Genomic DNA, 127,219 nt, shown 5'->3' with positions numbered 1-127,219 from the left:
TTGCCTTTAAGTGAAGAGGAGACATGATTTTTTGGGGGAGGGGATGAAGAAATCAATTTAAAACAATTGTATAAAATGGTTTAGGAGAAAATGTGTATAAAATCCCTACTGTAAATATGCGAGAAGAAATTTGTGAATTTTAAGTACTTTAAAGGACACTTTATCTAAAGATCTGCAGGTGCATAATTTTTTTTTTACTTCTATAAAATTTGATTCAGGTAAAATGGAGACTTGTGCTGAATGCCATCTAGTGTGAGGATTACAAGTTTACAACTCCTAAATTGAAGGACAAATGTAGGAAGTCACACAACACCAGGTTATAGTCCAACAGCTTTATTTGAAATCACAAGCTTTCGGAGCGCTGCTCCTTCGTCAGGTGAAGTGAAGAGAAGCATACAGGCACAGCATATATAGTCAGAGAAAACTGCCAGATGATTACAGGTAATCTTTCTAACAGCCCTTTATCACACCTCGGCAGAGAGATAATCACAGCAATCAAAGGTGTGAATGGTGTCCAAACAGGTCAGTCAGGAAAACATTACATCAAAGAACAATGAGGTGGGGTCACAAGGGGTCAAATGTTGCAGATGCTGGGGTCTGTATGGAAAAACAAAAAAAACAAAAAACTTTGCTGGAAATCACAGCAGGTTCGGCCGCATCTGTGCAGAGAGAACAAGCCAACGACGACTTGAGTCTGGATGACACTACGTCAGGTGGGGTTACATGTAACGTGACATGAACCCAAGATCCCGGTTGAGGCCGTCCTCATGAGTGCGGAACTTGGCTATCAGTTTCTGCTTGACGATTTTGCGTTGTCGTGCGTCTCGAAGGCCGCCTTGGAGAATGCTTACCCGAAGATCGGAGGCTGAATGTCCTTGACTGCTGAAGTGTTCCCCGACTGGGAGGCAACACTCCTGCCTGGCGATTGTTGTGCGGTGTCCGTTCATCCATTGTCGCAGTGTCTGCATGGTCTCGCCGATGTACCATGCTCCGGGGCATCCTTTCCTGCAACGTATGAGGTAGACAACGTTGGCCGAGTCACATGAGTATGTACCATGTACCTGGTGGGTGGTGTCCTCACGTGTGATGATGGTATCTGTGTTGATGATCTGGCATGTCTTGCAGAGGTTGCCGTGGCGGGGTTGTGTGGTGGCGTGGTCGCTGTTCTCCTGAAAGCTGGGTAATTTGCTGCGAACGATGGTCTGTTTGAGGTTAGGTGGCTGTTTGAAGGCGAGTAGTGGAGGCGTGGGGATGGCCTTGGCGAGGTGTTCGTCGTCGATGACATGTTGAAGGCTGCGGAGAACATGGCGTAGTTTCTCCGCTCCGGGGAAGTACTGGACGACAAAGGGTACTCTGTTGGTTGTGTCCCGTGTTTGTCTTCTGAGGAGCTCTATGCGATTTTTCGCTGTGGCCCGTCGGAACTGTCGATCGACGAGTCGCGCGTCATATCTCGTTCTTACGAGGGCGTCTGTAGGTGTCCATCGCGTTCCTCCTCGTCTGAGCAGATCCTGTGTATTTGCAGGGCTTGTCCATAGGGGATGGCTTCTTTAACGTTAAAGAAGCCATCCCCTATGGACAAGCCCTGCAAATACACAGGATCTGCTCAGACGAGGAGGAACGTGATGGACACCTACAGACGCTGAAAGACGCCCTCGTAAGAACGGGATATGACGCTCGACTCGTCGATCGACAGTTCCGACGGGCCACAGTGAAAAGTCGCATAGACCTCCTCAGAAGACAAACACGGGACACAACCAACAGAGTACCCTTCGTCGTCCAGTACTTCCCCGGAGCGGAGAAACTACGCCATGTTCTCCGCAGCCTTCAACATGTCATCGACTACGATGAACACCTCGCTAAGGCCATCCCCACGCCTCCACTACTCACCTTTAAACAGCCGCCTAACCTCAAACAGACCATCGTTCGCAGCAAATTACCCAGTTTTCAGGAGAACAGCGACCACGCCACCACACAACCCTGCCACGGCAACCTCTGCAAGACATGCCAGATCATCAACACAGATACCATCATCACACGTGAGGACACCACCCACCAGGTACATGGTACATACTCATGTGACTCGGCCAACGTTGTCTACCTCATACGTTGCAGGAAAGGATGCCCCGGAGCATGGTACATCGGCGAGACCATGCAGACACTGCGGCAATGGATGAACGGACACCGCACAACAATCGCCAGGCAGGAGTGTTGCCTCCCAGTCGGGGAAAACTTCAGCAGTCAAGGACACTCGGCCTCCGATCTTCGGGTAAGCATTCTCCAAGGCGGCCTTCGAGACGCACGACAACGCAAAATCGTCGAGCAGAAACTGATAGCCAAGTTCCGCACTCATGAGGACGGCCTCAACCGTGATCTTGGGTTCATGTCACGCTACATGTAACCCCACCTGACGTAGGGTCATCCAGACTTGAGTCGTCGTTGGCTTGTTCTCTCTGCACAGATGCGGCCGGACCTGCTGTGATTTCCAGCAAAGTTTTTTTGTTTTTCCATACAGACCCCAGCATCTGCAACATTTGACCCCTTGTGACCCCACCTCATTGTTCTTTGATGTAATGTTTTCCTGACTGACCTGTTTGGACACCATTCGCACCTTTGATTGCTGTGATTATCTCTCTGCCGAGGTGTGATGAAGGGCTGTTAGAAAGATTACCTGTAATCATCTGGCAGTTTTCTCTGACTATATATGCTGTGCCTGTATGCTTCTCTTCACTTCACCTAACGAAGGAGCAGCGCTCTGAAAGCTTGTGATTTCAAATAAAGCTGTTGGATTATAACCTGGTGTTGTGTGACTTCCTACATTTGTCCACCCCAGTCCAACACCGCCATCTCCACATCATAAATTGAAGGAGGTAGGCTGAGCAACTGGGTGAGGGAGGGAGACCAACACAAACTGGGGAGGGAGAGAGAAAGCAACACAAACAGGGGAGGGAGGGAAAAAGCAACACAAACTGGGGAGGGCAAGAGAGTGAAACACAAACTGGGCAGGGAGAAAGAGAGCAACACAATCTGGAGAGGGAGAAACAAACGGGTGGGGAGGGAGAAAGCAACACAAACTTGGGGAGGGAGGAAGAGTTCATGTTGATTTGCGCTGCTTTATGTGTTTTATATACTCTGAGGATTGAGCATCACCTCTGCTGAAGCTGGGCTTCAGCAGTGGGGGGGGGGGGGGCGGGTGTGTGGAGGTCATTGTATGGAAATAGGCTTGATTTTGGTTTTATTTCTTTTATAACCTGCTGTGTATTGTAAAAAGTCATCAAAACTGCACCCAATTCCTCAACAGATGGGGTAGTTGTGGTTATAAAACCAGTACACCACTGCAACCAAACTCTTCTGGTGCAAATGCCAAGCATCTATTTATGTATACAGGTACACTATCCCTTATCCGAAAGCCTTGGGACCAGCTGAGTTTCGGTTTTTGGAATTTTTTGGATTTCAGAAGGTTTTATAAGGCTGGGAAATTTGTATTTAATATAAATTGTAAAAGTTCAGGCTACCTCTTGTGACTGTTCCGTGTCTCATTCCCCTTCCTGCTTCTCTGGAAAGCCGGATATCGGCTGACTCCTACTAAGCTGGCCCGCAAATCAGGTCGGGGGTCGGTTGGGGGGGGGAGAAACGAATATCGGACAGGCCTCGGGTCGGGTCGGGAGAAAAGAATATCGGACGGGTCGGGGAGAAAAAAATATCGGGCGGGTCGGGAGAAAAGAATATCGGATGGGCCGCTGCAGCTATCGGACGGGCCGCTATATTGTTGGGTTCACTCTCCCGGTACCTCCTTCACACTGCCCGGCTCGGCCTGCAATCTCCTACCCAGGAGGGAACTCTGACCCTCTGCCCTGCTCAGCGTAAGTCGTGCGCCACTCTGGTCATGTCGTGCGCACAACTTACAACATGTTCCCGTAAAGGTCAAGGGTGGGACCAACAAGCCCAGGGAACCTTGGATGACGAGGGATATACGAGAATGGATTAGGAAAAAATGGGGGGCTTTTGGCAGATACAAAGGACTAAAGACAGAGGAAGCCCTAGAGGAGTATAAAAAGTGCAGGGGGATACTTAAAAAAGAAATTAGGAGAGCGAGGAGGGGCCATGAAATAACACTGGTGAGCAAAATAAAGGAAAATCCCAAGGTGTTTTATAAGTATATTAAGGGCAAGAGGATAACTAGGGAAAGAGTAGGGCCCATTAGGGACCAAAGTGGCAATGTGTGTGTGGAGCCAGAAGATGTAGGTGGGGTTTTAAATGAATTTTTTGTATCTGTGTTCACTATGGAGAAGGACGATGTAGACATAGAAATCAGGCAGGGGGATTGTGATATACTTGAACATATTAGCAGCGAGAGGGAGGTACTAGCAGTTTTAGCAGGGTTAAAAGTGGATAAATCCCCAGGCCCGGCTGAGATGTATCCCAGGCTGCTGTGAGGCAAGGGAGGAGATTGCAGGGGCTCTGAGACAAATTTTCAGAACCTCTCTGACCACAGGAGATGTGCCAGAGGATTGGAGAACAGCTAACGTAGTACCATTATTCAAGAAGGGTAGTAGGGATAAACCAGGGAATTACAGGCCAGTGAGCCTAACATCAGTGGTAGGGAAATTATTGGAAAAAATTCTGAGGGACAGAATTAGTCTCCACTTGGAGAGGCAAGGATTAATCAAGGATAGTCAGCATAGCTTTGTCAAGGGAAGATCATGTCTGACTAATTTGATTGAATTTTTCAAGGGGGTGACTAGGTGTGTGGCTGAGGGTAGTGCAGTGGATGTGGTATACATGGACTTCAGTAAGGCTTTCGAAAAAGTCCCGCATAGGAGACTGGTCAGGAAGGTAGAGCCCATGGGATCCAGGGTGCCTTGGCACATTGGATCCAAAACTGGCTTAGTGGCAGAAGGCAGAGGGTGATGGTCAAAGGTTGTTTTTGTGACTGGAAGCCTGTGTCCAGTGGGGTACCGCAGGGATCGGTGCTGGGTCCCTTGCTGTTTGTGGTCTACATTAATGATTTGGATGTGAATGTAAAAGGTATGATCAGTAAGTTCGCAGATGACATGAAAATTGGTGGGGTGGTAAATAGCGAGGAGGGTAGCCTCAGTCTGCAGGACGATATAGATGGGTTGGTCAGATGGGCGGAACAGTGGCAAATGGAATTTAACCCTGAAAAGTGTGAGGTGATGCATTTTAGACGGACTAACCAAGGCAAGGGAATACACAATGAATGGTAAGACCCTAGGAAAGACAGAGGATCAGAGGGACCTTGGTGTGCATGTACATAGATCCCTGAAGGCAGCAGAACAGGTGGATAAGGTGGTTAAAAAGGCATAGGGGATACTTGCCTTCATTAGCCGAGGCATAGAATATAAGAGCAGGGAGGTTATGATGGAGCTGTACAAAACGCTGGTTAGGCCACAGCTGGAATACTGTGTGCAGTTCTGATCGCCAAACTATAGGAAGGATGTGATTGCTTTGGAGAGGGTGCAGAGGAGATTCACCAGGAGGTTACCTGGGCTGGAGCGCTTCAGCTATGAAGAAAGACTGGACAGGCTGGGGTTGTTTTCCTTGGAGCAGAGAAGGCTGAGGGGGGACCTGATTGAGGTGTACAAAATTATGAGGGGCATAGATAGGGTAGATAGAAAGGAACTTTTTCCCTTAGTAGAGGGGTCAATAACAAGAGGGCATAGATTCAAGGTAAGGGGCAGGAGGTTTAGAGGGGATTTGAGGAAGAACTTTTTCACCCAGAGGGTGGTTGGAATCTGGAACTCACTGCCTGAAAGGGTGGTAGAGGCAGGAACCCGCACAACATTCAAGAAGCGTTTGGATGAGCACTTGAAATGCCATAGCATACAAGGCTATGGACCAAATGCTGGAAAATGGGATTAGATTAGACAGGGCTTGATGGGCCGAAGGGCCTCTTTCTGTGCTGTATAACTCTATGACTGACTCCCTTGTCTCAGCTGTAGATTTTAAAAAATATTTGTTCATGTGATGTGGGCATCGCTGTCAAGGCCAGCACTTATCTCTGGTACTTCAAATAATCAGGATCGAGTGCAAACCAATATGGTGGGTATATTGTGTTTAATCAGAGTTTTAAGATGGAATATAACACACTAGTTATACAGCAAAAACATACAACCGTGACAAGCAGCTGGTACCAGACCCGATCGGACAGCCAGCTGACGTGCACAAACAACTCTTGTTATTCATTCTCCTTCTGGTCTCATGTGTTTCTCTCTTTCTGAACTACCCAAGAGTGTTAGACTAGAGTCAGTATGGGTTCACTCTGGGAAGAGTGTTAGACCACAGATTTCACTCTTGGGTGCCCTCTTATCTCATCCGGCCCTTTCCCTCCAAAGCTATAGTCTCTTATCCCATCCTGTCTTGTCCTCCTCCGGTCTGGAGTCAGTAGCCCATACACACCAAGCTTGGCCTTAACACCTTCAATCAGAGGCCTCATTGTTCATAACTGCTTATCAGTTGTTTATGGTCAAAGCTGTCCATACAGGCAGCCAGCTGTACAACCTGACCATTTCAATTCATTATCAGACTGTTGTACCATGAAATGAATCATTAAATTCTATTCTATTCTAACATGCTGGTTACTGTACGCATCTTAGCAAGCCATTCTGTTAAACAAACTCCAATTCCTACTGTAGCATTATAATATGGTTATTAGTAATAATGGAAGAAACATAGGTTGGGCCTTCATTGGCCAAATTAAAGATACATTATACAAAGTCAAAACCCTAACTTGCAAACAGACAGCTAGCCTGGAAAGGCAAGGCTATGCTGTGGGTGCCTGTGTGGGATGTTGTACCTCATCTAATCTAACTAACTAAAAACACTTAACTCAAATTCTAATACAAGCTTCTAGGACACCAAAACTTACGCCGTCCCAATACAACGTAACTTATACATTAACCCCTTACTTGTCTCGAGTACTGACGCACATAATACTGTGTTTAAATGATTGTGTCAGTTTCATTCACATAGCCATATACATTTTTAGGCACCCCTAATTTCTAACACAGCCAGGTCAGGCGATAGCACTGAATGTGGCCTGGGAGGAAAAAGGAGAAAACAGCACTGAATATGGCCGGGGAGGAAAAAGGAGAAAACATAACTGAAAAAGGAAGAGTTCACAACCTCAAAGAAAAAAAATTAAAACTTAAGTGAGATGAAAACAAGTTTAGATTAGCTTTAACCTTCCCTAAATAGTGAGGGTCAAGAACCATCACATATTACAGTAGACTCCATGTGTGAGCTGGAACATGACAATCCATGACACGTGAGAACTGGCATACCTTTTCCACAACAGAAACCCTCCAAATCTTGTTGAAAGATCTGAAGTTAAAGATTGTTCTGAGTAACAGCATCATGTGGTGTGGTGCTGGATAGTGCAAACCAAGAAGGTCCCAAGTTCAATCACTAATCTCAGCTGGGGTGGCAGTAGGGGTTCTACAATTGGCGGCAGGGTCCCTGGACGGTGGGAGGTGGGGATAATCACCAAGGACTTCCTATGTCAATCTATCTACCACCATTAAGTGGTGGATAAAAAACACCGGAGGTGACTGGTCCACTGATTTTTCTCTCTCCTTACATAGGTGTGTGGCTTTCACTTGCACCTCCTCAAAATCGTATCCGAGGTCAGAAACTCAGCACGTGGGGGAATCACAAATCTGTGTCCTGCTACTCGGTGGCACCTCAGCTGTGTTTAAAATGGTTTCCACTTTTGTTTTTCTACCACAACAATCCGATATACTATCCACTGTCTATAATAACCAGCAATGTGTACTGTCTCTTGTATTTTAAATGGAACACATGGTCCCATCTCATCCTAAAGGACGGATCTGAGTGAAGTACAGGCCTCCGGAAGCAGAGAGGAAAGAGCACCCTAACAAGTTACTGCATTTCCAACTACATAAATATTCTGTGATCTGCTTTTTTCTGATTGCGCAGTGATTACTTCCTGCCCTGAGAGTGTCTGCTTTAATTAGAATTAATATAATTACTACAGAACAGAATTGCAGCTATATGTTTTCCAGCTGCTTGCTCTGTGAGCCATAATTAAAACCTGGGATAGGAAGTTCTGTTATGATTGAATTACTGGGAAACAAGTCTTACAATGCAGTTAATGGTAATTTGGTATTCAGATGCAATCAGATCACAAACCATCTGTTTAACCATATCTGAGTAGATTTTGTTTCTCCAGACTACTTCCATTTCTTGTATAAAACTTTACAAGCTCAGCATGTATCTCAAACAATTTAAGTTCAATTGTATTTTAATGTAAGAATTCTGTTGTATCAATGTGAGATTTATTGCATTTTTTGTAGAAAATTCTAAACTGAAGGCACATTTAGGAAGACTTATGTAGTAACTATGACAATGACAGAATTAATAATGTATCTTTAAGAAAATAAAATAGCCTGTAGCATGTTACAGTTCCATTTTATTTGCATATATCAATAAATTATGCATGAAATGAAATTTGTAATCTTGATCCAAAAGGCTGTCAAGGAAAATAAATTGTTAACAGTAGTGCGTGTATTAAGCGTATATGTATCTGCTGCAATTTTTGATTGATATCTTTTGCTCTTCTACGTTGTAAAATAAGTACATTTTATTGTTTGATTGATATCAATGTAGCTGAGATCAAATAATCACTTAGATGAAAGATGCTTCAGAATTATATGTTGAATAAGAGAGTTGCTGATTACATTTTGGTTCTGTGTTCTCTAAAGCAGGAATACCTACAAATATATTTGCTAATTTCCATTTATAATCCCTTCCTTTTTAAAAAAAAGTTGTTTTGTCTTTTCTTTAGCCCCCCCCCCCACTCCAAAGGTGGGGCAAGTTACAGGGCACTTGGGGAGGTGGGTGGTCAATGGCATATGCAGTTTAATGTAGATAAATGTAAAATCAAGCACTTTGAGATATGAAACAAGCAGACGTATTATGGGGATTAATGGAAAAATACTTAAGACAAATCGAATAAATGATGGCACTTCCATTGGTAACTACTATACGATGTAATAAATGTTTAACACTATTTCCTCTTTGTGAAGGCAGTTTTTGCTGAGACTGGCCACATTATGGTACCAACTGATGGCAGGACGGTGTAAGATGGCAATTAAAGCACAACAGATGAAGATGGACAGCATTGTCTCTGGTTACAGTGGGTGGTGGTTCATTTGAATGCCAGACTTGGTCAGGGGGTCCAATTTGGGAATTACTGGAAGCAGTTATCAATGAATGCCTACTGCACCAATCTTCCTGGCTGCATCTTTGCTTCCTTCATTTCATCCTCTGCTACTACTGCACCATGGGCCTGCTTACCTAGGGCACCTTTGGTGGGCTTAGAGGAACACCTTGCCTGAGTGGTCCAGAGAAATTGTTGCATTAATAAACTGCGTGTGTTACTTTGGGGGGATAAAAGAGGGGCAAAGCTGAGAGCAGCAGTGTGGGTTCGGGGAGGAAGAATGATGCCAGCATTAACTGAGATGGACTGAGGATCTGGGAACAGTATTCAAATCATGGATAGATGCCAGCTTTATACACATGTAGAATTAGAAGTTGAGGGAAAATAATTAATTGGCTCAAAATAAGAAACTAAGCTTCTTGGAGCTAATTTTAGCAATGGAGAGGACAGGTGTTCTATTTGAGATCATAAACAATAGTGCAGTCAAGGATGTAAATGCAGAACTAAAGAAAAATGTAGTAATTGCAGGCAAACTGCTGTCTACCCCATCTACCACTAAAAATGATCAAAATAGTTTGGTTTAAATAGCACCTAAAGTGTCAACAACAACTTGCATTTATGTAGCACCTTAGTTCCAAGGTGCTTAACCTAAGGTACAGTATAGCTTTGGTCAGCTGCTAGTTATGATGAAATTCACTGCTTTTAATTTTAAAAGTGGATGGATTTAATAGTGTTGATTAGTGGCTTAGCTTTATTTCACACTCAGTTAAGATGTGTAGGGCATCCTGTGACAAAATGAGGGAATGGTAGCATAGTGGTTCTGTTACTGGACTAGTAATCCAGCAGGCCTGGCTTAATGATTCTAGGGACATGAGTTCAAATCCCACCACGTTAGGAATTTAAATTCAGTTAATTAAATAAATCTGGAATTAAAAAGTAGCATCAGTAATGGTGACCATGAAACTACCAGACTGTTGTTAAATACCCAATCTGGTTCACTAATGCCCTTTAGGGAAGGAAATCTGCCATCCTTACCCGGTCTGGCCTACATGTGACTCCAGACCCACAGCAACTGGTTGACTCTTAACTGCCTCTGTGGCCTAGCAAGCCATTCAGTTGTCAAGGCAGCAGCTCACCATCACCTTCTCGAAGGCAATAAATGCTGGGCTTGCCAGCGTCACCCACATCCTGTGAATGGATAAATTTTTTAAAATGCATTGGCCTGTTGTAGCCCCTATAGTCTTATTCGCTTGCCTAGGGACTAAATCTTCTCAATGGTTTGTACATTAAAGCAAGAGAAAGCAATTTCCTAAAAAATCTGTTGCAAAAGGATCTGCAACAGCTCTGGTTGGGAACTGCTACTTTGCTAAGCCAGGAAGGTATCAGTTTAAAGTCTCAGGTGGCAAAGGAGTTTGTCGCTTTAGGTCTTGTACAAATGTTGTTTCTATTAAATGACATCGCTGTTTTGAGAATGAGAGCAATTACTAAGCTAGGAAGACACCAGCTCCCTGCTGGTCTAAGATTTTTCTAAAAGATTCATGGGTAGTAAGGGATTGACTTGCTCTGAATCATGTATGTTTTGTTCCTATGATATGGCATGGATATTGAAAGAATTAAGTTATTGCTAAGCTAAGAAAACACTAGCCCCCTTACAGCCTATCCAGGGTGGTACAGGTGACCAGCAATAACATTTCTAGAGGGTACAGGGTCTTGCTTCTATGGAAAATGTTGTATTTTTACATTAAAAATTATGTATTGATTATTTTAACTTCACAATTCATAGATTTTTAAAAAAAAATTGGAAGTATAAATGACATTTGGCTTTATCCACATTCTACAGCCCAACATTTCACAAAAAAGCTATCTCAACGTGCAATCCTCCCTCTAACCCACTCTCCCAATTCACAGGTACTGGATGTTCCTTACGGACTGTCTCACTGTAGCCCATACCCGACACTACTGCTTCATTCCAAGTCAACTCCATTCCTGATTTATCACAGGCTAGGAACTCCCATTTGCACCAAAGTCCAGTCCTGGTACAAGCTGCAGCCAGAACTAGCAGGAATAAAATCAGTGAATGAAGTGTAGGATTTCTCTCCAGATCTCTCAAAACAGCAAATTAGCTGTTGCAGTGTACTGGATAGTGAGAGAAACAAGTAATTGCTAAGCTACGAAGGCACCAGTTCCATTACAGCCTGTCCAAGGAGGCGTGGAGAACAAGTAAAGCATTCTAGAAGGTATGGGATTTGCTCCCATGGAAAATGTTGCATTTTTACATTAAAAAGGGATAAGAAATACATACAACTGTGTCCAACTGACTACTGTCCACACCGTTGTTTAATTAGGTAGCTATTTATCTGTATAACGTTCTGTAGTATTGTGCTGTATAAGCAGAAAAATTATTGCAGTAGCAGCTAATTTCTGCTCCTCTTTATAATGAGGTTAGCTGCATAAACTGAAGGCAAAACAATACTGAACCTTTCAGGTATAATGAGTGGGATTATTTCAGTTTGTATTTTTTTATTATTCGTTCATGGGATGTGGGTGTCGCTGGTAAGGCCAGCATTTACTGCCCATCCCTAATTGCCCTTGAGAAGGTGGTAGTGAGCCACCTTCTTGAACTGCTGCAGTCCATGTGGTGAAGGTACTCCCAGTGTTGTCAGGGAGGGAGTTCCAGGATTTTGACCCAGCGACGATGAAGGAACGGTGATATACTTCCAAGTCAGGATGGTGCGTGACTTGGGAGGGGAAGTTGGAGGTGGTGGTGTTCCCATGCACCTGCTGCCTTTGTCCTTCTAGGAGATAGAGGTTGCGGGTTTGGGAGGTGCTGCCGAAGAGGCCTTGGCGAGTTGCTGCAGTGCATCTTGTAGATGGTACACACTGCAGCCACGGTAAGCCAGTGGCGGAGGGAGTGGATGCTCAAGGTGGTGGATGGGGTGCCAATCAACCGGGCTGCTTTGTCTTGGATGGTGTCAAGCTTCGAGTGTGTTGGAGCTGCACTCATCCAGGCAAGTGGAGAATACTCAATCACACTCCTCACTTTAGACGGTGGAAAGGCTTTGGAGAGTCAGGAGGTAAGACACTTGCTGCAGAATACCCAGCCTCTGACCTGCTCTTGTTGCCACATTTCTTATGTGGCTGGTCCAGTTAAGTTTCTGGTCAATGGTGACTCCCCAGGATGTTGATGGTGGGAGATTCGGCGATGGTAATGCCGTTGGATGTCAAAGGTCGGTGGTTAGACTTTCGCTTATTGGAGATGGTCATTACCTGCCACTTATCACTAATTATTGAAAAACGTTCCAGTTTATGAGCACCTTTTTCAGTATTTGTTCGGTAAATACTTTTTATCCTGCTCTCCCAACTTTCATTTTTGATCACTCTAGATGTTTGGAGGTGCATAGTTTGCCCCCATCAGTGAGAAAGGTACCATCACAAATGGCCTTCACACTATAATATCCCAAAGTTTCATAAATCCAGGATAGGTTGGATTGATTTGATGGCATTGATAAGACTACCAGTTGGGGAAGGGCATAGAGATTCACCACTCATCATTGAAGGGTTCCTCAAAAAAGGTACCACAGCAGGTAACATATGTATTAAGTTTTCAGTTTGACTGATGCCTCAACTAGTGATTAATGAACTCCAAAGATAGAGTTGCATTTTGGAATCAGAAAGACCACCAATCTGACCTGATGCACACTATGTATCAGGACTTTTTGTCTGAAAAGGAGCTCTGGATAGACAGGAACTGAAGTCTCATTAAGGGTGAAAAAAATATATAGCCATCAAACATGACCAAAAGCAAAATCTTGCAAAAACTATGAAGACAGAATAGTAGGGACAGGCTTAAATTTAGCATGTTCTGTGCAAGGCAAAAGGTCCAATCATAGGTTCTACACCCACCCCAAACTAACAGAGACAGGCAGGGTATGAGAGAAAAAAGTACCTACAATTAGAAAACAGACTGAATTGCCTTCTAGGCCCAAAGGTCATAGGCTGCGGTTATAGAAGCTGAAATCAGAGGCTGGAGCCGAGAAGGAAGAGCAGCTGGGGAGGGACTAAGATAGGAGAAAGTGCCATTACTGAACTGTGCTTTCTAAATAAAATGTATTTGTTTTACTGTAAATTGGAGTACTGTACTGTTTGAACCTGGGATCTTTGGATGAAACAGACCCAAATGTGACTGCCATTTTGCACACAGCAAAATGCCAGAATAGCAATGAGATGAACAGCTGATCTGGTTTTTGTGGTGTTGTTTGAGGGACAAATATTGGGCCTGGACACTGGTACACTCCCTGCTCATCTTTTGAATAGTGCCATGGGATCTTTAGTGTCCAGTGCTTCAATTTAATGTCGCATCCAAAGCATAACTATAGCCAACAATGCAGCACTCCTCTTCTTTCGTATGGTAGTAGCAAATCAAATGTCAATATCCAAGTCAGATATCCAGGCCAAAGCTTCCAGTATAACAGCATGGATATCTTGTCAGCTGCCTGCGAATTTCCTCTGAGGGCTGTGCTCAATGATGTGCTTCAGGGTCTGATTAGGAGCTCCACAGTCGCATGATGGGGATGCTTTAATCTTCCATCTATGGTGAAGGTGGCAGCATCTACCATGACCGGTTCTGAGGTGGTTGATGGTTGTCCACTGTTTGTGAGGAAGGTTTGATCCTTCAGGTTGTACTGAGGTCCTCTATAAAGGAATCCATGCCGTATGTCACAGTTTTTCCAAGCATTTCCCCATCGGGCATCAAGGCTGAGGGGAGATCACTGAAGGGCTTCAGCGATGGTCCAAAATGGCCTTCTAGATTTGAGACGGGTTGGATCGGCATGTCTTTGCTGGTGCAGCAGTTGTATTCTCTGGAAACTGCATATTCGCGGCGTAGGTGTGGTGGTGCAATGTTTTCAAGCACGGGCAGCCAAGGTGTTGATGTTGATAAAAGCATACTCAATCATTCTCATAGTAGAGTTCAGCTGGACATCAATGGATTTGACATGCGGACTTGATAGCCATGCCAGAGAGCAGTACTCTGCTGTAGAGTACACCAGGGCGAGTGCTACCATATGGAGGGTTTGAGCATCTGCTCCCCATGTGGATCCGGCAAGTTTCTGGATCAAGTTGACCCTACTCTTTGGTTTCTTCCCACGGTTCTGGAGATGCTGTCTATACGACAGGGTGTGATCGAGCGTGACTCCTAAATAGGTGGGTTTTTTTGGCATGGTTTACTTCTGCGCTGCAAAAGGATACTTTCAAAGTTTGATTTGCTTGATGGGTGTTGAGGCGGAATGGCGAGGTGACGGTCTTTTACGGGTTTGGCCAAAGTCGCCATCAGCAGAAGTAGGCCTCCATCCTCTAAATCACTGGTCAGGGTCTCCTCGGTGATGGACAGATTCATGTTTTGCGTGGCCAAGGCAACGTCAGCAGCATATACGAACTTGCGGGACTCTGTTTCGGGCAGGTCACTGGTGTAAATGTTGAATAACATGGGTGCTAGGACAGAACCCTGTGGGAGTCCATTGTTCAATGTCCTATATCTGCTCTTCTAGGTGCCAGTGTACACACAGAAGCGTCACTGAGTGCCAACCTAGATTATGCACTGTGTCAGCTCCTTGCTACTAATCCAAAACTTATGGCACTTCCTAACAATTTTACATTTATGATTGCTCATCACTGACTCCCCAACTAGAGGAAGTAGTCTTTCCCAATTCATCACATTGAACTCTTAACTGTGGCTTAACCATTGCCATGTACAAATTTACCATTACCTTAGCCTTCGTACACAAAGACCATATTTATAAAGCCCATTATGCTACTGGCATTTTATGGCTTTATCAGCCTGCACTCTCACTTTTATACTCCCATTTCTTGTTTTTCCTCCCAAGTGTGCGTTACTTCACACATCTTTGCATTAATCATAGAAGGTTAAGAGGTGACCCAAGAGGTTTTCAAGATAAGAGGTTTTAATAGAGTAGATAGAGAAAAACTATCCCCTCTGGCGAGTGGGTCAATAACCAGAGGTCATAGATTTAATGTCATTGGCAAAAGATCTAGAGGGGAGAGGAGAAGAAATGTTTTCAGTCAGAGTTGTCGGGATCTGGAACGCTCTACCTGAAAAGGTGGTGGAAGCTAATTCCATAAATAATTTTAAAAAGGAGTTGGACAGGGGGCAGAAAATTTCAATTTTGTCAAATAGTATGATTTGGGGGATGGAAGTTGAAACGCGAGGGAAGTAATTACAATACTCATTCATTCAGTAATCTATCAGAACAGAAAATAAACATTTGATAGTCAAGTGACCAGAAGATGAAGTGTTACTGATAACATCTATTTCACAGTTAACATCTATATTTCACTATATTTGAATAAAATCATCTTGTAATATAAATATACTCATGACAGTAAAACAATCCACTCTTTTACAAGAAGGGGAAATAGTAACATCTCTGGAAAACCACATTTTATTCATGCAAATACTTACTGATTTACATATTTTCATTTCTATTTTCAAGTGTTTTTGCCAGGTTTTATTTGATATCCTGCAACAGGACAATGCACTTCAAAAATATGGGTTATTAGCTGTTAATGGAAAGCACACTTAGTGAGAGCCATCAGGTTTAGATGGTGGGGATATTATTAATACACTACATGCCATGATAGGAAGTCCCTCATGTTTTTGGGCAAAAATTGAAAAGTTCTTTGTTCAGTCAATTCAAATAAGGCTTTATTCCCAGTCAAACTTTTTTTTTTTTTTTAATTGGGGGGTGGGGGGGGGAGGGTTGTTTAAAAAGCATCAGCTGAATGAATATATAACAAAAGTACATTTACCAAATTAAAATATTTTCAGATTAATTTAAGACAAAGCACTTAACAAGTCCTTAAATTAATTCCAAGCAACAAAATTAAACTGGCCCTCACTGAAATGTGCATTTCCTCACATTAAGTAGCGCTAACATATATAGAGGCAAACAAAGGAGGACTTAAAAAGCTAAATGCTCATATCACAGTAAGTTTTACAAAGGCATTTAGACATGGAGCAACAAGATTTTTTTAAATGCAAAATGGCAAAAATATCACATCAATGTCTTGCAAATCTTTTAAGACAACAGAATCCCTTTTATTAGGCAATACAGGATGGAATATACAGAAAATTCCATAATCCTTAGAAGGCAGGGTGCAATTCCAACAACAAATTTGAGTCCATTCTGTTTCAACTAGTCACTTGTTTTGGAGTCCAGCAATGTAATTTTAAAAAAAACTGAATTGGCTTAGATTGATGTAAAGACCTATGCTGGAAACCAAACAGGATTGGCATCCTTCTAAATAATTGAGACATTTACTGAGAAATTAGAATTAGAGAACTTCATGATTTAAATAGTTAAAATGATGATGAAGTCCTGAATATGAAGTTGCATATTATCTGAAGTTCTGCATTCGAATACTTGACACAACTCGTCATGTAAACGGCATCTAGAATGCTTGCATTGCATAAACCCGTTTTTCCTCAATATCCCAGCCATTATGGTTCACTTAAAACATCCTAATCGCTTATTTTCCCATCATTTAATAAACCCTTATTTTTATACCTGCCACTCTCCCCCAATCACTACAAAATCCAAATTTTAGCATAAAAAATCTGCCATTAAACACAGATTGGAATGTTTACTTGAAGTGAAAATCCCAAAAGTGATGTACACGTTACAGCACAAAACAAAAATCTGATCATGGTGAATATGCATCTGGACGTTGCTTAACAAACACTTTGGATGCAAGTTCTTTAATACATTATTTTACTTCTCACTTACAATTCGAATCACGGATACTTTTGATGCATTCCTAATCAACGATTGACAAATCTTCCTCATGTACACTGGGAACAGAAATATACAAGGGAATAAATCAAATTAGAATCACCTAAAAGTGCAAGAAACATTTAAAAGGTGCATTCCCACGCATATCTAGGATTTTAATGACTATGCATAAAAACTCACTAATGCTCACTATAATAAATTAACAGTAAAAATACCTTTTACCCTGGTTTGAAAGCAACCATTTCACACATGAAAATATAAACCGGACTGCATTCTTGCAGCTGCTTTAGCACATTTAGAGGCTTCAGTGTGGAATTACCGAGTAAGATTAATAGTTAATACTATCAAATATATTTTTGATTTGTGGAGAGAAGTAGCTTCTCTGTTTACAACCCCTACATATTTTAAAACAGATCATAGCCACATCCCCAGACTCTTCAGGGCACTGTGATTGAAGAGGCCTCTTCTGTCAATTTGCCCCCTTTTCTGCATAGTACTAACCTACCTACATGATTTCTATTTATCTGGGTGTTCTGCAATTGATTTTAGTGGATATGTACAGTGCCATAAGCTTTTGACCTGTACAACCAGCAACTCAAAAGTCTTTGCCAAGTTTAGCTGTTTTTAAAAAAAAATGGTTACAATAACAGCTGGTGAAAAAAATCCAGCACGAGTGCCTAAAAAAAAAATCACCAAATTCAAGGAAATTACAAATCGTAAAACACTGCCCAAAACTAGTAGAACTTAAATTAGCTTTAAAAAGAATCACAGTAATAATGTAGATTCATTGCTTTTCTGGTTAAGCAGAACTGGCTGTATATCAAATATTCCACAAAACACACCAATTAGATTCTGTTTCATGGGATTCTTGACTTTCAGCTCATTAAGATGCAGATATTCTCAAAAGCCACGTTGCTGGCAATCATCGCCCTAACTGCATTCATAAATTACTACAGAACTGACCTGTTTGATGCACACATGGATATGAACGGTATATTTCTGTAAAAATCTAATGTGGAAACCTTTGCAAATATCCAATCTCAAAATAAATTGTTTCTGAACAGCTTGGCTTCAAATGGTTTGTTAGAGGACAAGTTGCAACAACCTGCACCAGGTTTCACACACAATCAGTCACAATGTAGTCTTGTAGACTCAAAGAAAATTCAGAAGTTTCACATTACAGGTTACAACCAGTTTTATTTCAAGATTTAAAAATAAGATTTGAGAAAAAGCTGGAGGTGGCATGACTCATCATGTGGAAGGGCCTAAGGTGTTGCATTTTTCCTGTGATCTGGGAGTCGTATTTTATGAAACTGGATCACAGGACACTAAGCAGCGGCAGAAAATTGGCCTGGACATGATTTAGTTGTGGACTTCCTGTGACTGTCTGGTGCACTGAGCAACTAGTCACAAAATAAAATTGCATTATTTTAAAAACTATTGCAAGTCTACAAAAACAGATTGTAGAAACTGCCATCATTAAAAAAACAAATCAGAAGGCCCAGTTGGATTCTGCAAATAAGTTGAGTACATGTAAAAAATTTCAGTCTTTTTCAAGGCAATATAAAAAGGACACGGTTTTAACACTTTCATTCGTAAATTGCATTGGTGCAAATTCTTGAAAATAAAACTGCTTGGCAAGTTATTTCAACCAACAGTATTTACCAAAATAAGTAGCTCCAACAATAACCATATTTCAGACCCATATTGATCATGTCATCAAAGGATATGGTTACATGGAATTACATAGAGTCTACAGCACAGAAACAGGCTAACTAATCCATGCCGGTGTTTATGTTCCACACGAGCCGCCTCCCACCCTTCTTTATCTAACTATTAGGAAACATAGAAGATAGGAGCAGGAGTAGGCCATTCGGCCCCTCGAGCCTGCTCCCCCATTCAATGCGATCATGGCTGATCATCCAATTTCAGTACCCGGTCCCTGCTTTCTCCCCATACCCCTTGATCCCTTTAACCTTAAAAAATATATCCAACTCCTTCTTGAATATATTTAATGAGTTGGCTTCTACTGCTTTCTGTGGTAGAGAATTCCACAGGTTCACTACTCTCTGGGTGAAGAAATTCCTCCTCATTTCTGTCCTAAATGGCCTACCCCTTATCCTTAGACTGTGACCCCTGGTTCTGGACTCCCCGACCATCGGGAACATCCTTCCTGCATCTAGTCTGTCCAGTCCTGTCAGAATTTTATAAGTTTCAATGAGATCCCCTCTCATTCTTCTAAACTCCAGCGAGTACAAGCCCAATCGTCCCAATCTCTCCTCATACGTCATTCCTGCCATCCCAGGTATCAGCCTGGTGAATCTTCGCTGAACTCCTTCCATGGCAAGAACATCCTTCCTCAGATAAGGTGACCAAAACTGCACACAATACTCAAGGTGTGGTCTCACCAAGGCCCTGTACAACTGCAGCAAGACATCCTTGTTCCTGTACTCAAACCCCCTCGCTACGAAGGCCAACATACCATTTGCCTTCTTAACCGCCTGCTGTACCTGCATGCTTACCTTCAGCGACTGGTGCACAAGGACACCCAGGTCTCGTTGCACTTCTCCTTCTCCCAATCTATTGCCATTCAGATAATAATCTGCCTTCCTGTTTTTGACAGCAAAGTGGATAAGCTCACATTTATTCACGTTATATTGCATCTGCTATGCTTTTGCCCAATCACCCAACCTGTCCAAATCATCCTGGAGTTTCTCTGCATCCTCCTCACAGCACACATGCCCACCCAGCTTTGTGTTGTCTGCAAATTTGGAGATATTACATCTAGTTCCCTTGTCTAGATCATTAATATATATTGTGAACAGCTGGGGTCCAAGGACCGATCCCTACGGTACCCCACTAGTCACTGCCTGCCACTCGGAAAAAGACCCGTTTATTCCAACTCTTTGCTTTCTGTCTGCCAACCAGTTCTCTATCCAAGTCAATACCTTGCCCCCAATCCCATGTGCCTTAACTTTACACGCTAATCTCTTATGCAGGACCTTATCAAAGGCCTTCTGAAAGTCCAAATACACCACAGCCACTGGTTCTCCCTTATCTATTTTACCAGTTACATCCTCAAAGAATTCCAGTAGATTAGTCAAGCACGATTTACCTTTTGTAAATCCATGTTGACTTTGTCCGATCCGGTCACTGTTTTCCAAGTGCTCTGCTATTACATCTTTTATAATAGACTCTAGCATTTTCCCCACTACCGATGTCAAGCTTACCGGTCTGTAATTCCCCGTTTTCTCTCTACCACCTTTTTTGAATAGTGGGGTAACATTAGCTACCCTCCAATCCATGGGTACTGTTCCAGATTCCATGAAATGTTGGAAGATGATCAGCAATGCATCTACTATTTCTAGGGCCACTTCCTTAAGTACCCTAGGGTGTAGATTATCAGGCCCTGGGGATTTATCCACCTTCAATCCCATCAATTTCCCTAACACCATTTCTTTCTAACACCTATTCCTTTCTCCCTCATCCATCTTCCCCTTAAATTTATCTATGCTATTCGCCTCAACTGCTCCTCATGGTACTGGGTTCCACATTCAAACCACTCTTTGGGTAAAGAAGTTTCTCCTGAATTCCCTATTGGATTTATTAGTGACTCATATTTATGACCTCTAGTTGTGGACACCCCAGGTGGAAACATTTTTTCTACATCTACCTCATCAAACCCTTTCATAACCATAAAAACCTCCATCAGGTCACCCTTAGCCTTTGCTTTTCTAGAGGAAAGAGCACCAACCTGTTCAGCCTTTCCAAATAAGTAGAACCTCTCAGTTCTGCTTTCATCCTAGTACAGTACATCTTTTTTGCACCTTCTCCAGTGCCACCATATCCTTTTTATAATATGGAGACCAGAACTGTGCACAGTACTCCAAGTGTGGCCTAACCAAGGTTCTATACAAGTTCAACATAACATCTCTGCTTTTCAATTCCATCCCTCTAGAAATGAACCCCAGTGCTTGTTTTTCTAAAATTAAAAGGCCTTATTAACCGGTGTTGCTACTTTTATTGATTTGTGTATTGGTATCACTAGATCGCTTTTGTTCCTCTACCCCATTTTACACCCACTGTCCAGTCAGTATGTGGCCTCATTCTTCCTACCAAAATGCACCACCTCACACTTCTAGCATTAATTGTTTTTTTTTAATTTTTTTTTAAAAAACATTCATTCTGGATTTCTGGTTGGACCTAACCGATGTTGGCATGAATTTCAGCACTGAAAAATAAAAACTTTTACAGCATTTATTTTTTTTTGAAAAAAAGGTTTACAGCCATTTTTACACAGCAATTCCAGTGGAAGATATTTATTCCTACTCCCAAATAGTTAACTGGATTTGGAACATAAATAAAAGCTGCACAAAATGGCAATTTAAGTCTTTGATGAGCATCAATACGTGCAATTCAAATATACAATTTTTAGATGGATACGTAATCAATAATGGATTTGTTTCAGGATGTGGGCATTTTGTTCCAACCAAATAAAGCAAGTGAAAGATCATATCTAGGCACATTTCAGAATACATTTGTGACCTGATCCATTGCCAATTGGTGAGGTTAAAGTTTTGCATGTCAACAGGACAGCCCAGTTTTTCCACAGCAAACAAGACTATGAATCATGCATGATTTATCTTTGCCAGAATCAGTGCCAGTAAGCTTTTAAAATTATTTAACACATCATTCAAAAAAACATCACTAAGACAGTAACAAAGCTCTCAAGCTTGATTAATCCTACAAATGCTTAAATCTAAGGCAGCTGCTTATTTCCACATTGCTGAAAAAAGGCTCCCGTGATGAGTACTGCAGCTCAAAGCTGATACTTAGAATTCAAGATGCACAGCTCTGTTCTTAACGGTTATATATTGTAATTTATATTTAAATACTGTTCAAGGCTAAGCACTGAAAAGCCAAATTATTCCCAAATTGGTCCTACTGATTATATCTCTTCTACATTTGCCTACCTTTGGATTTCAAGATCCACCAATTCAGATGCATACAGGCCATATTCACATTTTAAAATTCAGATCAAAAATATGCACACCAAAAGATCTTCAAATACAGCAAATTTAAGTTAACCTTCAGAACAACATTTCAGGACACGTGTGATGAGGGCACCATGTATAAAAATAAACTGTAAAATTGCATAAAATTGGTCAATTCTAATGCTCTGAAGAGAGAAATTTGACACAAAGAAAACTGACTTTTTGTATGAATAAGTATAATGTACGTAGCTAGAGTAAGCAATGTTGAACAGAAGAGATTGGTTTATGCCACTGGAAGGTTATTTTCAAGAGTTTCTGTGCAGGAAATTATGGCTTGAAACCAGGGTTTTACCACATTGATTTAAGATAGATCTGCACATGACTTGGCAGCTTTTTTTGTACAGTGAATTAAAACTATTTGAGGTACTATGTACAAGAATCAAGCTCAACAAATCAACAGATTCAATGTAATTTTTTATTACAATTTTATGACATGAAATGAAAACCATGTGGCTTACAAGCAGTTAAAATGGACAGCTGCAAGAGACTTTAGGGGAAATGACAAAAATCCTAACAATAATTCTTTATTTACCACCTGGCTGTGTTCAATTCTGTTCACCTGTCATTTCCTACATTGCACTTGTAGAGTCTTTTCAATCCAATCATCACTTTTTTGATTCTGATTTGGTTTGTTTTTTTGCCGCCTTGCTCATTTTAGTTTCCAAGTTCTCCTCGGCTCAGTACTTTCTCTTATTCTACCACTTCAGGTGTGAATCTCATGCTTTCCCATTTTGTGAACAGAGCTACACAACTAGCTTTTTGGGGGTGGGGTGGGGTGGGCGGGGGGGAGGAAATTCCTACCATAGTCCAATTATTAGTCAAATATTGCTGCTGCTTGGAGTTCAACTGGGAACCAGAAGAAACTGGTTTAAGCAAGTCTGAATTTAAATTCCCAATCCTTCACATTAGCACACAGATTCTTCCATGCCAAGGGTTGCAGGGTTATTGAATATGCTGGCCCCATTTATCAAACTTAAGGTATAAAATGAGTTATCAATGTTGCTAAAAATCAGGTCAGGTCACAATTGTATGCAGAAAATAACTTCAGTACACGTAAAAAGAACAATACCTCGGGATGTCCAGGCCAGGATGAATGCACTGACGTGCAATCTGCCTAACCACCATATTCCCCCTCAATTACCAACATTAAAAAAGAGAATTAAAGACCCTAGCAGCAACTTGGCACAAACTCTTTACAATACTAAATTGAGCAGGAATTACACTTGATGTGCAGCCTTTTTCTCGGTTATAATTTTGTGGAGCTCATCTGCATCTTGAGTAGTTTTCACGCGGATCAAAATTGGAATTGCAGTGTCAGGATTCTTCTCATCAATGGGAGGGTTTGGAACGCAGATGATGAGGATGTTGTTCTTTCCCGTCCTTGTACAAGGCAATGATGGATGAAGCATAATGTTCAGTAAAATATTTCCTGCTCAACAGAAAAAAAAAGGTTGAAGTCTTTAAATCATAGAATCTTGCTAGCCATTTCCTATAACCCTATTCCCCTGCACATTGAAATCATTTTTCAAATATAGATCTACTTCTTTGAAAAGCAATTACAGATTCTGCTTCCATGGATTCGAATAGACCATTTGATGGCTTAACACCCTCTTAATTTGTACATCTGAATTTAAATTTATGCCCTCTGATTAATGACTTACCGACAAATGGAAATAGTTTTTCCCTATTTACGTTCTCAAAACTCCTCAATATCTTTTAGATCTCCTAAACTGAAAATCAGCTAATTTACTTGGGCTCAACAAAACTGACCCAAGATTAAATTCCAGCCAAAACCAACCACAAATCATCAGGTTCGTAAATGTATCAGTTAATTGCCTATAATTTTCCCTAGTCTTAAACCCTTAAATAGTTCCCACTTAATAGTTTCCAGTTAATAAGTCTATAACTAGCTGAAAATTGTACAAATACAAATGTTGGCAACTGCATCAAAAAAATTAAAATTGAAACAATTGTTAATGGAATACCTTATAGACAAGACCTCATCTTGAAGTATTTATCTTTATTTTCTCTCTCCCTCGCTTCACTTGAAGGAGGTAGTTTCATAGGCTTTCAAGTATCGTGCCAAAGTTGCCATTTTTCATACATGAGCCTTCACAGTAAATTTCAGCAGACTATTCAAACATCGCACTTCCCCACAGAACAGAGGAATTAAGATGTAGCTTCCGCATAAAATACAACAAGTCAAGTAATGGAACAAGAAGCAGGCACCTAAAGGGCCTTGTAACCCTAAAAAAAATTACTGTGGCCTATGCTGGCTTTACAGGTAAACCAAATTTAGGGATGGACAAGTGAAGGGGCAGGGAGAAAAGATTTGAGGAATAGATTTAACATTCACAACAAATTTAAGGGTATACACCTTCAACTGCCAGAGTTACTTGTTAGATTTGGTGTAAAGTATAACTACTACATAATCAATTTATTGACTTGCAGGTGATGTAAAATATAAATGTTAATTAACTCACCTAGATTAGTGTCTGCTCGCACCAACAACTGGACCTTTTGATCTGCCACAGGTTTCAAATGGATTGTACCAATTCCCTTGTCTTTGAAATCCCCATCTTTTTTGTAGAACATTTTACATCTGCATAAAGAAAAAACAAAATTGCAACTAGTAGGCTTATATTGAAAAATCACTCGTGCACAATACCACAAACTTCACTTGTCATGACCTTTTGTCATACATTGTCATTTAACATCGAAATTCCCTATTTATTGACTTGCAATAGAATTTCCCTGTGTAAACTGTCGTTTAAAAAATCATTTTCAGAATATGCATCGCTGGCAAGGCTGGCATTTATTGCCCATCCCTAGTTTCCCTGAGAAGGTGATGGTTGGCCATCTTCTTGAACTGCTGACAGTGCTTTGAAACAACGGGGTGCTTTGTTAGGTCACTTCAGAGTTAACCACTTGGGTGTGTGACCGGACAGAAACACAGCAGATTTCCTTCCCTAAAAAAGGACATTAGTGAGCCATTGGGTTTTTACAGCAGTCTGGCAACTTCATGGTTACTTTTACTGAGTGTAAGAAGTCACACAACACCAGGTTATAGTCCAACAGTTTTATTTGAAATCACAAGCTTTCGGAGCGCTGCTCCTTCGTCAGGTGAAGTGGAGAGATGCAAAAAGACACAGCTTATATAGTCAGAGAATAATGCCAGATGATTACAGGTAATCTTTCTAACTGCCATTTATCACACCTCGGCAGGGAGATAATCACAGCAATCAAAAGGTGTGAATGGTGTCCAAACAGGTTAGTTAGGAAAACATTACATCAAAGAACAATGAGGTGGGGTCACAAGGGGTCAAATGTTGCAGATGCTGGGGTCTGTATGAAAAACATAAAACAGACAAAAAATTTTTTTTTTTTTTTGTGCTGGCAATCACAGCAGGTCCGGCCGCATTTGTGGAGAGAGAACAAGCCAACGACGACTCGAGTCTGGATGACCCTACGTCAGGTGGGGTTACATGTAGCGTGACATGAACCCAAGATCCCGGTTGAGGCCATCCTCATGAGTGCGGAACTTGGCTATCAGTTTCTGCTCGACGATTTTGCGTTGTCGTGCGTCTCGAAGGCCGCCTTGGAGAATGCTTACCCGAAAATCGGAGACTGAATGTCCTTGACTGCTGAAGTGTTCCCCGACTGGGAGGGAACACTCCTGCCTGGCGATTGTTGCGCGGTGTCCGTTCATCCGTTGTCGCAGTGTCTGCATGGTCTCGCCGATGTACCACGCTCCGGGGCATCCTTTCCTGCAACGTATGAGGTAGACAACGTTGGCCGAGTCACATGAGTATGTACCATGTACCTGGTGGGTGGTGTCCTCACGTGTGATGATGGTATCTGTGTTGATGATCTGGCATGTCTTGCAGAGGTTGCCGTGGCAGGGTTGTGTGGTGTCGTGGTCGCTGTTCTCCTGAAAGCTGGGTAATTTGCTGCGAACGATGGTCTGTTTGAGGTTAGGCGGCTGTTTGAAGGCGAGTAGTGGAGGCGTGGGGGTGGCCTTAGCGAGGTGTTCGTCGTCATCGATGACATGTTGACGGCTGCGAAGAACATGGCGTAGTTTCTCCGCTCCAGGGAAGTACTGGACGACAAAGGGTACTCTGTTGGTTGTGTCCCGTGTTTGTCTTCTGAGGAGGTCTATGCGATGAGGAGGAACGCGATGGACACCTACAGATGCTGAAAGACACCCTCGTAAGAACGGGGTATGACACTCGACTCGTCGATCGACAGTTCCGACAGGCCACAGCGAAAAATCGCATAGACCTCCTCAGAAGACAAACACGGGACACAACCAACAGAGTACCCTTCGTCGTCCAGTACTTCCCCGGAGCGGAGAAACTACGCCATGTTCTTCGCAGCCTTCAACATGTCATCGATGATGACGAACACCTCGCTAAGGCCATCCCCACGCCTCCACTACTCGCCTTCAAACAGCCACCTAACCTCAAACAGACCATCGTTCGCAGCAAATTACCCAGCTTTCAGGAGAACAGCGACCACGACACCACACAACCCTGCCACGGCAACCTCTGCAAGTCATGCCAGATCATCAACACAGATACCATCATCACACGTGAGGACACCACCCACCAGGTACATGGTACATACTCATGTGACTCGGCCAACGTTGTCTGCCTCATACGTTGCAGGAAAGGATGCCCCGGAGCACGGTACATCGGCGAGACCATGCAGACACTGCGACAACGGATGAACGGACACCGCGCAACAATCGCCAGGCAGGAGTGTTCCCTCCCAGTCGGGGAACACTTCAGCAGTCAAGGACATTCAGCCTCCGATCTTCGGGTAAGCATTCTCCAAGGCGGCCTTCGAGACACACGACAACGCAAAATCGTCGAGCAGAAACTGACAGCCAAGTTCCGCAACCATGAGGACGGCCTCAACCGGGATCTTGGGTTCATGTCACGCTACATGTAACCCCACCTGACGTAGGGTCACCCAGACTCGAGTCGTCGTTGGCTTGTTCTCTCTACACAAATGCGGCCGGACCTGCTGTGATTTCCAGCAAAAAAAAATTGTTTTCCTGACTAACCTGTTTGGACACCATTCACACCTTTGATTGCTGTGATTATCTCTCTGCCGAGGTGTGATAAATGGCAGTTAGAAAGATTACCTGTAATCATCTGGCATTATTCTCTGACTATATAAGCTGTGTCTTTTTGCATCTCTCCACTTCACCTGACGAAGGAGCAGCGCTCCGAAAGCTTGTGATTTCAAGTAAAACTGTTGGACTATAACCTGGTGTTGTGTGACTTCTTACATTTGTCCACACCAGTCCAACACCGGCATCTCCACACCATGACTTTTACTGGGAACAGCTTTTATTTCCAGATTTTAAAAAAAATTCAAATTCTGAAGCTGCCAAGTTGGGATTTGAACTCACCTTGTCCGTATCATTAGTCCAGGCCTCAAATCAATCAAACTGATATTTCAAAAGCTGATCTTTATTTTCTCATGAATTGAAATTTAAACAAAAGATATTTCCTAATAGCAATGATTAAATTTACCCACCCAACTCTGTTTTTTGATACCCTTAAACTTTCTACTTCAAGGCTTCAGCCTGTCTCAAAAGCCTGGGCTACGACTGGATATTTTTGCCCTACAGCAGTTTGAGCTTTCAACCACATCAGCGTATTTGGAGTATGTAAAATTTCCCAGTCTGCAATGTGTGCTTCAACAGGAGTTAAAGGGTAGAAGGGAGTGCTACCTAATCCTATGAGGATTTTAGAGTTTCTTTGCTTTTTCCAAAAGTCTTTAACAGTCAAGTATGGCATTTATTTAAATTTACCAACTGACAACACCTGTGAACAGTACGTGCGTTCGTTAACACTTAGAAAAGAAAGCAGATTGCTTATATAGAATGGATTGCTGTTCATTGAAGAATAGCTTAAAAAACATTTTTCAGGCTTAAAAACATTTTATAAAAAAAAACTTGTAAACTATGAACTTAAGCATTTTGCAGTAATTTTTGTTTTGAGAATGTAAGTTATTTAAAAATGGTAGAATCACTAAAGGCGCACAATGTTCTGCTTCTGCATTCCTGGTGCACATCAAGAAATTTCACACTAACCCATCATTTCCTGTCTTAATTTTATGCAGCAGAAAACATGCATAAATACTTTACAGGAACATGAATACAAAAACTGGCTTATGATGGGGTAAAGGGGCTAAGAATGGGTATGGGGAGGCAGCTGATGGGTGAGAATTAGGATGGGGGGGGATTGGGACCTTACATTTCAAATGGGGCCAATGGCAGTTTGGGCCCATTCTCCTGCCCTCCAACCAAACAGAATTATTTGCCTAGCTTAAATGCTACGGATGCATTCCAGGATATGCACTTGGTCCGTAGCCCTGTAGATTACGGCACTTCAAGAGCTAGAAAGTAGGATCAGGCTGGCTAGCTTCTTCTTCCAGCCAGCACAGACACGATGGGCCGAATGGCCTCCTTTTGTGCTGTAAATTTCTATGATTTCTATGAAATTGTGTGTTATGTGTACTATACATCAGACTGTGGGACATGCCTTTAGCTAACAGTCTGCACAATACTATTACTCTGTGCAAAGGCAGCTCCTTGAAACCCGTTCTAAACTTTTTAGTATTTTCCAATAATGTCCTTTGGCCCTTCTTACATAATATTACACAGTATTTACAGCACAGAAGCAGGTCATTCGGCCCAATGGATCTATGCCAGTGTTTATGCTCCACACAAGCCTCCTCCTACCTTACTTCATCTTACCCCATCAACATATCCTCCTCCTATTCCTTTCGCATTTAAGGGGAAGCTAGAAAAGTCCATCTATGCTATTCATCTCAACTACTCCATGTGGTAACAAGTGTCACATTCTAACCACTCTCTGGGTAAAGAAGTTTTTCCTGAATTCCCTACTGGATTTATTAGAAACTCTCTTACATTATGGCCCCTAGTTTTAGACTCCCCCCACAAGTGGAAACATCTCTACACCTGCCCTATCAAACCTCTTTGATCTCGATCAGGTCACTTCTCAGCCTGAAGAGAGCCCCAGCTCGTTCAGACTTTGCTGATAGTTAGAACCTCTCAGTTCTAGTATCATCCTTTAAATATTTTTTTTTTTTTTTTTGCACCTTCACCAGTGCCTCTCTATCTATGTAGATCAGAACTGAGCACGTTCAAAGTTGTGGTCTAACCAAGCTTCTATACAAGTTTAAGTTTTATAGAACTTCTCTTTTGAATTCTATCTCACTAGAAATGAACCCCAGAGCTTGGTTTGCATTTTTTAGGACTCATTTAATAATCTGACTACACTTCCTCCCACTCCACTTCCTGCAAGGACTCTTCCATTCTCCCAGTTTCTCAGACTCTGTCGCATCTGTTCGGACAATGCCACCTTCCAATCAGTGCTTCCGATACGTCTTCCTTTTCTTCAACCAAGGGTTCCCCTTCAGTGGTTGACAGGGCCCTTGACCATGTCAGTTCTTTTTCCTACACTTCTGCTCTCACCACTTCCCCTCCCTCAGAACCACGATAGGGCTCCCTTGGTCCTCACCTTTCACCCCACCAGCCTCCACATTCAACCGATCATCTGCCACCATTTCAGCCATCTACAGCACGATCCCACCACCAAACACATCTTTCCCTCCCCTCCCCTTTCAGCATTCTGAAGGGACTGTTCCCTCCGTGACACCCTGGTCCACTCCTCTATTACCTCCAACACTCCCTCCCCTTCCCAAGGCACCTTCCCGTGCAAGCACAGGAGATGGAACACCTGCCCTTTTACCTCCTCCCTTCCCACCGTCCAGGGCCCCAAACACTTTTTCCAGGTGTACTTCTTTCAATTTAGTATACTGTATTCGCTGCTTACAATGCGGTCTCCTCTATACTGGGAAGACCAATCGCAAATTGGGTGACCGCTTTGCGGAACATCTCCATTCAGAATGCAAGCGTGACCCCTGGCTTCCGGTCACCTGTCATTTTAATTCTCCACCCTACTCCGACATCTTTGTCCTCTGCTTCCTGCACTCATCCAAAGAAGCTCAATGAAAGCTTGAGGAACAGCACAGTATCTTTTTATTAGGCACTTTACAGCCTTCCGGCCTCAACATTGAGTTCAACAAGTTCAGATCATAACCTCTGCTCCCATTTGTTTGGACGGCAGCTGTTGCTGATACTCCCATTTACACCCATCTTTTGTTTCTTTACTTGTCCCATTACCATCTCCTTTCACCTTGCACCATCATCCCTATTGTCATTTAATCGGTCCGGACTTCCACCCCATCACAGACCTTCCATTTTGTTCTTTCCTCCCCTCCCGACTTTCCCTGCTTCTGTACACGCTGAAAATGTGGAACATCTCTAAGTTTTTCCATTTCTGGCAAAAGGTCATTGACCTGAAACGTTAGCTGTTTCTTTCCACAGATGCTGCCTGACCTGCTGAGTATTTCCAGCATTTTCGGTTTTTATTTACATTGTATTTAACATTTTAACTACCCATAACATTTTTCTTAGTCAAAGATTAAGCTTTTATTATCTCAAGCTTCTATTACCTTTCAACATAGCTCATTCCCTTTCACTTGAGGCCAGTCTGGTTACTCTTTAGTCCAGTTATGGTCAAGGTTTTTGTGTTCATGGCACATTTAGGTATTTACCATGGACTTATAAAAATTTCTGTCCTGTTCCTTATGGGTGTTGATTTCCATATAAATCATTTGAAATAGGATTGATCACCTGGTCATTTTTATGAATTAATTAAAATCCCATCTCGATGCTACAAGAACAGGTGCAGTTCCTTTGTGTTTGAGAATCTGCCCTGGAATGTCTCCAGTTCAATATTACAGGCTGACTTCCTCAAGTCGTATTTGTAAACCCCAGTTAAGTTTCAATTTAATAGCCAACCTTATTCAAAGACATGCATCATACCTCACCCCTTTCCTCTATACACAGAAGCAGATTAACACAAAAAGTCCTATACCCCACTTTAGGGATTGCAATTATGCATTTTACTATAGTAAAAAATAAATCTGGATAGCAGAATTCATGCATATAGCCAGCCACTCTAAAGAGACAAACAAAAAAAATCCTACAAGTCAAAAAGCAGAGGAAAGGATCCAAGCCTTTTACTACCAACCAGAACACAAAAATGGCAAATAAACATTCTCCTACAGTGAGAAACAGATAGGGTCTGCTGCGGACACTGGGACGGAATGGAAGAGGAAATCTGCAAGATTAGAGAGATGTGCAAGAACAAAATTATTCTTCTGGGAGATTTTAATTATCTCCTGGAACAGAGTAAATGGAGAAGAACAAATGGAATTCCTAAGATGCGTAGAGGACATTTCCTCAAGTAGTATGATAGTACGCCAGGGTGGAGGCCTTGCTAGATCTGGTTATGAGTAATGAAGTAAATCAGGTAAATGAGCCAAATGTGGTGAGCATGTTGAGAGTAATGACCACAATATGATAAATGCTTACGGTTCAACTAGAAATGGGAAAAAAGTCAATACAAAAAATTAGAACAGCAGAATGGATTAGGACAGCTTCTATGAGAACCGAGTTAGCCGAGGTGAGGTCGATAGAAGAATTGGCACACAGGGCTATAGAACAACAGTAGATTGTTTTTTTTAAAACAAAGAGATTGCAGAGCTTTGGGTTGATCCGAGGTTATGAAAGGCATTATATAAATGCATGTTGTTTTTTTTTTTTTTTTTAAAAAGAGGAAGTACGAGGAAAAGATTTCAAAAAACATCCAAAAGGAACCATCAAGCATTTTACAAGTAAACCAGTAAAAAAAAATTGTTGAAATGAGCTGGAACGCTGAAGCAGAAAGGATTGTCAATTTGTAGATCATGATCAAGTACTACAGTATATTGGGGTTTTTTTTTTTTTTTTAACTAGAGAAAAGGATATATCGGAGATGAAAGGAAAGTCCTGAAGTGGTGGAGAGCAAGTTGAGTTATATTATGAATAAAATAATTTGTTAAAAAAAAGTTCGTTGAGATAAAGGAAGATTAAGTGCCAGGGCTTGATGAGATACATCCTAGGAGCCTGAGGGAGATTAGAGGAAATTGCAGAGGCCCTAGAAATATTTCAGGGCTTCATTATTGATGTGTGCCAGAGGACTGGAGAGTAGGGTTGCAAAGGGGTGGAAAGTTTCCGGTAAATTTCCGGAAATTTTCCACGGGAAGTTTAGCTTGGGAATTTTGCCCAAAAAAGCACATGCTAGCATAATATTGTTTTTTTTTGTATTTCTTTCTTTTTTTTCCCCCCACAGGTCCTCTCTTAAAATTACTAACAGAGATGGAATCTTAATTATTAAGGAATTTCTTAATCAATATATGTTTATCTTCTTACTTGGTTTGTTTTAATAATTACAAGTTTTGTGTGTGACTGAACAAATGTGTCCTGATTGGTTGGATGAGTGGATGAGCGATTAGCTCCCTCTATTTGTAATATTTGCATATCAAATTGTGATTGGCCTGCAGGCATCTGTAAGACTGCTATAATTTTTTTAAGATCCAGGTTAGGGGTCCTGAGGGAAGTCATTTTGTTTTCTGCTGATGTTGTGATGATGCAGTAAGTAAATCAGACTTTATACCAAATAAACCAGTTACTTGTTGAACTCTGTTGTCCTTCAATTTAAAATATACAAAATAATACACTATTGGTGATGTAGCGTCGTGTGTGTACAGGTTATGCTTCCATCACATGGAGCATCAGCAAAAATGTACCCACCCTGTTGCAGTCATGCTGATCGACCGCAGTTCGACACAGAGATGAATGCCCTTTATTTCTCTGCATAGAACAATGCCACGTTTACCGTCGGGTGTGTGGAAGCGTTTTACCCCAGGCATTAAAGATGGAAAGACTGTGTACATGTGCAAACACTGTAGAAAGCCATATGTAAAGAATGCCACAAAGATGCAGCAGCATTTATCCAAATGCAACAACTTCACTCAAAGCTCACAGCAGTCAGCCCAGAGTTCCTCTGCTTCCATTCAAGAAGATGATGGTTCACATTCAGCATCAGGCTCCTTATCATCAGCAACTCCTGGCCCACTTGGAAGGTTCTTTGATACAATGGATAACCATAGCCAGAAGAATGCAGATGAGTGCCTTGCTCGAGCTGTATATGCAACAGCCTCACCCCTCATGCTCACAGCCAATGTGTACTGGAAGAGATTTTTCAATGTTATTCGCCCTGCATACGGTCCTCCCAGCAGACATGTTTTGTCTACTTATTTGCTGGAGGCTGAGTATAACAGAGTCCAAGGAAAGCTCAAAGAAACGATAGCGATGGCAGACTGTGTTGCAGTTATCTCAGATGGGTGGTCAAATGTACGAGAGGAGGGCATCATAAACTACATCGTCTCCACTCCTCTCCCAGTGTTCTTCAAGAGCACAGACACGAAGGACAACAGACACACAGGCACATACATTGCTGATGAGCTGAAAGCAGTCATCAACGATCTTGGATCACAAAAGGTCTTTGCAGTAGTTACTGACAATGCTGCGAATATGAAGGCTGCTTGGGCTCAAGTGGAGGAGGCCTACCCTCATATTACGTCTATTGGGTGCGCAGCTCATGGGCTTAACCTGCTCCTCAAGGACATCATGGGTTTGAGAACCATGGAAGCACTGTACAAGAGAGCCAAGCAAGTTGTTAAGTATGTCAGGGGAAAACAGGTAGTTGCAGCAACCTACAACTCCAAGCAAATGACAAAGAACAAGAACACCACACTGAAGCTGCCCAACAACACTAGATGGGGTGGTGTTGTCATAATGTACAACAGCCTTCTGGAGGGTAAGGAGTCGCTGCAAGAAATGGCAATATCCCAGTCTGGGGATATGGAAACCACCATCAAGAAAATACTGCTGGATGATGTGTTTTGGGAGAGAGTGGTTAGCAGCCTTAAACTACTCTCACCAGTAGCATCTGTAATTGCTCAGATTGAAGGAGATGACGCTGTCTTGTCAGATGTTCTCAGGCTTTTTACTGATTTAAAAGAACAAATCAGCATTGCCCTACCCACATCCCTGCTGCTCAAAGCAGAGGAGAAGGCAATTGTTCAATTCATACAGACACGTCAAGAATTTTGTGTCAAGCCGATTCATGCTGCAGCATACATGCTGGACCCAAAGCATGTTGGGAGACCAATACTTTCTGGAGAACAGATCAACAGCGCTTACAGTGTGATTTCTACCCTCTCACACCATCTCAATCTGGATGTGGGCAAAGTTCTGGGAAGTCTGGCAAAGTTCTCTACCAAGCAAGGTCTTTGGAATGGGGATGGGATATGAGAATCATGCAAGCATATCAGTGCACATACCTGGTGGAAGGGACTTTGTGCATCTGAGGCCCTGTCACCTATTGCATCGGTGATACTCCAAATCCCACCTTCATCAGCGGCCTCTGAACGAAACTGGTCACTTTTAGGGAATACGCATACAAAGGTGCGCAACAGGCTGACTAACAAGAGAGTGGAGAAACTGGTGGCTATCCGGGCGAACCTACAACTTATTGAGCCAGATACAGAAGTGTCCACCACACAGCTAGACACTGACACAGAGGAGGAAATGGACACGTCAGAGCCAGAGAATCAGGAGGAGCAATGAGGAGTAGAAGACTCAAAGGGACAAAATAAGGACAAATTACAGGCTAAATAAGCTGACGCTCTTTTTATTTTATTTTAGACGGGTCTTTTTTATGGGGGTTCAATAAAGTTCAAAATTATAACCTAAATAAAGTTCTGAAAGCCTGTTTTTATTTGTATGGAACAGTATGTCTATTTTGACGACAAAGATAATATAAGGGTCAGAGACAAAAACCATCAGTGTGCAAAAAAACTCAAAATTCCCATAAATTCCCGAAAATTCCCATGGAAAGTTTCCTCTTAAAAATTCCCAGAATTTTGCAACCCTAGTGAGAGCTGCTTGACTGTGTATGGGGTGCAAATTTATTTAAAGGGCAATGTCCTTTGTGTTTTTTCTCTGTGGAATGACTTGGATATTTGGAACCTGAACCAATGAAAAAGAATTAAAGTTCCAGAACATGATTAAAATCTAGAAATATTACTTCATTACTTAGTGTGAAAGAACTAAATCAAGAAGGCATCAGTGACAAAAACAATTAAATACATACTTTCGGAACTCCATTTTAAAAATATTTGCTTCTGAATAAAATTACATACTTCTTGGAAAAGATTGAATCATCCTCTTTGATTTCATTCACAACTGGTTTGGGAGGCTCTTCATTCTCTTCATCGTTTTCATCTACAATTGGAAAAAGAAGCAAGAGTTTAGAATGCGAAGGCTATGGAACATAATGGCTGTGAAAACTAGACAAAATAACCAAGTAGATCGGCACTGGCAGGATGGACCGAAATGGCCTGCTTGCATGCTGTAAGATTCGATGATAACTGTGCAATCATTAGGCTGTTTTGCCACACTATTAAAGGTTTTAGAACTCAGTTTTGCTGCATGGTAAAAAGTCCAAATGCATTCACTCTAGTTTTTGGTACGAACATCATAATTTAAAAATAGATGAATAAAAAGGACTGTAGCACCAACGTCAGAGGAAGGATGTTCCCGATGGCAGGGGAGTCCAGAACCAGGGGTCACAGTCCAAGGATAAGGGGTAAGCCATTTAGGACTGAGATGAGGAGGAATTTCTTCACCCAGGGAGTGGTGAACCTGTGGAATTCTCTACCACACAAGGCCGTTGAGGCCAATTCATTAAATATATTCAAGAAGGAGTTAGATATATTTCTTAAGGCTAAAGGGATCAAGGGATATGGGGAGAAAGCAGGGACAGGGTACTGAACTTGGATGATCAGCCATGATCGCATTGAATGGCGGAGCAGGCTCGAGGGGCCGAATGGCCTACTCCTGCTCCTATCTTCTATGCTTCTATGATATGCTCCACATGTGGCTCTATGGTGAGCCAAGATGTGGCTTGCTCTGCAAATTATCATAATATGGCAATTTAAAAAAAATTATTCTTCATTTCCAGTATGTGGGTGCCACTGGCAAGGCCAGCATTTATTGCCCATCCCTAGCAAGGTCTATATGGATCTTACTGTGGTCTAATATTTAACTCTCAAACCTCATTATTCTTAACAACAATCTGAAAGCTTGCCATATCACCAACAACTTGCATTTATTTATCCTTTTCAATGTAGAAAAAAAGGATCCAAGGCACTTCATAGATGCATAATCCGACAAACCTGGATGCCGAGACAAACGAGGAGACAGGCTAGTGGAATGGGCGGACACATGGCAGATGACATTCAACACAGAAGTGTGAGGTGATACATTTTGGTCAGAAGAAAGAGAGACAATACAAGCTGAATGGTACAATTTTAACAGCGGTGCAAGGAGAGAGAGACCTGGGGGTGTTTGTGCACGAATCTTTGAAGGTGGCAGAACAGGTTAACAAAGCAGTTAATAAAGCACATGGGATCCTGGGCTTTATAAATAGAGGCAGAGAGTACAAAAGCCAGGAAGTTATGCTAAACCTATATAAAACACTGGTTCAGCCCAATTCTGGGCACCACACTTCAGGAAGGACGTGAAGGGTTTGGAGAGGATACAGAAGAGATTTACTAGAATGGTTCCAGGGATGAGGGATTGCAGTTACGTGGATAGACTGGAGAAATGGGGTTGTTCTCCTTAGAGCAGAGAAGGCCAAGAGAAGATTTGATAGGGGTTTAAAATCATGAAGGGTTTAGATAGATTTTTTTTTAACCATTGAATGTGGGCATCGCTGGCAAGGGTATTTATTGCCCATCCCTAATTGCCCTCGAGAAGGTGGTGGTGAGCTGCCTTCCTGAACCGCTGCAGTCTGTGTGAAGGTACTCCCACAGTGCTGTTAGGAAGGGAGTTCCAGGATTTTGACCCAGCGACGATGATGAAGGAACAGCGGTATATTTCTAAGACAGGATGGTAAGTTGGAGGGGAACTTGGAGGTGATGGTACTCCCATGTGCCTGCTGCCCTTGTCCTTCTAGGTGGAAGAGGTTGCGGGTTTGGGAGGTGCTGTCGAAGAAGCCCTGGTGAGTTGCTGCAGTGGATTTTGTAGATGGTACGCACTGCAGCCACGTTACGCCGGTGGTGGAGGGAGTGAATGTTCAAGGATGTCTTGCTGCAGTTGTACAGGGCCTTGGTGAGACCACACCTTGGAGTATTGTGTGCAGTTTTGGTCGCCTTATCTGAGGAAGGATGTTCTTGCCATGGAGGGAGTGCAGCGAAGATTCACCAAACTGATGGCAGGAATGACGTATGAAGAGAGATTGGGTCGAGTAGGCTTATATTCGCTAGAGTTAAGAATGAGAGGGGATCTCATTTGAAACTTATTAAATTCTAACACGACTAGACAGACTAGATGCAGGAAGGATGATCCCGATGGCAGGGGAGTCCAGAACCAGAGGTCACAGTCTAAGGATAAGGGGTAAGCCATTTAGGACAGAGATGAGGAGGAATTTCTTCACCCAGAGAGTGGTGAACCTGTGGAATTCTCTACCACAGAAGGCAGTAGAGGCCAATTCATTAAATATATTCAAGAAGGAGTTAGATATATTTCTTACGGCTCAAGGGATCAGGGGAGAAAGCAGGGACAGGGTACTGAATTTGGATGATCAGCCATGATCTCATTAAATGGCAGAGCAGGCGCAAGGGGCCGAATGGCCTACTCCTGCTCCTATCTTCTATGTTTCTGTATTTCTAAGGTGGTGGATGGGGTGCCAATCAAGCAGGCTGCTTTGTCCTGGATGGTGTCGGGCTTCTTGAGTGTTGTTGGAGCTGCACTCTTCTAGGTAAGTGGAGAGTATTCCATCACACTCCTGACTTGTGCCTTGTAGATGGTGGAAAGACTTTGTGAAGTCAGGAAGCGAGACACTCGCACTAGAATACCCAGCCTCTGACCTGCTCTTGTAGGCACAGTATTTATGTGGCTGGTCCAGTTAAGTTTCTGGTCAATGGTGACCCCCAGGATGATGTTGGTGGGAGATTGGGCAATGGCAATGCCGTTGAATGTCAAGGGGCAGTGGTTAGACTCTTGCTTGTTGGAGACAGTCATTGCCTGGCACTTGTATGGCGCTAATGTTACCTGCCACTTATCAGCCCAAGCCTGAATGTCATCCAGGTCTTGTTGCATGCGGGCATGGACTACTTCATTATCTGAGGAGTTGCGAATGGAACTGAACACTATGTAATTATCAGCGAACATCCCCCCTTCTGACCTTATGATGGAGGGAAGGTCAATGATGAAGCAGCTGAAGATATTGGGCCTGAATTTGCGGTCTGAGGCTTCCCACGGGCGGATAACTACGCACCTACCCGATGGTCCTGGATCCACGGAGACTCGCACTCCTGGGCCTCTACGCATACGTAAAGGCCCACGCATCCCAGGACCTCATGCGGTTTGCAAGTGCCCCTGGGATCGAGTGGGCCGGCCCAACCAATCAGAAAGGGGGTTCCCATTATGCTTATGGGGATTCCATTTACGTACAGAACCCCATAAGCATAATAGAAATCACACAAGAAACACATGTACACAACCTTGACATTAAAAACAATTACATGTTTAAAATTAATCAAAATACAATTTCATTAAAGATTTAAAACAAAAATTTAGATTTTTTGAAAAATAATTGTAAACATTTTTTAAGGGACCAAAAATAAACGAATTTTAAAGGTTTTTGAATGTTAATGATTTAAAAAATATTTATTTTCACCCTTATGCCTGCTTTTACCAGGCATAAGAGTTTCATGGGCATTCACTGGGCAAGCCCACTCTCCGCCAGCGGATGTCCATTTCCCGGGGATGCGGAGGATTGCAAGTTCCAGGTTTTTGCGCATGCACAGCCATGCGGGGCACTTACGGCCGTGTAGGTACTGCGTATGCAGTCATAGCCCCCGGAAAATCCGGACCATTAGGACCTAGGACACTGCCTAAAACAAAGAGAAATTGTTTCCAACGGCTGAAGGATCGATAACCAGAGGGCATAGATTTAAGGTGATTGGCAAAAGAACCAGAGGCGAAGCGAGGAAAAACTTTCGCGTAATAAGCGGTTAGGATTGGGAATGCACTGCTCGATAGGGCCGTGGAAACAGATTCAATAGCAGCCTTCAAAAAGGGAACTGGATAAACACTTGGATAAAAAATGGCAGGGATAAGGGGGAAGAGCAGCGAATGGGACTAACTGGATTGCTCTCCAATAGAGCCGGCGCAGACTAGATGGGCCGAATGACCACCTCCTGTGCTGTACTATTCTATGATATTGGGAGGGTTGGTCAGAAGCTTGGTCAAAGACGTGGATTTTAGGAGGGCCTTAAAAGGAGAGGTAGGTGGAGAGGCGGCAGGGTTTAGGGATGGAATTCCAGAGCATGGGGCCCAGTTGGGTAAAATCACTGTCACCAGTGGTGAGCCAAAGAGAGTGGAGGAGGCACCAGGTCAGAGTCAAAGAAACAGATTTTTTTGCGGGGGAAGATAGGGCCGGAGGATATTAGAGATTTGGAGGGGCAAAACCATGAAGAGATTTAAACATAGAGGCTGAGAAATTTAAAAGGAGGCATGGGGGACTGGGAGCCAATGTAAGTCAGCAGCAAAGAGAGGGGATGGGTAAGTGGGTCTTGGGCCTGGACAGAATTGGGGCAGCAGATTTCGCGATGAGCTGAAGTATGGGAGATCAGCCAGAATAGCAAATGAAACAGTTGAGTCTGGAGGTAATAAAGGCATGGATTAGGGTCTCAGCAGCAGATGGACTGAAGCAGATGCGGCCAAGGTCTAAGGCTCATTCAGGGTCAATTAAGAGACTGCAAACAGCCTGATGCAGTCAAAGATAATGGACAGGGAGAGGGATGCAATCAGTGAGGAGGGCACAGAATTTGTGGCGGGGAGCCGAAGAAGGTAGTTTCAGCCTTCCCAATGTTTGGAGGAAACTGTGGCTCATCCAAGACAGGTCATCAGACAAGCAGCCTGATATCAGATGCAGTAGAGGGATTGAGAGGGGTAATGGAGAGGTAGAGCTGGGTGCTGTCTTCCTGTGAAAGCTAACTTCATGTCTGCCAAAGTGCTGCATGTAGATGACAGAGGAAGGGGCGAAGGATAGATCCTTGGGTACTCCAGTGGTAATGACATGGGGAAGGAATAGAAACCATTACTGGAGATTCTCTGCCTACAATTGGATAGGTAAGAGTGGAACTAAGTGAGGGCAATCCCACAACATTAGATGGTGCATCAAAGGCTGCAGAGAGATCACAGAAGGATAATGCACCATGGCTACAGTCAGAGTCTTTTGTGACTTTGGGTAGGGCCGTTTCAGTGCTTTGGCAGGAATGGAAACTGCCGCTGTTCAGTGGATATTCGGTGGAGGTGCAGGAAAGATGGGCAGGATTTGGGAGGCAGAGTTTGAGTTCACATATACTAACAGTACAAAGCAGTATAATGCAAGGTTATAAAATTTAGCTACAATATGAACTGGGTTTAAAACAAAACCAAGATTCAGGTCACTTTCTATATTTAACATTCAAATCAAGATGCAGATACAGTAGGCCAGTTACAGCATCCTATCTCACCCAATAATGCAACTGCAACCTCATCTATATTTCTAAAGAGCACATTCGCCCCTTTATTGAAGACAGGTGTTCATAAAGTTGTTCAAACAACCATATTAGTTATGCAGCCAGCTGCTGTTCCCACTTTAGAAATAGACCAGGTTACAAAACTGGACAATTATTGAATCCATGATGGCATAATACAAGAATGCTTTAAATCAAATGAAGTAGAATGAAAGCCCCTACACTGCATAGCTACAATGATCTTCATCAGTCTTAAGTTATCTTTCACAAGAAGAAGCAAGAGATAGGTCAAAACAAATTAGGATCAATACAATGTGTTGGTCATGTAAGCCATCGTGGACAGGAAAATGCAAAGCTTTACAATGGCCTGAAGGGAGTTATTTTATTAGGTCATTTTATATAAATCTATAGCAATGACAGGAGATCATAGAAGTCAGAAGCACTGAATTAATTATTTCCATGGTCCATACTGGATGAAATTGATTAATCTGCAGTCGATCAGGACAATTTCACAGGTGATGTGCTGGTCACTTACCATAATGGGATGGACATCAGTACAGTGTAAACTTCATTAAAGTGCAATGCTGTACTTACTATAGCATTTCACAGCTTCAGTGTAATTTCAAAAGTTCCTTCAGGATTATCTATATTGAAATACTTGTTACTGAAGTGACAACAAATCCTTGAATGCACATTTTTATGAACAAAACTGTCCCAACTCTACTTCTATTTTACTTGGCCCTGTGAATTAGGCTGACAATCCGAAGAGCTGATCAACAGTTTGTAAATCAGTACGGGTTGCATACCACAATCTTCACTCCACTAAAAAATAAACTAACCACATTCAAATTTGATGTTAAGTAACACTTAAGCAAGCCTTTTTAAAAAATATACAATTAAAGGGCTAAACCAAATACAGCAAATACAATGCCTGTAGACCATCTGCAGAAAGTATTTTATGAAGTAAATTACATCCAATTTACAATCCACCAAGAATGTATGGTCAAAACTCACTCGTGTCAGACATTTCAGGAAATGATCTACTCTACTGATACTTTTGCAGTTGTAGTACAGGAAACGTTGTGCTATCCGGCACCGACGGGATCGAGCTGTTGCCGTTCCCTCAAAACTGCCGGACAAACCAGCGTTAATGTTGAAGCATACGGAGCTTTTCAGTCCGTATCTGGCAACAAACACTGTTGCTTAGCAACAGCTTCTAAACAGTCGGCCGTACCTTGGAAGTGTCTCTGTCGCTTAGCAACAGCTTCAGAGAGACTTTGCAGAGCCTGACTGTTGAAAAAAACCTAACAAAACGGCTCCTGATTTTTGCCGGTGGCTCGAGCTTGCTGGACATTTAGCCTCCGGATAACACAAAGTTTCCTGTATTGTGATCCATGACTGCTTCAACATAGGTCTTGCCTGCAGAAATGAAAACCAGCAAATGCTCAGCAAAGCCTAGTTCTTCCAATGCAAGTGCTCTCAATACTTCAGAACTACATAGTATTTACAGCACAGAAACAGACCATTTGGCCCAACAGGCTTATGCTCCACACGAGCCTCCTCCCAACCTTCTTCATCTAACCCCATCAACATATCCTTCTATTCCTTTCTCCCCCATGGGCTTATCTAGCTTCCCCTCAAATTCATCTTCGTTATTCGCCTCAACTATTCCTTGTGGTAGCACATTCCACATTCTAACCACTCTCTGGGTAAAGAAGTTCCTTCTGATTTCCCTATTGATTTTAGTGACTGTCTTATATTGATGGCTCCTAGTTCTGGTCCTGCCCACAAGTGGAAACATCTCCTCTACGTCTATTCCATCATACCCTTTCATAATCTTAAAGACATCCATCAGGTCACCTCTTCTCTTTTCTAGAGTAAAGAGCCCCAGCCTGTTCAATCTTTCCCGATAGGTATAACTACTCAATTCTGGTATCATTCCAGTAAATCTCTTTTCCACCTTCTCCAGTGCCTCTATATCCTGTTTATAATATGGAGACCAGAACTGTGCACAGTACTCCAATTGTGTTCTAACCATGGTTCTATACAAGTTTAACATAACTTCTCTGCTTTTCAATTCTATCCCTCTAGAAATAAACCCCAGTGCTTCGTTTGCTTTTTTTATGGCCTTATTAACCAGCGTCGCTACTTAGTGATCTGTGTATCTGTACCCCCAGATCCCTCTGTTCCTCTACCCCATTCAGACACTTATTTTCCAAGGAGTATGTGACCTCCTTATTCATCCTATCAAAATGTACCACCTCACACTTATCCATATTGAAGTTCATTTGCCAATTACACACCCATTCTGCAAACTTATTAGGTTTGCCTGCATTTTGTCACAGTTCTCCTCTGTATTGACTACATCCTCCAATTTAGTGTCGTCCACAATTTTTGAAATTGTACTTAAGATTCCAGAGTCCAAACCATTAATGTAAATGGTGAACAACAGTAGTGGAACACCACTTCCCAACTTTTGCTAATTTGAGTAACTACCTTTAACACCATCTCTGTTTTCTGTTTTGTAGCCAGCTGGCTATCCATTCTGCAGGTTAGATAAAAAATAGGAGGAGTAGGATATTCGGCCCTTCGAGCCTGCTCCACCATTTAATAAGATCATGGCCGAGCTTCTAACTCAACTCTACCATCTTGCACTATCCCCATATCCCTCGATTCCCTTAGTATCCAAAAATCTATTGATCGGTCTTGGATATACTCAATGACTGAGCATCCACAGCCCTCTGGGGTACAGAATTACAAAGATTCACAACCCTTTGAGTGAAGAAATTTCCCCTCATCTCAGTCTTAAATGGCATCCCCTTATTCGGAGACTGTGACCCCAAGTTCTACACTCCCTAACCAGGGGAGAGATCCTTCCAGCATCTACCCAGTCAAGCCCCTTAAAAATTTTATACGTTTCAATTAGATCACCTCTCATTCTTCTAAACTCTAGGGAATATAGGCCTAGTCTACTAAATGTCTCTGCATAGGATAATCCCCACATCCCAGGAACCAGTCTGGTGAACCTTCATTGCACTCCCTCCAAGGCAAGTATATCCTTCCTTAGGTAAGGAGACCAAAACTGTACACAATACTCCAGGTGTGGTCTCACCAAGGCCCTATATAAATTGCAGTAAGATGTCTTTACTCTTGTACTCCAATCCTTTTGTAATAAAAGGCCAACATACCATTTGCTTTCCTAATTGCTTGCTGTACCTGCAGGTTGACTTTCTGTGATTCATGTACAAGAACACCCAGGTCCCTCTGAATACCAACATTTCCCAGTCTCACCAATTAAAGAATATTCTGCTTTCCTATTTTTCCTACCAAAGTGGATAACTTCACATTTCTCCACATTATATTCCATCTGCAACATTCTTGCCCATCCACTTAACTGCTTTGCGTACTCCTTGCAACTTACTTTCCCACATTGCTTTGTATCGTTAGCAAACTTGGATACATTATACTCAGTCCCCTCATCTAAGTCATTGATATAGATTGTGAATAGCTGAGGCCCAAGCATGGATCCTTGCGGTACCCCACTAGTTACAGGCTGCCAACCCGAAAATTAATAATTTATCCCTACTCTCTTTTCTGTCCGTTAACCAATCCTCAATCCATGCCAATATATTACCCCCAATCCCATGAGCCCTAATCTTGTGCAATAACCTCTTGTGTGGCACCTTACCGAATGCTTTTTGAAAATCCAAATGCACTGCATCCACTGGCTCCCCCCTTACCTACCCTGCTAGTTACAACCAATGTTTACTGTAAGCTGCGCTTTGTTCTGCGTGGCCTGTTTGTTTTAGTGTGCTGTCCTTTTAAATTTCCGCGCATGCACAGTATTTACAATAGAGAAGCCGATGAGTGGCCTGCACGGGACCTTTCCCATTACTGCACGGCTGCGCAACTTAGAGGGAACATTGATTACAACCTCAAAAAACTGCAACAGATTAGTCAAACATAATTTCCCTTTCCTAAATCAGTGTTGAGTCTGCCCAATTAATTATTATTTTTTTTTATATTTATTTTTTTAATTTTTTTAAGTGCCCTGTTACTACATTCCCAATAATAAATTCTAGCATTTTCCCTACTACTGACGTCAAGCTAACTGGCCCCATTTTCTCTCGTCCTCCTTTCTTGAATAGCAGGGATAAGTTTGTTACCTAGCAATCTGTGGGGGGCCGTTCTAAAATCATGGGAATTTTGGAAGATCAAAAACCAATGCAGCCACTATCTCTGTAGCCACCTCTTTTAAAACCCTAGGATGTAGGCCATTAGGTCCAGGGGATTTGTCAGCTTTTTGTCCCATTAATTTCTCCACATATGACTAACGTTGACTATGGCATCTTATCAAAGGCCTTTGAAAATTATCTTGCTGTATCACAGCAGTACGTTTGATTGAAATAAAATAAGAGCTACAGAATTTGCTGTACACTAAGTGTCAAGATTCTGTGGAATCCATTGGTGTATATTAAGCTGTGGGCGAGATTAAAACCAGAGTGTTCAATACATTTAACAAAACGCAGCCGTTTTTATTTAAATTTATGGTTGTAATTATCACATTCTTTGGTGTACATTTGCCTAAGCTTCTTTGCACATGATTACTCACATATCAGGGTATATCAGTTCTTTTCAGTGTAAAAGACCATACATATATTCCATTACAAAAGTAGACTGATCCCTGGATATGACATTTTCAAAATCTTTAGTTCGAACTTTTGATAGTGAAGCTTTTTGTTCCACACTAAAATTGTGTGAAACATATGAAATTAAGAATTTATGACTAGCATGTTGAAACTTGACTATTATCCATCACACATATGTGAATACAATTCCCAAGAGAAATAAAAAGGCAAATGCTTACAAGCACTTTGTCCATGATTATACCAGCACCTCTTTAGGAAGTGGCATAATGGCAAGAATCCAGCTTTCAAATCCTCAAGGTGATCTTTATAGAATATTCAGTACAGTTAGCTGGACATAAAGTGACCCTTGAATTTACTGTTAGTTTTAGCTACCACTTGAAGTGTTGCCAAAGAAACAAGTTGGCCAGTTTCAGGATAGCTCCCAGTGACATGGGGAAATAGCAAATGCCTTTAAAAAAAAAAATGAAATAGTGGCAACCAGTAGCCAACTCAATGATTTGTTGCTCTTGGCTACACTATAAATCACACTCCACAAAACCAGACTTAAAACGATGTTTTCAGCAGGCACCTAGATGAATCAGTCCTGAGGTTATGACTACAGGAAATCTGATATGACACATCATCAACCCACCCATCAGCTTTTAAGAATGTGAAGAGCCTGGGAAAAGGTAGGGGTTTGAGGGGCAGGTAAAGCACAAAATGGAGGTCTGTGATAGGGTGGAGGACAGATTAAATGACGAAAGTGATGATGGTGCAAGGCAAAATGGTGATAATGGGACAAGTATAGAAACACAAGATGGGTCCAGTGGAGGTGTAAATGGTTACAACAGAATAACAGGTGGAGGAGGGAAGCACGGAAAATCTGGCAGAGAGAAGGCTCCTGGGGCTCAGGAATGTGACGGAAGAAAGGCAGGCAGACCCCAAGGGCGAGAACTCAGCACCCAGAGTAGGGAGGGGGAAATAAATGGCGAGGGCTATTGCTCCCGATTGTTATCCATGATCACTGTAGGTGTCTATGCTTGGATGTGTCAAATAACCTGCGAACACTCGGTAATTAAGCTTGTAAGTGAAAAGTGGCCAGTTGAGTGATGTACTGGAGGGATTTCAGCACCTGTGTAATTGTATTCCAGCAAGAATCAACAACTTAGAGATGGGATAGGGAAGGCAAGAGGGAAAGAAAAAAAACACATAACAATCAGGTTGCTAGCCAGCAAATATCTCAACAAACTACTTTAATCTGGTGGAAGTCTGAAGATAGGAGGAAACTGTCAAAACGTTTATTTTTGCTTGGCACAGACTTCTCCTGTTGATGAATCTTCCTTAAAATAAGAGGGAAATTATCCACCTTATAGGGTGATCTTCATTCTTGAAGGACACATCCTCCATACACCACTGGAGTTAAGCCAGAATTTGGTCAACATTCTGGGGAAAAAGTTGGCAGCACCTAATTTATCATGGTCCAACATCAAATGCACCACTCCATATAATGGTGACTCTTCTGTCAACATACAAAGGCTAAATATACAATGGAGCAGCAGCAGATGATTTTTACCTAAATAAAGAGCCAACAAAAAAGGTGGCTAGACTCCCTGTGGAGTTGTCAAGGCAACCAAGAGAGAGGCTAATGTTTGGAGGACACATATTTAAAATAGGAAGATGGATCTGTAAAGATAGACAATCTTTCTTCATTTGCATCCCCTAAACACCACTAGAGATTAATGCAGTAGCCTTTGTATGACGAGGAGGGAGGTCTTTGCAGAAGAGCAGAGACCCCAGATATCAGATCAATCTACCAACAGCAGAATTATCCATTGCTAACAAACTGAACAGAATGCAAGATCAAATAGGGATGATGGATAACAGTGCCTTGACTTCGATCTGATGAGCTGAAACCAAGAATGCAGTCTTTCAAAAAGCCAGATCAGGAGTTTTTAAAATCACAGTTGCTAGAAGGTTCCAAACCTCAAAGACATCTATAGCAGCTGGTGGAGGCTAGTTCTACTAGTCTGAAATGGCCCAACAAGTTGTCAACTCGGATGCAAATTCCAGATTGCCTTCATCAAGAGATAAATACGGTCTTCGTACCTAAAATATTAACTCTCTCTCTCTCTCTATACAGATGCTGCCTGACCGGCTCAGTAGTTCCAGCTTTTTCTGTTTTTACTTCAAGAAACCGATCTTGCTGCCCGATGAACACAGATGGAGCCGGATTTATGCTGACAAGCAAGATGATTTTTAAAAATTTCAAAAACAGAATACATACCCAAGGAAAAAAGGTCTAATGTTTTTGGACGAATATGATTGCGAAGTGGAAGAAATGGATCCAATTAGTGAATGATTTACACAATGCAATCAGATCATCCATTAAAGACAATGGTGAACATTCGTCTCATCATTGCCTCTTAACCAAGCTGCCAATTGGGTTACCGATCCAGCTGTAGGGTCCAAAATAATGGACGAGAGAAGACATTTCCTTTGGAGTAGTGAAATTGGACAGGCATGTCTAAATGTCCAAGAACTATAGTTTGGGAGGTTAGCATGAGCTTATCAGAATCAGCTTTGATCCTTTCATCCTGATTTTCTTAACCTTGGAGATCAGGGGAATCAAAGAAACATCTTTCCAAGTGAATGAGAAACTGTCCAGCTTCTATCCTGACTTCTGCACAGTAGTTCAGCAGAAGCAAGGGAGCTGAGGATTGTCCCCTTGGCAAAAACAAACTCAACAGTTAAATAATCCTACATGCAAAATATCTTTGCATGAATTGCCAAGTGACTGAGAACGACTCGCCAAATTGCCGATCCCAGTCAGATGTTATGCCAAGTATGTGCACCAATGGGCAAGTAGCACTGAGTCCTAAAAGGGTGGGGGGGGGGGGGAAAGAAAGAAAAAGAGACTTTCATTTCTATAGCACCTTCCACGACCACTGGACGTCCCAAAGCGCTTTACAGCCAATGAAGTACTTTTGAAGTGTAGTCACTGTTGTAATGTGGCAAACACAACAGCCAATTTGCACACAGCAAGCTCCCACAAACAGCAATGCGATAATGACCAGATAATTTGTTTTAGTGATGTTGAGGGATAAATATTGGCCAGGACACCGGGGATAACTCCCCTGTTCTTCTTCAAAAAAGTGTGCCTTGGGATCGTTTACGCCCACCTGAAAGGGGGGCCTCAGTTTAACGCCTCATCCGAAAGACGGCACCTCCGACAGTGCAGCACTCCCTCAGTACGATACTGGAGTGTCAGCCTAGCTTTTTGTGCTCAAGTCTCTGGAGCGGGAATTGAACCCACAACCCTCGGACTCAGGCGAGTGTGCTACCAACTGAACCACAGCTGACACTAAAGAGGAGACAGAATGCCCCAAAATGTTGATGTACTGGACACCAGCTGTGCTGTCTGTTCAAAAAGCACAATGACTTGTCCTGCACAAGAGATTTTCAACATGTCTAAAGGCCATTTGTAGAGCTCAAAGCTTGAACCAGTTGATGGGCAAGGTAGACTCCACTGTAATTCACCAGTTCATGAACTTTTGCTTCCTTAAATGGAGACCCCACCTGTATGTGAAAGCAGCATCAGTCAAGAAAAGTGAAGCTCTTGCAGAACCCCTGGACTATATTGAATTCCAGGCAGCTCAACCTCAGTCCCAGAAAAGAAACCTAGTCTATGTCTACTGGATGGCATAACAACCTCCTACAGGAAGCACAGGTTCAACTATAGAGATCTCCTGAAATGTCAGGCCCTTCGGGATGACAAAAATAGTTCCTGCCATCATAGACCATTCAGGTAGTGTTAATTCACAATCTGTGACTGCTCTTGAACACACACCAGTCTCTGAAGAACGAAGAATGAGTTGGGAAAACAACTTGTTCCAAGTTTGTGCAGAATAGGACATCTACAAAATGTCACGTTTTAGCTCCATAGGATAATTCGCCTGGAATGTGGTGATTATTCGATGGATGGTTACCTAAGTAGTTTTTTGACAGAAGCTCTCGTCAATGATTCAAGCACAACTTGACTTGGACTATTACTGATAGCCAGGTTTATTTCACGAACATCCTAGAGGTTGAAGAAATGCTGTGCTGGTACGTACAACTCCAGAAATTGAATCCAAGATACCCGTGATAGTCAAAGCAGGCATCCTTGAGGCCTGTTGTAACCAACCAAGGTCCAGTACAGCACCCGAGTAACATATGGCAGTGCTGTATGATGAACTTTCCCTTTGAGCAAGTCATTCAGCTTTACTGTGGTCAAAGATGGGACTGTGCCCACCTCATTGATAACCATGACATACCATTAGAAACTGTACCTGCTGCAAAGAAATCTGCTCAAATAAAAACTTTTCTAGCATCCTTTGTCACCATTGTAGCCTCCACTTAAGGGGCCCTCAGATGATTCAACCAAACTATGGCTTGGAAGTGCAGGGAATCAGCCATGATCTTATTGAATGGTGGAGCAGGCTCGAGGGGCCGATTGGCCTACTCCTGCTCCTATTTCTTATGTTCTATGTTCTAAAATATAATGGGTATCCTTGGCTGATAATGTCCTGGACCCAAGTCGGCTTCCCATTCAGACCCCTGGAATTTCCAAGAAGAAAATACATCTTGCATTTATTTAATGCCTTTCACAAGTTCAGAGTGTTTGCTAGTGCTCTGGGGGAGGGTTTAAATTAAAACGGCAGGGGGTTGGGAACCTGAGCAGGGGGACAGAGGAAAGGGAAACAAGGATAAAAGCAAAAGATAGGAAGGAGATAAACAAAAGTGGCAGTCAGAGAAATCAACGGTTTAAATCAAACATGGCCACAGTAAATAATAATTCTAATAGATCCAAGAGCGTTAAAAACACAAGCCTGAAGGCTTTGTGTCTTAATGCGAGGAGCATTTGTAATAAGGTGGATGAATTAGCTGCACAAATAGAGGTAAACGAACATGATTTGATTGGGATTACAGAAACATGGCTCCAGGGTGGCCAAGGCTGGGAACTCAACATCCAGGGGTATTCAATATTCAGGAAAGTTAGGCAAAAAGGAAAGGGAGTTGGAGTAGCATTGCTGGTTAAAGAAGGGATTAACACAATTGTAAGGAAGGATATTAGCTCTGATGATGTGGAATCTCTATGGGTAGAACTGAGAAATACCAAGGGGCAGAAAACGTTAGTGGGAATGGTATATAGGCCTCCAAACAGTAATGTGGAGGTTGGGGATGGCATTAAAAGGGAAATTAGAGAAGCGTGCAATAAGGGCACAGCAGTCATCATGGGTGACTTTAATCTACATATAGATTGGGCTAACCAAAATAGTAACAGTACTGTGGAGGAGGAATTCCTGGAGTGTTTACGGGATGGTTTCCTGGACCAATATGTAGAGGAACCAACCAGAGATCAGGCCATCTTAGACTGGGTATTATGTAGCGAGAAAGGATTAATTAGCAATCTTGTTATATCAGGCCCCTTGGGTCGGAGCGATCATAATATGATTGAATTCTTCATTAAGATGGAGAATGAAGTAGTTGACTCAGAGACTAGGGTCCTGAATTTAAATAAAGGAAACTACGATGGTCTGAGGCACGAGTTGGGTAGGATTGATTGGGGAATGTCACTCAAAGGGTTGACGGTGGATAGGCAATGGCAAACATTCAAAGACCGCATGGATGAACTACAGAATTTGTTCATCCCAGTTTGGCATAAAAATAAAACAAAAAAGGTGACTCAACCGTGGCTAACAAGGGAAATCAGGGATAGCATAAGATCCAAGGAGAGGACATATAAATTGGCCAGAAAAAGCAGTAAACCGGAGGATTGGGAGCAGTTTACGATTCAACAAAGGAGGACAAAGGGATTAATTAAGAAGGGGAAAACAGAATATGAGAGTAAGCGTGCAGGGAACATAGAAACTGACTGTAAAAGCTTTTATAGATATGTGAAGAGAAAAAGATTGGTGAAGTCAAGCGTAGGTCCCTTGCAGTCAGAATCGGGGGAATTTATAATGGGGAACAAAGAAATGGCAGACCAATTAAATACATGTTTTGGTTCTGTCTTCACAAAGGAGGACACAAATAACCTCCCAGAGATGTCGGGAAACATAGGGTCTGATGAAAGGGAGGAACTGAAAGAAATCAGCATTTGTAGGGAAATGGTGTTAGGGAAACTGATGGAATTGAAGGCCGATAAATCCCCAGGGCCTGATAATCTACATCCTAGGGTACTTAAGGAAGTGGCCCTAGAAATAGTAGATGCATTGCTGATTATCTTCCAACATTCGATGGCATCTGGAACAGTACCCATGGATTGGAGGGTAGTTAATGTTACCCCACTATTCAAAAAAGGTGGTAGAGAGAAAACGGGGAATTACAGACCGGTAAGCCTGACATCGGTAGTGGGGAAAATGCTAGAGTCCATTATAAAAGATGTAATAGCAGAGCACTTGAAAAACAGTGACAGGATCGGACAAAGTCAACATGGATTTACAAAAGGTAAATCGTGCTTGACTAACCTACTGGAATTTTTTGAGGATGTGACTGGTAAAATAGATAAGGGAGAACCAGTGGATGTGGTGTATTTGGATTTTCAGAAGGCTTTTGATAAGGTCCCGCATAAGAGATTAGCGTGTAAAGTTAAGGCACATGGGATTGGGGGCAAGGTATTGACTTGGATAGAGAACTGGTTGGCAGACAGAAAGCAAAGAGTTGGAATAAACGGGTCTTTTTCCAAGTGGCAGGCAGTGACTAGTGGGGTACTGCAGGGATCGGTCCTTGGACCCCAGCTGTTCACAATATATATTAATGATCTAGACAAGGGAACTAGATGTAATATCTCCAAATTTGCAGACGACACAAAGCTGGGTGGGCGTGTGTGCTGTGAGGAGGATGCCGAGAAACTCCAGGATAATTTGGACAGATTGGGTGATTGGGCAGAAGCATGGCAGATGCAATATAACGTGGATAAATGTGAGGTTATCCACTTTGGTGGCAAAAACAGGAAGGCAGATTATCTGAATGGCAATAGATTGGGAGAAGGGGAAGTGCAACAAGACCTGGGTGTCCTTGTGCACCAGTCGCTGAAGGTAAGCATGCAGGTGCAGCAGGCGGTTAAGGCGGCAAATGGCATGTTGGCCTTCGTAGCGAGAGGGTTGGAGTACAGGAACAAGGATGTCTTGCTGCAGTTGTACAGGGCCTTAGTGAGACCACATCTTGAGTATTGTGTGCAGTTATGGTTGCCTTATCGGAGGAAGGATGTTCTTGCCATGGAAGGAGTTCAGCGAAGATTCACCAGGCTGATACCTGGGATGGCAAGAATGACGTATGAGGAAAGATTGGGTCGATTGGGCTTATATTCGCTAGAGCTTAGAAGAATGAGAGGGGATCTCATTGAAACTTATAAAATTCTGACAGGACTGGACAGACTAGATGCAGGAAGGATGTTCCCGATGGTCGGGGAGTCCAGAACCAGGGGACACAGTCTAAGGATAAGGGGTAAGCCATTTAGGACAGAAATGAGGAGGAATTTCTTCACCCAGAGAGTGGTGAACCTGTGGAATTCTCTACCACAGAGGGTGGTGGAGGCTATTTCATTAAATATATTCAAGAAGGAGTTGGATATATTTCTTAAGGCTAAAGGGATCAAGGGGTATGGGGACAAAGCAGGGACCGGGTACTGAATTTGGATGATCAGCCATGATCGCATTGAATGGCGGAACAGGCTCGAGGGGCCGAATGGCCTACTCCTGCTCCCATCTTCTATGTTTCATCCAAAGCACAGCATCTCTGACGGTGCAGCACTCCCTCAGAACTACACGGAAGTATCCGATTAGATTATATGCTCAAGTCTCAGTGGGACTGGAAGCCATGACCTTCTGACGCAGAGGTGAGTGCTACCACTGAGCCACGGTCAACAAATTAGTTGATGCTGCATGGGTAGGGTTACCCATGGGCTCCACAGACATAGGTGGCAAGAACTGCACAGGCCTGGAATGACAAACATGCTTTCCGAATTGAAGACACAAGAGCGGATGTTGCTTCTGCACGCATCTGTAGAATGAATGGGATGGTCCCCAATAAGAAGCTTAACTCCTGTGTGCTAATGCTAGAATTGCGTGAAGGCACTGTGAGCACCACTTGCACATAGATCTTGGGCTTCATAAATAAAGGTATTGAGTAGAAAAGTAGAGAAGTTATGCTGAACCTTTATAAAGCGCTGGTTAGGCCACAACTGGAGTATTGCGTCCAGTTCTGGTCACCACACTTTAGGAAGGATGTGAAGGCCCTTGAGTGGGTGCAGAGGAGATTTACCAGAATGGTTCCGGGGATGAGGGATCTTAGCTACAAGGACAGGTTGGAGAAGCTGGATTTGTTTTCATCAGAGCAAAGGAGGTTGAGGGGTGATTTGAAAGAGGTGTACAAGATTATGACGGGTTTGGATAGGCTAGACGGGGAAAGGCTGTTCCCACTAGTTGATGGTACAAGGACTAGGGGACACAGATTTAGAGTTTTGGGCAAGAAATACAGGGGGGACGTGAGGAAAAACTTTACACAGCGAGTGGTGAGAACCTGGAACTCGCTGCCGATGGAAGTGGTGGAAGCAGAGACATTCAATGTTTTCAAGGGGAGACTGGATAGGCACTTGAGGGAAATAAACCTGCAGGGCTACGGGGATAGAGCGGGGGAATGGGACTGACTGATTGCTCTACAGAGAGCCGGCATGGACTCGATGGGCCGAATGGCCTCCTTCTGTGCCGTTATGGCTGACTATTTTTCCAAACTAAAATTTAGAATTTTACAGGGATTTCAACAGCGACACCTGGTGTAAAAGACACCAGTGAAAACCTTTCCCACCAACTGTGGTTGACAAAAAAAGCAAAGCCCCTCTTGTACTAAAAAATATCAAGTACAAAACAAGATAATGTATTTAGTTTAAATAAAAAACAAAAAAAAATTTAAACATGAAAACAAGGTAGGCTTTAGACTTATGACCAATGCAAACAATCACCAGCCGATATTGGCTGACATAGCAAAACTTAAATTAAATTACTGTTAAAATGCCAGTCAACAATTCAAATAATGAAAAAACAATTTTAAAAGGTTAGTTTTTGAAAGGTAATATATAAAATAATTTCATGAAAGGGGAAGCGATGACACAGTGGGATGCGCCAAGGAGCGAATATTGTTGCTATGTGGGGTGAAAAACTGCTGTTTCAGCACTTTCACGGAAATTGCACATGGACATCACGTGTACCATGTGACATCTGAATGGGATAGTCATAATAGTCACCAAGTGGCAATGCCCTTATGCATTTATCAATAGCATTCATCAGGGCCGGGCTCCACTCCAGTGATACATGGGGGATCCTATCTATCTGGAGTGGTTTTATCTGCGGAAGGACAAAACCTCCTGGTGCCTGGTTAATGTTCAGAAGTCAGCAATTTTAGAGAATACAAGAACAAAAATCAGCCATTGAAACATCAACTAGTTACCAATTACCCAAATGATACTGCAATACCGAAAATTGTCAGCTCTAATACAAGGAAATATCTGCAACAGAATTGAAAATGGTCTATAGACAGCTTAGGAATAAAAGCCAACACTTCTGCCATAGAACAGCTAGAGGTAAAAAGACCAGGGTCCATCTAGTTCGCCTTCTACCATCCTGGTAGTTGCATGATACAATGATAATGGAGTTGTTGACTTATCATAGCAATCAATCTATAACAAACAACATGCCATGAGGAAAACCTCAGTGGTGGAGTGTTTTGTGAACCATAGACCCAAAGATACCTTTTCCCTCCAATCATGTTACTCTTAAAGCCAGCTCTACCTCACTACCTCTTCTCTCGACCCCGCCGCGGTCTCTAAATTGTCAGACTGCTTGTCCGACATCCAGTTCTGGATGAACAGAAATTTTCTCCAATTAAACAAACTCCGTTCCCTAGCCACTGACTCCATCCCTCTCCCCAACATCTGTGAGGCTGAACCACACTGTTCGCAACCTTAGTGTCATACAGGAAACTCTTTTTTATCCGGCACCAACGGGACCGGCGTGGTGCCGGTTTATCAAAAAGTCCAGATTACAGAGAGGTATAGTAAAAGGTACGAGAGCCCCGTACACGGCCACAGATCCAGGCGTCCCTGTTGCATGGCAACAGGTGCAGGAACCCCGGCCGCAGATCCAGGTGTCCCTGTTGCATAGCAACAGATGCAGGAACCCCAGTAACATGGCCACAGATCCAGGAACGGCCACTAATATGAAGTAAAACTTACCTGAACCTACTCCTGAATTTTGCCGGTTAACAGAGATTTCCGGTGCCGGTAAATCGAGAGTTTCCTGTATTTGACCCTGAAATGAGCTTCCGACCACATATCCGCAGCATAACAAAGACCGCCTGCTTCCACCTCCGTAACATCACCCGTCTCCGCCCTTGCCTCAATTCATCCGCTGCTGAAACCCTCATTCATGCCTTTGTTACCTCTGGACTTGACTATTCCAATGCACTCCTGGCTGGCCTCCCACATTCTACCCTACGTAAACTTGTCATCCAAAACTCGGCTGCCCGTGTCCTAACTCGCACCAAGTCCTGTTCACCCATCACCCCTGTGCTCGATGACCTACATTGGCTCCTCTCTCTCCAGTCCCCCCCACCCGAGATATTTGCGCTCCTCTAATTCTGCCCTCCTGAGCATCCCTGATTATAATTGCTCAACCAACCAATGGTGGCCATGCCTTCTGGTGCCTAGGCCCCAAGCTCTGGAATTCCTTACCTAAATCTCTCCGCCTCTCTACCTCTCTTTCCTCCTTTAAGATGCTCCTTAAAACCTACCTCTTTCCCTGCCCTAATTTCTTAGGTGGCTCGGTGTCTTATAATGCTCCTGTGCAGCGCCGTGGGATGTTTTACTATGTTAAAGGCGCTATATAAATACAAATTGTTGTTGTTAACTATGGCATGTCTCAAATTACTCATACTGCATCACAAATTTTTATTTTCCGAGTCACATTTGCTGCTCTCACTTGGACGCTATAGCTACAGTTGATGGTGGCTTGCTATTTGAATTCATTTACCAACCAGCTTGGATTGCAACCATAAAAAACTTGTATACAAAGCTGGGTCAAGACTAAGCTGATTTAAAGCAGCAGTATTAAATAATGTATAAAGTTGCATATAAAGAACAACTCAATACAAGATGCCCCTATCCTATTTTTAAAGGGGCACCCACATCTGCAAATTCTTATACAAAATTCTGGCCAAGAAATTCGGGTCCCAACGCGTGAGTACGCACGGGGTACTCACGCGTGGACCCGATGGAAGTGCCGGTTTCTTGCATGCACTGCGCATGCGTGGGAAACCGGCACTTCCGATCCTCTGAACGAAGAGGTTCAGAGGTCGAACGCGCACGCAGGGGAGGTTGCGCGTAGGTTTTTTTGTTGTTGCAGGTTTTCCCGGGAGGGTAAGCCTGCAGGATTTACACATTTAAAAAGCAGGCGTAAGGCCTGCTTTTTACAAGGTAAGTGGTCAATTAATTAAAATTAAAACATTTTTTCCCACAGGTTTATTATTTTTAAATACTTTAAAGCGAGGTAAGTTTATTTTTAGCCCCTTTTTTTATAAAATTATTTTTTTTCAAAAATTTAAATTATTGTTTAAAATATTTATTTCATGTAATTTAGTTTATTTAAAAAGTGTGATTTAAAAAAAAATGTATTTGAAGGTTTACTGTTATTTTGAGGCCTGTAGCATTCATAAGTTTTGACAGGTCTACCTGTCAATGTTATGAATGGGCTTTTCCCTCCTCCAATTGGCTGCCCATGGCTCACATGATCCCAGGGGACGCATCGCACTAACTACGCCCCTGGGACACGCAAGCACAGCGCGCCGGCAGCTGGGCCAGGCCCCGGAGCGGAATTCCACGGGGCCCTACAGCTCAACTGCCGGCGCGCAAGGTAAGTGCAGGTCGGGGGCTTGCACCCGCGGGAAGCCTCCGACCCGAATTTCTGGGCCTCCATCTTTACTGTTAGTTCAGTGATTTTAACCACTTTTCAATGCAAGAGGCAGCACCTGACCCCCACCTCTTGGGCAGAACATGACTTGACCTCTTAGTCAGCCAGAGTGTGAGCGGATCAGCTGTCCTAGCACCAGCTGATTCTGCTGGCTGGTGGGGGTCCCCTCAAAAGTCGGAGCTCTCGATGCTCGAACAGGATAAACTCCTGTCGGCAAGATTAGCTGGCGCTGGAGAGGCTTGCCTTGCAGGTGATCTGGAGGATGGGGTCCCCAACAAACTTAAGGGAAAGCTTACTTAGCTATAAAAATCAGCTATTCGCACACTGGGAGTAAAAGCACCCACCACAAAGTCTCTCAAAAAAGCCAATGGTCCTACATTCAGCCCAATTACAACAATTACATCAATTTCTCATTTTATACACTAGTACATATTGTATCTGCATTTTTTGTCATATTCCTGACAGAAAATTGTGCTTGGAGGATCTTCCAAGTAAAATGTGTAGATTACTAGTGACATTGACCTTGCAACAAACAAGTGAGGGGAATTGAAAATGTCTGCCTAATAACAGAAAGGGGCTAAAATACACGTTCACAATGTTGTGCTCTGCATGATGCCACATGTGAGGGCAACAGATGACGTTGTACCTTTCAGGGACAGTGAAGCTTCCATTAATTGCATGCCAATTATCTGCTTTCCCAATTATCCATTAGAATTTTGATGGGCCATAGGCTCCTGCGAGATGTTCACCCATTGCACCGCCTCTGAACATTAAACTCCTGTCTGACACGTATCACTTTCAAAGCCCATGAAGATCAAGTTCAATACTGTACTTGTTTTAATTCCTATGCTCATTGAATTGCTGCAACATACAGGCAAGCTCAAAATTTGGAAACTCTAAATCCATCAATTTCCTTTATCCATGGGGAGTTCAGGGGAAAGAGAGAGTCCCCTCCCTTATGGCTGATAGCAGAGGTTCCATTGTACTGTAATAACTCAACTTTCAGACCCTTGAAATTATATTTAATAAACCATGTTCATTTAAGGTAGTTATTTATATAGCATCCATACCTTTATGCTCACTGCCTTTTATTTCTTCTGACTTTCCTACAGATGCATTGAAGGAAAAAGTTGGAGCAGCAGTCTTCTCTTGGTTCAGATCTTTTCCAAACAATGAGCCTGAAGTGCCACCACTGAAAGAAAAGCCAGCTAAAGGAGCGTTTTCCACTTTTTTCCCGAAGAGGAAGCTGATGTTTCCACTATTTCCCAATGTAGTCTCAGGCTTTTTTTCTGAAGTGAGTGGAATAATATCCTTGCTTTTGACAGATGAGAATAAAGGTGATGGGGTTGTACCCTGTGCAACACCAAATGTGTTGACAGATTGCATTTCTGGCCTCTTGCTGCTTGTGTCACTCTCTGAGCCACTGTCAGAGCTGCTGCCATATTTCTGCTCAATGCTTGTCAAATGCTTCTCATAGTCGCGGAAGATTGGGGTCAAATCACAGAGTGGGTTCTCATTGACATGTTTGGTGATCCAGTCTCGGACTGAACAATTCAGTGCTGCTAGTTGTTTGTTGTACTCATTGCAGCCCACTTTACTCCGAGATTTAATTTGATCAAGACCATTTGTTTTTGTACCTATTTCGCCTTTCGCCAAGGGGTTTGATGGAGGACCATTAGACAGAAAAGAACCTATGAAATGGAAGTGAAATATTTAATTAGATTCAGTGAAACAAAACCTGTGAAATCGTTCTGAACTCTCAGCAGTCTTCAGCGATCAGGACTTCCTGACAGCAGGAGCCCATCTCAAAATATAGAAGGCACGGAGCATATTATGTGCAAAATGCACAGTAGCACACTACTTGTCTAAACAAATGCAAAATTCCTCACAAATACTAGGTCGATTCAATGCTTTTGGATTCCCCACCCTTCAAAACACACAGCATGCAGCAATAAAAGTTTCAGCAACTGTTAAGCTATTTTAAGAAGCCAATTTCAGCATATGTCAACATTCATAGTGCCATTGCACACAAGCAAAGAAATGCATCAAATGATGATATACAAAGAATTTAATAATTTAAAGGGAAGCCAAGCCCAAAGGGGATACTTTTTGGTTCGGAGGTCACTTCTGTGTACTGCATATGTCAAAGATTTGGATATAGGCCTAGAGGAGTAGTGTCAAAATTTGCATAAAAGATACCAAAATAGGAGGTACCGTTTACAGTTTCCTTTGGTCTTCTAGAAAAAGTTATGAGATGTTGATAAAATGGGGGAAAATAGCCTAATAAGTGACAGATTGAATTCAATGTTAGTATGTGAGGTGATACATTTCAGTTAAAATAAAACAGCAGTAATTATACTCTGAATGGAAGTAGACTTAGTGCTGTGGAAGAGCAGAGGGACTTAGAAGTTCACATAACATTAAAAGGTAGCACCTCAGGTTGGTATGGCTGTAAAAGAAGCTAACAGAATTCTAGGTTCCCTCTCAAAAAAAATTATAGAATCTAAAATCCAAGTGGTAATAATGAGCTTATATAAAATCTGCAGAAGACCTCAGTTAGTTAAAGTGCTGTGTGCAGTATTGGGCTCCGTGCTACAGGAAGGCTATTGAGGCTTTAGAGAGGGTTCAACACAGATTCTCCAGGACACTGCCCGGTATGAGGAAATACAAATATGAAGAAAACTTTAAAAAAAAAATCAGGTCTTTCACTAGAAAAACCAGATTACAGGGTGAAAGTGTTTAAAATTAGGATAGGATTAGACAGAGTAGACGGAAGCAGATGGTTTCTGTAGTTACAGTTTCTAGAATGAGGGGGCATAGATACAATATTAAATTTCCGAGATTTAGAACAGAGAAACTTCTTGACAGAGGGTTGTGAGGATGTAGAATTCACTTCCAAGGTTAGTAATTGAGGCAGAAACTATGTCAACATTCAAGATTAGATTGGATAGTGGATGAAGGAAAAAAAAGAGGTTGAAAGGTTATGGAACAGGGTGGGTAAACGTCATTTGAGCTATTTGCTTGCATGGAGGTTACACGCCGACATGGATTGATTGGCCTGTTTCCATATTGTAACTTCTATGTCAGAAAACAATTTGCTCAAAATGCATTGGCTAAGATTTAAAAGTATTGAAAAAATTCACAAATGCAAATGATGCAACACTTGAGCACCATATATTGCTCAACTTTTCAACATTGCCCAGCCTCAAGTTAAGAGTCGAATTAAAGATCTCAACATGGGGAAGGGGAGAGAAAAACACTTCATAAAAATTCATGGATTCAGCAGTGAAGGTATTTGAAGACTTACCCACTGCATTATTTACATCAGTAGCACAACTAAGGGCCGACGTCGAAGACGAGGATGATGCATTACTTCCATTGGATAATCCTTGCAAAGGCTTGAAACCCGAACCGTTTCCAAATCCTCCAAACCCAGCATTTCCAGTTGATGAAGTAAGACCAGAGAATCCTTTGAAAATTCCACCACCGTCAGACTGGTGTATTTTAAAAGCAAAAAGGGTTAGCATGCTATTTAAAATTTAAAAAAAACAAGATTCACCAACAATTTTATTTTTAATATTTAGTCTCTAAGCATGCAGCCAATTACAGTTGCAAAAAATAATTCAGATTTATTCACGTAATAATGGAAAGCTTCTAAAATTGTACAAAATTTTAGCAAGCCAGCTTGTATAAAAGTTATTGCACAACAGATGCTCAGTCAACCAACAAAACTTTCATTTACCTAGTGTTTTAATGTAGAAAGTGTCTCAAGGGCTCATAGGAGAGGCAGATGCCAAGCAGTAGTGGAAAAGTTAAGAGATAACCAAAGCATGCTCAAAAAGTTCGATTTTCAGGAGACTTTTAAAGACAGGAAGAGAAGCAGGAAGAGAAGTAGTAAAGTGGGGTAGTTCAGGGAGAGTTTCCCAGAGAATAATTATGATTGGCGATTCTGCCATCATTAGTGGAGTGGAGGGTTACAAAGTATGTCAGTTGGAGGGCCAAAAGGCATGAACCAGGTTGCAAATGAAGGTGGTTGTAGGAATTGTACTGAGCAAATGGCAGGAAGCAAGACCTTGAGTAACTGTGGGGTTGAAAGCATCAAAGACAGAATCAAGAAGCCGCTGACCAGGTCAACAGCAGCGGCAGGGTCGTGGTGGGTAGAGGGCCAACAGGAAAGGAAGTTGGACCAGAGTTCCCCCCGCCACACCCCCGCCGCGGGCAGAAAGCAAGGGTCCTAAACTGTGTTTGAGGTAGGCAAGGAGAAGTGGTGGACAGGGAGAAATGAATAGTGAGGGAGACTAGAAAAGGTGATCGGAGATGGCATCATCAATAATCCATTTTTGAAAATGACAATCCCTCATATGATGGCCAAGTCAAGAGAGTTGACGTGTAGAGGTGAAGCTGATGGAGGACGAAGACAAAGGTTGAAACCAGGGAGGATGAGTAGTTTCTTGGTGCAAAGGCTAAGGGAGGTGATCTCAGGTGAAGAAATCATCACAGGTCTTAACGGTGGTAGATAAAGGGGACTTTAAAAAGGGAATATAGGACGGATGAAGAGGACAAGGTGCTTGAATGAGGAAAACTGCAATAAAAATATGGGTAACAGCAAGATTGGGACACACAAGAACTAAGCTACTACCACAGCAGTTTGTTCAGGGGACATGGTGGAATGTAGGGTGTCTTGAATCAATGGGCCAGAAATTCAGATCGGGGGCTTGCCGCGCGTGCAAGGCCCCGATATGCACTTACCTGACGCGCTGGCCGTTGACCTCCAGGGACGCCTGGAATTCGACTTTGAAAAAGAAGAATCCCGGGCAGCGTATGACGTCACGCCGCCCAGCAGTGCAGCCAGCGCGAAGCCTGTAGCGTGCTGTGCAACTGAGACACGCCCCTTGAGGTCTCAGTTTAACAGGACACGCCCCCAATGTTTCTGCCAAGCTGCTAAGCATTTTTACATGCAAAGCAGCAGTTTAAATAGGTTTTTGGAAGTTTTTTGAAGATTTTGGTAACTTTTATAAACTTTTAAAAACGTTTACATTATTTTGAAGAATCTGAAGTAGTTTTAAACAGAATTAAAGCAATTTAAAGACTTTTAAAAGCCCTAAAAGAATTTTTTTAATTCCATTTATTTATTTAGCAATGTCGTCGTCATACGTGTCTTCACACTGTTCCCTTTGGGGAACTGTATGAAGTGGTGGAAGGATTTATGGCCATGATTAACGCTCATTCCGTGACCGTAACCATCTTTGAACCAGCCATTAGGGTGGTTAGTCCTATGGCGGGAGGGTTTTACGGGCTCCCACAAGCTATACAAGGAGGGGGGGCCACCCACACCCACGGACGCAAATATCCCACTGGATGTCAACCCAGAATTTAGAGCCGGCGCTCCGACTCCACTTGCCGGGACTGTCTGGAGCGGGGTTCGAAACCCTACCCTGATCTGGCCCAGCGGCGGGGATCCTACCGCTATGCCAAAGGCCCAATCCGATTAGCAAAGCGAAATGGCTGGAATGAGCACAATTCACGGCATTAAAAGAACTCACAATTGAACTGATGATGACCTCAGCAATCTCCTCAAGGAGGTGGAGGCGCAGCGCCTGCTCATCATTGGTAATGAGAAGTCAAAGGCGCCGCAAAAAGGGCAGATGATAGCTTGGTCTTTCAAGTGGCAGCATAGGGCTCCAGTCACGGGGAGGGAAAAGGCGCAGGAAACGTATGGGTGTCACCTTTTGTGCGGAGTGGGCCTTTTGCGTAGCAGTAAGCATCCCTGCCGCTGGGCCAGAAGGAGTAGGGTTTCGAACCCCACTCCAGACAGTCCCGGCAAGTGGAGTCGGAGCTCCAACTATAAATTCTGGGTGGACATCCAGCGGGATACTTGCGTCCGTGGGTGTGGGTGGCCCCCCCCCTCAGATGGGTTGTGGGAGCCCGTAAAACCCTCACGCCATAGGACTAACCACCCTAATGGCTGGTTCAAAGATGGTTACGGTCACGGAATAAGCTTTAATCACGGCCATAAATCCTTCCACCACTTCATACAGTTCCCGAAAGGGAACAGTGCGAGGATACGTACGACGATGACCTCTTGCGCAATGCACCTCCTTGGACCCTCAGTCGCAGGTGCGAGGGGGCAAATCGTGCAATTGTTAAATTTTTCATTTTATTGACATGTAAAATGTTGGCCCAGTAATTCCATTCCAAATGCGCGAGTACGGTCGGGGTACTTACGCGTCTGGCCGGAGGAAATGCCGGTTTTCAGCATGCACAGTGCATGTGGGGAAAACCGGCATTTCCTGTCCTCTGAACGAAGGGGTTCAGAGGCAGAACGCGTGCGACTGCACAGGCAGCGCGTGCGCAGTAAAATTCGCCGCTTTCATTCATGCTTTCAGTGAGGTCAAGTCCTTACAACTTACACATGAAAAAAGCATGGGTACAGTTGCTCCAGAGGCTGCGGAGGAAGATATTTCTTATCGTGGAGCTTCTGAAAGTATGTATGTCTGTATATATTCCTTTGCGTGTTATGTATATATTCCTTTACTTATGTGTATGAATGTATTATTTAATTATGACTTTCAGAGAAAGTAACTTATTGGAAAATCATAATTAAAAACATACATTCATACACATAAGTAAAGGAATATAAAACATACATACATATACGTAAAGGAATATATGCGGACATACATACATAATTACTTATTACTGATGAAAAGTTTCTTTCTTAAAAGTGCTGGAAATGTTACATTACTCATTTTAGAACACTCATTTTCACATTCCATTCACACAGCCACAATTGCTCCTTCTACCTACCGTTCTGAAAACACGTTTAAAAAAAAAAATTTTAACTTTAAAACTTACTTAAAATTTCTTAAAATAACTTCCCTCCCTTTCCCAAACAAAAATATTGCCTTTCAGAAGCTCCACGATAAAATATATCTTCCTCCGCAGCCTTGGAACAACTTTACACATGCTTTTTTCAAGTGTAACTTGTAAGGACTTACCCTCACTGAATCCATGAATGAAATCGACGAAGTTCACTGCGCAAGCGCTGTGCCTCTGAACCCCTTCGTTCAGAGGACTGGAAATGCCGGCGTTCCCCGCATGCGCTGTGCATGCTGAACGCTGACATTTCCACCGGCCAGATGCGTGAGTACCCAGACCGTACTCACGCATTTGGACCCGAATTTCTGGCCCAATGTGTTTGGGGCAGGGGGAAGTCAGAGAAATACACCAATGACAAACTAGGTTCTTTCAGGCCTAGGATATCAATGAACTCATCCAAGATGAGATCATGTATGTCAAGAGCCTCATTTGCAAGGGAACTTATTAAATAAATGTCCTTTGAACAAAAACATAGAATTATGTGGAAGAACTGTCACACCAAGTTTTAGGATCATAATTCTACCAGGAACTTTTAAAAACATTTTGTGCAGGTTTTGTTCTATTTGCTAATTTTCTCCATTCTGCTTAATATGTTGATACAGGTAGACTATCCTTTATCCGAAAACCTCGGGACCAGCCGAGTTTCGGATAAAGGAGAATTTCGGAAGGTGGGTCGGCGGGGGGTCGTGCGCACGACTTACGCTGACGCTCAGCGTAAGTCAGTCGGGGTCGGCGGTTGTCGGGGCTGGCGGGGTCGGCAGTTGTCGGGGCTGGCGGGGGGGGTCGGCGGGGGGTCGTGCGCACGACTTACCCTTTATCCGAACTTCCGCAACCGGAACCCTCTAAAAACCAAAGGTTTTTTCGTTCAGCGTAAGTCGTACGCACGACTTACGCTGAACGAAAAAACCTTCGGTTTTTAGAGGGTTTCGGTTTTCGGAAGTCCGGATAAAGGGTAGTCTACCTGTACCTTGCTAGGATATGATTCCATGGATGGCAGTCACTTTCTAGTGCTTCACTCAAGATCCACTATTCATAGATGAGCTTTGCCAGTGAGTGTCAATGGGCCAATCAAATGGTGCATCACAACTGAACCAAAACATGAACTCACTCGAGGTTTACATAGGCAATGTGCCGAACAATCAAAATGGGGACATTTGGCCAATTTCAACACCACCCCCCTCTTCCCCCAGACAGTTGAAGCACTCCTACTATTGCTCCAGGCAATATCCGCTAACTCAGCACAGATCAGGGATTTGTATGGTTTGGCTACTCACTGGATAAACTTGTTGAGCCATTGGGTTCTGTTATCTTTATGAAGAGTCCAGGTACTGAATGAAAGGATCATTCTAATTTTTGTGGCACTAAGCACATCAAAAGTTAATGGCCATAATAGTAAGGTACAGAAGCTAAATCAAGACAGTAAAGGTTAATACAGAGAAAACAGGAAAACCTTTCTTTGAATTGTAATAGCAGAAATTTGCTCAAAGGCAGAGATCATTTGCTCTTGCCATTTAAAAAATGTTCAATATGAATACAAAGAAGTAACCCAATAAAAGGGACTTCTGATAATGCTGCAAGTTTGTGTAATTTGTACAGTGTGATTTGGGATTTCAGATTCCTTCCAAGCTTCATTGTCCAAACATGATTTCTTTTGAATCTTTTGATCTATTACTGCAGATCCTGACTATCTGCACCATTCACATTGCTAAGCTGTGGAGGAATACACTTCATATTTCAGAATGAGACAAAAGTTCATCTCATACTTGGCAAACAGAATTGATGAGGCTCAAAATGTCAGAGGTTGGGGAGAGCAGAAAGGAAATAAGTGATTCAAGAGTATTCTTTTATAGTTGGCTCTCACTATCGTTTTCCCAGCAAAAACTGAAAACCCAAAGTCCTCGATCTCACTAAACTGTTACATGATTCGAGTCCGCAGTTGCATAATGCCAGGCAATATCTGCAAAAACGAAACCTAACTTCTCTTCCTACCTTTCACATCTACAGTCACCATCGCTTTCAAATTTAATTTTAAACACAGTTACAATTTTGGTGATTTAAGGAGGTTTTCACTATCAAGAGATCCATAGTAGTTCCTCTAAGGGCACCAATTCATTGATGATCTGGAAGCTGTATCTTTATACTAATCAGCCCTGGCCGAATAGACTGATCGAAAATTATTCTACTTGCTACAATCTATTTACTGACTTACTCGTACTACGCAACCACACTCAATTCAGAATATCTGATATTCAATTTGAAATCAGATGTAAAGGCCAAAATATCATTTATAATTAAATAGAATCACAAAGTACAAGAATATCACATTTGCATAAAAGTACAAGAAAAGCAGCTAATAAGTGCATAACCACTCAAATGAGTATCTTTGCTGTCAGCTGTGGCTCAGTTGGTAGCACACTCGCCTCGGAGTCAGAAGGGTGTGGGTTCAAGTCCCACTCCAGGGACTGGAGCACATAAAGCTAGGCTGACACTCCAGTGCAGTGCTGAACTGTCGGAGGCGTCGTCTTTTGGATGAGACGTTAAACTGAGGCCGTTTGTTCTCTCAGGTGGACGTAAAAGATCCCATGGCGCTATTTCGAAGGAGGGCAGGGGAGTTATCCCCGGTGTCCTGGCCAATATTTATCCCTCAACCAACATAACAAAAACAGATTATCTGGTCATCAGCACATTGCTGTTTGTGGGACCTTGCTGTGCGCAGATTGGCTGCCGCGTTTCCCACATTACAACAGTGACTCCACTTCAAAAAGTACTTTATTGGCTGTAAAGCGTTGAGACGTCCAGTGGTCATGAATGGCGCTATACAAATGCAAGTCTTTCTTTCGTGTCTCAGTTGCTTTAGGGCCCGGATTTTGCAGTCAGCGGAGAAGAAACGGCGCTTGCCATTCACCTCGCTGACAGCTGCCCAACTAAGTTTTCTCAGGCTTTTGAGCAGACTTGCTCTAATCCAGCAGCTTATCCAGCGTGGCACCCTGTGAGCAGGACAGCCTGGCTCTTCAACCAGATTGGAGAATCCTCACTAAGCCATGCAGAATCTAAACCAGGAAGTATAAAGCAGGAAATATAAATTAGATTTAAATCACATACAGAGAGAGAAATAAAAGATTGGGAAAGACAGACGGGATTGAGAGACATAAAGGAGACAGACAGAAAAAGATTTTTTTTTTTAAATCTCCAACATGAATTAACTTCTGAAGGAATGAGACTCCACACTTCTAAAATTAAATTTTCAGTGCCAGAGGTTGTTTGGCAGTAATTATCCCAGTGTTAAAAATCCACTTACCCCTGAATACACCAGCCCTAAACTTTACTGGCAACTTTAGTAGGGAACTAGTGGGCAAGAACGTCAAGCAATGTTCCCTTTAATTTTTTTTCTGGTGTGCAGCCCACTCAAAATACAGCGCATGCGCGGTTTTCCCACTTAAAAGCCAGTAAGCTGGCTGCATGGGAGCTGCAGAGCGCTGCGCGGCCACGCAGCTTAGAGGGAACAATGACCCAAGTTCACGCCACTGCATTGATTCCAGTGCAGAGTCTATCGACAAGGACCGTTATAGCAAACCCGGTGGAGGAGCGGAGTATCTCGGACAGAAACTTGTGTATTTCTGTGTTTTACTGCGCATGCGTGGACGCCAGAAGTTGTTGATCGATTTACACTGTTATAATGGCAAGCGCCGTTAGCCTCACCGTTATTCCTATTGCAAAATCCGGGCCGATGATTTGAATTGTGATGTGATGCACATAAACAGACACAGTATGGAATACTTCACCTAACCAGATATCCGAGCTTCGAAGATGCTTCTGAACTACGGAAATCGCATTTAACCTATTAAGTTTCTCTGAAAACTTGCCATGCAAAAGAATTAATGATACTACATTCAAATATTAAAACTGTTACCTATAATCTATAATATAAACTATAATCTATATTTTATTGAACCATTTATATCCTTGCACATTTCCTGTTCACATAACTTGACTACCTGTTGTCCCCCACCCCCACCCATTATTAATTCCTATGTCAACATTTAGAATAGGTTTTGCTTATGACTCTGCAATCTGGCCACTGGGTTTTCACAAATCACTCAAAATGTTTTTATTTATTTTTATATGCCAATTTTAATCTTTGTATCTGATATTTCTAATGTTCAAAATTTAAAAATACATGTGCATTAACAATTTAGACGCTGGAATCAAAAAACACAATTTCTAAATTTGCGGAGGATACCAAATTGGGGGGGATAGTCAATACTGAGGAGGACTGCAGCAAATTACAGGAGGACATTAATAAACTTGCAGAATGGGCATATAATTGGCAAATGAAGTTCAACAGATAAATGTGAGGTATTACATTTTGGTAGGAAGAATAGGGAGGTCACATCACTTGGAGGGTGCGAGTCTAGGTGGGGTAGAGGAACAAAGGGATCTCGGAGTACAAATATACAAAATCACTAAAAGTTGCGACACAGGTTAGCAAGGCCATAAAAAAATAAAACAAGCACTAGGGTTTATTTCTAGAGGTATAGAATTGAAAAGTAGGGAAGTTATGCTAAACCTGTATCGGACCTTGGTTAGACCACACTTACAGTTCTGGTGGCCACATTATAAAAAGGATATAGAGGCACTGGAGAGGATGCAGAGAAGATTTACAAGGATGATACCAGAAATGCGAGGGTATACATATCAGGAAAGGAACAACAGGTTGGGTCTCTTTTCTCTTGAAAAAAGGCTGAGGGGTGACCTAATAGAGGTCTTTAAAATTATGAAAGGTTTTGATAAGTGGAAACATCTCTGTATCCACTCTGAGGAAGAGCATAACTAGAGGCCATCAATATAAGATAGTTACCAAGAAATCCAATTGGGTAAAGATGTTTCTCCTGAATTCCCCAAGAATGGGGAGAATGTGGAACTTGCTACCACAGGGAGTGGTTGAAGTGAATAGTATAGATGCATTTAAGGGAAGGCTAGACAAGCATATGAGGGAAAAGGGAATAGAGGGTTATGCTGATAGATTTAGAGCAGGAGATTTAGAGGAGGAAAGACGGGAGGAGGCTTGTGCGGAGCATAAACGCCAGCATGGACTGGTTGTGCTGAATGGCCTGTTTCTGTGTCATATATCCTATGTAATGCTGCATGACTGAAATTTATCCATTAATTGCCCTTTTGTGTCTTCTAATATCTTCATTAAAGTTTACTGGACGGTCTCAGCCTTTTCCAAAAGCCTGGGCTTGGATGTGATGTTTTTGCACTGTTAAATGAATCTGTACCATGCAGTCCGAGTATGTGTGGTACACCTAATTTCCCAAGATGCATCAGCATCAATCAGCTGTACTGATTGAGATTTTTCTTTAGCTCCTACCACATTCTGCCCAGCAACTTTTATTCAAATGATTTTAAAAACAAGGAAAAATTTCACAAGTTTTATTATGGTAAAATTTAGAATTTTTAAATTGTTTTTGCAACGAGCCTGTGTGGGTGCATGTATGTATAATCATACACCTCACCTGTTGTAGCCTTTGTTTTGTGTTTTATAAACTTTAAAATGTATACTGAGCTAAGTGAGGGGAAGGCGAGCATACGAGAGCAAGGTGAAAGAGATTGGGTGCGTTATTGTCTTTATTTAATGTTACATCAATTTTTAAAAAAATGCACACTGGCTGAAATTTGAAGCCAACAAATTATCCATTTGTGTTTGGTTGACAGAAAAAGTCAATGGCAATCACATTCACCTGGAGAAAGATTCTAATTTCTAAAGAGAGAGAGAGAGACAGACAGGAAGGAAGGAAGCGGTTTGAGGGCGAGACGGCCTTTGATCGCTTAGATCATCCTGGTGGCCCGGGAGGGGGGGGGGGTGGTGGAAATGAGAAAGAGTGAGTGGGCAGAGTGGTTACAAGGCTTGACGACATCTTCCAAAAACACATCAGGTTCCACATGTACGCTGATGATACCCAGCACCACCTCACCATCACCTCGCTCAACCCCTCCACTACCTCTATTGTCAAACTGCTTGTTCTGACATCCAGTTCTGGATGAGCCTATTTTAAATATTGGGAAGACTGAAGCCATTGCCTTCGGTCACCGCCACAAACTCAGTTCCCTCGCCACCAATTCCATCCTCCTCCCTGGCCACTGTGTCAAGCTAAACCAGACTGCCACAACCTCGGCGTCCCAACCCCATAACCTCTCCATCACAAAGATAACCTAATTCCACCTCCGTAAAATCAACATTCTCCACCCCTACCTCAGCCCATCTGCTGCTGAAATTCAGGCTTTCATTACTTACAATGCTCTCCTTGCCAGCCTGCCCTTTTCCACCCTCCATAAACTTCAGCGCGTCCAAAACTCTGCTGCTCGCATCCGCAATCCAACCAAATCCCATTCACCCATCACCCCTGTGCTCGCTGACCTACAATGGCACTCGGTCCACCAGGAGCCTCAATTTTAATATTCTCATTCTGGTGTTCAAATTCCTCCATGGACTCACCCCTCCCCATCTCGGTTACTTCCTTCAGCCCTAAAACCCTCCAACTCTGAGCTCTTGTGCAACCCCCTTTCTTCGCCCCACCACTGATGGCCGTGTCTTCAACCGTCTAACGCCCAAAGCTCTGAAATTCGCTCCTTAAAAACTACCTCTTTGACTAAGCCCATATCTGCTTCGTTAGCTCAGCGCCAAATTTTGTCCGATTACACTCTTGTGAAGTGCCTGGGAATATTTTACTACATTAAAAAGGCGCTATATAAATGGAAGCTGTTGCTGTTAAAAGTGATGCAAGTGACAGTGAAGCAAGGGGAATACAGGGGCAGAGTTGGTCTTTCAAAAAGAGATAGGATAATGATAGAAGGGGGTGGGAGGCAAGGGAATGGAAAGTGGGAAGGAGAAGGATTAGGAGATGTGATGGGAGCAAGGGAGTGAAGGGGAGGGGCTGGGAAGGGAATTACCGAGTAACATTTTCCACGCAACCACATCCCAAATGCAGCCCGACACATACCACCTCCCACCTGAGAAAAAAAAGGCAGACAAAAGAAAGACAAAGAAAATGAAAGACAAGCAAATGGGGAGAGAGAAGCAAAGAGTTAAGGGCAGAGGAGTAGATGAAGCAGAGAATCAGCGACACAAAGACCAGAGACAGGTAAGAGCATGGCCATATTCTCCAACTTAGGGTATGCAGTACCACAGGAGATCGACTAATATGTATATAATAAAGGCTACTCATGTACTGTTTCCACAGAATAATATACAGTTGTGAAATTCAATCTCCAAAGCACAAGAATAAAAACGGCATGACTAATTCAGTCACTAACAATGGCATAAACACCCCATTGTTGTAGAACAGTGAATCCTGACTCACTGAGCAAATTTTATAGATATGTATATCTACATAAAAATTTCAATTCATTATTCATTGTATATTAAACTAATCACTACCAATTAATTAATGTCTGAATTTTAATCTTTGCTTAGTTATACTACATAACTGATCATTTCTATATTCTCTATAAAATTTCATTAATTATCATTTTCACTTAAGTCTAATCGTATACTCATTCAGGTTGGTTAGCCTTGCATTATTTCTATAATTATAGTGTTCCTAATTATGGGTACTTTAAGATTTTCAAGATTGTGGGACAACATAGGAGCTGCATGGGTGACTAACACCACTGGCATGGCACAAGACACAATGGAATAGATGGCAATAATGATGGCTTCATTAGGACCTTAAGTACACAAGAGTGACAGTGCATCTTTCAACTCAACATAGGCAATGTCACCAGAGATCAACTAGTGATATAAAAAAATGTCTTGCATCTGCATGTTCCTTGTAGTCATATCTTTCCATTATGACTTTCTAGAAGAACATAAGAAATAGGAGCAGGAATAGGCCACTTGGCCCCTCGAGCCTGCTCTGCCATTCAATAAGGTCATGGCTGATCTTGGGCTCAAAGCCACTTCCCTGCCCGCTCCCCTTCACTCCCTTATCTTGCAAAAATCTGTCATCTCCACCTTAAATGTATTTAATGACCCAGCCTCCACGACTCTCTGGGGCAGAGAATTCCACAGATTTACGACCCTCCTGAGAGAAGATATTCCTCCTCATCTCAGTTCTAAAAGAGCGATCCTTTATTCTGAAACTATGCCCCCGAGTTCTAGATTTCCCCACAAGGGGAAACATCCTCTCTGCATCTACCTTGTGGGTATCTTATATGTTTCAAAAAGATCACCTCTCATTCTTCTAAATTCCAATGAGTATAGGCCCAACCTGCTCAACCTTTCTTCATAAGTCAACCCCCTCATCTCTGGAATGAACCTAGTGAATCGTCTCTGAACTGCATCCAATGCAAGTATATCCTTCCTTAAATAAGGAGGCCAAAACTGTACGCAGTACTCCAGGTGTGGTCTCACCAATACCCTGTACAGTTGTAGCAGGACTTCCCTGCTTTTATACTCCAACCCCCTTGCAATAAAGGGCCAACATTCCATTTGCCTTTTTGATTACTTGCTGTACCTGCAGGCTAACTTTGTGTTTCATGCACAAGAACCCTCCAGGTCCCTCTGAATTGTAGCATTTTGTAATCTCTCTCCATTTAAATAATAATTTGCTTTTTCATTTTTCCTGCCAAAGTGGATATCCTCTCACTTTCCCACATTATACTCCATCTGCCAAATGTTTGCCCACTCACTTAGCCTGTCTATATCGCTTTGCAGATTCTTTTGAGTCCTCTGCACAACTCTCTTTCCCACCCATCTTTGTATCATCTGCAAACTTGGCTACATTACACTCGGTCCCTTCATCCAAGTCATTAATATAGATTGTAAATAGTCGAGGCCCCAGCACCGATCCCTGTGGCACTCCACTAGCTACCGTTTGCCAACCGGAAAATGACCCATTTATCCCGACTCTCTGCTTTCTGTTAGTTAGCCAATTCTCTATCCATGCTAATATATTACCCCCAACTCCATGAGCGCTTATCTTATGCAGTAACCTTTTATGTGGCACCTTATCGAATGCCTTCTGGAAATCCAAATACACCACATCCACTGGCTCACCTTTATCTACCCTGCTCGTTACCTCCTCAAAGAACTCCAGCAAATTTGTTAAACATGATTTCCCTTTCATAAAACCATGCTGACTCTGTCTGACTGCATTATGATTTTCCAAATGCCCTGCTACTGCTTCCTTAATGAAGGACTCCAGCATTTTCCCAACGACAGATGTTAGGCTAACTGGTCTATATTTTCCTGCTTTCTGTCTCCCTCCTTTCTTAAATAGGGGTGTTACATTTGCGGTTTTCCAATCCGCTGGGACCTCTCCAGAGTCCAGGGAAATTTGGTATATTGCAACCAATGCATCCACTATCTCTGCAGCCACTTATTTTAAGACTCTGGGATGCAGGCCACCTATGTCCACATTTATACAGGAAACTTTGGTTTATCCGGAGGTTGTATGTCCGGAATACTCGATCTAACGGCAAAAATCAGGAACCGTTCTCTAAGTTTTTTTAGGTCTCGTTCTTTTTTCCCCCCCCAGTCAGCCACTGCAAGGTCTGTAGCTATAGCAACAGCTTCAGCTAGAGACGCTTGCAGCTGCAGCCGAATCTTTAGAAGCTGTTGCTAAGCAACAGTGTTTGTTGTCAGATACGGAGATGAAAACCTCCATATGCTTCAACATTAACTTTGTATGTCCGGCAGTTTTGATAGATCGGCAACACGCCGGTCCCGTCGGTGCCGGATATCACAAAGTTTCCTGTAATTGAAACTGCTCTTGTAAAACTTGTCAGATTAATTACACCCGCCACTGGACTCCACTAGCAGTAGAGTGTAATGACAGTATTTGGAGGGTACCCAATTTCCCCATGTGGTAAACCACTTTTATCGTTCACTATCGTTACACTATAGTTATCACTGTTGTATTGTTATCACTGTTCTCACTGTTGTATCACTATATGAGGTCGCCTCTTGTCGCGCTGTTATACCTGGGCTGACCACCTCCGACTCCGCCCATGGCTCCACCTACCTGCCCAGGTATAAAGGTAGTCGACTGGCTGGTATTCCTCCTTGTTGGACCCGATCACCCACGAGGGTGGGCTCTGTTATTTAGTCAATAAAAACCTTTAGTTACGTTCCTAACTCGTCGCTTTTTATTGGACGAATTGATAGGTATATCAATTTTATTGACTAAATTTTAAAGATGTCTACTACTGGCCAGCCAGAAGCCCTCCCAGAAGCACAGCCACAGCAGCTTTCAGACACCGGGCTACACCAGCCACACCAGCCGGCTTGGCTGCAAGCCCTCAAACCACCGTACCTGGATCTAAACCCACAGGCAGCAAACTCAGCCCTCAACTTCAAACACTGGCTGGACTGCTTCGAATCCTACCTGGAAGAATCCGGCGTCCCTCAGAGATCCAAACTAAGAGTTCTGAACGCCCAAGCGAGCCCGAGAGTATACGCACTCATCCAGGACACGACTACATACGAGGCCGCTATCAACCTACTGAAACAGCAGTACCGGAGCCCGGTAAATTACATGTACACCAGGCACCTCCTAAGATCCCGCCCGCAACAGCCAGGAGAGTCTGTAGCTGAATTTGTACGGGCGCTAAGAGCACTCGGCAGGAACTGTGACTTTAAAGCGGTGACGGCTGTTGAAAATACGGAAGATAATATCCGCGATGCCTTTGTGAAAGGCCTACGGTCCGACTACTCGCGGCAAAGACTGCTTGAAGCTAAAGACCTCGACCTGGACAAAGCTGAAGCCCTCGCTCTCTCCCTAGAGGTGGCCCATCAGGACCAGGAGGCGTTTTCCAGGTACTGCTCGCGACCCTGGGACTCGGGCCCGACCCCTACCGCAATACCCTTCGCAGCGCCGCCCCCGGGACCTACCTCAGCGTCGGCGTCCCGGACCCGACCGGGACCGCCACCCCCGGTACCGGCTCCGACATCGGGCACCCGCGATCGGGCCGCCGGCTGCTTCTTTTGCGGCCAGGAGAAGCACCCGAGGTCGCGCTGCCCAGCCAGGAACTCTACCTGCTCAACCTGCAGGAAGAAAGGCCACTTCTCTAAGGCCTGCAGGAGCGGATCTTCAGAGGCCAGCAGTGCCTCATGCGAACTGTGGGGGCGGCCATCTTCTTTCAAGGCAACTGAGGCCAGCATCCCCACACGTGAGTCATGGGGCGGCCATCTTTGATCAAGGCAACCGACCCCAATAGTGCCTCATGTGAGTTATGGGGGCAGCCATCTTCTCCGCCATTTTGTCCTACCTCGTGGGAGACGCCATTTTACCCACCACGCCCAACTGCCACCGGGCCCCCGGACCCGACGACCGCCTCGCCCGCAGACGACAACGACTCGCTTACCTACACACTAGCCTCCGTCACTCTGGATCAAGCCCGCCCACACCACCTGTCCAAGTCGATGATGGACATCAAAGTAAACGGCCACGTCACGACCTGCCTGTTCGACAGCGGAAGCACGGAGAGCTTCATCCACCCAGACACGGTGAGCCACTACTCCCTCCCTGTCCTGCCAACGCGCAACCGAATCTCGATGGCATCGAGGTCCCATGCCACGGACATTAGCGGCTACTGTGTTGTGACCTTGTCGGTTAAGGGTACGGAGTATAAAAATTTTAAACTCCTCGTCCTCCCCCAGCTCTGCGCTGCCGTCCTACTAGGGCTGGACTTCCAATCCCACCTCCAAAGTGTAACCCTAGCATACGGTGGACCCCTCCCCCCACTCACAGTCGACAACCAGCGAATGTTAAACCGCCCACCGCGTAACACCTGCAGCCTATCCACCCTCAAGGTGCCGCCACCTTCCCTGTTCGCTAACCTCACCCCCGACTGCAAACCCGTCGCTACCAAGAGCAGGCGGTACAGCGCTGGGGACAGAGCATTCATTAGCTCTGAGGTGCGGCGCCTCCTGAAAGAGGGCATTATCGAGGGGAGCAACAGCCCCTGGCGTGCCCAGGTCGTGGTCGTTAAGACCGGCGATAAAAATCGCCTGGTCATCGACTACAGCCAGACCATAAACAGATACACCCAGCTGGACGCATACCCCCTTCCCCGCATATCTGACATGGTCAATCAGATTGCACAATACCGCGTATTCTCGACCATCGACCTTAAGTCGGCCTACCACCAACTCCCTATCCACCCCGAGGACCGCCAGTACACCACCTTCGAGGCGAATGGGCGCCTATACCACTTCCTTAGGGTCCCCTTCGGTGTCACCAACGGGGTCTCGGTCTTCCAAAGGGAGATGGACCGGATGGTTGACCAGAACGGACTGCAGGCCACATTCCCCTATCTAGATAACGTCACCATCTGCGGCCGCGACCGGCAGGACCATGACGTGAATCTGGAGAAATTCCTCCGTACGGCCCAACGGCTGAACCTCACCTACAATAAGGAGAAATGTGTGTTTAACACCTCGCGCCTTGCCATCCTTGGCTGTGTAGTAGAGAACGGACTCATCGGCCCCGACCCCGAAAGAATGCGCCCCCTCATGGAGCTACCCCTCCCCCACTGCCCTAAGGCACTTAAGAGAACCCTGGGGCTCTTCGCCTACTATGCCCAATGGGTGCCCAATTATGCGGACAAAACCAGACCCCTTGTGATAAAAATGATAACTTCCGGGAAGTTATGTCATCACTTCCTGTGAACTATGAACTATGAACAGTGTACATACCTCACTTCCTGTCATATGTCACTTCCTGTTGGACTGGTATAAATACTGGTCTGTTCAGTATTGTCAGAGGCATGGTAAAGACCTCTCTTGTGTATATAGTGTGTTTATAAGTTACTTAAAGCTTACTTTAAAGTTACTTGATGGTAAGTCTCCTTTTACTTACATCACCCCTCATGAAGTCCACATCCTTCCCCCTCACGGAGGAAGCGTGCGCGGCCTTCTCCCTCATCAAGGGAGACATTGCCAAGGCCACAATGCACGCAGTGGATGAGTCCATCCCCTTCCAAGTGGAGAGCGATGCATCCGACTTCGCCCTAGCCGCTACCCTTAACCAGGAGGGGAGGCCGGTGGCCTTCTTCTCAAGGACCCTACAGGGCCCCGAGATCCGACACTCGTCGGTCGAGAAGGAAGCCCAGGCAATTGTGGAGGCGATACGGCGCTGGAGGCATTACCTGGCAGGCAAACGATTTACCCTCCTCACCGACCAACGTTCGGTTGCTTTCATGTTTAATAACAAGCTATGGGGCAAAATCAAGAATGACAAGATCTTGAGGTGGAGAATCGAGCTATCCACCTACGATTATGATATCTTGTACCGGCCAGGTAAGCTGAACGAACCCCCTGATGCTCTTTCACGAATTACATGCGCCAGCGCGCATATTGATAGACTTCAGACCCTCCACAACGACCTCTGCCACCCCGGGGTCACCAGACTTTACCATTTCATTAAGGCCCGCAACCTGACCTACTCCATCGAGGAGGTCAGGACCATGACCAGGAACTGCCAGACCTGCGCAGAGTGCAAACCGCACTTCTATAGGCCGGACAGAGCAAGCCTGATCAAGGCCACCCGCCCCTTCGAGCGCCTGAGCATCGACTTTAAGGGGCCTCTACCGTCATCTGACCGCAATGTGTACTTCCTCAACATCGTTGATGAGTACTCCCGTTTCCCTTTTGCCTTCCCCTGCCCAGACATGACCAGTACCACGGTCATCAAGTGCCTGAACGACCTCTTCGCCTTGTTCGGGTTCCCGAACTATATACATAGTGACCGGGGCTCCTCCTTCATGAGCGAGGAACTCCGTCAGTTCCTACTAGCGAGAGGTATTGCAGCAAGTAGGACCACCAGCTACAACCCCCGAGGGAACGGCCAGGTGGAAAGAGAGAACGCGACGGTATGGAAGGCCGTCCTCTTAGCCTTAAAGTCTAAGGGCCTCCCAACCTCCCGCTGGCAGGAAGTCCTCCCGACAGCGCTGCACTCCATCCGGTCACTACTTTGCACTGCCGTTAACGCCACCCCCCATGAACGAATGTTTGTTTTCCCCAGGAAGTCGACTACGGGAACCACTCTACCAACCTGGCTGACCTCTCCGGGGCCCGTCTTGCTGCGAAAGCACGTGAGGGCCCATAAAACGGACCCCCTGGTCGAGAGGGTGAACCTCCTGCACGCCAACCCCCAGTACGCCTACGTGGCTTACCCAGACGGGCGGGAGGACACTGTCTCCTTACGAGACCTCGCACCCTCGGGCACTCCGGAGACACCACCTTTACCCCCCCTCCACCACTTCCAGCCCAGGTAGACGGCATGCCGGAACCCCACGAGCCTTCGCCGACCACGCAGACACCAGCATTAACACCGGATAATGCAGCACCGCCGCTGCGACGATCGGAGAGGCTTACGAGGCCTCCGGACAGACTGACATACCAGAACTGGTAGTACACTTCACCCCGCCGGACTCAAATCTAAACAAGGGGTGAATGTGGTAAACCACTTTTATCGTTCACTATCGTTACACTATAGTTATCACTGTTGTATTGTTATCATTGTTGTATCACTATACGAGGTCGCCTCTTGTCGCGCTGTTATACCTGGGCTGACCACCTCCGACTCCGCCCATGGCTCCACCTACCTGCCCAGGTATAAAGGTAGTCGACTGGCTGGTATTCCTCCTTGTTGGACCCGATCACCCACGAGGGTGGGCTCTGTTATTTAGTCAATAAAAACCTTTAGTTACGTTCCTAACTCGTCGCTTTTTATTGGACGAATTGATAGGTATATCACCCCAAACGCATCTGTACCAATTAGATAGCTAAACTACTGAATATTGTTCTTAGGCTTCCAGCAGTTTATGGTCAGTTGTTTTTTCAAAATTAGTTGAAGCAAAGCTAAAGTGTAAATTTCAAAAGCTTTGTTCAGGTCAAGTTTGTATTAAGCGTTTTTTTTTTAATTAATAGGCTGTGTGTTGTATGTATGCATGAGCAAAAAGAGACACAGAGTGACTGAAGCTGATTTAGATCAGAGTAGCAGAGAATGTAAAATGTGTTCAATAGTTAATTCCAGTTTAAGCAGAGAGAAACTACAGTATAGCAGCCAATAGCATGCAAGGTTATTCAAAGTTAAGAGAAGACGACAACTGGGACTCACCACAGATGTACACCAGAGGGGAAATTAGGGCATCAGAGAAAGGTAGAATTGTGAGACACCTCAGCCAGCCTGCTACTCAGGAAAAGAGGTTGTACACTTTTAAGAACAGCCATACACAGGCAGCCTAACAATATTATGTTGAAAATATAAGAAGTCACACAACACCAGGTTATAGTCCAACAGCTTTATTTGAAATCACAAGCTTTCGGAGCGCTGCTCCTTCGTCAGGTGAAGTGGAGAAATGCATAAAGACACAGCTTATATAGTCAGAGAATCATGTCAGATGTTTACAGGTAATCTTACCAACTGCCATTTAACACACCTCGGCAGAGAGATAATCACAGCAATCAAAGGTGTGAATGGTGTCCAAACAGGTCAGTCAGAAAAACATTACAAAGAACAATAAGGTGGGGTCACAAGGGGTCAAATATTGCAGATGCTGGGGTCTGTATGAAAAACAAAAAAAGACAAAACACATTTTTTTTGCTGGAAATCACAGCAGGTCCGGCCGCATCTGTGTAGAGAGAACAAGCCAATGTCGACTCGAGTCTGGATGACCCTGCGTCAGGTGGGGTTACATGTAGCGTGACATGAACCCAAGATCTCGGTTGAGGCCGTCCTCATGGGTGCAGAACTTGGCTATCAGTTTCTGCTCGACGATTTTGCGTTGTCGTGTGTCTCGAAGGCCGCCTTGGAGAATGCTTACCCGAAGATCGGAGGCTGAATGTCCTTGACTGCTGAAGTGTTCCCCGACTGGGAGGGAACACTCCTGCCTGGTGATTGTTGCGCAGTGTCCGTTCATCCATTGTCGCAGTGTCTGCATGGTCTCGCCGATGTACCATGCCCAGATACAGATACCATCACACGTGAGGACACCACCCACCAGGTACATGGTACATACTCATGTGACTCGGCCAACGTTGTCTACCTCATACGTTGCAGGAAAGGATCCCCCGGAGCATGTAACATGTAACCACACCTGACGCAGGGTCATCCAGACTCGAGTCGACATTGGCTTGTTCTCTCTACACAGATGCGGCCGGACCTGCTGTGATTTCCAGCAAAAAAAAAGTGTTTTGTCTGTTTTTTTGTTTTTCATACAGACCCCAGCATCTGCAATATTTGACCCCTTGTGACCCCACCTCATTGTTCTTTGATGTAATGTTTTCCTGACTGACCTGTTTGGACACCATTCACACCTTTGATTGCTGTGATTATCTCTCTGCCGAGGTGTGATAAATGGCAGTTGGTAAGATTACCTGTAAACATCTGACATTATTCTCTGACTATATAAGCGGTGTCTTTATGCAATTCTCCACTTCACCTGACGAAGGAGCAGCGCTCCAAAAGCTTGTGATTTCAAATAAAGCTGTTGGACTATAACCTGGTGTTGTGTGACTTCTTACATTTGTCCACCCCAGTCCAACTCCGGCATCGCCACACCATGTTGAAAATAGACATTGAGCCCAACCTTACTGAATCTGTACTATAATCTTAAATGAAACCCAGCTAATGCCGAGATAATTTGGTACATAACATTTAAGTCTATTGTTGTGATTAGATGCTTTTGATTGAAAGTGAGCATTAGTTTACATTTATGGTAATCACCAACACCAAACCTTATGATGGTGCTATTCACATTATCATAGATCCAGTGAAATGCAGTAGTGTTAATAATGCATCAGTGTTTGACTCAGGCTTTGCTGCCTCTGGCAAATCAATTAAAATGCACTTTATTCAATGTTATATTGTGGGTCTGCGGTTAACAAATCAATGATCACTATCTTTCAGATTGGGTTATATGACAAAGTCCAAAGTAACACAGTTTTGGGCAGATAGGAAACTACTAATCAGTAAATCTCTAATTTTCTGCTATGTATAAATTGGGTACATGTTGGAATTTTCACATACAAAGTATTTTCTATATTGTGGCCACTGCACGGACTTGCCGTTCGCATTTCCTAAAAGCAGTCATTCCAATTTAAAGAAAAACAATACCATCAACACATTTAAGAAAGAACCTGTATTTTATATAGCGCCTTTCGCAACTTCAGGACATCCCAAAAGTACTGTACTTTTGAAGTGTAGTCACTTCCTTAAGTGTAGGAAAACACAGCAACCAAATTGCACACAGCAAAGTCCCATAAATAGCAGTGAGATAAATGATCAGATAATGTTTTTAATTATGTTGGTTGAGGGATAAATGGTTGCCAGGGCACCACTGGAATTCCTCTGCTGATCTGCAAATAGCGTAATGGGATATCTACATCCAACTGATGGGCCTCAGCTTAATGGCTTATCTGAAAGATAGTACCTCCGATAGCGCAACACTGAAGCATCAGCCTGTGGTCAAATCTTTGGAGTCCCACGACCTTCAGATTCAGAAGCGAGAGTACTACCACTGACCCAGCAGGAACTAACTTTTAGATAGTGCAGGAACAGAGAGGTTGGCATAAGTGTTGGATTGCAGGAGGGGGATTGAATGGAGGGGTGGGGGCATGAGTAGTAGGGGTCCTGTTTGTCTGGAATGGGTCAGCAGCCAGTAGCAGGTTGGGAATGAGGCAGCTGCATTTTCAACAGCATGAGGAATTTCTACAGGGAATCCCACTACCCACAGATACAAATGCCAGGTTCCTGTTGCGAGAGGGAACGGACAAGTTTTTTGAAGCGCTTTTAAAATTTCAAGTTATTAATATTTTAAAAAGCACAAGAAATTTAAAGCCAGGAGCTGGAAGATTCCAAGAGATCAAAATGAAGTCAGCCTTGAACAAAATGTGGTGCTGTGAGCATACTATCGACTGCCTTGAAGATACCCAGTTTCGGAGATAAGTATATGGAAATTTTAAGCCTCACCAGCTTAAGCCTAATAACCACATGCAAAAGAAATAGCACATGACCTTTTTCTAAGCCATGCATAACATTTATCTCCAAACTGTAAAGTTAGGAGATGCAGAAGAGAAAATGCTAGATATTCAAAAAAGTTATAATAAAATATTGGAAAAGTGGATCAACAAAAGTAAAAAAAGATATGGGTGAAGTGAAATAAACATAGAAAATGCTGTAAATACTCAGCGGGTCAGGCAGAACTGACGAAGGGTCATCGACCTGAAACGTTAACTGTGTTTCTCTCTCCACAGATGCTGCCTGACCTTCTGAGTATTTCTCGCATTTTCTGGTTTTATTTCAGATTTCCAGCATCTGCAGTATTTCGCTTTTGTATGGGTGAAGTGAAACAGTTTAACACATCTCGCATCGATAAGGGAATGAATGCAGAAATCAGAAGCATTAAGTCTACAGAATTAAGTTATAAGAAGACAGATGGAAGTTACCACGTGTCAGAGACAGAGTTACTGCTGGATAGCAAGTGTTGTGCAAAGAATTAGAGCTAATTTGCAAATACTAGAGGCATCTAAAATAATCTGGGTTAATATGCTACATCTGTGACCTACAAAAAGTTAGATGATTGCAGGCCAAGCAGAGACGTATTCCTTGCAAGAGCAGTTCTATCAAAATATTACATTGGCCCAGATCCCCATAGCCGTCAATCAGTGAAATCAGTTGAACTGACGAAAACTTAAGCTTTTCCGCTCCAATATCGCTGTGAAACACCCCATAAAAAGTTAAGCCTTGTTGGAATAAGTGTAACTGGGGTTTTAACGGCATATTGACTGTTGAACAACTGTTCTGGCCCTGAAAAATTAATTTTATATTTGTGGAATGTCACATTTCTCCATTATGATAAAAATTATGAGATTTTAAAAATAGAAACATTTTTAATATTTTATGATATTTCAGCTTCTACCTTAACCCCATGTGTATGCCCCATTCTTTATTTCGCTCTGTAAAGTTTTTAAAAAGTGAAGATAATCAGTGCCTTTTATTTCCTGATTTGCCGTCTGTAAGAATTCTTCAATGTGATTGGTTGCTTAGACATCACTGTTGCTCCACGCTAGGATCCCCTTTTGACAGCGCTACAATTAATTTAACATCGAGAAAGCTCAAGTTTTCACTACAGAGATCGCGAGATTTTTGTGAGCAACTTTCTTCAAAGTCAGTGGCGATTGCTTTGCCGCTGACCGCAAATTCTGTCTCAATATAACAGTCTGTATACTTTTGAAAGGTTCTTCAGTACTCAGTGCTAGATGTAGGTGGGTATATTTCAGCATTTACTCAACTCACATTTCAATATCTTTAGACAAAATGTCTCCAACAAATTCCTACCACTATATATAAATGTTCCATAAGTCTTAAAAATTACAATTTAAAATTAGTTATTCTGTCCCTAAATAAGTAAGATTCAGGGTGGACAAAAATGTTACCCAAGATAGAACGCAATAGTTTATCAGCAGGAACAGGCTGTACTGCTCAAATCACAAAACTAATGTCAAGCTTTAGCCCAGCATGCTAGGTTATTATTTTAAAGGGCAAGTGCCACATGAAATAGGTTCACAACAATTGGAAACAGTTCCTATGAATATCATAAAACACCCCAAGCTTCACAGCATGGCAATATACTTGTGAAAACCTTCTAGGACAATTATGAAGGATGGATTAAATTGTGTATGCACTGCTGTGGGAGATATGTAATAATTCTGCCCTGAGGCAACTACTACAATTTCATATTTATGTGTTAAAAAAATGAACCCCTACAAGTTCTACAAAAGACTAACATAACCTCTTCCAGGGTTTATTGTCCATGTGCTTTAAAACAAACTTTTCAACTTAACAGTTAGAATGCATACTGCATTGAACAATCAATGTCTGTGCTGCAAATGGTTGATATAAAGAAATACTGCATAATAAAAGCTTTCAATGGCTGGCAAATACATCCACTGACTAACTAAGATTAAATTTTTGCTTTATATTACAGGAAACTTCGCGATATCCGGCACCGACGGGACCGAGCTGCTGCCGATCTATCAAAACTTCCGGATAGACCAGCGCTAATGTTGAAGGATACGGAGGTTTTCATCTCCGTATCTGACAACAAACACTGTTGCTTAGCAACAGCTTGTAAACACTCAGCCCGTACCTTGGAAGTGTCTCTGAAGCTGTTGCTAAGCTACAGAGACGCTTTCCAGAGTCTGACTATTTAAAAAAATGCTAGACGAAAAAAAACCTAACCAAAACGGCTGCTGATTTCTGCCGTTAGATCGAGGTTTCCGGACACACAACCTCCGGATAAACCAAAGTTTCCTGTAATAGATTGCTGGCCTTCCAACAAGGCTACCATTCTCTTGTCATATGATGTTTGGATACAGAAAATTATGTTCCTATTGCTGAGCAATGGTTTCCAGTATTTAAACTACCCCAAATGCACAGAACATGCTTGCTGACTGAGAAGCCATAATTAACCTGGAATTAGCCCCAGGTGTAAAAGTCAAGAAAAGGGGGGCAGAGATCCATAATACCAGGTTGCTCCAAGATTCCCAAAACTTCTCCAGATAGGCAGAGCATGGCCTACGCCTTCAATACGAGGCAGGAGGGTGTCTTTGTAGCCCTGCCACCATTTTTTCCCCTGTGGTCTGGCCAGTTAGGCGCCCAGATTAAGGGCACTCCAAAGACAGTCTTGGGCATTCCACCTGAACACCCCTCTAAATAGCAATGCAGAACAGGTGTGAAAATAGAAGTACCATCTTATCCTTGCAATCTGCTCTGTGACCTTCACAACAAAATCTGATGATGTTTTGTTAACTTGCTTCGAACAATATAGTACATAAAATCTATACAGTACCCAAGTAAACCAATACGTCAAGTAATAACAGATTTTTGGGCAGAATAGGTAATTGAGGATTCAAATTGTTTTTGCCCAAATATGCTGCAACAGAGAATGCAGACAAATATTTCCTCAAGACGAGCAGATAAACACACATGTGGACTTAATCAAAATGGAATGCGAGATATGTCAAAAATGTAAACTTCAGAAGTTAAACCAATACAAAATATTCATTACTTAAACACAGTTCAACAAAAAGTGCAAAAATTGAAGTTAGTTGCATATGCAACAAACAGTTCCTCCCTTTTCTAAAAATATCCGATAGCCATCCAATGGAAATACACTGCCCTCAAAAATAATGCAACAGTAAACTTGAGTACAGGAAACTTTGTGCTATCCGGCACCGACGGGACCGAGCTGTTGCCGTTCCCTCGAAACTGCCGGACACACCAGCGTTAATGTTGAAGCATACGGAGCTTTTCATCTCCGTATCTGACAACAAACACTGTTGCTTAGCAACAGCTTCTAAACAGTCGGCCTGTACCTTGGAAGCGTCTCTCTGAAGCTGTTGCTAAGCTACAGAGACTTTGCAGAGCCTGACTGTTGAAAAAAAAGCCACGAGAAGAAAAAAAAACTAACAAAACAGCTCCTGATTTTTGCCGGTGGCTCGAGCTTGCCGGACATTTAGCCTCCGAATAACACAGTTTCCTGTAATTATCATTTAAACACTCCCAGCTAGGCTTCCCTGCTCCCCAGGATTCAGAAAGAAATTGTGCAAGTCCCCAGCTCCATAGATCAGACAAACTAACACTATGCTAAAAGGTAACATGGCTTAACATCTTTTATAGCTGGATAAATCAGGCCACGTCACCCATTTTCAGATTAATAGACAGACATCAATGATGCAGATTAAAAGGGGGGGGGGGGGAAACAAAAAAATAAGGTACTGAAGCTTTTGAAAGCCATTACTACACAAAACTGCACCATGTTTTGGAAGCTACAGGTGGAATCAAGTACTTTACTCCCATTGTCCTATTAATTTATTATCCCAAGACATAGTAATTCTCTATATGGTCAGGAAATCCTGAATGGATTGGGAAAATGAAAAATATCCCCTTTTTTTTTTAAGCTTTATTACTTCTGATCACTGACACGGCAATGTAGTTACAGCTTATCCACAGAATTCCAGAACATTTTTATCTGGGAATATCCAGCTCATGTTTATTGAAAGAGATTAATTTTAATTTGGTGTTAAATAAAAACAGAAAATGCTGGAAATAATCAGCAAGTCAGGCAGCATCTGTGGAGAGAGAAAGAGTGTTAAAGTTTCAGGTAGATGACCTTTCTTCATAACAGAAATCTGATAAGTCATCGACCTGAAACGTTAACTCTGTTTCTCTCTCCACAGATGCTGCCTGACCTGCTGAGTATTTCCAGCATTTTCTGTTTTTATGTCCAATTTCCAGCAGCCACAGTATTTTGCTTTTAATTTGGTGTTAATTTGTCTGATCTGTGGAGATGGGGACTTGCTCGATTTCTCTCAATCCTGGAGAGCAGGGAAGCCTAGCTGGGAGTGTGTTTCAATAACATTTTAATACATGTCTGGAGCTGCAAAGCTCCACATAACACTCGAAAATGTAATTAAACTGTTGTATTATATAACTTGCCTCAGTGAGGATGTTTCTGCGTTTGGCTTTTTTGATAGCTCTGTTTTTCAACACATCTTCACTTGCAACAGAGAAGGTTCCTGCCTAGAAAGCAAAAGTACATCAGTGGTAAAAAGATATGTCAACCAATAATTCCACATCCTTTTTTCATAGAAAAAGGTTAAGTTTTTAAGTTGCAATAAAACATCAGTGTGGCTCAGTTACATTCTCACCTTGGAGTCAGGAGGTTGTGGGTTCCAGTAGTTCAGGTGAACTAGCCTATTCAAACAAGAACTGGGAATTTTCTGTGCTTTTGCCAACATGCCTTCCTCAACCAACAGCGCCAAAGCTGGGATTTCATCTCATTTACCATTTGTGGGACATTGCTACATCCTACTTGGCTACTGCATTTGTGCACAACAGTGAATGCACTTCAAAAGCAATTCATCGAGATGGTTGGAGGATACGATGCTACAATAAAAGTTCTTTCTTCAGTTTTTACATAATAGCATGTCACAATAAAGAGAGATCTGCCAGCATTGGAAAATTGCAGTTTATACTCTCTAGGAGCAAGTTTCAATTCAGATTAAGCAAACACCAAATGTTTATAATTCATTTGAGAGCGTTACTAATTTAGTAGTGAGTGGCATAATATAGTTACAGCAGAGCTTTTTCCAATGTATCTCATCAGCTATGTTCCCTCTAAGGATCTGTAAGCTCCCGTGCACTTAAATTCACAGGCCACGCACTGGACAGCTGGAGCAGGGTGGAAGGGGCCCAATACTGAACTAGCGGGAAAAAGTCATAGCACTGAAAGAATGGCCCGGGAACCTCACAGAGACGATCCGAATTGGAACGGGGTTTGGCAAGAGCCCTGGAGCCCGGCAAGCGTCATCTCAGACAGCGGTTGACTAATGGCGGCCATAGGACTCTCAATTCTCTGCGCCCTAGCAACCGCTCTATCTACCTCGTTGATTTCCCCGCTGAGATTGCGCATGCTCCCCAGGGCCGTGGTGCATTCAAAGAGAAATAGTCGGACTCAATGGAAACAGGCGAAAAACTGGGAGGTGCTGGGCCCGGCGGCTGAGATTCGGGGCATGAGACGCGCACTCGGTGACTTGTTGCCGAGGCCTGCGCTCGCCCCCGTTCAGTTTCCTGGACCTGCTCCTTGCATGTTCCGCGCAGGAAGGCAGTCTCCAGCCACACTTTGGATCAGCACATTGCGGGAGCCTGACTGATAACAATAACAACAACATAAGTCCCCAGTTCTTAGGGTATGCAAGTTGTGTGCTAATTATTTTGATGACGGTTTTTTTTAGACTTTACAATCTTCAACATCAGTTTGATTTCAGGTTCCTGATATGGGTCTCTGTGTCACACTACAGCATTGCCTTTCCACCTCTGGGAGTTGTTTTGAATTCATTGTGGAGAGATGAAAGGAAAGTCCCTGGTCTTCTGTTTCAAAGGCCAAGGCAGTATTACTTAATCACATAACTTTACATGAGTTATGGAATCTTCTGTAGGCTGAGATTTTAGGAAAATAATCAGTTTGCACAATGAAGAACTAGCTTAGAAGTAATGAGAGAGATTCTGGACTTTGGACTCTCATGCAATGAAACATTGAAAGAGGTTTAAATTTGACTCTGTGTAGTTTCCAAAGGACACAAGTCCTCAGACAGACGGCCACTCAGTAAAGTGAAGGCAGGAAAGTGAATTGTTATATATTTTTCTTGTATTTGGAATATATTTACTTTTAGGTTAACTTTTTTTTTTTTTAATTATCCCGATCGCTAGACAGCGAGTGTCTTGGTGAACCTCTTCAGACAAAACTTTTTTTACTGTTTCAATTCATGCGGTGTAACTCAGACAAAAGTGAGCTGTGGATGTGTAACCCAAGAAGACGGTCCTGAACTGGAAATGTTAACGTGAAGGAGTGTCTGATTAAAGCTGAACAATACCAATGCGGGAGGGAAAGGGAAGCACTTTTTAATCTTAATTAGGATGCAGTTCTACAAGGGTTTTTCCTCCCATGCAAAGTGGTTTTGGGTGTACTTCAATGAAAAAGTGGTGGTATAACCCAAGAGATAATTGAGGGTACTAAAGGCATGAGGCATGAATCCCTAATGGGTTTATGTTTGCACTGAGTGGATGTTAACTCCAGCTTTAGTTTCTCACCTCCTTCCAACAAATGTTGTAAACAAAGTTATTACTAATGTCTGGTGTAATAATGAGAAAACTTAACAGAATAAGTCATTTGGTTCATCAGGTGTTTTCCTCCCACCAACAATATCCAGTCTATTTGTTTTTGGGATGGCTTGTTAAATCTGCTCCTGTGGTTCAGATGGATTAACAAGAGGGACGGCCAGATTGGCTAAATCCTGTCTGATTGAGGTAGCACGGGATGTGTGAGACTTTGCCCAGAATGTATACTGAAGTGAAGTTTCTTTTTCTCCAAATCTTTAGACCTTGACATAATGGTCATCTTTGGTTTAACTGCTAATCAATTTAACCTGATGTTCCTTGTTACAAAGGAACAGGAGATGCCCTGGACAATCTTAGATAGACCAAACGCAGATTGGGTGACCGCTTCCGGTCGCTTGTCACTTGAATTCTCCCCTCCACTCCCACTCTGATCTCTCTGCCCTCGCCCTCTTACATTGTTCCAATGAAGCTCAACGTAAGCTCAAGGAACAGCACCTCCTCTTTCTATTAGGCACTTTATAGCCTTCTGGACGTAACACCAAGTAAAAAAATTTCAGACTATAAATTGGCCTCTCTATTTCTTTATATATTTTTTTCCTCGTTTCCTCACATAGTAGCTGTTAATGTTGCAGCCATCATCATCCACACAACATCTAGAGCCATCTTTTGTTTCTTAACTTGTCCCATTACCTCTCCTTTTGCCTTGCACCATCACCCCTTTTATCATTCAATCTCTCCTGGCTTCCACAGACCTTCGCTTTGTTCTTTCCTCCCCATCTCCCTGCCCCTGCTTAAAAATCTCTCCTCCCTAACCTTTTCCAGTTCTGCAGAAGGGTTCAACCCAAAACGTTGACTGTTTCTCTGTGCCCAATGCTGCCTGACCTGCTGAGTGTTTCCAGCACTTTCTGTTTTTATTTCAGATTTCCAGCATCCGCAGTATTTTACGTTTGCATCACTAAAACAGATCGTCAGGTCATTATTACATTGCTGCTTGTGGGATCTTGCTGTGTGCAAATTGGCGGCTGCATTTCCTGCATTACACTGGCGAGTGAACCAACGAGGGAAAAACCTACTTGGCCTCGTCCTCACCAATCTACCTGTCGCAGATGCATCTGTCCATGACAGTATTGGCAGCAGTGATCACCGCACAGTCATGATGGAGACTAAGTCCCGTCTTCACACTGAGGACACCCTCCATCGTGTTGTGTGGCACTACCACCGTGCTAAATGGGATAGATTCAGAACAGATATAGCAGCTCAAAACTGGGCATCCATGAGGTGCTGTGGGTCATCAGCAGCAGCAGAATTGTATTCAACCACAATCTGTAACCTCATGGCCCAGCATATCCCTCACTCTACCATTACCACCAAGCCAGGGGACCAACCCTGGTTCAACAACAAATGCAGAAGAGCATGCCAGGAGCAGCACCAGGCGTACCTAAAAAATGAGGTGCCAAGCTGGGGAAGCTGCAACACAGGACTACATGCATGCTAAAAAGCAGAAGCAGCATGCTATAGACAGGGCTAAGTGATCCCACAATCAACGGATCAGATCAAAGCTCTGCAGTCCTGCCACATCCAGTCGTGAATGGTGGTGGACCGTTAAACAACTAACGGGAGGAGGAGGCTCCATGAATATCCCCATCCTCAATGATGATGCAGCCCAGCACGTGAGTGCAAAAGACAAGGCTGAAGCGTTTGCAACCAACTTCAGCCAGAAGTGCCGAGTGGATGATCCAATCAGCCTACTCCCGAGGTCCCCACCATCGCAGAAGCCAGTCTTCAGCCAATTCAATTCACTCCACGTGATATCAAGAAACGGCTGAGCGCACTGGATACAGCAACGACTATAGGCCCTGACAACATCCCGGCTATTGTGCTGAAGACTTGTACTCCAGAACTAGCTGCATCTCCAGCCAAGCTGTTCCAGTACAGCTACAACACTGGCATCTATCCAACAATATGAAAAACTGCCCAGGTATGTCCTGTCCACAAAAAGCAGGACAAATCCAACCCAGCCAATTACTGCCCCATCAGTCTACTCTCAATCATCAGCAAAGTGATGGAAGGTGTCATCAGTGCTATCAAGCGGCACTTACTCACCAATAACCTGCTCACTGATGCCCAGTTTGGGTTCCGCCAAGTCCACTCTGCTCCCAACCTCATTACAGCCTACGTCCAAACATGGACAAAGGAGCTGAATTCCAGATGAGAAGTGAGAGTGACTGCCCTTGACATCAAGGCAGCACTTGACCAAGTGTGGCATCAAGGAGCCCTAGTAAAACTGAAGTCAATGGGAATCAGGGGGAAAACTTTCCACTGGCTGGAGTCATACCTAGCACAAAGGAAGATGGTTGTGATGATTGAAGGTCAATCATCACAGCCCCAGGAGTTCCTCAGGGCAGTGCCCTAGGCCCAACCATCTTCAGCTGCTGCATCAATGACCTTCCCTCCAACATAAGTTCAGAAATGGGGATGTCCGCTGATGACTACACAGTGTTCAGCGCCATTCACAACTCCTCAGATAATGTTGCATACGGGCATGGACTGCATCAAGACCTGGACGACGTTCAGGCTTGGGCTGATAAGTGGCAGGTAACATTCGTGCCACAGAAGTGCCAGGCAATGACTATCTCCAACAAGCGAGAGTCTAACCACCTCCCCATGACTTGCAATGGCATTACCATCACCAAATCCCCCACTATCAACATCCTGGGGGGTCACCATTAACCAGAAACTTAACTGGGCCAGCCACATAAATACTGTGGCAACAAGAGCAGGTCAGAGGCTAGGTATTCTGCGACAAGTGTCTCACCCCCGGACTCCCCAAAGCCTTTCTACCATCTACAAGGCACAAGTAAGGAGTGTGATGGAATACTCTCCACTTGCCTGGATGAGTGCAGCTCCAACAACACTCAAGAAGCTCAACACCATCCAGGACAAAGCAGCCCGCTTGATCGGCACCCCATCCACCACCTTAAACATTCACTCCCTCCACCACCGGCGTACTGTGGCTGCAGTGTGTACCATCTACAAGATGCAGTGCAGCAACTTGCCCAGGCTTCTTCAGCAGCACCTCCCAAATCCACGACCTCTACCACCTAGAAGGACAAGGGCAGCAGGCGCATGGGAACACCACCACCTCCAAGTTCCCCTCCAAGTCACACACCATCCTGACTTTAGAAGTATATCACCGATCCTTCATCGATGCTGGGTCAAAATCCTGGAACTCCCTACCTAACAGCACTGTGGGAGTACCATCACCACAAGGACTGCAGCAGTTCAAGGCGGCGGCTCACCACCACCTTCTCAAGGGCAACTAGGGATGGGCAATAAATGCTGGAATTGCCAGCGATGCCCTGATCCCATAAACGAATTTTAAAAAAGACTACACTTCAAAAGGTACTTCATTGACTGTGAAGCACTCCTGGGATGTCGGAGGTTGTGAAAGTCTCCAAGGACTAAATTGGGCCATGCAGCCTGCTGTTGTTTTTTTTAATTTTTATAAATGGTGCTAGGCGGCCATGCAAGGATCGAAAATGGGGTCTAAGATGCGCACACTTCTGACGGGAAGTGCGCAGGATGCCATCTTGGGTTAAGAGGCTTTTGTGCACGTGCCCAACGACTGCTGGCAACATCTAGAGCAGCGAGGTGGCACAAATCAGTGCACAACGCTGATGTGATGTCAGCGCTGTCATTTTCAAACTCCACATCTCAGCCAACGCCCTGTCTTAACCTTGCACAGCTGAACATGACGTTAAACGGAATGAAGAACGCGCCCCCCCCCCCCCCCACCCCACAAGCACTATTAAAAAGGGATCATGTACTACTTACAGGTTAGTTGCTGTATTATTTATTCTGGCTGATGGTGCAGTTGCCTGTGTTTTTGGAGCTTTTCTATACTTGGCTAAAGTTTGAATATTCTACAGGGAATGAGCTGGCTGGTGTTGATGTAGATTTTTTGGTCATTTAAAATCTTGTGCTGCAACAAGTTGCTTCCAGACATGGGTGGCCTGGTAGCGCTTCCTCTGAGAATTGAACATGGCTGGGAGAATGAAGAGAGGCCACACAGATAAACAGATGAAGGAGAAAGGAATAGAAGGATATGTTGATGGGATTAGATGAAGAAGGGTGAGAGGAGGCTCGTATGGATGACTCCGAGATGTTATTGCATGGACCTGTTGGGCCAAATGGCCCATTTCTGTGCTGTAAATACAATGCGATACCAATGCAAGATCAGCGACCAAAAGTCTAATTGACGAGTAGCAATCATATCAAACCAAAACTGGACAAAAGTTAAAAACATCCTTCAGAAGTTTAAAGTCAATAAAGCTATCCCCTAGTGGCATGGCTCAAATTATTTCAACTCTCTCCAACAATGGGTACTTGAAAAAGGGATCAAAGCAAGATACTGGTAATTTGAAGCCAGTAAGCCTAGAAGTCCCTTGCTCTCAAAAGCAGAAGTCAATTCTAGGCTGAAGCCTTTGACAAGATAGCATCCAGAATCAGTCCTATGTACTGTACAGCTTTTAGGTATACATGATAACTTCTCAAACAGGCAAGATAATACAACTTGATTTTTATTAAATTTAAATGTAACACCCAATCTTGAAGGGATAGCAGTTTTTGAGGGAGGGGAGAACGGGGGTGGGGGGGGGGGGAAGAAAAGGGATGACGACTTGGATTTGAAATTAATGCATTACTTCAGATCAGCAGCCTCAAGAGCTTATTGGACTGATTATTTTTGTTCACGGAGTAACACACAAGTTACCAACTTACAGGGCTGGAATAGCTGGTCAAGTAACAGTACAAAGGAAAACAGAGCTGCGCATCGAGCACAAGCTTAACCAGTGAGCAACTAAGTCCCACAAAACAGGAATTTGCCAGGTTTAATACACAATCTGTACTAAGTTTATCATAGTGAGATGGGTGCTGAAAGTGGGCTTAGCACCCTGTGGCTGGAGAAAGGAAAGTTGGCTAGAGTTCCTGCTCACTATCCAACAACTCTTGCTGGAAATGCTGTGGCTCAGTGGTGGCACTCGTGATTCAGGGTCAGAAGGTTGTTGGTTCAAGTCCCACTCCAGAGACCTGAACACAACCTCTAGGTTGACACTCCAATGCAGTACTGAGGGAGTGTTGCACCATTGGAGGCGCGGTCTTTTGGATGAAACATTAAATCAAGGCTCCATCTGCTTGCTCAAGTGGACCGCAAAAGATACTATAGCATTATTTCGAAAAGGGGAGCAGTTCTCCCGTGTCCAGGCCAATATTTATCCCTTTACCAATACTAAATGACAACAGATTAACTGGTCATGATCACATTGCTCTGTGCAAATTAGCTGCCGTGTTTCCTAAATTACAACAGTGACTGCACCTCAAAAAGGACATCATTGGCTGTAAAGCGCTTTGGGACATCCTGATGTTGTGAAAGGCGCTATCTAAATGCAAGTTCTTATTTTACGTTGGGCAAGGACAAAAATCAAACTTGGCCATGATGTCCCCATGATCAAACGGCCTCTGACACTCAAGGTTCACGCATAAAGAATTATTAGCCTGAGAGCAACCAGCCTGAAGAACTGCACATTAGCCAGCAATGACCTCAAGGAGAGGAGAAAGCCAGTGAGAAGAGAGAATTAAAAAGGATAGTGATGGGCCACAGAGGTCAATATGATAGACTTTTCAAGTTAACCAGCGATTGAAGTGCAACTTTGTGTTACTAAAATTAATGCCTGGTTAATCACAATGTTGAAAGGATCAGGTTCTGAAATGTGTCTACCACAAACAAATCGATGTGACCTCCCATTACAATCTTCTAGGTTGATTTAAAAAATAATTACAAGCCAACATATTATCAAACCTGTTTTGGTGAAAGTGCAGTTTTGTGTTGTTGGACTTCAAACTTTTTCTTAGTGCATGCTTATTTAAAGTTCCCTCCACTGTCATGGTCTCACCAATCAATATATTACTCTTATTGAAACATATAAGATTGTGAAGGGGTTGGATCGGGTGGATGCGGGGAAGATGTTCCCGATGATGGGTGAAACTAGAACTAGGGGGCATAGTCTTAGAATAAGGGGCTGCTCTTTCAAAACTGAGATGAGGAGGAACTACTTCACTCAGAGGGTGGTAGGTCCATGGAATATGCTGCCCCAAAAAGCTGTAGAAGCTACATCATTACATAAATTGAAAACAGAAATAGACAGTTTCCTAGAAGTAAAGGGAATTAAGGGTTACGGGGAGCGGGCAGGAATTTGGACATGAGTCTAGGTTCGGAATGGTCATGGCCCTGTGGGTAGCGGAGCGGGCCCGGGGCCGTGTAGCCTGATCCTGCTCCTATTTCGTGTGTCTAATTCTGTTAGATTCAGGAGATGGTTCTGTGATAGTGGATTGGCGGTTAGGATCAGATCAGCCATGATCTTATTGAATGGCGGAGCAGGCTCGAGGGGCCGACTGGCCTACTCCTGCTCCTATTTATGTTCTTATGTAGCGGACATGCTCCTCACTCTCAGCTTGTGCTGCTCTCAAACCAGCTCCTGGGAGGCACATTGCAATGACATGGTGATAGCTCTCCTGCCCTTTCAGGATGTTGCTGCTCTCTGCTCAGAACGAATACAAAATACCATAGTTTGCACTGTGAACTCGGAGTTAGGAAGAGGATTAAGAAAATTAAACCTACATTCCACCTCTCTGTAGTTCAACATTCTTCAGAAAATCAATTACTAGAATCAAACCAATTGTCAATCTTCCTCCATCCTATCTCCAGATTAGATGAAGTAGCATGACCCAGCAGTATGTTTATTATGTTGTAATGGGAAGAATTGCATAGGGAAGCTGCAATGTGCTCAGCTTATCTATATGCAAACAACCCATGAATAGGGTAAAACAGCCACGACTATATTTGCTTTTTTAAGCTTTAAAATTAGAACATCTCGGTTTGCTCATTGCATGTAGTCAAATCACAGTATTAACTATCCAAATCAAGGTATATCGAGGTGTTGTGGCACATCTGACTTATGTTTGAGATTAACAAATCATGCTAATTGTAGAAAAGTGTGGGAAGAGCAACAGTAGTAGACGCTCCTCAATGTCACAGAATTTTAACTGACTTTATTCCCCATTACACATAATCTTCTGCTCAAGCACTGCCATTTCTGTGATCCCCCCCCCCCCAAAAACACACCAAATGGCCCCCACCTCCAACCAGAACACCCATACAACAAAGTGACATAATTTAATTTGTGGTATGCTTTTCCAAATCCACTTAATTTTCTATGCATTACTTTAAAAATCTCACTATACTGTGCACTACATCCTCAACAAAATTACTATAGCACTATTTTAAAAGCCTCTTCACCGATTTTCTGGAAGCCAGACTATGTTCCTCACAAATATGGTCCTGTGTAGTACTCAAGATTTCATAGAAACATAGAACATAGAAAAATAGGAGGAGTAGGCCATTCGGCCCTTCGAGCCTGCTCCGCCATTCAATATGTTCATGGCTGATCCTCTATCTCAATACCATGTTCCCGCTCTCTCCCCATACCCCTTGCTGCCTTTTGTGTCTAGAAATCTATCTATCTCCTTCTTAAATACATTCAGTGACTTGGCCTCCGCAGCCTTCTGTGGTAGAGAATTCCACAGGTTCACCACCCTCTGAGTGAAGAAATTTCTCATCTCAGTCCTAAATGTCCTACCCTGTATCCTGAGACTGTAACCCCTCATTCTAGACCCTCCAGCCAAGAGGTATTATAGCACTCCACTGAATGGGTCTTTGACTGCTATACCCCAACAGCAGTGAGGGAAAAAAGATTCATATGACATACACCTGAAGCTGCAAAAGATGGATTTGGTGCACCATTGGAGTGCAAATATGAAGAATGCATTGTTTGGTGTTCTTTGTAGGATTAAAAATAAGTCCCACTGCACTTCTATTCTACAACTCTATATGTCTACCATTCTTCACAGATTATTTTTCAATGATAGCAAATGGAAATAGGGGCTTTCTGACAATCATTTTTTTCCCTAAACCAATCAAATTGGATAGACATACCCTGCAATCCGCAGCTACAAAACCATCTTAAACCTTTTCTGACTTTGCTTCACCTCCTAACCAGTTGCCAATGCAGTACCACCGAATTTGTCATGTAGACTCAGGTTCAGTTCATCCTCTCCTTCCCACTCCTGTCATTTAACATGTTACAGTAGCGCAGAGAACTGCTGCTCATCACTCAACCATCACACCCCACCCAAAAAAAAACTTGCATTTTAGCGTGGCAAGTTAACAACATTCATCCCTAATAGAAACTATACACACCTCTTCAGATTCTTCTTCCTGATCCCAATTCCGGTCAGTTAGTTCCTTGTCTGCAGTTCTCTTCGCCATTATGTTGTTACTGAAACAAAATTGGCAAGATTATTCTTTTGATATAACTAGATGACTGGCCTAAAATCAAACTATAAACTAAAGTATTATGCAGTTATTCATTGGAATTCTAAGGGCAAAAATAGAGAAAAGCCCAAAATTTGATCAATTAAAATGTAATTCCTATCAACTGTAACTTTATTAGAGGTTAACTTCGATTTAATATCGGAAGGTTGTAGGTTCATGACCCTCTCCGGGATTTTGAGCATATAAATCAACTAACCCTTTAGTGCAATACTGAGGAAGTGCTGCATTGATAGAGATAGGGTCTTTCAGGCGAGACGGCAAGTTGAAGCCCTGTCTTCCCGCTCAGGTGAGCGTAAAAGAATTACGCTGACACAATTCAAAGAACAGGGGAGTTTTCCGAGCCAATATTTATTCCTCAACCAACATTACCAAGAAAGATTATCTCATGTTCTGTTTGTGCAACCTGACTGTGTGCAAATTGGCTGCCATGTTTGTCTACATAATAACAGGACTACACTTCAAAAATTAACTCATGGGCTATAAACAGCTGTGGGACGTCCCAAGGCAAAATAGATGGGTTTTGACAGATTTTTTTTTTTTTTTTTTTTTTTAAAGTGGAAAGAGCGGGAGAGAGGTAAAGTGATCTCAGGAGAGATGAAGGGTTTTATAGACAAGGACAAAGATTTAAAATTTAATATTTAATGTTAGGTGGCACAGGGCCAGTAAAGATAGCACAGATGGAAGAATGGGAGTTAATGCGGTACAGGACAAGGGCATCAGAGTGAAGCACAAACTGGAGTTTACGAAGGGAGAGGAGGGGAGGCTAGAGAAGGTGTTAAGTAGTTGAGTCGGGGGTGGGGGGGAGGAAAAGGTAAGGAAAGGGAGAGGGGAAAAGCGTAACACATCCTCTGCACTAAAGCGCTATACAACCAATTAATTACTTTTGAACTGCAGTCACTGTTATGTAAGAAAACAGCAGCTAATTTGCTAGTACAGGAAACTTTGGTTTATCCGGGAGGTTATATGTCCGGAATACTCGATCTAACAGCAAAAATCAGGAGCCGTTTTCTATATTTTTTTTAGTTCTCGTTGCTTTTCCCCCCCCCCCCCAGTCAAGCACTGCAAGGTCTGTAGCTATAGCAACAGCTTCAGCTACAGGCGCTTGCAGCTGCAGCCGACTGTTTTGAAGCTGTTTCTAAGCAACAGGGTTTGTTGATTCACACGGAGCTTCTCAGTTCCGTATGTTTAAACATTTAACTCTGGTATGTCCTGCACTTTTGATGTTACGGCACCAGCTCGGTCCAGTCAGTGCCGGATATCAGAAAGTTTCCTGTAGCAAGGTCCCACACAAGACACAGACAGATTGACCCGATAATCCGTCTGTGGTGGTGTTGGTTGAGGGAGGAATGTTGGCCAGGACACTGGAAGAACACACTGTTAAGAACATAAGAAATAGGAGCAGGAGTAGGTCATTTGGCCTCTTGAGCCTGCTCCACCATTCAATAAGATCATGGCTGATTTTCTACCTCATTTCCATTTTCCTGTACTATCCCCATATCTCTTGATTCCCTTAATATTCAAAAATCTATCGATCTCTGTCTTGAATATACTCAATGACTGAGCCTCCACAGCCCTCTGGGGTAGAGAATTCCAAAGATTCACCACCCTCTAAGTGAAGAAATTTCTCCTCATCTTGGTCCTAAATGGCCGACCCCTTATTCTGAGACTGTGACCCCTGGTTCTAGACTCCCCAGCCAGGGGAAACATCCTCCCTGCATCTACCCTATCAAGCCCTGTAAGAATTTTGTATGTTTCAATGAGATCACCTCTCATTCTTCTAAACTCCAGAGAATATAGGCCTAGTCTACTCAATCTTTCCTCAAAGACAATCCCCCCATCCCAGGAATCAGTCTGGTGAACCTTCGTTGCACTCTCTCTATGACAAGTACATCTTTCCTTAGGTAAGGAGACCAAAACTGTACCCAATACTCCAGGTGTGGTCTCACCAGGGCCCTATATAATTGCAGTAAGACGTCGTTACTCTTGTACTCAAATCCTCTTGTAATAAAGGCCAACATACCATTTGCTTTCCTAATTGCTTGCTGTACCTGCATGTTAACTTTCAGTGATTCATGTACAAGGACACCCAGGTCCCTCTGAACACCAACATTTCCCAATCTCTCACCATTTAGAAAATACTCTGCTTTTCTATTTTTCCTACCAAAAAGTGGATAACTTCACATTTCTCCACATTATATTCCATTTGCCATTTTTTTTGCCCACTCACTTAGCCTGTCTATATCCCCTTGAAGCCTCCTTGCATCCTCCTCACAACTTACATTCCTACCCAACTTTGTATCATCAACAAACTTGGATATATTACATTTGGTCCCCTCATCCAAATCATTGATGTAGATTGTGAATAGCTGAGGCCCAAGCACAGATCCTTGCAGTACCCTACTAGTTACAGCCTGCCAACCCAAAAATGACCCATTTATTCCTACTCTGTTTTCTGTCCGTTAACCAATCCTCAATCAATGCTAGTATATTACCCCCATCCCCATCCAATGAGCCCTAATTTTGTTTAATAACCTCTTGTGTGGCACCTTATCGAATGCCTTCTGAAAATCCAAATACACCACATCCACTGGTTCCCCCTTATCTATTCTGCTAGTTACAACCTCCGAACAGATTTGTCAAACACGATTTCCCTTTCATAAATCCGTGTTGACTCTGCCCAATTCTATTATTATTTTCTAAGTGCCCTGTCACCACGTCCTTAATAATAGATTCTAGCATTTTCCCTCCTACTGATGTCAGGCAAACTGGTCTGTAGTTCCCCGTTTTCTCTCTCCCTCCTTTCTTAAACAGTGGGGTTACATTTGCTACCTTCCAATCCGCGGGAACCGTTCGAGAATCTATGGAATTTTGCAAAATGTCAACCAATGCATCCACTATCTCTATAGCCATCTCTTTCAAAACCCTAGGATGTAGGCCATCAGGTCCAGGGGATTAATCAGCTTTTAGTCCCATTAATTTCTCCAGTACTACTTTTTTTTACTAATATCTTTCAGTTCCTCATTCTCACTAGACCCTTGGTTGTTCTTCTAATAGTGTCAAGGGATCTTTACATTCACCTGAGCAGGCAAATAGGACACAGTTTGACAGAGCACCTGAAAGATAGCATCTCCAACAATACTCCTTCTGTATTGCACAGAAATGCCAGTCTAGACTTTAAACTCAAAAACACAGTGGGGCTTTAACCTAAAATATTCTGACTCTGAAGTGAGAGCGCCATCAACTGAACGAAGTTGTGTGATTGAGGAAGCAACAGTTAAACAGAATTAGACTCTGCCCCACAGATGAATCTCCTGTTAATAATCCAGACACATACATTAATAATGACAATCAATTGAACAAGATACTGAAGGACACCTGGCATTTGTGACACCAGCCCCCAACAGGAAGTCAACAATTTCATGAAAAAGGAGATATAAGTGACAAAAAGAAAAAAAGAAACAAAATTGCCCAAATACATTTCACACAAGACAAAGAGGGAGATTTTCATCCCCTCAATCTTGGCTGGATTTTAACTCTGGTCTTGAATATAAAATAGCAGTGTCTAAACTATTGTGCCAAGCAGCTCCTCCATAAAGATTATTTACTGTTGAATCATAAAATACCATCTGTATTCCACCAGCTAATGTGACCCAATAAAGATAAATTACTTACCGTATTAACTCCTTATTGGAAGCAGAGCCCACCATATTTCATACAGGAAGGTTTAAATCCAACACATGTCATCATAAGAAAATGAACTAAACATGGAGGACCCAATCTAAAGGACAAAGGGAGAAAGAATGTTACTTACCTTGGTAATTCCCCTTATCCAAGGTGGGCCCTCCAGACATAAAGATAGCTATTTTCTTCTGATGCACACATACACAAGAATTAATATAAATCAATTTTTAAAAATCCCAGCTCTTAGTAGATTAACTCCTTGCAAATGGGGCCCCAACCCCATCGGTTTGGTTCTCATCTTACACCCAGAACTTCAACAGCATGCATTACAGGAGCTGCCAACTGCTTCTCATGTATATGGGAGTTGGTGCTTTGGACCAGCTTGGAGGGTGATCAGAAGGTAACCAAGCAGGAAAGGTTAGTATCAGTTGAACCTAGGTTCAGCTAACAGTTTTGAAACCACTCAAGCTTTGCTCTTGCAGTTTATGACATCACCCACACCCTTGAAAGAGATTGTTGCCTCAATCATTTGACATGCATTATACTTTGCATATTCATTATTTTCAGCAGACCCACACACATTTTCCTGCAATAATTCAAAAGATAATACATCAGTATAAATTCTGATAACACACCTCTGTACATTTCATTTAGAAATCATAAATGACTATACTATGTAAAAGAACATCACTGGCAATAATTTATCAAAAAAAGAGATTGTTGGTGAACCACACAAGCTTTGCGTAGCCTGACACTATCTGGTACCTTCAATTTGTTACTGTCTGAGTGGTCTTGTCCTGGCTATTCCATGTGGTTCAGTTACCATGCACCTCAATTCAACTAGCTTAATTTATCCCATCTTAACTATTCACCCTAGGTTGTATCACAAACTTCATCCACCAAAGAAAAATGGTTGCGAACCATTTAATATTAAACTTGCGAACAAATACTTAAAACAATTCATATTATATGCTTCAAAATACCATAAAGCATTCAACTTGCTAAATGTGGTGCATGAATATAAATATTTGCAACTTAGGGCAGTAACTCAAGGTATGAGACCCCAATGCTGTTGCATGCTCTTTTCTGCACAATTGAAGCTTTCCTGCAACTGATTGACTAGCAGTCACTGTAATCAGAGAACAGAATTCATATTAAAATGCGAATTTTTTAAAAAATGGAAAAAACTGATTGTTATTTGGAAGTATTGAGTAACACACCAAAAACATTTGGACAATTATAAAAAAAACTCAACTACAAATCAGCCGCAACACACGCCTGTTCGAACATTAATTTGTCAGGGCACTAAATACAGCCTGAATGAAAACGACATAAATTGCACATGTGAACCACAAGAATGTACCAGCAGGCGAATCGACCACCAATTCTGTATTTTCCTATAGAACATCACAAACTCCCAGCAGGGGTCGCTGGACAGCGACAAGGAGTGAAAACCATGCCATTCCGAAACCGGTTCGTTCAGGACATTCCTGATTTGACATCTCAGCCCAGATCAACTCATTCATCACAGATCAGAGATCGTACCTACAAACTTCCTGGTCTGTATGGCTTAATTAATCTATAAGCTCACAGGCATCGGGGAGATCCATATATTTAAAAAAAATACATTACAGAGCACTCCTTGGAAAACTGTTGCGGTCTAATGTAAACTCACACAACGTACACAACTAAGCATGTAGACCCCCGACTGTTTCACTGATCATCCAGATCACCATATTTGCCCCTCCACCACCACCACTGGTAACCTGGCTAGTTCACTGGAACATACCTTCGGGGAGGAAGGATCTGACTTCCCTTACAGGCTGGAGGAATTTTAACTCAAGACAACGTCTTTCAAAATTGAAGACTTCGCTTCCCCCCCAAAAAAAGGGGGGATTTTCAACAACGATGGCCTTTCTTCATCGTAGCAGCGTCTCGCAAGAAGCCGTCCATCGCACCGGGGCAGTACGCGTGTGGCCACAGAGCACGCCAACCTAACCTGCCGCCGCCAGCCGGCCGTGATGGACAGGCGGAGCGGCCATTCCGAGAGCGGCTCCGAGCCATAGGGGCGGGACCAGGGCCAGCAAGTTAGGTCGACTCATTCTGGCCATAAAATGAATATGCGTTTAAAAAGACAAAACAATCGGTTATTCAACACCTGAAGCGCGATGTGTTAAACCGTTCAGCGGCTCGCTCGGTTTTACATCCCTTGCAAATGTCAAAGAGAAGGCAACAAGCGCTGGAGCGGAGGGGGAAATGATCTTGCCGAGAGAGAGCAGCAGGCGCGATCAGTCCTAGGCCTCCGTGTTTCTCGGTGAAATGCCGTCAACCCGATTATTTTAAATATTATCTCCTCCCCTCCCCCCGGCGCAATCCATATACACATAATAAAAATAAAAGGCAGTTGTGAATTACAAACGTGCTGTGTCCCTAAACAGTACATTTCAACCAACATCGCCGCACATTTCAGGCTTTTGTTTTGGAGCGGTGCAAACCAACGGTTATTTGAATCTGGGAATTGCTGCTGCGAGGACTGGGCGAGATCGGAAAGCTTTGCTCACCTGCGATAGGTGATTCTGGGTTTATCGATCAGTCGGTCGCTCTGCCTCGGTAAGGCCTTTGAAAGAATAATTTTTATTTCCCCCTTTTTTATTATATATATATTGTATACTCTATTGGTCCACACGCCTTCCGTCAATCCCCCTCCCGCGACTTTACTGAGGGTGCAATTCCGCCATTTTGTACCGGAGGGCGGGCCGCGCGCATGCTCCCTCTGCGGGTGGAGGTTGCCTTCTGTCATTTGCAGGGCAGGACAAGCGCTGCCAGGGCTAAAGGCAAGTGCAGTGTTTTAGCAACTGCGCTGTCACTAGCATCTCAGTTAAAGCCTAATGGTGATCAAGTGAAACTTTAAACTACCCAGACTGGATCAATTTGGAGAGAGCATTTTGAACTACATAGCAGTGGGGCTGATGGTCTGTCACAGATGCTTGGTATCAAGCCAACAACATGAGGGGAAACCTTTTTACGCAACGAGTGGTTAGGATTTGGAATGCACTGCCAGATAGGGTAGTGGAAACAGATTCAATAGTAGCTTCTGTTATATATTATGTGTTATCCTCCCACCTGCGGTGGCGCTGTCACAGCAGATAAATGGTTGGGTTTGTTCTCTTGGTTTTTTGTTCTCTTTTGTTTTGTACTTTCTCTGGAACTTTCCTTTTGAATAAAGAATCACACAACACCAGGTTATAGTCCAACACCTTTATTTGAAATCACAAGCTTTCGGAGCGCTGCTCCTTCATCAGGTGAAGTGGAGAGATGCATAAAAACACAGCTTATATAGTCAGAGAATAATGTCAGATGTTTACAGGTAATCTTTCTAACTGCCATTTATCACACCTCGGCAGAGAGATAATCACAGCAATCAAAGGTGTAAATGGTGTCCAAACAGGTCAGTCAGGAAAACATTACATCAAAGAACAATGAGGTGGGGTTACAAGGGGTCAAATGTTGCAGATGCTGGGGTCTATATGAAAAACAAAAAAACAGACAAAAAACATTTTTTTTGCTGGAAATCACAGCGGGTCCGGCCGCATCTGTGTGGAGAGAACAAGCCAACGACGACTCGAGTCTGGATGACCCTACGTCAGGTGGGGTTACATGTAGCGTGACATGAACCCAAGATCCCGGTTGAGGCCGTCCTCATGGGTGCGGAATTTGGCTATCAGTTTCTGCTCGACGATTTTGCGTTGTCGTGTGTCTCGAAGGCCGCCTTGGAGAATGCTTACCCGAAGATCGGAGGCTGAATGTCCTTGACTGCTGAAGTGTTCCCCGACTGGGAGGGAACACTCCTGCCTGGCGATTGTTGCGCGGTGTCCGTTCATCCGTTGTCGCAGTGTCTGCATGGTCTCGCTGATGTACCATGCTCCGGGGCATCCTTTCCTGCAACGTATGAGGTAGACAACGTTGGCCGAGTCACATGAGTATGTACCATGTACCTGGTGGGTGGTGTCCTCACGTGTGATGATGGTATCTGTGTTGATGATCTGGCATGTCTTGCAGAGGTTGCTGTGGCAGGGTTGTGTGGTGTGGTCGCTGTTCTCCTGAAAGCTGGGTAATTTGCTGCGAACGATGGTCTGTTTGAGGTTAGGCGGCTGTTTGAAGGCGAGTAGTGGAGGCGTGGGGATGGCCTTAGCGAGGTGTTCATCGTCATCGATGACATGTTGAAGGCTGCGAAGAACATGGCGTAGTTTCTCCGCTCCGGGGAAGTACTGGACGATGAAGGGTACTCTGTTGGTTGTGTCCCGTGTTTGTCTTCTGAGGAGGTCTATGCGATTTTTCACTGTGGCCCGTCGGAACTGTCGATCGACGAGTCGAGCGTCATATCCCGTTCTTACGAGGGCGTCTTTCAGCGTCTGTAGGTGTCCATCGCGTTCCTCCTCGTCTGAGCAGATCCTGTGTATTCGCAGGGCTTGTCCATAGGGGACGGCTTCTTTAACGCGGCCGGACCTGCTGTGATTTCCAGCAAAAAAAAAGTTTTTTGTCTGTTTTTTTGTTTTTCATACAGACCCCAGCATCTGCAACATTTGACCCCCTGTAACCCCACCTCATTGTTCTTTGATGTAATGTTTTCCTGACTGACCTGTTTGGACACCAATTACACCTTTGATTGCTGTGATTATCTCTCTGCCGAGGTGTGATAAATGGCAGTTAGAAAGATTACCTGTAAACATCTGACATTCTCTGACTATATAAGCTGTGTTTTTATGCATCTCTCCACTTCACCTGACGAAGGAGCAGCGCTCCGAAAGCTTGTGATTTCAAATAAAGCTGTTGGACTATAACCTGGTGTTGTGTGATTTCTTACATTTGTCCACCCCAGTCCAACACCGGCATCTCCACACCACTTTGAATAAAGAAGCAGCATGTTTGCAATCTCGGGATTCTGAGCACTAATTGTGTTTAAGTATAACGGCACAGGTACAGACACAACAAGTGGCGACGAGGATGGGATGAATCTGCGTTGTGGGAACTTCCTTGTTTTTGACTACAAAACACTCGGAACAGAGATTGCAGCATTACATTAACGTTACGGGTGCAGTGAGTAAACAGAAATCAAAATTTGAAACGTGAGATGGCTGCTATATTCGTTGAGCAATGGAGCGCTTATACGGAACGTTTTGACTATTTTGTTTTGGCGAATGCGGTGGCAAACGATAAGGTCATGCCTACCTTTTTGAGTATAATGGGAGTAAAGACATTTAATTTACTGCGCAGCCTTGTACAGCCAGTTCAGCCAGGAACTAAAACATATAAACAACTAGTGGAAATTCTTGGAGCACATTTTTAACAGCGACCTCCAGCCACTTGCTACGAGCGTTCACCGAAACCTCTGGTTATTGCTGAGAGATTTAGATATCACAAACGGAATCAAGAGGAGGGGGACACAGTGACTATGTTTGTTGCTGCTTTGAAAAGGTTGTCAGAACACTGCGAGTTCAAGGAGGTGCTGAATGACACCATTAGAGACAGACTTGTGTGTGGTCTGCAAAGTGCAGCCATACAGAAGCGCCTTCTTACTGAGGGCAACCTTACTCTTGAAAAGGCCATTGAAGTTAGTGTCTCCATGGAGATGGTGGAAAAGGAGGCTCACCAGTTTAGTTCAACAGGGAGAGTTTACAAGGTGTCGTCTGAACCTAAAGGTGCGCGGAACAGCACATGTTACCGTTGTGGAAAAACGGGCCATCGCGCTAATGACTGCTGGTGTACGGAGCTGGAATGCTGAAACTGTGGCAAAAAGGGTCACCTTGAACGTGCCTGTAGAGGTAAAAAAAGAACAGACAGAGCTGGGAAGCATGAAAACAAAATGTCTGTATTTGGACAAGAGAAGAAAAAGAGTGTTCATTCAGCGCAGCATGATGGAACAAGCAAAACAGAGGGGAGCGACACCTCTGAGGAGGAAGAGGTCCACATACTGACGGTTGTAGGTGGTCCAAATGGCTACTGGGTGTCACCACTGGTGGAGAGACAATCAGTGCGGATGGAGGTGGACACAGGCGCGGCTGTGTCCCTTGTTTTAGACACTGTCTACAACAAAATGCTAAAGCACCTTACCCACCAGCCAACAAACATTGTGCTAAAGACGTATACCGGCGAACCTGTGGCCATGAGAGGCGCCATTCAGGCGACAGTTAATTTGAACGGACAGACTGCGAAACTACCACTATATGTGGTAAAGGGAAATTACCCATCTCTACTGGGACGTGCGTGGCTAGAGAAAATCACGCTGGACTGGCCTGCAGTCCGCATGATGTCAAAAGGGGAGTCAGGTCTGACTGCAGTTTTAAACAAACATGCAAAACTCTTCAATGGTGAACTTGGGAGCATGAAAAAGATCAGCGTGAGACTGAACATTAAACCTGACAGCAAGCCGAAGTTTCACAAAGCCCGACCTGTACCCTATGCAATTAGGCCAAAAGTTGAGGCTAACTTGGAGGCCTTAGTCGAGAATGGAGTCCTGGAGCCTGTGAGCGTGAGCAAATGGGCCACACCCATTGTTCCTGTCCTGAAAAAGGATGGATCTATTCGAATCTGCGGGGATTTTAAAGTGACTATTAACCCGGTGCTGTCTGCGGAACAGTACCCTCTTCCCCTCATTGGTGATCTCTTTACGGGCCTGGCCAGAGGGCAAAAGTTCAGCAAAATAGACTGATGCCAGGCTTATCTACAAATGCATGTCGATGACAAATCAAAGGAGTTGCTGACAATTGTGACACACAAGGGGCTATACAGGTACTGCCGCCTTCCGTTTGGAATTACGTCGGCTCCTGCTCTATTCCAAAGGGCAATGGATCAGATTTTGAGTGGACTGCCAGGAGTCCAGTGCTACCTGGACGACATCCTTGTCACTGGGACAAATGAGGAGGATCATCTTCGGAAATTGGATGCGACACTACAGTGACTGAAAAAGTACGGACTCAGAGTTCATAAGGACAAATGTGAATTCTTTCAGTCTTCAGTTCAGTACCTGGGGCATGTGATTGACGCTACCGGCCTGCACAAGGCGCCGTCAAAGGTCAAGGCGATCGTGGAGGCCCCAGCACCACAGAATGTGAGCCAGTTACGTTCATTCCTGGGGCTACTTAACTACTATGGAAAGTTTATTCCAGACTTAGCAACATTGCTGAAGCTGCTACATCAGTTGCTATGTCAAGGCAAAACATGGAAATGGACTGAACTGTGCAACGAAGCTTTCGCCCAAGCAAAGAAAGCATTGCTGAAGTCGGAGGTCCTGACACACTTCGACCCAAAGCTACCCGTGCAGTTAGCATGTGATGCATCACCATATGGTGTGGGAGCAGTCATATCCCACATCATGCCTTCTGGTGAAGAGAAACCTATCGCCTTCGCATCATGCACCTTAAACAAGGCCGAGAGTAACTATGCACAGATTGAGCGCGAGACCTTGGGAATCGTTTTTGGAATTCGAAAATTTCATCAGTACCTGTTCGGGAGAAGGTTCACTCTCCTGACGGACCACCGTCCATTGACTTCAATCTTCGGGCCCCACACCGGAATTCCGTCTCTTGCTGCAAGCAGGATGCAAAGGTGGGCTTTACTGTTGTCGGGACACACATACGACATCAAATATCGCAAATCAGACTTGCACGGCAATGCAGACGGTCTCTCGAGGTTGCCCTTGCCTGTTACTCCCCCAGAGCCTCGTCAGATAGATATCTTCTACTTCAGACAAGTGGAGGGAGCACCTGTCACTGCAGCTCAGGTGCGAAGGTACACCCGCAACGATCCAGTCCTATCTGAGGTAATGGATGATGTCATTCGAGGGAGAGCTACAGGAGATTCTCCTAGTTTGAAACCTTGCGTTTCAAAAAGAAATGAGCTCTCCATCCAGGCAGGTTGTCTTCTCTGGGGACGCAGTGTCATCATTCCGCCACCTCTGAGGGAACCTATACTGCAACAACTTCATACAGGCCACAGTGGGATGGTTCGGATGAAGGGAATGGCAAGAAGCTACTTCTGGTGGCCAGGTCTTGATGGAAATATTGAGGAGAAAGCCAAAACATGTTCCCCGTGTCAAAGGGTCCGGAATGTTCCACAACTGGCAACCCTACACCCCTGGGATTGGCCTGAAGAAGTGTGGCAGTGCGTACATGTGGACTTCGCCGGTCCTTTCAAAGAGAAGATGTTTATGGTGGTTGTGGACGCTCGTAGCAAGTGGCCGGAGGTCGCTGTGATGAGATCTACCACAGCAGAGAAAACAATTGAGAAACTTGGTGAGATGTTCAGTCGTTATGGCTCACCGGAACAACTCGTAAGTGACAACGGTCCACAATTTGTGTCACAGGAGTTTGCAACCTTCCTGCAAGTGAATGGTGTCCAACACTTCAGGTCTGCGCCCTACCATCCCTCTATTAACGGCCTGGCAGAAAGGTTCATGCAAACTTTGAAGCACGCCTTGAAGGCATCGCAAGGTCAGGGCTCAATCCACCAACGTCTGAACAGGTTCCTGTTGTCCTACAGGAACGAGCCGCATGCCACAACCAAAACTTCCCCCGCTTCGCTCATGATGAAGAGGCAGTTGCGGACAAGTTTTGACTTACTCAAACCTCCAAGGGCAGAGCAGGTTGTCCAACGTCAACAACAAGCTCAAATTGAAAGAAGAGAGAAAAGAGCCAAGGAGAGACGGTTTCATCCTGGAGAGCACGTCCTAGCTCGAAACTACAACACTGGACCGAAATGGGTTCCTGCTACAGTGATCGCGCAGACGGGCCCTGTGTCTTACACGGTTGAGACTGCTGAGGACGTCGTCTGGAGAAGACACACTGATCAACTGTTGCTAGGAGCAGAGACAGCCACAGAGGCTCCAACGGCTGGTTGGCCTGAACTGTTTCCGGATGATACTGCAAACCAGCATCCTTTGCCATAGTGCTCTTCTCCAACACAGGAAGTCAAAGAGACTGTTCCACCTGTGCAAACTCCTGACTTTCGACTGACACAGGCACCTTCTCCATCCAGGCCTGTGTCAGTGCCTACTGCTGTGGAAGCCAGCGATGACCGCCGGTATCCTGTCAGAGAGCGACGGCCTCCAAGACGCTTGGATCTGTAGGCTTAGCGACTTACCCACAAGACTGGGGCAGAATAAACCCCAGGGTAAAGTCAGGGTTTGAGGCAGTCTACCTCTACCCTTGGTTAGTTGAGTGCATTGAAAATAACTTACTTGTTGAGGAATAATGTGGACATTTCATTTAAGAGGGGAGGAATATGTTATGTATTATGTGTTCTCCTCCCACCTGCGGTGGCGCTGTCACAGCAGATAAATGGTTGGGTTTGTTCTCTTGGTTGTTTTTTGTTCTCTTTTGTTTTGTACTTTCTCTGGAACTTTCCTTTTGAATAAAGAAGCAGCATGTTTGCAATCTCGGGGTTCTGAGCACTAATTGTGTTTAAGTATAATGGCACAGGTACAGACACAACAGGGAATTGGATAAATACTTGAAGGAGAAAAAACTGCAGGGATTTGGGGAAAAGAGCTTGGGAGTGGGACTAACTGGATTACTCTACAAAAGAGCCGGCACAAACATGATGGGCCGAGTGGCCTCCTTCTGTGCTGTACTATTTTATGATAGACAGGAGCCCCGCCCCAGAAATTCATCTCCATTGATTTCATTTTCTTCAAGATAGTTTTTGTATTAAGTTTAAGGGTGGATGTATAATCTATCCATTATATATTAAAAATTCTGATAGTAATATGCTGTGCTGTAGGTAGCACTATGAGCGTCATGTTATGTAAATGGATAAGTAGGACTGGATTCCACCTAACGTGACCATCAATCAACATATTAAGCCTTTTTTCTGAACTGTCAATGCAATTTCTAACATTTTCTACTGGGTAGCGCTGCACCGATACATTTGTTGGAGCATGGATATCTTGGAAAAGGCAAATATTTTTTATGGCCTGAGGGCTCTCTGCTTCTTCCTTGAATGGAGGCCCAACCAGTCCCCATCCACCACCACCACCCTCCTCCGCCTGGCTCTCACTTGTTCTCACATGAACAATTTCTTCTTTGATTCCACTCACTTCCTCCAAATAAAAGGTGTTGCTATGGGAACCCATATGGGTCCTAGCTATGCCTGCCTTTTCGTGGGATTTTTAAAAATTTATTCGTTCATGGGATGTGGGCGTCACTGGCAAGGCCGGCATTTATTGTTCATCCCTAATTGCCCTCGAGAAGATGGTGTTGAGCCACCTTCTTGAACTGCTGCAGTCCATGTGAAGGTACTTCCACAGTGCTGATTTTTTTGTGGTAGTTTGTTACAACTGAGTGGCTTGCTAGGCCATTTCAGAGGGCAGTTCAGAGTCAACCACTTTTACTGTGAGTCTGGAGTCACATATAGGCCAGACCAGGTAAGGACTACAGATTTCCTTCCCCTAAAGGACATTAGTGAACCAGATGGGTTTTATGACAATCCGATAGTTTCATGGTCACCATTACTGAGACTAGCACATTTTTTTAAATTCCAGATTTATTTAATTAACTGAATTTAAATTCCACAGCTGCCATTAGTCCAGGCCTCCGGATTACTAGTCCAATAACATAACCACTATGCTACTGTACCCCAGCGTGGGATATGTAGAACATTCTTTGTTCTAGTCCTACTCAGGTCCCCTCCCTCACCTCTTTTTCTGGTACATTAAAGACTGCATTAGTGCCGTTTCCTGCTCTCACCCCGAGCTTTCCAATTTCCACCCTTCCCTCGCCTTCATGTGGTCCATCTCTGATTTTCCTCGACTTCTCTGTCTCCATTTCTGGGGATAGGCTATCAACCAATATCCACTATAAGCCCACTGACTCCCACAGCTACCTTGACTACATTTCCTCCTACCCTGCTTCCTGTAATGACTCTATTCCAATTCTCCCAGTTTCTCTATCTCCGTTGCATGTGTTCCGACGATGCCATCTTCCATACCAGTGCTTCTGATCTGTCTTCCATTTTCCTCAATCGTAGATTACCCCCCACCGTGGTTAACAGGGCCCTCGACCGTATCCATTTCATCTCCTACATTTCTGTTCTAGCCCCTTCCCCTCCCTCCCAGAACCATGATAGGGCTCCCCTTGTCTTCACCTTCCACCCTCCCAGCCTCCAAGTTCAACGAATCATCCTGTGCCAATTCTGACACCTTTAGCATGATCCCACCACCAAACACATCTTCCTCACCCCTTCCCTTTCAGTATTCCGTAGGGACCGTTCCCTCCATGACAACTTGATTCACTCCTCTATCACCTCCAACAACCCCTCCCCTTCCCACGGCACTTTCCCATGCAAGCATAGGAGATGCAACACTTGCCCTTTTATCTCCTCCCTTCCCACCATTCAGGGCCCCAAACAATCCTTCCAGGTGAATTAGCAATTTACTTGTACTTCTTGCAATTTAGTATACTGTATTCGCTGCTCACGATGTGGTCTCCTCTACATTGGGGAGGCCAAACGCAGATTGGGTGACCACTTTGCGGAACACCTCCGTTCAGTCCGCAAGTGTGACCCCAAGCTTCGGTCACCTGTCATTTTAATTCTCCGCCCCACTCCCACTCTGACCTCTCTGTCTGTCCTCAGCCTCCTACATTGTTCCAATGAAGCTCAACATAAGCTCGAGGAACAGCACCTCATCTTTTTATTAGGCACTTCACAGCCTTCCGGACTCAACATTGAGTTCAACAATTTCAGATCATAACCTCTGCCCCCATTTTTTTGGACAGCAGCTGTTGCTGATGATTCTGATATTCCCATTTACACCTCCTCTAGACCATCTTTTGTTTCTTTACTTGCACCATTTCCATCTCCTTTTGCCTTGCACCTTTTGTCATTGAATCGCGCTTGCCTTCCACCCTATCACAGACCTTCCCTTTTGTTCTTTCCTCCTCTCCCCCTTTCCCTGCCTCTACTAGCTTAAAATCTGTTACATCTCTAACCTTTTCCAGTTCTGACGAAAGGTCATCAACCTGAAATGTTAACTCTGTTTCTCTCTTCACAGATGCTGCCTGACCTGTTTGAGTATTTCCAGCATTTTCTGTTTTTATTTCAGATTTCCAGCATCCACAGTATCTTGCTTTTGTATAAATGGTTTTTATACACTGTGCCCAAACATACCATCCATCACGGCCCTGATGCACTTTACCTGCCACCAAAGTTTTGCTTCCAACCCTATCTAACGTCCATCCAATGAACCTAAGCACAATTGTGGCAGGATGTTCCTCGCCCAGGTTCCGTAACTGCGACCTACTGGCATGCAAAGTGTAAAGAAGTCTTACTGCAATTATATAGGGCCTTGGTGAGACCACGCCTGGAGTATTGTGTACAGTTTTGGTCTCCTTACCTAAGGAAGGATATACTTGTCTTAGAGGGAGTGCAACGAAGGTCCACTAGATTGATTCCTGGGATGGAGGGATTGTCCTATGAGGAGAGATTGAGTAGACTAGGCCTATATTCCCTAGAGTTTAGAAGAATGAGAGGTGATCTCATTGAAATGTATAAAATTCTTAAGGGACTTGACAGGGTAGATGCTGGGAGTATGTTTCCCCTGGCTGGAGAGTCTAGAACTGGGGGTCATAGTCTCAGAATAAGGGGTCGGCCATTTAGGACTGACATGAGGAAAAATTTCTTCACTCAAAGGGTTGTGAATCTTTGGAATTCTCTACCCCAGAGAGCTGTGGATGCTCAGTCATTGAGTATATTCAATACAGTGATCGATAATTTTTTGGATACTAAGGGAACCAAAGGATATGGGGATAGTGCGGGAAGATGGAGTTGAGGTGGAAGATCAGCCATGATCTTATTGAATGGCGGTGCAGGCTCAAAGTGCCGAATAGCCAACTCCTGCTCCTATTTCTTATGTTCAAATTCTTGGCACCACTAACCATACTGAAGAACAGCCATGGAAACCTTGCAAAAGTTTTCCCTCCAACAATGCTGAACTGTGTGCTTCCAACACTGGAAAAATGCACAGCAATGGATGCGTGTTCGTAATCTAGAAGCAGTAGCCCAGTGACGCTCAGATCAGGCCTGAATTTCCACTTCATGTGTACTCACATCCAAAAATAACTTCTGGCACCCTTCCTTCATCCACTAACATCCTTTTAGGCACTCCCTCTATTTCAACAACTCTGTTCCCACCCCTCATGTAACTCTGTCCCACAAGCATATTACTTGTCAGTTGTAACCCCCACACCAAGCTCAGCAGCATTATGTTAACCTCCCTCTTCCACCCACTGAGCTTCAACTTGACAATTTTAGGCCCAGGCCCCTCAGCTGAATGATTTTATGTGAACCCTCCCCAACAACAACAACTTGCATCTGTGTAGCACCTTTAATGTAATAAAACGTCCCAAGGCATCAGGCCATAGAGCAATTTGAAAACAATCATGAGAATTTTAAAATCAAGGAATTGCCAGACTGGGAGCCATTGTGGGTCAGCGAGCACAGGGGTGATGGGTGAACGGGACAGTGCAAGTTAGGATACTGGCAGCAGAGCTTTGGATGAACTCAGGTTTACAGAGGGTGCAAGGTGGGAGGCCGACCAAGTGAGCATTGAAATAGTCGAGTCTGGAGGTAACAAAGGCATGGATGAGGGTTTCAGCAGCAGATGCGCTGAGGTAGGCGCGGAGATGGGCATCAGTCTGGTCATTTGAACCATTTCCCAACTCAGCAGCAGTTCGAGAAAACCTCCCACTGATCATCATTCCCCATTCAAATGACCAATTTTATGTTAACCCCCCCACCCCCCATGAACATAATTTTACAAATCTAGACCAGGCCTTTCTATACCTTTCTCCACCTTCCCCTCTCCACCTGAGTAACACTTTGGTCATTTGGATGCAAGAGTCAACAGACCAGTCTTTACCCTACATCCCAATCCCCACCACCATACTGAGCAGACCAGACCTTCCCCGATGTCCACCCCTTACCCGCTAAACATGTTTTCTGGCTGCCTCCTGTCTCTTCCTTCCTATCCCTCCCGCTCTCCTCTCCCTATCACTCACTTTCCACCATCCCCATACCCTGCACCCTCCATGTCCTCTTTTTCCCATCCTCCTTCCTCTTTCCATCCCTCCACTCTCTATCTCTAACCCCCTCCTTTATCTACCTCCCTTCCCTCCCTCCTCCCTGCCCGCTAACTATGCTACACCTGAAAACTGCGCTTGATCTTGAGGTCCCATGTGTAACACCGCAGGAATTGATTGTCGCCACCTACCTTAGCGCCTGGAGGAAACAGCGACAGGGAGAGCTGGCATGAAGTAACAGGAAGCCGGCTCCAGGGACGTTATTTAAAGAGATCATCAGTAATGAGTCGCAGTTGTAGGTTAGTGGAGTTTCAGTGCTTTCTTGTCAGTTTCATATAGTGCAACAGTCTCATTCCATAATTTCAACGTTATTTAGTATCAGGAGTGTTCTGGCAACGAAAGAGTAGCTACATTTATTCTTAAAAAAATCAAACTACTACACTTGGTTACATTAATGGGGGCTGTACAGGCAGTCAACCTCGCCTTCCATAATTTATGGTGGAGGCAGCAAGAAAGATTGGCACATGTGGCCAGAGGGAGGAGGAGGGCCATCAGAGCTCTCAACAGGAGGCCTTACCCTCCAAGGGTATTCTGAGAGCACTTCTCCTACCTCCAATTAAGTGAGGAGCAGTGTATTAGAAGGCTCCGCTTTGCCAAGGAGGTGGTCAAAGAATTCTGCCACCTCCTGCAACCAGATCTCCAGCCTCAGATCAGGGCGACCACAGCTCTCTCAGTAGCAGTCAAGGTCACTGTCACCCTCAGTTTCTTCGCCAGCGGATCCTTCCAGTCTGCAACAGGAGACATAGTTAACATCTCGCAGTTCGCCATCCATCTCTGCATCCGGGAGGTCACAGAGGCTCCCTATAGTAGAAGAAGGGACTACATTTCCTTCCCCATCACCAGAGAGAAGCAGTACGAGCATGTATGTGGCTTTGCCAGGATAGCGGGATTCCCCGTGATGCAGGGTGCCATTGACTGCAGGCACGTGGCTTTGCGGGCACCGCATAAAAATCCTGAGATCTTCCATAACCGTAAAGGCTACCACTCACTTAATGTGCAGTTGGTGTGCGACTACAGACAGAAAATCCTCTATATCAATGTCCGCTATCCTGGCAGCAGCCACGATGCCTTCATTCTGCACCAGACCGGTTTTCCAGCACTCTTCCAGCCATAACGTCAAGCTCGTGGCTGGCTGGTCCGAGACAAGCTCTATCCGCTCTCAACCTGGCTCATGACTCGCCTCCGCAACCTCAAAACTCCTGCCCAGCACTCATATAATGAGAGCCATGCTGCCACCAGGAACATCATCGAGCAGCCCATTGGGGTGCTCAAGCAACGGTTCCGTTGCCTTGACCGCTCAGGAGGAGCCCTCCAGCACTCGGCTGAGCGGGTGTCCCATTTCATGGTTGTCTGCTGCATGCTCCACAACTTGGCCTTCATGAGGGGCCCAGCCCTTGCCATCAGAGATTGCGGGACCACCTCAGGAGGAGGAAGAGGAAGACGAGGAGGAGGAACAGAAGCGGGGGAGGAGGCAGCCACTCAATCGGCCTTCCGGAAGGGCGGTCTGTGACTGCCTCATCAGACTGCAGTTCGAATGAATTAAACCCCAGATCCCCGTTGCTCACCACAACCCCATCATTCCATCCTTGTCGTAGGCCATATCACAGCGCAAAGCTGAAATGAGACACACCACAAAAGAATCCAAACTGAATAATCAAAAATCAGTGAACACATTTTTACAACAAAAATATTAACTATTCACCCTTGTGCAATCCCTTAGTGCCCCTCGTTACTGTGCCTTTGCCTACTCTAGTGCTCCTATGAAGTGTTGGTCCAGTGGCTGCAGCAGGGCTGGTGGAAGGCTGCTGAGTGTCTGTGCGGGAGACTTCAGATGGCCTTGCAGGACGCCCTCGACCAGCTCTGGGCCTGGAAGGCCTGGTTGTACACTGCACCACCTCAGCATGCGTGGCGGCAGTCTGGGCTGGCTGGATGACAGGCAGTGACAAGGGCAATGGAGGAGTGGCAGTGGTGGGAGCAGGAATGCTGTCATCCTGACCCATTGCCACTCCCCCAGGGCAGCACCTCAGCATTCCTATCAATCTGTTGGAGCACAGATTGCTGACCTACTGCGACACCGTGAAAGCTCCGGTCGACGGTGGTCAACCCAGACACGATGACAGCAATCAGAGCTTGTGTGGCATCAAGCTGAGACTGCATTACAGCACTAAGATGGTGCGTTGCTTCCGCCTGTGCCCAATAATCTGCAGCACTCTATTTTCCAGTGCAGACAATGGTTGGGTGTCAGCTTGTCCCCCGCCTGTGTGCTCCTGCTCCCTCCTGTTGTGAGCCACCTTGGCCTGCAAGAGAAAGGAAAGTGTGTGAGTGAGTGTGGAGCAATGTGTTTGGGTGATGTGCCTGCCATAGTTGAATAGCTGTCATTGTGTGCAAGGTGTGAGTGTTGGTGGGTGAATGCTGGGGTGTGGTGCTTTGGGTAGTGTGTGAAGACTGTGGTTAAAATTTCATTGCCAGTGGTGATGATGCACTCCAGTCCCTGCAGTGCCCACCGGTCGCGGAAGGCATCGAGCGTGCCGGCGGACACCGTGTGCTCCATCTCCAGGGCCACCTGGCCACGAACGTGGCTGCAGAAGAGAACCCTTTGTGTGTACTCTTCTTGTGCACACTTAAAACATATAAACTGTAACTAATAAAACTTTAAATCAACCTTAACAAATTAAATTAAAATTTCATTGGCCGGAGTGATGATGCACTCCAGTCCCCGCGGCGCCCACCGGTTGCGGAAGGGCTCGAGTGTGCCGGCGGACACCGCGTGCTCCATCTCCAGGGCCACCCAGACGTGAACGTGGCTGCGGAAGAGAACCCTTTGAGTGTAACACCAATGAGCTTGGGCTTAAAGACTTGAATTAGCGCTCCAATCATTTCTTTGAGCAGTGAGCATGAATTTTGCGTGCAGTCTAAAGCATTAGCGCCTGGCGCTAATTCTCCAACTTTTCTAATTATACCGCGCATTCCTGGGTTATAATGAATTTCTAGTCCTTTATATTCATTATTATATTGACTCATTGTACCTCGGTGTAGGAGGTAATATTTATACATTTTTGCTTGGGGGATGATATTTATATATTTTTGTTGTGGATTCTTTATCTTGGTGTGGGGTAATTATTTTAAATTTAGTTAAATATATTTTTTATGTATACATGTGGGAGTAACATGTTTATATCTTTGTGTGGGATTATATTTTTATATTTTGTTATTGGCTCTTCATATATTCATGTGGGAGTGATTTTTATTTTCATTATACCCTCTTTATATCTTGGTGGGTGTGGGGGTAATAATTTTACATTTTTGTTATAGGCTTCATCTATTTTTACATCCTCATGTGGAGTGATTTTTTTAAATATCTTTGTTATCTCTAATATTCATATGGGTGTAATATTTTTATATTTTATATTTTACATTTGACACACCAGTGCCCTTATTTCTTGCGCTGCACCTCGTTACCTCCCCATCACCCCATCAGCTGGAGACTACACATGATCTTGACTCCGCGTATGCACCACCACAGATTGATTAGTGTGTGCATATATCATATCCAAAGTGAAGTAATTGCCCAGCCAACTCATTTTCCCCGACATAAGACTTCTATTTTCTTGAATTTTCAAGTGTATATTCACATATATATTTTATGAAGTTTCATCTATGTTACAATAGAAAAATCAAACTAATCCAGTACAACCAGAAATGCAGCATTTCAAAGCTAATAATAAAAGATTTAGTGTTCTATATAATGGGACTGATTTTGGTGTTTCCCTGTAAACTGGCGGGGGGGGGGGGCGGGGGTTGGTGGGGGAGGTGAGCCAAAAGGAACGGCCGCCCAGCAGAATCGGTGGGTGCCCCTTCCCATTTTCTTGATCTCCCCTCATTAGCATTTAGTAACCGTGCTGCCAGCACAAAACACATTTCCCATAGGAGATTGCTGATTAGGAAGCAGGAAAATGGGCACTGTTGCAGGTTCTTAAGTTAATTTGTTACTGAAAGACTTTAATGGACACGATGGGCCGAAATCGCCTCCTTCCGTGCTGTAACTTACTATGATTCTATTCTATGATTAAAGTGGAGGTGAATTTTTGTTGTGGCCAAACAGAATTGGCACATTGTGGAGTGGCAGGATGGTATCTGGGCAAGAGTTCCAGCAGTGACCTGAGAGATCAGATTCGGCTGTAGAGATACTGGTGAGGAAGTTCATGAAGGGAGGGGGGGTCCTCTTCCCCTTGGATGGTTGGTGGTTGCCAAGACGAGTTAGTGAACGGGCTTGGTGAGAGGTGGCACATGTGAATTCAACAGCATTTACACCAGTATCTGACTGTATTGTGCAAGTTTCTCCTGTAACAACATTGTGAATTAGGTTAAGGCTAGCATTTGAGGAATGTGGCATCAGACAACTAATGTAATAGATCTGCTGGTATCACCAAATTAAAGTGGGGGAAGGTGTTGTAAAGTTCTGCGTGCAAGCAATTGCTGTTGGGGAGATGGCGAAATATATGCTAAGACCTCCATAACCACAGAGTAGTATGAAGGGGTTACTTGTGCAGCTATTAATTTCAGAGGGTTAACAATGTGACGGTGCCCAAGGAAAAAAGAACAGCGGCCAGTGTGTTATCTTTCCTGCCCTCATCGAGTAACGGAACCATCTCTGGCACTGGTCTGCAATTCTGGTGGCGAAAAGTGACACTCAGCGCCACCTCCCTCCTCATGGTGTGTGAGAAATTCTTCTGTGCACCCAACAATCTTTCCCTCCTGTGCTGCATCTCACCCAGGAACATCTGAAGGTTGGTCTCAGTGAAATGATATGCCCTTCTTTTCTGCCTCCTTGCAATTCCATGTTCTCTTCTTTGAATGCCCCTGGCATCCTTTGAAAGTAACACAAAATTACACATGAGCCTTCCATTACTGCTACCTGTCAGTCAACTAATTGCACCAAATACTGCAATTCTCAGTCATTCTTGGCTTTTTAAAGTCTGTGCTATTAATTTCTAAGCACTCCACCACCAAGCGCACTACTGAATCATCAGTGGATATTTAAATAAGCTGGCCCAATGATTTACGGTGGGATCAGTGATGGACAGCATTGGCGGCTGTGAATCCTGGCTCGGGCACAACTGCAGCGTAAATGTCCCCACACAAATTTGGGACTGACTCTTGTTCTCATCATTGCCTCTATGGACTCACTTTACTCGGGATCCAGAGATTGCATTCAATATTTGTTTATTATTTACTAGCTCTTACCAACATCTCAAGTTGTTTTTACATTTTCTTGTTGGCTCTACAAGTTGCTGTCTTTTTTGGTTGATAGGTTTGTTGTTGATATCTTTGCTGTTTTTCCTTCTAGCAGCTTGTTCCCCAGGAATAAAAAATGTCTGTGGTTCGTGCCCTCATTTGCTCTATAGCCTTTGCTGCCCCATTTCAAATTTGTTTATAAATGTGATGTTTTCTTCACTTCATTAGAGACATATATTAAATTGGTAAGAAATCAGCATATAAATATGTTTTTCCATTTGGTCTCTTGTTCTAAGTTCACTCTATTGTTCATCACAAAGTGGCACTGAATTGCTGTCGGAATGTCAGTTCACTACTGGATTGATCATTCTGAAGTACTCAAGGACACTATAACCCTAGGCTCATCCTAAACACTTCTTCCATGTTCAACCACCCTGATCTTCATTCAGCAAGCTGTGTTCATCCTCTAATTTACTTAGCTTGTGAGCATGAATATATACTTGCTTTCCGTCCTTCGTCCACCAGCCATCTTCTATTTCCTCCAATTTCTGACTTTCATGGCATCTCCCAAATTTTGATGCTTTATCAGCACTCTTCTTGATTTCTACTCTTTTGGGATTTTTTAGACTCCAACCCAACTAGATACCCTCTATCTTTGAGAATCATGGTTTGTTGGCCTTTATTGCAAGGGGGTTGAAGTACAAGAGTAAAGACGTCTTGCTGCAATTGTACAGGGCTTTGGTGAGACGACACCTGGAGTACGGTATACAGTTTTGGTCTCCGTACGTAAGGAAGCATATACTTGCCTCAGAGGGATGCAACAAAGTTTCACTAGATTGATTCCTGAGATGAGAGGGTTGTCCTATGAGGAGAGATTGAGTAGAATGGGCCTATATTCTCTGGAGTTTAGAAGAATGAGAAGCGATCTCATTGAAACATACAAGATTCTGAGGGGCACGGACAGGGTAGATAGTCAGAGGTTGTTTCCCCTGTCTGGAGAATCTAGAACTAGGGGGCATAGTCTCAGGATAAGGGGTCAGTCATTTAGGACTGAGATGAGGAGAAATATCTTCACTCAGAGGATTGTGAATCTTTGGAATTCTCTACCCCAGAGGGCTGTGGATGCTCAGTCATTGAGTATATTCAAGGCTGAGATCAATAGATTTTTGAACTCAAAGGAAATCAGGGGATATGGGGATCGGATGGGAAAGTGGAATTGAAGTCAAAGACCAGCTCTGATCTTATTGAATGGCAGAGCAGTGTCAAGTGGCCTACTCAAGCTCCTATTTCTTATGTTCTTATAACCATCTTTTTGTCTTACCAGAAAGGCTGGCATTAATTTTTTCCCTCCCAGTTACTTTTTTTCTAATTTCCATTCAACCATCATATTCTAGTCTCAATTTCTACTATATTCTTAATTGTTGGTATTTTGAGTAACTTTCTCTACCATGTTCTATCTTTAACTTGTTCCTCCTGTTGCACATGTGCACAAAATGGCTGCCATCCAAGAGCAAAGCTTCCTTACCTATTTTCCTTTTCTCTATTTTGCTGCGTTTCTCTCCCACTTTCCTCCATCTCCCTTACTCTCCAAACCTCATCTCAGCCCCATATCCTCTTTCTTTCTCATTGATCTCTCTCTCAATCCTTTCAGGGTCTTGTTGTTCCAGTTAGACATCTTCTGCAGCGGCTACAGTGTTGATTTTGCCCAGGCAACTACCCTAATTACCCTGTCCACCACTCTTGATATATCCTTAATTGCTGCATTCCTATGGGGCAAATTTATCTAATCTTCCTACTGCTCTCTGCTCTTTCCCTCTTTTTAATGCTCTAGCCCATAGATTTTTTATTCATTGATGGGATGTGGGCGTCGCAAGGTAGGCCTGCATTTAGTGCCCATCCCTAATTGCCCTTGAGAAGATGGTGGTGAGCCGCCTTCTTGAACCGCTGCAGTCCACATGGTGTAGGTACACCCACAATGCTGTTAGGGAGGGAGTTCCAGGATTTTGGCCCAGTGACAGTGAAGGAACGGCGATACAGGTCCAAGTCAGGATGGTGTGTGGCTTGGAGGGAAACTTGTAGGTGGTGATGTTCCCATGCGTTTGCTGCCCTTGTCCTTCTAAGTGGTAGAGGTCGCGGGTTTGGAAGGTGCTGTTGAAGGAGCTTTGGCGAGTTGCTGCAGTGCATCTTGTAGATGGTACACACTGCAGCCACAGTGCGCCAGTAGTGGAGGGAGTGAATGTTGAAGGTGGTGGATGGAGTGCCAATCAAGCGGGCTGCTTTATCTTGAATGGTGTCGAGCTTCTTGAGTGTTGTTGGAGCTGCACTCATCCAGACAAGTGGAGAGTATTCCATCACACTCCTGACTTGTGCCTTGTAGATGGTGGAAAGGCTTTGGGGAGTCAGGAGGTGAGACACTCACCGCAAGTGACCCTTTCCCTTCACATTTCTCTCCAAAGTATCTGCATATTGGTGAATGAGTATCTTATCATCCACATTCTCATTATGAAGGAGCATGTAGATATCTTGGGCCTTACTAAGAAATTACTTACTAAAGGCAATCTTTTCCCCCTTATTGAGGCCACTCTCATGTTGATGACATGGATCAGGCTTGATATATATGCTGATGACACTCAGATTTATCTTTCCACTATCTTTTGTTTTCAAGACAGTTCAGCTTTCCAATTACCTGCCCAACTTTAAGTCTTCAATGAGTCAAAGTTTCTTCCAGCTTCTTCCAGCTTAACATTAGAAAAACCAAAGCTATCTTTATGATCCCTGTAAAAAAAGAAAGGCTTGTATTTACATTATGCCTTTCACAACCTCAGGACACCTCAAAGCACTTTACAGCCAATTAAGTACTTTTAAGTACACAAGTACTTTTGAAGTGTAGCCACCATATTGTAATGTAGGAAACCTGGCAGCCAATTTGCACACAACAAGGTCCCACAAATAGCAATGTGATAGTGACCAGATAATCTGTTTTTAGGTGCTGGTTTAGGGGTAAATATTAGCTAGAACACCAGGCAGAACTCTCATGTTCTGCTTCAAAATAGTAACAGGGGATCTTTTACGTCCACCTGAGAGGGCAGATGGGGCCTTGGTTTAACACCTCATCTGAAAGACAACACCTCCGACAATGCAACCCCTCCCCCCAGTACTGCACTAGAGAGTCGGCCTGAATTATGTCATGCCTCTATATCTAACTCCACCAACCTCCTTCACTTTCACCTTAGCTTAAGTGCAGTGGTGCAGAACCTCAATGCACTCCTTGATACTGTGCTGAGTTTCCTTCCCCACATCCATTCTAGTACCAGGACTCTTCTTCTTAGGCAGTCCCTCGGAACCGAGTATGACTTGCTTCCACATTAAAAATGAGCTCGCAGGTGACTGATGAGTCCAATGCGGGACCGACAGTCTCTGTCACAGGTGGGGCAGACGGTGGTTGAAGGGGCGGGTGGGTGGAGTGCTTGGGTTGACGTGCGCTCCTTGCGCTGCCTGCGCTTGGTTTCCGCTTGCTCCCGGCGAAGAGACTCGAGGTGTTCGGTGCCTTCCTGGATGCTTCTCCTCCACTTTGTGCGGTCTTGGGCCAGGGATTCCCAGGTGTTGGTGGGGATGTTACACTTTTTCAAGGAGGCTTTGAGGGTGTCCTTGAAGTGTTTCCTCTGCCCACCTGGGGCTCTCTTGCCGTGCCGGAGCTCCGAGTAGAGCGCTTGTTTTGGGAGTCTCGTATCGGGCATGCGGACAATGTGAACCATCCATCGGAGCTGATTGAGCGTGGTCAGAGCTTCGATGCTGGGGATGTTGGCCTGAGCAAGAACACTGATGTTGGTGCGCCCATCCTGCCAATGGATTTGCAGGATCTTGTGGAGGCAGCGTTGGTGGTACCTCTCCAGTGCTTTGAGGTGCCTGCTGTACATGGTCCATGTCTCTGAGGCATACAGCAGGGCAGGTATCACTGCTGCCCTGTAGACCATGAGCTTAGTGCCGGGTTTGAGGTCCTGGTCTTCAAACACTCTCTTCCTCAGGCGACCGAAGGCTGCACTGGCACACTGAAGGCGGTGTTGGACTTCGTCGTCGACGTCTGCCCTTGTTGACAGTAGACTCCCGAGGTATGGAAAGTGGTCCATGTTGTCCAAGGCCTTGTCGTGGATTTTGATAATCGGGGGGCAGCACTGTGTGGCGGGGGCAGGTTGGTAGAGGACCTTTGTCTTACGGATGTTTAGTGTAAGGCCTATGCTCTCGTATGCTTCGGTGAAGGTGTTTACGATGGTTTGGAGTTCGACCTTCGAGTGAGCGCAGACGCAAGCATCGTCTGCATACTGTAATTCGACGAGAGAGGTTGGGACGACCTTGGATCTGGACGGGAGGCGACGGAGGTTGAACAGTTTCCCGTTCCAGGACTACCTTCTTTCTCCTTTGTAACATTGCCAATCTTTGCAACTATCATTCCCTTATTACCACAGAGACTCTTATTCATGCCTTTATTATCTCTTGATTTTTCAAACACTCTCCTTTCACAGGCTGCAACGTCTCCAAAATGCCACTGCTGAAAATGCCCACTTAACGCCATGCACTTCTATTACCCTGGTGCTTGCCAGGCTCCATTGGTTCCCTGTGCCCCAAGAATCAATTTCAGGATACTTATTCTGAGCCTTCATGGTCTTGCCCACATTATCTCAGAGTCCTCCTTCAGCTGTAAGTTACTTCTTGCACTCTTCATTCTCCATCTTCTTTGCTCCACCATTAGTGGGTGCTCTCTTAGCTATTTTCTCCCTGTCCTCTAATACTTCCCCTAATCCTTTTCCTTACCTCCTCCCTCCATACTCAAGACTTTTCAACTTTTTTTTGGTTCTACCCCTTAAAGCTATTCCAGCTACTGTTCTTCCTACTCAGTGCCCATTCATATTTATCCTATCTATAAAGCACACTCGGACATCTTTCCAAATCAAAGGGAGCTATACATATGAACACTTTATGCTCGCATGTTGTCCCGCTTTTCCTCCAGTTTTTTACTTTAAAAAAAATAACTTTAATTTTACTCTTCTATAAGTTGATTTTGAACTCTATTGTATCTACTCTAACCTTTTCCCTTACTTATGTAAAATTTTAAATGCTTGTCTTTTCTGGCCTTCCTGCTCCCACTGTCAACTTTGGAAATAGGAACAAGTGTTTAAAAGGTTGGTTGAAAACCAGCTTTAAAGCCTATAACCAAAATCACATCTAAACACAGAAATGCACGTAAAGTTATCCATCACTGTCAGAAAGTTTATGCTTTAGATCTACAACACCACATTCATTTACTGCCATAATTCAATACTTATTAAACTTTACATTTTCATTTGACTTTTCTTATGTTCCTTTCCCACTGTCTTTTTTCAATGTTTTTTCAAATAGGGACACCTGTTGAATAGTAAATTGTGGCTTTGTGCATGCGCTCATTCATAGCCAGTTAGCCACAGGATGGACCAAAAATCCAAGGTTGAGTCATCTAGGAGCTCTTGTCTATTTTCCAGCAGCAGGCGGAGGTCGAGAAAGGTGAATGGTACAAGTGAATTTAAAAATAACTAAGAATGAAGGGAAACCAAAAATTATAACCTATTATATATAAAAATTGTTGAGTGGTTTGCAATATTTCATGCAGCACCTGTTACACTTGTAAGCGGTGCTGTTACAAGGGCTTAATCTTTCTTAGGCAGTCCCTCGGAACCGAGGATGACTTGCTTCCACATTAAAAATGAGTTTGCAGGTGACTGATGAGTCCAATGCAGGACCTACAGTCTCTGTCACAGGTGGGGCAGGCGGTGGTTGAAGGGGCGGGTGGGTGGGGTGCTTGGGTTGACGTGCGCTCCTTGCCCTGCCTGCGCTTGGCTTCCGCTTGCTCCTGGCGAAGAGACTCGAGGTGTTCAGCACCTTCCCGGATGCGTTTCCTCCACTTTGTGCGGTCTTGGGCCAGGGATTCCCAGGTGTCAGTAGGGATGTTACACTTTTTCAAGGAGGCTTTGAGGGTGTCCTTGAAGCGTTTCCTCTGCCCACCTGGGGCTCTCTTGCTGTGCCGGAGCTCCGAGTAGAGCGCTTGTTTTGGGAGTCCCGTATCGGGCATGCGGACAATGTGACCCGTTCATCGGAACTGATCAAGTGTGGTCAAAGCTTCGATGCTGGGGATGTTGGCCTGAGCAAGAACACTGACGTTGGTGCGCCTATCCTGCCAATGGATTTGCAGGATCTTGCGGAGGTAACATTGGTGGTACCTCTCCAGTGCTTTGAGGTGCCTGCTGGACATGGTCCATGTCTCTGAGGCATACAGCAGGGCGGGTATCACTGCTGCTCTGTCGACCATGAGCTTAGTGCCGGGTTTGAGGTCCTGGTCTTCAAACACTCTCTTCCTCAGGCGACTGAAGGCTGCACTGGCACACTGAAGGCGGTGTTGGACTTCGTCGTTGACGTCAGCCCTCGTTGACAGTAGGCTCCCGAGGTATGGAAAGTGGTCCACGTTGTCCAAGGCCTTGTCGTGGATTTTGATAATCGGGGAGCAGTACTGTGTGGTGGGGGCAGGTTGGTAGAGGACCTTTGTCTTATGGATGTTTAGTGTAAGGCCTATGCTCTCATACGCTTCGGTGAAGGTGTTGACGATGGTTTGGAGTTCGACCTCCGAGTGAGCGCAGACGCAAGCATCGTCTGCATACTGTAATTCGATGACAGAGGATGGGACGACCTTGGATCTGGACTGGAGGTGACGGAGGTTGAACAGTTTCCCGTTTGTTCTGTAAATTAGCTCCACTCCAGTGGGGAGCTTACTGAGGGTGAGATGGAGCATTGCAGCAAGGAAGATTGAGAAGAGCGTTGGTGCGATGACACAGCCTTGTTTGACCCCGGTTCGT

At 43.9% G+C, this 127,219-nt stretch overlaps 1 protein-coding gene across 4 annotated transcripts; it reads right to left on the bottom strand.

Annotated features, from left to right (window-relative positions):
- Nucleotides 1-16,287: 16,287 nt before the first annotated feature.
- nup50 (nucleoporin 50) lies at nt 16,288-103,729 on the bottom strand. Of its 4 annotated transcripts, none has more exons than XM_086008828.1 (9): nt 103,536-103,729; nt 100,966-101,071; nt 97,159-97,237; nt 86,664-86,747; nt 60,584-60,770; nt 58,347-58,967; nt 35,259-35,340; nt 24,545-24,663; nt 16,288-23,490 (listed from the first exon to the last, which is right to left on the bottom strand). In XM_086008828.1, the coding sequence occupies exons 2-9, from the start codon at nt 100,998-101,000 to the stop codon at nt 23,279-23,281; spliced, it is 1,419 nt and encodes a 472-aa protein (XP_085864954.1). In that variant the 5' UTR covers nt 101,001-101,071; nt 103,536-103,729; the 3' UTR covers nt 16,288-23,278. The 4 variants fall into 4 exon arrangements, with proteins under 4 accessions (XP_085864954.1, XP_085864955.1, XP_085864953.1 ...); XM_086008829.1 differs by lacking the exon at nt 103,536-103,729 and adding an exon at nt 102,764-102,951; XM_086008827.1 differs by lacking the exon at nt 100,966-101,071.
- Nucleotides 103,730-127,219: the final 23,490 nt, after the last annotated feature.

Source organism: Somniosus microcephalus, chromosome 16, assembly GCF_052327205.1.
Source record: "Somniosus microcephalus isolate GS21.2 chromosome 16, FLI_Smic_1.0, whole genome shotgun sequence".
Classification (NCBI taxonomy): Eukaryota; Metazoa; Chordata; class Chondrichthyes; order Squaliformes; family Somniosidae; genus Somniosus; species Somniosus microcephalus.
The sequence above is the reverse complement of the archived record's forward strand: the minus strand, read 5'-3'. Positions and strand labels throughout refer to the sequence as shown.

Coding starts and splice junctions, on each gene's coding strand:
- nup50 (XM_086008828.1), bottom strand. CDS start 101,000: ATGGTGGGCTCTGCTTCCAATAAGGAGTTAATACG. Junction 97,238..100,965: donor TCCAATAAGGAGTTAATACG/GTAAGTAATTTA, acceptor ATTTTGTTTCAG/TAACAACATAATGGCGAAGA. Junction 86,748..97,158: donor AGGAAGAAGAATCTGAAGAG/GTGTGTATAGTT, acceptor TTTGCTTTCTAG/GCAGGAACCTTCTCTGTTGC.